This window comes from Ochotona curzoniae, unplaced genomic scaffold (assembly GCF_017591425.1).
Source record: "Ochotona curzoniae isolate NIBS_2020 unplaced genomic scaffold, NIBS_Ocur_1.0 contig_1942, whole genome shotgun sequence".
In the NCBI taxonomy this organism is placed as follows: Eukaryota; Metazoa; Chordata; class Mammalia; order Lagomorpha; family Ochotonidae; genus Ochotona; species Ochotona curzoniae.
This window is the reverse complement of record NW_024465266.1, coordinates 2,712-146,890: the sequence shown is the minus strand read 5'-3', so window position 1 is coordinate 146,890 and position 144,179 is coordinate 2,712. Positions and strand designations below refer to the sequence as shown.

The 144,179-nt window shown below is 44.8% G+C and overlaps 3 protein-coding genes, 1 non-coding gene and 1 pseudogene across 4 annotated transcripts; 3 read left to right on the top strand and 2 right to left on the bottom strand.

Annotated features, from left to right (window-relative positions):
• Positions 1-15,847: 15,847 nt before the first annotated feature.
• LOC121149354 lies at positions 15,848-15,952 on the bottom strand. The gene has a single exon (XR_005882642.1). It is a non-coding gene; the product is annotated as a U6 spliceosomal RNA (small nuclear RNA).
• An 8,206-nt stretch (positions 15,953-24,158) lies between these two features.
• On the top strand, positions 24,159-46,397 carry LOC121149292 (E3 ubiquitin-protein ligase TRIM31-like). Its single transcript, XM_040969803.1, has 8 exons — positions 24,159-24,380; positions 29,464-29,670; positions 36,685-36,780; positions 39,343-39,573; positions 41,603-41,625; positions 42,098-42,219; positions 44,147-44,221; positions 45,871-46,397. Exons 1-8 carry the CDS (start codon positions 24,159-24,161, stop codon positions 46,395-46,397), a joined length of 1,503 nt encoding a protein of 500 aa, XP_040825737.1.
• Positions 46,398-70,546: 24,149 nt separating this feature from the next.
• Positions 70,547-88,985, top strand: LOC121149285 (E3 ubiquitin-protein ligase TRIM31-like). Its single transcript, XM_040969790.1, has 8 exons — positions 70,547-70,963; positions 75,318-75,413; positions 80,844-80,966; positions 82,263-82,493; positions 83,145-83,167; positions 83,647-83,768; positions 86,103-86,177; positions 88,858-88,985. The coding sequence occupies exons 1-8, from the start codon at positions 70,547-70,549 to the stop codon at positions 88,983-88,985; spliced, it is 1,215 nt and encodes a 404-aa protein (XP_040825724.1).
• A 14,440-nt stretch (positions 88,986-103,425) lies between these two features.
• On the top strand, positions 103,426-105,212 carry LOC121149277 (E3 ubiquitin-protein ligase TRIM31-like). Its single transcript, XM_040969777.1, has 2 exons — positions 103,426-103,842; positions 105,093-105,212. The coding sequence occupies exons 1-2, from the start codon at positions 103,426-103,428 to the stop codon at positions 105,210-105,212; spliced, it is 537 nt and encodes a 178-aa protein (XP_040825711.1).
• Positions 105,213-109,955: 4,743 nt separating this feature from the next.
• LOC121149268 lies at positions 109,956-111,082 on the bottom strand (annotated as a pseudogene).
• Positions 111,083-144,179: the final 33,097 nt, after the last annotated feature.

Here is a 144,179-nt window from a genome sequence, read left to right as displayed (position 1 = left end):
CTCGCAGTCATCTCTGGCCTAGCACATCCAGCAAGTTCCCCTGGCCACCCATGAGCTGCTACCACTGACCGAAGCCACCTGGCCTTGACTGCAGAGGGGGACAACCTCAAGCTAGCAGCCCATAGAATAGCTCCTGTCTGGACATATGTCCAGAGTATCCCTGCTGCTCTGCCCCAATTTCCTAGATGATTTGTGCAACACCTGGCCAGGAGCTTCCCAAGCTGCATCTTATTGGTCCCTCTAGTAGCATATTCCTTAACTAAGAGAGGTTCTCCACTGGTTTTAAGTTAATGTCCTTCTTCCTCCCTCTCCCAGCTCCTGGCACTCCAACACAAACCACAGAAACAGGTAGTTGATGACTGTGCACTAAATTGAAGCCACCCTCTAGTTCTTGGAAGTCTTGGAAAGGCCACTGAGTTTTCACAGACTAGCTCCCCCTCACCTCTCCTAGGAAGTGGTCTCCAGGCAGGGCTCTTGGGTCCTCCTATGGGCAGTGTGCCCATTCTGAATCATTAGAACGGCCATGAGTCATCCCATGATCAAAGTTATCCTGGTATGTGGTGAATGAAAACAGACTTTGTGGCAAGGTTTAAATCTGAGGTGGCTCACTGACCTGGACCTTACCCTTGAACCATAACCATTCCTCCAGGATTCTTTGGATCCTGTTGATAGAGGAGCCCCATCTGTCTGAACCTTCCAGAAGCTGAGTCACCTTAGGCCTGTCCCAGCCTTTCATCAGGTGGTACAGCTGGGAAACCAATGGGATACTGAGACCTCACAAGATCTAGATCTCCATTCCTTAGTCCAAAATGATTTCTCTTGTGCTCACAGTCTAGAAATACTAATAGAAGTTGTATAAGAACTTACCAGTGGGGATTGAATTGCAGTGCACTGGAAATGTCCTATGAGAACTGGATGCAATCCCAGCTACTCCACTTCCAATACTTCTTCCTATTTTCTCACCATGGAATAGTAGCAAAACATGTTCCTGATAGCTAGGCCTCTGCCAACACATGGGAGAAATGAAACAGATCTTGGCTCCTGGCTTTCTATTGGCCCAATCCAGGCTGTTGCAGTTATTTGGGGAGAGAACTTGTTGGTGCAAGACATTCTCTCTCAATCTCTCTCTCTCTCTCTCTCTCTCTCTCTCTCTCTCTTTGTGTGTGTGTGTGTGTGTGTGTGTGTGTGTGTGTGTGTTTGCATGTGTGTGTTTCTCTCTCCCTCCCTCATCTGTAAAACCCACCCTGTAAACATAATAGCCAGGGTTAGTACTGTCATCCAGCTGGCATAGATGTCATTTGCAGGGCAGACACACAATGCTGACATCCATATAGGCACCTGTTCAAGTCCTGGCTGCTCTACTTGCAATCCAGTTCCTGCTAATGGCCTGGGAAAGCAGAAAGGATAACTCAAGTGCTTGGGCACCTGCACTCACATGGAATAGCCAGAGGAAGCTATTGGTTCCTTTCTTCAGACCACATAGCTCTGTGAGTTTAGCCATTTAGGGGAAATGAACCAGTGGATGGAAGATCTCCCTGTGTTTCTCCTTGTCTTTGTAACTCTGCTTTTCAAATAAATAAATAAAACTTAAAAAAAGAAAGCATGCACATCTGTAGGCAAGTGTCTAGATTGCCTTGTACCTAAGCAAGTGTTACAAAGTTGGGAGAAAAAACGCCAATATGTGATGGGTATTTTGGGCTTGGTTAGTTCTAAATTGTGTTCATTACATCAGTAAGCCAGCATAGTTACTTCTTCTTCTTATTATTATTATTATTATAATTATTATTTTAGTTTTCATTATGATTTTAGATGATGCTTATAATGTTGATTAGGATGGGAAGGATCTAGGGCTGGGGAGAAGTGATATGATCATTGTTTCTAAGCTCTCTACTTCTTCTTCCTATTTCTGGGGGTGAGAGGAGAGATGAGGGGATATCCCATAGCTAGCCTCCCAATGATCCCAGTACCCAAGGATGGAGAAAGGCCACCCGATATCATTCCAGAGTCACAACATGACACATGCTCTGAGGGTTCTGCCTAGTTGGAAGTGATAGTTCTGAAATGCTGTTAATCTTGCAGATCCATGAATAGGGAATCCTTGATAATGCCAATGGCTGACATAATCAATGTTATATTCTCCATTAGCCCAGATATTTGCTCTCATTTGCCTGCTGTAGTTGTCCATATACTCTGTTCTCCATTCTTTGCTATGATACCTGATGTGCTGTATAGGTCCCAATGGGCTGTCATGTCCTCTAGATATACCATGTTCTGCCACCCAGCACTCCATCCTTTACATTGAGGAGGACCAGTTCCTTTAGGTAGACTCTTGGACCTGAGACAGGTGACCAGGGCCAAGCTGAAACTTGGGGCCCCAGGACTCATAGATCCAGCACCCACTTTCCAGGCAGATCCAAGGACCTGGACCATGAGACCTGGACCCTGCCGGACACCCTACCCCTAAGGCTCACAAACCTGTCACACACAATGCAGGCAGGCACAGTAACCTAGATCAAGGTACCCAGGACCCTTCTGAAACCCCGAACCCTGGGACTCATAGATCCAGCATCCATATTGCAGGTGGATATGAGGACCTGGCCCAGGAGACCCAGGCCTTGCCAGAACCCTCAGCCCTAGAGCTCAGAAATGCAGCACCTATCACACAGGCAGGCAAAAGGCCCTGGTCCATGCAACCTGGGCCCCACTGAAATCACCACTCCTGTGTCTCACAGACCTGGAGCCTACCTTGCAGGCAAGTCCCATGACCTGGAGGCTCATTGATCCAGCACCCACCACACAGGTGTTCCCACCTGGGCCAGGAGACCCAGGCCCCTCAGGATGCCATACCCCAGGTGTTCACAGATGCAGCACCCACAATGTAGGCAGGTTCAAGGGGCTGGGCCATGCCACCTGGAACCCACTGGACACCCCCAACCCCAGGGCTTGTGGACCCGGAGTCCACCACACAGGCAGGCCCAGTGACTTGGACCAAGAAACCCAGGCCCCTCCAGACCCCTACCACCAGGGCAGACAGACCCAGCATCCACCTCTCTGTAGGACTCAGTGTTCTGGTCCAGGATACCCAGATCCCTGTGGGTCCCTACCCCTGGAGTCTCAGACCCAACACCCATTGTGCAAGTGGGCCAAAGGCCCTGAATCATGTGCCCTGGGACCCACTGAACCCCCAGCCCTGGGGCTCTCAGACCTGACACCCACCATAGAGGTGGGGCCAAAGCCTCAGGCCATGCTACCCACGACCCACCTGTATGCCCATTCCTGCAGCTCATGGAACTGGAATCCACCATGCAGGCGAGCGCAGTGACCTGGGCTAGGAGAGTCCAGCTCCTTTAGATCTCCTACAGCTTGGGCTCATGGATCCAGCATCCACTTTGCAGGTGGGCCCAAGGGACCCTTCATTCCTGAGACTCATGCCTGGCATCCACTGCCCCCAGAATGAAATGTCTCATCTCTCCTCAGCATCCACCCGTTGGTGCTTCAGCCTAGTTCGATCCAAACTACTCCCAGTTCCAGCTTGTACTGGTTGATGCTGTAGCTTAGCTTTTCATAGTCAGCCACCCATTCAAGATACAATGTGGATTGGCAGGTATTGCAGCATGACTTGGTCCCTTCCACACCCCATCCTGGTTCTTGGATCTGCCAGTAGATGTTATCCACTGGCCCAGCCTGACAACCCCCCTGATCTGGACCACATCTATGTCTATTGGTACTGTAACGTAACTAGTTTGGGGTGCACTTTGCCTTGGTTCTTGCACTTACTTACCTTCAGGGACTGTAACCTGACAAAAGGCCAAGCTCCTCTATCCAGTCCCCTCCCAATGGAAGATCTTGCACATACTGATGGGTCCTTAGACCTGGTTGAATCTGTCCGCCTATTGTCCTGGCAGGAACTGTGTCCTTGCCTAATCAGCCCAAATCCTTTCTGGTTCTTACTGTTGGGTGTTGCAGCCCAACCACACCTGGTCTGTGTCCAGACATAGGTCTCACATGGTTCAGTGGGAGCTGAGACCTAGCCCAGCCTCTTCTACACCCACCCTGACTCTCAGGAGCACTAGTGAGTGCTGGAGTCTAGCCCAGTCTGGCCTTGCCCAGACCCAGGTCACACAAATGCCAGGGAAGATTGCAGCTATGTTCAACTCAGGAGAATGCACTGATTCTGGATTTCATGTTCACAAGTTGTAATTACAGCCTAGCTAGGACAATTATTCTCTTTTTTTTTCTTTAAGATCAGTGGGTAAGGCAGGACTCTTTGGGCCAGAACATGCCATGCTGCCTTCATGCACTGGGTGGAGTGTGTTTGACTGGGGAAAATTGCCTGGGGAAGGTGTCTGGAGATGTATTGTAGTGAGAGCTGCTGAGGACATGTTTGGCATGGAAGGAATGATTTCTGAGACATTTCACGGTCCTGACCAGTGTAGTTGGGTAAGTCTGGGTCAGGCCAAGACATCTACCTGTATAGGGAACAGGGACAGGCTAAATAGCATCATCCACTGCCCACTGGCAAGTGCCAGGACTGGATGTGAGTTATGTCAAACTTGTCAAGAGTACCCCCAAAAAGGTGCAAGATCTTGGACTGGAACATGCTGGAAGAGGAATGGTGGGTACTTCCTGCTAAATTGTACTTATCACTGAGGAACACAAGAACCAGGGTGGGAGAATGGTCAGGCTGGGCAAAACAGTAGTACCTATCAGCATCTCTAAGGACTGGATCAGGTTGAGCTAAGCAGCAATACCCATGGGTGTGCACAAGAGCCCGATGGGTTATAGGCTGGGCCAAACTAGTATACAGAGGCTGACACACGCAAACACTGAGAACATTGAGGATTAATGAGGACCACTCCCACTAGGTCTCAGCACCTATTCTTGTGCATGAGCGCCAGGTCTGGCAGTCTGGCAAGGCTGATTTGTAGTACTTGTCAGTTCTTGTGAGATATGGAGTTGAGGCAGAACTAACCAGGCAGTTGCATCCATAGGTGTGTGCTTGGACTAATGCAGGTGACGGACTGAATTTGACCCTGCACTGGTTGACACACAAAAAGTCAAGTCTGAGGTCAGCCCAGGTGATGTTTCTTGAGGGACTACACAACTGCAGTTCTGGACTCACACCCTGGCAAATGGGAAAAATCACAGGATGTATGGTCTGGCCTTGGAATACAAGTATTAGGACTAAGCCTCCTCAGGTGCTGATGTCCATGTAATGGACAGCATACCCTGATATACACAGGATAGAAGACAACCAGCTCATCTAGGCCATCTGTGGATGTTGACTGGCTCATCAAAGGACTTAAAGCAGAACAGGTTGGACAATTGTCATGCCCAAGCTTTTGCAGCATGTTCCTGTCTTTGTGGTTGCATTAAGATAGAATTTGTGGGCCTGGCGGCGGTGGCCTAGCAGCTAAAGTCCTTTTCTTGAATGTTCAAGGATCCCATATGGGTGCTGGTTCTCATCCGGGCAGGTCCACTTCCCGTCCAGCTCCCTGCTTGTGGCCTGGGAAAGCAGTCAAGGACTGCCTGATGCTTTGTGATCTTGCACTCGTCTGGAAGACCTGGAGGAAGTTCCTGGCTCCTGGCTCCGGATCGGCACAGGACAGGCCAGTGCTCTCACTTCAGGAGTGAATCATTGGGTGGAAGATCTTCCTCTCTGCCTCTCCTCCTCTCTGTATATCTGACTTGTAATAAAAAGAAATAAATCTTTTTTAAAAAATGATAAAATTCATCAACCAGTAGATCTTGGAGAGATTTCTCAACTCAACACTGGGGCAATGAAACTAACAACATCTCTGGGCAATTAGTACCACTCAAGCAACACCCTTGAGACACTCTTCCCAACATCTGGGTCTCTTAGACATCATCAGGGTACTATATCTCATCCCTGGATGCTGATGTAGTTTGACAGCTAGGAGCAGCCCTCTCCCACCTATCCTTAGTGAAACACAGCAGAAAAAGAAAAGACTGAAACATGTGTGCCACCTACTTTCCCCCTTGCCTGATCCTCACACCGTAATCAAGTACCCATGTATGCATTCCTTCCTCAAACTATGCAAAAATATTAAAAATAAGATGTATCCCCCAGGTGACAGGAAATATCTTCCAATTCTGAGATTCTTTTTCCTGCTTGCTTCATTCTATTTTACAACCTCTCCACTGAACTTTTAATTTGCTCTACTGTGTTCTTAATTTCGGATATATCAGCCTTCATATGCTTTATTGCTGCTATTTCTTGTGTAACATATTCCTTAAATTCTTTGAACTCTTGCATGTGCTTCTCACTTTTGATCAGAAACTTTACAATGAGTTCTCTGAATTCTGTGTCTCCCATTTTCTCGAAGACTTCCTCAGTTAACTCTGGGGTTGGCATAGAATTCTGTTCCTTTTCGGGGAAGTCTTCAGCCATATTTATTTTGCCTCTGTATCTTCTTTAGTTCTTGGCCATTGTACTTCTAGTTATCAGATTCTTCACCCTGGGGCATGTATCTAAGCTGTGTGACCCACAGATCTGAAGTTTGAGTTTAATTATTACAGTTGGTACACAGTTCTTTGCTTACAGCCAATTGTGCCACTTGCTCCAGCAGTTTCCAGGTCTGGGTTCTTATGTCAGATTTCCACCATGGCCTCCATAGCACCAGCTCCTGGCTCACCATTCTCTCCTGCTGTGATATCCTACTGAGGTTGCACTGTTGTCTCTGCAATCTTACTCAGAATTGGAAGGTATTTCCTGTCACAAGGAGAAAACAAGCAAAAATGAAAGCAGAGCTCGACCAGAACCCCCACACCAAAAAAAAAATGTATTCAAGAATTGAAAGGCACTATTAAGAGGCCAAATCTAAGAGTTATGGGAGTCCCAGAAGGTGCAGAAAGAGAACCTGAGTTTGCAAATATATTTAATGAAATAATAAAAAAATATTTCCTTAATCTGGAAAAAGAATTGGGAAACAACATCCAGGACGGGCACAGAATTCCCAACAGGCTTGATCAAAAGCGATCTTCACCAAGACACATGATCATCAAGCTCTCTTCAGTTGAACATAAGGAAAAGATCCTTAAATGTGCACGTGAAAAATCAATTGACATATAAAGGAATGTCAATTAAACTCACAGGAGATCTCTCACATGAAACTCTACAGGCAAGAAGAGAACGGAGTGACATATTCCAGATTCTAAAAGAAAAAATTGTCAGGCCAGGATAATGTACCCAGCAAAGCTTTCCTTTGTCTTTGAAAATGAAATAAAATTTTTCCACAGTGAAGAAAAGTTCATAGAATTTGCCCCTTTTAAACCTACCCTACATATGATACTTCAAGATGTTCTCTTGACAGAGAAGAGGAATAGCACCTACCAAAACCAAAGGCAAATGGAAAGAACATCCCAGTCAAATGACAACAGAAGACTAAACCAATGAACAACCCGTTCCTAAAATGACAGAACCAAAGTACCACCATACATATTAACCCTGAATGCAAATTGCTTGAGTTCAATCAAACATCATAGATTAGTAGACTGTATTAAAAACAAAACTCATCTATTTGTTGTCTAGAAGAGACACATTTCACCAACAAAATCAGCAGAAACTATCTCATGGATTTTGATGTTTTTGTTAGCTTCATCTCTTCCAAACACTTTCTTCTGAGTAAATTATTCAATGACTCATAGATCATACAGAAGCATCATTTTCTTCAGGAAGGTTCTTGATTTTCTTTTTTATTTATTCAGTGACACGTTAGTATTTCAGTAGGATGTTATTTAACTTCATGGTGTTATTAATTTCTTTTTTCTTCCTGTTGTTGATTTGTTTTGTGGCTTTTCATTTAAGGGGATGTATAGTAGCTGTGTAATGGAGACTGTCATATCCAGTAACATGTTATTTAACTTCATGGCATTATAAATTTCTATTATTCTTCCTATTGTTGATTTTGTATTATGACTTTTCATTTAAGCGGATGTACAGTAACAGTGAACTTGAGACTATCATATCCAGATGTGAGAATACAATGTAGTATGCATTTCTACTTCCACACTAAAGATGGACCCCCCAATGAAACTGTTTACTGTATTTTCACAATAAGTTGCTGGGCTCTCTGTCATTGTCCATGCCCACAATGATGGACAATGACTGTGTATGAAGAACTATAGTTTAATAAAGATATAGAGGAACTCAGGGGAAGAATTGAGCAGGGGATAAGGAAAAGCCCAGGTGCCTATGGAACTGTATCATAAAATGATAATAATAATAACAAATTTTAAAAATTTTAAAATAAAATAAAAGAGCATATAAAACAGGTATTGATACCATGGTAAAATAAATAGAATAAAATGTAAAAAAAAAAAATTGGTGAGCCATCCAAATAATCGGATGGCTCACTTTGCTAATTCTGCATATGCAAGTGCCAGCATCTCATATGGGTGATATTTTGTGACCAGACAGCTCTATTTCCCATCCAGCTCACTGCCTGTCACCTGGTAATGCAATAGAGGATGGTCAAAGCATTAGAATCCGGCACCCACATGGAAGACGCAAAGCGGTTTGTGGTTCCTGATTTCTGATCAGCTCAGCACTGCCCATAGTGTCATTTGAGGAGTAAAACAACAGATGGAAAAATCTTTCTCTCTGTCTTTCTCTCTGTAAAGCTGTCCTTTAACTTAAATCAATCAATATTTTTTAAAATTATGTAAAAAATATTATGTTTGTGTATTAGGCAACAACTGACAGGAAAAATCCCTTAAGTTTTTCAACCACAACAACAAAATAATCACAGCATTTATCACATCTGCACAGACAGAGCTTGGCAGGAAATAACTTGGTTGAGAATAGCATCTCAAAAGTGAGCTGTTATGTCCTAATTACTGCAGAAAAGGCAGAGGACATCAGCATGGAAAAGCAGTCATGAGTAACGACCTTGGCTTTAACAATCTGAAGTGGAAAATCTTTCGGTGATTTAGGAAGGTACGTGGGCCATCTGTGACATGGGCCCGTGGGATCTGTTGGCCTATGGGACACAACTTTGTGCCCTGGAGGTGCTGGGTGTCAACCTGTGAGCTGCTGGCAGCCACATCACACCTGCTCACCTGTGCCAGCTCTGGGTTTGGCTCTTGCTCTGGCAGGGGAGAAGAGCACTAGCTTTCTGCCCTACAAGCAGCACGAACTTGGTTTCAGATGTGAATTGACCATACAACAGGGCAAGGCCTTGGTTATAAGACAGAGATCATATTTGAGGCATTGTCTGATGTCTGAGGATCAACTATGGGAGTGGGGGCTGTCAAAGGCAAAAGCCAGATAACACAATCAGAGAAGCATTACTGTTTGCAGTAGAAGCTGGCTATTTTTAAAGCCCCCTTAGATTATTCAAAGAAAAACTGTTTGTAAACCATTGGGCTATAAAAGCATTGACTAAGCACACATGACATGAATTAAGAGTTGGGCCATATAAATATATGCCCTGTTTAATGAAAGTAGTTTCATTTATGAGCTGAGCCAAAGTTCACGTTGAAGCCACCTGGGTTACAGTCAGAACTATCTGATCGAGGTGTGTTCTTTATCTACAGGGAAGTCACAGGTCAGGGTCAAGAACCATCTTTTAGTCTGTGCCCCACCCTCACGCAGCCCCCAAGTGTGCTACTTCTGTAGAGCCTGTGGGCAGGCTTATCTCATTCCCTCTCCCACCCAGCCTTCCTCCCCCTAACCCTTTCTAGGTCACTGGAAAGTTGTGACAATTTGAGAGACTCTTGTAACAGTTGGGAGAGAAAGATCACTTGCAGTGATGCCAGCTAAAATATAGGAAGCTCAGCTAGACTTGAATTTCAGATAAGCAATTTGAAAAAATGACTTAGCTCTAGCCTCATTCATTATGTATGTGATTTTCATATTTAACTGGGTGTCACCTCTTGCAATGGCAGGAGGTATAACGGCATTGGTTCAAGTCTTAGCTGCTCTACTTGCATCTGGCTGCCTGTTAATTTTCCTAGGAAATGCAGCAGAAGATGGTGATTTGAGGGCCTATAAACCACCTGGGAGACCTAGAGGAAGCTGTAGGCTCCTGACATCAGCTTGGCTCAAAGCATGGCCTTGGCAGCCACTTGGGACATGTCTCTCTCTCTCTCTCTCTCTCTCTGTCGCTTTCATTTTCAAATGTCTACATAAAAGCACTTTTTTAAAAATAAGAATATTCAAGCTATTTAAAATTTATCTACTTGTTCTCTGGCTAGTTGGCCTGTTACCCTAACAGCCAATCCTGTTAGATTCTATCAGATGGAGAGTTCATATGCATGGAAATGAAAGGGTTTTTTTTTTTTTTACTATATTTATGATAGCATGATGGATGCACGGTTCTGAATTACAGCCCTTTTTTCCCGTCTAACAGCATATCTTGATGATATTTACTATCTGTAAATGCAGAACCTTCCTATTTCCTTTCATCTCTATTCAGATCAATTATAGAGAGATATATTACTTTTGATTTCTATATTCAGCTCAATTGATATTTGTTCATTTTTATAACATGACTACACTGATTTAGTTATTTTAGCCTATAATAAGTCAGCTAGCAAGTAGACAATTCATCCTGTTCTTTTTACTTAATGGCTTTGGCTTTTGGGAAGGGTGACTTAATCCTTTTAAATGAATTTAAGAATCTGTCAGATTTTATATGTGAACCAAAAATAAGTGGTAATTAAATTATTACCAGAATTAAATTGGATTTATAAATGAATGATGAATCATTATATTTACTATATTAAATATCCATGTCCCTTAATATAATTTTAAACTTAGCAGCTGGTTGGGGCTGGTGTTGTGGCATAGTAAATAAAGCCACTGCTGGCAATACCAGCATCCTTTCTGCAGTGACAGTTTGAGTCCTGCTTGCTTTACTTCCAATCCAGATTCCTGCTAATGCATATATGAAGGCAGTTTAAGACAAGTACAAGCCCCTGCCTCCCAAGTGAGAGACCTGTATAGCATCCTTCCTTTAACCTGGCCCTGGCCCTCACTGTCACAGTCAGTGGAGGAGTGCTCAGCTGATGGAAACCACTTTCCTTGACTCTTGCTCCCCTTACATGCTCTGCCTTTCAAATACATCTCAAAAAAGTTTGTCTTATGTTTCTTTTCCACTATTATGGGAGGTGTGTTTATAAGGTTTCATGTGTCTATATATTACTTTTCATACATAAATAATATATTAAGAGTATAGATTCTTATATGAAATTTTACCACATAATTCAAATCAAAAATAAAAATATATTTAAAAAAACCAAAGATTGTGGATTCTATGGGATCATGTGTAAAGCCACCTACTCTAGCAGCCTCATTCCACATGGTCATTGACAGGAGTCCCACCTGCTCCACTTCTCATCTAGCTCCATGTTTAAAGCACCTAGGAAATTAGTAAAGGATGCCTAGGATGGGTTGCTGAACCCATGTGGGAACCTGGAAGAAGGCCCTGGTTCCAGGCTTTGGACTAGTCTCCATGGATGGAAGATTCTCTCTTTCTCTCCAACAAACCTCTTCTGTAATTCTTAGAATTAATTATCTTAAAAATGAATAAATGATAAAATTTTAAATTACCATTATATCATTCAATTGGTTATTTCTTATGCATTTATTTATTTTTGTTGTAATGGCAGATCAGATTTATGGAACGAAGAAGAGAGAAATATACTTTCATTGGTACATTCCAAATAGCCAAAACAGCTACAGCTGAGCCAAATAAAGGCTAGCAGTCAGGAGCTTATTCCTGGTCTCCCACACAGATGCAGGTTGCCAAGGCGTTGGGAGTTATCCACCGCCTTCTCAGGCCACATGAAGGGAAATGGATGGGAAGTGGAGCTGCTTGGACATGAACCAACACCCACATGGGTTTCTTGCAATTGCAAGTATCGGGGGTCCTCCTGTCCCACGGAAGAAATCACCCGACACTTGAGAGAGTCTCCAATGCGCTTTATTCCAATCTTCCCTTGAAACCGTTATGACCGTTAAGTCCATTATGCTCTCTAACCCCTCCCCTGCCAAGCCCCCCATTTATCTGTCAAACTTGTCCAATCAGCTTAAAGATCACCAAGGCAGACCGATCAGGGCAAAGGGCCAATCACAGGGCAGGAAATTATCAGTGCCCCCAACAGCTCCCCCTTCTTGTTTTACTAAGCAAGGGACCATGCCTGTCTTAGGTGTTCCGAGTTTGGGCTCCTCTTACCTAACCATGTGGCTAGGAATGTGGCACCTGTCTTAGGTTGGTGAAACCATATCAGATACTTACCCGTCTCTGGCTACTGGTCCAGCATGCCTAGCTAGACTTCTGGGGATTCTCTGTTGTGAAGGGCAAGCACAGCTTGCATTGGCAGCCACTGTTACTGCTGCTGACACTGTGCTTGAAGATGAAGCATCCACAGACCCCAAAGAATGATAATTAATAAGATAAGGCCTATTATACCGGACCATTGGAATGCAAAGGAAAGATCCTTTAGTATCCAATTTGTTCATTGCTCTACCGTGGCAATCTCTACTTTGGTGCTATTTATGGCTATAATTTGGGATCTTAGTTCCTACGTCAAATTATCAAATCATATGGACCAGCTTCCATTAGAAGATAGCATAGCGGATAACTCCCTGGACAAATTCAATGCTCAGGAACCATTGGTGACAATAGAGAGAGTGACACACATTCCAGGTAGACTAAGCACACAGTGGGCCCCCATATGATGGAGAAGTGGTTCCACTGCCTCCTGAAAAAGATCCACTCTCTGATTAACAAGTAAAGCACCTCTTTAAAAATGTATGACGAATAAGAACCTGAAGATCACTTTCTTTCACCTGAACGGCCATGGGAATAAGTTGTGGAGTGTGTACCAGCACCACAGTGCCAGAGCCATTCCAACACTGGTTAAGGTCTCACTTAACTACAGAGCAATTCAAAAGGGTAACATTAGCACTCATGGAAACAATAAACATAAATGGAGCTTGTACACATACATAAATAGCATTATAGATAACATTATGACTACAATTAACTTTAACATCTTCTTCCCATATTCTAGAACTATTACTATTATAATTACAAATTTTTTGTCACTACCTTATCAATAAATGCAAAAGCTGATGTATCTGAACACCCACCCCTACTAGTGCAAAGTACCCCAACAATCCAAGACTGAGCAGAAACAGATTGAACAAGGTTACCATATGTATAGTTATACCCCACAAAGGCAGAATTTGAACAGGTAGGAAATAAATTGGTCACAGCAAGACCAGGTGCTACTCTTCTAGGAGTCACAGTACTTTGACAGCAGTCCATTCTGGGGGCCATTTCCAAGGCCCTAGACAGTGAGGCAATATTTACTGCCCCTTTTATAGTGTAGTTTTAGCTGGAGATTCTGGCTGTCTCCTCTTGGTATCTGAATGAACATCAGGCTGGTCAGCATCCACCACGTCTACGGGTTCATCTTGCTCCAGCTTTCTTATCACTCATGTCAAACGTTCTGGCACCCACATTGGTCCATCAGAATCCTGCGGAAAAACACAAACCGCTCCTCATGTCCGTCATAAGACAGGATGCGGGCCCATCCATTGTTTTGCTAAGACATCCTTCCACATCACCCAATCTTTGCAGGGGCCTGCGCCAACAGCGTGGCATTCGGCAGCAGAATGGCCATCCAAATCCAAAATCAAAAAATTAAAAATATAAGTAAACTAAAGCCAATTGATGTTTAGGACTATTGGAATATAGGGTGGCTCCTACTCCCTCTTTTTGTTTTATTAATAATGCTTTGAGAGTTGCATGGGCACGCTCTACCACAGCCTGGCCCATGGGATTATATGGGATGCCAGTAGAGTGTTTAATCACAAATTCAGAACAAAACTTATCAAATGCTTTGGCTGTATAGGCAGGTCCATTATGAGTCTTATAACACTGGGGGATGCCCCAGGCTGCAAAAGCCTGAAGGCAATGAGATATAACATCTTGAACCTTTTCCCCTGTATGAGCTGAGGCATAAAGAACCCCAGAACAGATATCCATAGAGACATGAACAAAAGAAAGGCGACCAAAACTGGGAATATGGGTAACATCCATCTGCCATATATGATTAGGCATAAGACCACGGGGATTAACCCCAAAGCAAGGCTGGAATAGAAAGGGACACAATTTTGGCATTGCCTAATAATACAAAGATACGGTCGGATCCAATTAATACACCCCAATACCTGCTGGAAATCATTAAGAATCTTTAAATGGCACATTCTGGGTTTTTTTTGTTGTTGTTGTTGTTGTTGTTTTGTTTTGTTTTGTTTTGTTTTGTTTTGCATCTCCGTAAGACTTTCTCACCTTCCTGTATAAGTCCTCTGAATTTATCAGTGCCATCTGTCAGGCAAGACTTAATCAACGTCCAGAACCTGACTGTTCCTGGAGGGAGGGGCTCCTGCCATTCTGCCCAGGATAAGTCTCTGCCTAAGTGTTCCCATTGTGGCAGGATCAAAAGGCCCTCCTCCAGAAACCACAAGGCGATCCTTTGCACAGTTTGCAAAAACAACAGTACCGTTAGCAGTTTCTGCAATGAAGGCTGCATGCGTGCTAAAGAAGTTAAATTGGCCATATTTCTAACACCTCTGATCGTTGCTAACCTCTAAACTTGACTGATTGTCAAATCGCGAAATTGATTGTTAATTGTGGACTTGAGTGATCGTTAACCGTGACCCTAAATGGCGGTAAACGTGATTGTTATTGGGCGGTAAACGCAATCGTGAGTGGGCGATAAACACCATCGTGAGTGAATCTGAATGAATTTGAATGGCCGCTAGACCGCGAGACTGAATCGTCGCTAGACCCGAGCTTTAATGGTCGCTACCCTGCAAACTTGACTCCTTGCTACCCCGGGAACTTGACTCGTCGCTACCCCACGAACTTGACATGCACGTCCCTGCTGCTATCAGCGGCCTCCTGAGCAAAAAGCTCAGTTGTAAACTAGTTCCCACTGTAAGCAGCTCCCTGAGCGATCTGCTCAGCTTACCTTCCTGGCATTCACCAGCTGACTTCCATCCGAGTCACAGCGCCAGTTATCTTCTATCCAAGTCATGGCACCAATTATCGGGCGTTCCGCCCCCCGCCCCCGTCCTGCAGAAGAAATCACCTGACACTTGAGAGAGTCTCCAAGGCGCTTTATTCCAATCTTCCCTTGAAACCGTTATGACCATTAAGTCCGTTACGCTCTAACCCCTCCCCTGCCAAGCCCCCTGCTTATCTGTCAAACTTGTCCAATCAGCTTAAAGATCACCAAGGCAGACCAATCAGGGCAAAGGGCCAATCACAGGGCAGGAAATGGTCAGTGCCCCCAACAGCAAGGGGAAGATTTAGCCATTGAGCCATGGACCAATCCCAATGTTTGATATTTATTGTGTGCTTTCATCTTGCAACACTTTCATTGACTCCAAGATTTTTACATTTTTATTTTATTAAGACACCTATAAGGAAAACCTATAATGCTTATAAGCAATGTAAAAAAATTTACCTTTAACATCTCAATCTTTAAACTCATACATATTTTGTAATCACCCTAAGTGAGGTCTGTGGTACATTGTTAAGTATTATTGTGAGAGTCATTGTTACTACCTTGCTTGAGTTTCACTTTTAAGCTTTTACACTTAAGTGTAATTTTTATGTGAAGCTCTCAGTAGAAAAATCCTTAGTGTGTTGAGGCAGTTTCCTTAATTTGTGTTGGAAGTTTTTTTTATCATGAAAGTTGTTAAATTCTACATATTAAGGAGAAAGTGAACCTAATCTTATGTTGGGTTTTGTCAATATGTTTCTGGCTTTGTTAAACCCAATTTCCAATAAAAACTTGGTAAAAGTTATCTTTGGAACACTTCATGAATTTGTGCATCACCCTTGCACAGGGGCCAAGCTAATCTTCTCTGTATCATTCCAATTTTAATATATGTGCTGCTGAAGAGAACATGACTACATGGTTCTTGAAGTTAAGGAATATTTATTTGGTAATACATGTATATGCTGGTCAGTATTTAACAGTATTGATTTTAAGACATTGTGAACTAATATTTTTGCTTTTTAAAAAGGTAGTGTTAAATGCTCAGAGTATTATTGAAATTGAAATATCTACTTTTGGTGTAACAGGCTGAAACTTTGATTTTATCATCTGTGGTGATGAGTGAGACTGTCCATGGTTTCATTGTTTGTTTTGCCCTACACTGGCTTTGCATAATTACTGTGCTATCCATAATGAAAGAAGCAAATAGCCATTCCATTATTCAGTCCATGGAGTAGCTTATATAAGAAAAAGTTATTTAAGCCACGGGAAACTGCTTTCTTTCGTATAAGACACTTTTTTTTTTTTACTATCAAAAGGATTTATTTAAATGGAACTAACAATTTAACATTATTTAACTTTTCTTGAACTCATTTTCAAAATGCATATATTCCTTCAAATATTTTTCTTTATGTATATTTTTCAAATTATTTGATATATTTACACTATGGGTTTTCTGTAATTTCCCAAAGGTATTTTCTATTTAAATCCTAACATTGTTTGTGTCTTTCCTTTTTCCTTGACAGTCTTATCAAAGTTATGCACAGGTTGTGTAGTATTCATTAAATTATTTTCTTTTTTTTAATGATTTACTTAGTGTATATCTTCCATTTTTATTCATTACAAAGGAGAAATTGTTGTATATACATATAGTAGTTTCTTAAGCATCTACACTAGAAAGGATTGTATGTGTATTGTGATTGCTGACAAGTTGATCTAATAACATTTTGGTATTTTTTAAAATATATTTTATTTTGAATTTTTAATTATGTGGTACAATTTTGTATAGCCTAGGATTCCCCTGCAAACTCCCACCCCTGAAAGATTTTCCCCATTTTACTATAATGGTGTAGTTCTTCATAATGAATCATAATTCTATCAGTCTCTTATTCAAGTGTACCCTGACATTGTTGGTACAGACAATGTCAGACAGCCCAAAATCCCATTGTCATGACTAGTATTTTAAAGAATAATTTCTAGTTGTATTGATTATCATTACTGTTCTTTAAAACTATGTTCATTTTTCTTTTTAAACATTTTTATAATTATTTTTAAGTTTGTAAATTTATTTGAAAGGGAGAGAGAGAGACAGAGATCTACCATCCCCTGCTTCCCTTCCTAAAAGACTGAAAAACTACAGTCAGGCTTGTCCAAAAACAGCAGCCAGGAGCCTCCTCCTGGTCTCCCATGTGGGTATCAGGAATTCAAAAAAAGCACCTAATGTAAGAAGGGAAACTTAGGACTGACTCTCAGCTCTGTCACTGGTTGGGTAGGTTGTCAGCAGTGTTCCTAAACCAATGGATTTCTCTCTCTCTTAAAAGGTTTTTTTTTTTTTTTTGCATATTTGAAAAGCAGAATTTCAGAAAGAGAGGAGTGAGAGGAAAAGGAAGAAGGAAAGGCATAGAGAGAAGAGTGAGAAAGAGAGAAATCTTTCATTTGTTGCTTCATTCCCCAGGTGGCCACAGTGGCCAGTGCTGAGCCAGGTCTGTGCCAGGTCACAGCCAGGAGCCAAGAGCTTCCTCTAGGTCTCCCACAAGGCAGGGCCCAAACACTTGAGCTACCTTCTTCCACCTTTTCCAGGTCACTAGCAGGGAGCTGCATTGGAAGTAGAACAGATGGAGCATGAATTGATGCCCACATGGGATGCTGGCATCACAAATGTCAACTTCACCTGAAGCACCACAACACCAGCCCCCAACCAATGGTTCTGTTTGTGCAGGTTCATTCAGCAGCATGGCCGTCTCCTAGGATTAATGGGAATACTTGAGGTGGGATCCCTGACCCACAAGGCATGAACAGGGCTGGGGCAGGAGGGAAACAACCTGCATTGGGGGAGAGATGGCATGCAACTAAGAAAACAACAAAGGGAAACAGAGGCATAAAATAAAGTTTATAAGCAGGCAGACAGGGGTTTGTCTTCTTCATAACAGAAAGGATCTCTGTAAACTAGCTGCATCAACTTTTTGTTGAATTGCTTGATAATTTAAATTACAGTAATTGACGTGGCACAAAATACGATTGCCATGCCCCATATTAATCTTTATCAACTAATGATTGATGATCTGGAAACAGAGTGAACCAGGCACAGATGTTGGCACATGGTTGTCTTAAGCACAAAGTTCTGTGCCTTGGACTTTTGTCCTAGTGCAGTCCATTACATGGGAACTCTGACCTTGGTCTCTGGCACCAGCAATCTGGCAACTCAATATCCAGACACAGTCCTCTCTGCTTTTATTCTTTTTAAAAATATTTTATTATTATTGCTATCATTTTATGATTCAGTTTCATATTTCCTTATCCTCTCCCCAATTCCCTCCTCCAAACCTAGTTCCTCTATATCATTACTAACATACAGTTCTTCATACTCAGTCATATGTCCATCATTGCGGGCATAGACAATGACAGAGTCCAGAATCCTATTGTCAAGATAGAGTAAACAGTTTCATTGTAAGTCCATCTTTGTCTAGAAGCAGAAATGCATACTACATTGTATCCTCACATCTGGATGTTAGTCTCCATTTCACAACTACTGTACATCCCCTTAAATGAAAAGTCATAATACAAAATCAACAATAGAAAAACAGAAGTTTACAGTGCCATGAAGTTAAATGACATGTTACTAGATATGACAGCCTCCATTACACAGCTACTATACATCCCCTTAAATGAAAAAATCACACAAAAAAATCAATATCAGGAAGAAAAAAGAAAGAAGTTAAACAACATGCTATTAAATGACGAAAGTGTAGCTGAAAAATGAAAATCAAGAATCTTCTTGAAGAAAATGATTCCACTGCATGATCTATAAGTCATTGAATGAATTAATCAGAAGAAAGTATTTTGAAGAGATGAAACCAAAGGAAAACAAAAAAAGCCCATGTGATATAGTTTCTGCTGATTTTTGTTGGTGAAATGTGTCTCTCCAGACAAGAAATAGAAGGGTTTTGTTTTGTTAATCCAGTCTACTAATCTATGATGTTTGATTGAGCTTAATCCATTTACATTCAGAGTTAAATATACACAGGTGGTACTTTGGTACTTTGGTCCTGTCGGTTGTCATTTTACTGGAATGTTCTTCCCATTTGCCTTTAGTTTTGGTAGGTGCTATTCCTCTTCTCTGTCAAGAGAACATCTTGGAGTATCATTTGTAGGGCAGGTTTGCAAGAGGCAAATTCTTTTAGCTTTTTTTTTTTCTTTTACTATGGAAGAATTTTATTTAATTTTCAAAGACAAAAGAAAGCTTTGCTGGATATGTTATCCTAGGCTGTCAAATTTTTTTTTATTATTTATTGTTGCTTACATTGTATTATGCAGTACAGTTTTATAGGCGCTGGGGATTCCCCCCACCCCTCCCATACCCTTCCCCCATGGTGGATTCCTCCACCTTGTTGCATAACCATAGTTCAAGTTCAGTTGAGATTCATTGCTTGCAAACACATGCCTAGCATAAAGTTCAGCGTCTTATTGTCCAGATAAGTTCAGTGGCCTCTTGGGGAGACCTCCTATGGTCTGAAGATAGGTCTAACAGAGTAAAGATCCGGTCAGTTAAAAGCCCCAACAAGGCCTCAGTATCAATATACAACATTATGGAATTAATTGACATAGTATTGGGTAAACAATATGTTAAAAATAATGCAAGTTCCATTCTTCGAAACATCTGGGTTGAGACAGTATCAATGACAGGTTCAAAAAATAACAAACAACCAAACAAAAATTACAGGTTAAATCAAGGCAAACATGTGCTATCTAATCTTTTGGGATTCACTCATTTCCCTTAGCATTATAGTTTCCAGTTGTGCCCATTTAGCCACAAAGAACTGCATTTTGTTTTTTTTAATAGCTGAGTAGTATTCCATGGAGTAGATGAACCAAAGCTTTCTTATCCAATCTTCTGCTGATGGGCATTTTGGTTGTTTCCATGTTTTTGCAATTACTGATTGTGCTGCAATGAACATAGGGATGCATGTTGGTTTGTCGTAAAACAGGTGTTTTGGATATATTCCTAGGAGTGCTATTGCTGGGTCATATGGTATGCAGATTTTGAGTTGTTTGAGTGTTCTCCAGACTGATTTCCATAGAGGCTGTACCAATTTGCAGCTCCACCAGCAGTGGAATAGGGTTCCCTTTTCCCCGCATCCTCGCCAGCAAGCGTCGTTGGTGTTCTTGTTTATGTGGGCCAATCTTGCTGGTGTTAGGTGGTACCTCATCGATGTTTTAATTTGGATTTCCCTTATTGCTAGGGAGCTGGAACATTTTTTCATATGTTTGTTTGCCATTTGGACTTGTTCCTTTGTGAAATGTTTGCCCATTTCCCGTGCCCATTTCTTGAGTGGCTTGTTCGTTTTGGTTTTTTGGTTGTTTTGAAGTTCTTTGTATATCCTGGAAATTAGCCCCCTATCGCCTATATCGTGTGCAAAGATCTTCTCCCACTCTGTGGGTTGCTTTTTTACTTTGTTGATTGTTTCCCTTGCTGTGCAGAAGCTTCTTAGTTTGATGTTTGTCCATTCTCTTCTTGCCTGTAGAGTTTCCTGTGAGAGATCTCCTGTGAGCTTTATTGGCATTCCTTTATATGTCAATTGATTTTCTTCACGTGCACATTTAAGGATCTTTTCCTAATTTTCAATTGAAGAGAGCTTAATTATCATATGTCATGGATTATCATATGTGGTGAAGATTGCTTTTGACCAAACCTGTTGGGAGTTCTGTGTGCCTCCTGGATCTTCTTTCTCAATTCATTCTCCAGATTAGGGAAACTTTCATTGATTATTTCATTAAATACATTTGCAAACTCAGCTTCTCTTTCTGCATCTTTTGGGATGCCCATAACTCTTCTATTTGGCTTCTTAACAGTGTCTTTCAATTCTTGAATACTTTTTTCGATCTGATCCAGCTCTGCTTCCAGCTTTTTGTTTGCTTCCCCCAGGTGACAGGAGATATCTTCCAATTCTGAGATTCTTTGTTCTGCCTCCTTCACTCCATTTTGGAGACTCTCCACTGAACATTTAATTTGTTGTACTGTGTTCTTAGTTTCTGATATACAAGCCTTGATTTGCTTTATTATGTCCTTAAATTCTTTGAACTCTTGTATGAGCTTCTCATTTTTTATCGGAATCTTTAAAATGAGTCTTATGGATTCTGTGGCCCCCATTTCTCGATGTCTTTCTTAGTTAACTCTGAGGTTGGCATAGGGTTTTGCTCCTTTGCAGGGGAGTTTTCAATAATATTCATTGTGCCTTTGTCTCTTCTTTTGCTCTTGATCATTGTAGTTCTGGTTAGCAGAGTCTTCTTCTTGGGGCAGGTTTCTAGGCTCTGTCAGCCACAGGTCTACAATGTGATTTTACTTATTGGATTGGTACACAACATTTTGCTTGCAGGCACTTGTGCCACAACCTCCAGCAAGTTCCAGGTCTGGGTTTTTATGTTAGATTTCCACTGTGGTCTCCACAGCCCCAGCTCCTGGCTCACCAATCTCCACCTCCTGTGATACCATGCTGAGGCTGCACTGTTGTCTCTACAACCTTTCTCCCACTTCTGGTTGGAGCAGATCTTAGGATTAGGGAGACACCAGGTGTCCTATATAATTAGGTTGTTGGTTGTGCTGATCTTGTTGGAACCTGTTGGACGTTAGGTCTGAGAGCTATCGGACCTATTTTGACCCATATGATGCCACAGTCGATTTTATTTTCCTACAGGATCTCAGTCAGTTCTCACAGGCTCAGCACATGTGCAGTTCACTTTGTCCCTGCAGTCCCAAAGCTATTGACACAACACGCAAAATGGTGCCTGATGTACCACCACTACAGTTCTTGATCTGTTGGCCATCAGATCCAAGGGCTTCCCAGTCCTACCCAGGTAAAACCCACAGAATGTCAAATCGTTGCAGTTCACTGAGTCAGAAATGAGTTCACTCCCAGCTCAGCACATGCTCAGTCCTTTCCCTTACATTTGCCTCCTTACGCAAAATGGCACCCAATACGGCTCTAGGGGGTGACTAGGCTATGAAATCCACTCTATTCTCGCACTGCCCATCTGAGATTTGCCGCTCTGTCTCTGCTCCTGGCCGAATCAAACAGACCAGTAGGGAGGACAGTTTTTTGTATTATTTCAACTCCCAAGCTCCCAGTGAAAGTCCCTTCCCATCTGGTTGGTGGTGGAGTTCCGACTGCTGTTGGAGTTCAGATCGCCATTAGCTGAATGTTGCTGGAGTATCAGTCACTGCAACACCACACCACTGTGCCCGCTGCCTTCCAGTGTCTGTCAGTCTCCAGATACCCCTCTGCTAGGTATCTTCTTCTATTTCCCGCAATGTGTCCTCTCTTCTTCATCCTGATTAAATGCTTCTCCATCCATTTAAATGTGTCCTTACCCTATTTCACCATCTTGATTCTCTGAGTCTCTCTGCTCTTCATAATCAAGTCACGTTTTTTGTAAAATTGTTTGCAACCATCCTCCACTGCTTCCCCAGGCCACAGTCAAGGAGATGGATGGGAAGCAGGGCTGCTCGGATTAAAACCAGTACTCATTTGTGATCCAAACGCATGCAAAGCAAGAACTTAAGCTGGTAGGCTATCATGCAGGACCCAGCAAGAAGATTCTTCTAGTTCTCCCTTGTTGGTGCATTGTTCGAAGACTTGGGGCCATCTTCTAGTATTCTCCCAGGACACAAGCAGAGAGCTGTATTGACAGTGGAGCGGCTGGGACACAAACTGGTGCCTACATGGGATCCCAGCAGATGCCAGGTGAGAATTTAGGGTAGAGCCCCATGCCCAGGCCTATTTTATGAAACAGCTAGATTCATATGTAGTTCTGAAGTATGGCAGGGTGACCTGAATACTTCAGAATTACAGCACTCTCCATGGAAGAAGCCACAAAGCTAAATTTTAGCCAACCACTTTAGGTGTAAATAACATCATGTACATATCATGAATGGTTAGAAGCATACAAATTATTCAGGACAAAATCCACAGGGGAGAGCAAGTAAGGAATTAGAATCACCATGAAGAAAAAAGACATGACACACAAAGCAAAGAACTAAACATACACGGAGAACAGTTCCACAGAAGACAGATGACTGCAGATGGAGTGTGACAGGAAGAACTCCACCAGGATGAAAAACAACTTGGAAATCAGAATGATCTTCAGAAAGATGTTACTGAGGTCAGCACAGTGCAATAACAGATTAGTTCTCTGCCTGCAGTACTAACATCTCATGTGGATGCCAGTTCAGGAACCAGCTGCTTTGTTTCTGATCCAGCTCCCTGCTGATGTGCCTGGGAGCACAACAGAGGATGGTCTCAGTGCTTGGGTCTTTACATCCAGGTAGGAGACCCAGAAGGAGCTCTGGGCTTCTGGCTTTCAACTGGCTCAGCTCTGGCCATTGTGGTCATCTGGGGAGTGAACCAGCAGATAGAAGCTCTTCTTTCTTTGTTTCTCCCAATTTTTCTATATCTCTCAAAGATAAATAAAATAAACCATAAAACAAAACAAAACAAAAACAGAAAAGTTTCTTGTGTCTTACACTTGAATAGGAATCCCTTGTGAGAAGAAAGTATGAGGTGGTGATTCTATTTTCAAAATCTTCACAAGATTCTTCAAAGTGAGGAGCCACACTATCTGCAATAGATCTGATTTCCTTCTTTCTCCCTATACATGTTCTATATATTTATGGACTGGCTCCATCTGCCTGTGATCTTGCCAGAGATGCTTGCCAGTCCTCCTACTCCCTTCCTAATGCTGCTTGGGAGTCTTCTGTGACTGGACCTTATTGCACTGGCCTTTCTGCTCCAGTCACCTGCCTTATACACAACCAGTCCAAAGTTCAAGACCATTTATCCTGTTGATAATCAGCAAATATACTTTTTGTATAGCCATTTGTTCTCATGTGGTGACAAGAGAAAATTGTCCTGATCCCCTCTCTTCAGAATGCTCACTGGATTGAGATCCTTACTCCTCTGGATCAATTTATTCTCCCTTTTCTCTTCCTCCCACCTTGTTCCCATGGTTGATTGATGGAATTTTTTTACTTCTACCTGCCCTCTTTCATTCTCTCTTCCAACAAGAGTGTGCAACACAAATTTTTGCATTCCTGCCTGTATAGGGTCAACCTTGCTTCTGTCATGGCCAGCCAAAGTTTTCCCACCAAGCTGAAGCAGGAAGTGACCTGCCCTATCTGCCTGGAGATTCTACGAAACCCTGTCACCATTTACTGTGGGCACAGCTTCTGCCACAGTTGCATCACTCAGCTTAAGGAAACTTCTAAGGATTTCTTCAAATGTCCCCTCTGCAAAAGTTCCATGAATAAGGATTCATTCTTGCCCAACTGGCTATTGGGGAATCTGGTGGAAAGAATTCAAACTATGGATCCCTCTGAGATGTGCCTAGAAGAAGAAAAGCTGAGATGTTAAAAGCATGGAGAGAAGCAGCACTACTCCTGTGAGGCAGATGGGAAACTTCTCTGTATGATGTATCATGACTCCAAGGAGCACAAATCCTGTAACACCAGCCTACCAAGCTGCCAAGCATCATCAGGTAGGCACTGGGGCTCTCCTTTGCTCATAGGAGTTCAGTCAATATCTTTAAAGCTGTTGACTCCTTTCTGTGGGTTTGTTCTCTGTGGCTCTGGTAAATTATACTTACCCAGGCATACAAACTAAGGTTCTAATCTGGGGAATGTCTGACCATGCCAATCATGGAATAATGGACAGGGGAAAACAAGTCAGGAATCAGAATCAACATGGAGAAGGAAGGAGAAACAGGATAATCATAACACACAGCAAAGATTGAAGACATATGAGAGAAGCTCCGCAGAGGTCATGTGGCTACAACTGGTATGCACCAGGATCAAGGACTATGTGGAAAACACAATGATCTTCAGAAAGGATGTTCCTTAGGTCAGTGTAGTGGAGTAACAAGTTATGCCTTTGTTAATATCACTAGCATTCCATGTGGGCACCAGTTCGTGTCCCGGGTGTTACACTTCCAGATCCAGCTCCCTGCTGCTGTGCCTGGGAATGTGGTAGAGGATGGCACGGGGCCTTGTGCCTGCACAACTACATGGGAGACTCAGAGGAAGCTCCTGGGCCCTGGCATTGGACTGGCTCAGTGCTGGCCATTGTGGTAATCTATGGGGTGAACTAGAAAATAAATAACAGCCCTCTCCCTTTTGTCTCTCCCTCTCTCTCTGAAACTGTCTCAACAATAAAAAAAGAAAGAAAGAAATCCTAAAACTAAACAAAATAAAGCAAAAACAAAAAGGAAGTAAATTGTTCTTCCACATAACTGGGAATCCCTGAAGAGAGGAATAGTATGAGACAGTGATTTTTGTTTCTTTCACTTTTTCACAAGAATGTTCAAGTGAAGAGCCACATTACCTGGAGTAGATCTAATTTCCATCTTCCTCCCACATGCATGCTTTCTCTCTCTGTCTGTCTCTCTCTTCCCCTGGACTTAGTTTCACTTGCCTGTGACCTTGCCAGAGAAACCTGCCACCCAACCATTCCACCTCCTTCCTAATGGTTCTGGGAAGTTGGGAAGTCCTCTGTGACTGGACTTTAGTGCCCTGGCCATTCTGATACAGTCACCTGCTTTATACACAACCAGTCCAAAGTTCAAGACCACTTATCCCATATACAATCAGCAACCATACTGTCTCAGTACCATTTGCTCCCAAGTGGTGAATGAAGAGGATTGTCCTGTTGTTTCCCTTATCTTCAGAATGCTCACTGGATTGAAATCCTTAGTCCTTTGGATCAGCTTGTTCTCCTTCTACTTTTCCTCCCAGCTTGCTTCCACGGTTGATTTACATACTCTTTGACTTCTGCCTGCTCTCTTTCTTTCTCCAGCAGCATCCACTGCCAACTTACAGGATTACTGTAGGCTGGGGTCAGCCTGTATACTCTTCCATGGCGAGCCAAAAGTTTTTCACCAACCTGCAACAGGAAGTGACCTGCCCCATCTGCCTGGACATTCTGCAGGACCCTGTCACCATTGGCTGTGGGCACAACTTCTGCCAATATTGCATAAGAAAATGTCAGGGCGCGAACCATGCCGGATTTCCAGCCACAGCTTCCGCCGCTTGCGGCGGAGGCAGGGACGCCGGCATCCCCCTAGCCAGGGGGCAACTAAGCCCCCTCGCGAGTAAGTACCCGCGAGGGCTGGCGAGGGAGCTGGGGTTCAAAACCTGGCTCCCCTCTACCCCCGTCAGCTTTGGGCTGACGGCAGGGTAGGCTGGGCGGTTCGAATGTCCGGGCAGGGGCGGGGTTAAACTCCCATTGGGGGTGGCGCCCCATGGGAGCCGTTCCTTCCGGCGCGAACCATGCCGGATTTCCAGCCACAGCTTCCGCCGCTTGCGGCGGAGGCAGGGACGCCGGCATCCCCCTAGCCAGGGGGCAACTAAGCCCCCTCGCGAGTAAGTACCCGCGAGGGCTGGCGAGGGAGCTGGGGTTCAAAACCTGGCTCCCCTCTACCCCCGTCAGCTTTGGGCTGACGGCAGGGTAGGCTGGGCGGTTCGAATGTCCGGGCAGGGGCGGGGTTAAACTCCCATTGGGGGTGGCGCCCCATGGGAGCCGTTCCTTCCGGCGCGAACCATGCCGGATTTCCAGCCACAGCTTCCGCCGCTTGCGGCGGAGGCAGGGACGCCGGCATCCCCCTAGCCAGGGGGCAACTAAGCCCCCTCGCGAGTAAGTACCCGCGAGGGCTGGCGAGGGAGCTGGGGTTCAAAACCTGGCTCCCCTCTACCCCCGTCAGCTTTGGGCTGACGGCAGGGTAGGCTGGGCGGTTCGAATGTCCGGGCAGGGGCGGGGTTAAACTCCCATTGGGGGTGGCGCCCCATGGGAGCCGTTCCTTCCGGCGCGAACCATGCCGGATTTCCAGCCACAGCTTCCGCCGCTTGCGGCGGAGGCAGGGACGCCGGCATCCCCCTAGCCAGGGGGCAACTAAGCCCCCTCGCGAGTAAGTACCCGCGAGGGCTGGCGAGGGAGCTGGGGTTCAAAACCTGGCTCCCCTCTACCCCCGTCAGCTTTGGGCTGACGGCAGGGTAGGCTGGGCGGTTCGAATGTCCGGGCAGGGGCGGGGTTAAACTCCCATTGGGGGTGGCGCCCCATGGGAGCCGTTCCTTCCGGCGCGAACCATGCCGGATTTCCAGCCACAGCTTCCGCCGCTTGCGGCGGAGGCAGGGACGCCGGCATCCCCCTAGCCAGGGGGCAACTAAGCCCCCTCGCGAGTAAGTACCCGCGAGGGCTGGCGAGGGAGCTGGGGTTCAAAACCTGGCTCCCCTCTACCCCCGTCAGCTTTGGGCTGACGGCAGGGTAGGCTGGGCGGTTCGAATGTCCGGGCAGGGGCGGGGTTAAACTCCCATTGGGGGTGGCGCTTCATGGGAATGACCCTTCCGGTTGAGAGGCGGGGGCAGAGACCCAGGCCTTGGGCGGCCAGTGCACCAAGTGGTGCCAGGCTCTGCCTGCTGGCCGCCCAGCGGCGAGCTCTGGGGTTTTGAGGATATGAAATAGGTGCTCTGGGACACCCAAAAGTAAGACCAGCGGTAGTGTAGGTGAGACACTAATTTCTGGTGATTCCCAGGAATCGGGACATGAAACCTTAATGAAAGTGAGGGACTGAGAGATGAATGTTCGGACTAAGCAAACCTTAGCCCACTAGTATGACTGGAACACAGGGTGCAACACAGGACATGCCCGGCTTGGATTTGGCTCCAACTGGTTCACATTAAGCACAAAGTTGAGCCACAGAGTCTAAGGCAGAGGTCATGACAGGTGGACGGGGCTGCGGCAGGGTCTGGATACAGCTATCCTCTCCCTTGGCACAAATGTGGATTGGGAAAAGAGGTACCGGGCCGGGCCAGACACTAACACGTTCTGGTGCTCTGGAGTACCAGGGTGGATGTGGGGCGGACTAGGCTAGGTCCCAACCTCAACTTAGCCATGTACAAGCCATATGGGGGCATGGATGACCATGGCCAAGCTGCAACACTCTACAGCAAGAACCAGAACGGGATGATGGCCAGTTAGGAAAGACCACTGTTCCTACAAGGACAAGAGGCGAACTGGCACATCGACCCACTGACATGCGCGAAACCTGGCACATGGAGGGGTTCTGATGGAGGAGCCCAGGCAACTCCTCTGGCAAGACACAGACCCTGCAGGCCAGCACAAGGAACTTGCAAGGCAACAGCCAAGAGGTCATTGAAAGTGTCCCACTGGCATGCATTTGGCTTGGGTCGGGGGCAGACCAGGCTGAATCTGTTCATGTCATCCACTGGTAAATCTGACCGCCAGAACAGAATGTGGGTCGAACCAGGTCCGGTCGTAACAAAAGTAACACGCAGGCTGGAATGCCAAGGTGAGGTAGCCTGAGCCGGATGCAGCCGCAGCACCCAACCAACACAAGTGAGAACCAGGAAGGGAGGCGGCAGAGCTGACAGGAGAAAAAGGGGAGGCTCCCTAGCTGAACAGCAAGTTACACTGAGGAGCGGGAGCTGGGTGGGGGGTAGACTAGACCAGGCAGGGACACAGCGCCTGTGCACCTCATGGGGACCAGATTGGGTGATAACCAGGCTAGGCTGACCAATCCCATTGGAGTAAGCTACAACCAGAGTTGGTGAGGGTTGTCGGGCTTAGTTGTAGCAACAGAAGGGTAACGGGGACAGACTGGGCTAGTATGCCATATATACTGGCAAGCCAGGGTAGGAGGTGGGCCTGGTTGAGGCTACTGTGGGCCGCCCTGACTGGGCTGCAACTCCTACTAGTTCGTGCGAGGGACAAATGCGTCCAGGGTGGAACCAGGCGGGACTGTAAGAAGACACGGGTGGAGACAGAACCGGCCCAGCAACTGCAGCCGCCAGCTGTCCGGGGCAGTGGACTGTGACGGACCCTATGCTACTAAAACAGCAGGAATCTGGACTGGGAATACCTCAAAATTTCTTCGAGGATCTTCCCATTCGAGACACCGGACTCGGAGTCCTAACCAGGGAAAGACAGGACAAATCAAGCAACAACCTCAGCCATCTGATGGCAGCAGAGACTGGGCAAATGGAGACCCTAGACGGGACTGTGTCAATCAACGAACTCTTCAATGACCACATCATGATTGGGGTGGCGAGACAGGCAACGACCCATGGATAGTGAACTATTGGAACCACTTGATCGAGTATCTCGAAGCGCACCCCACTCCCGGGACTTGGGGTGGGCGGGAGATTGGGTGGGGCTTCTTCCTCTATATCCCCCTTTAGACCTTGACCCTTTTTTACCCCAATTAAATTTGTAAGGATTGTCAAAATTAAAAAAAAAAAAAAAAAAAAAAAAAAAAAAAAAAAAAAGAAAATGTCAGCATAAGGAAACTTCTGGGGATCATTTCAAATGTCCCATCTGCAAGTGTTCCGTGAGAAAGAACACATTCATACCTAACTGGCAGTTGAGGAATCTGGTGGAGAAAATCCAAGCTGTGGATTCCTCTGAGATGAGGCCAGAAGAGGAGGAGCTGAGATGTTCAAAACATGGGGAGAAGCTGCACTACTTCTGTGAGGAGGATGGGGAACTCCTCTGTGTGGTGTGTCGTGACTCCAAGGACCACAAATCCCATAACACCAGTGTGATGGAAGAAGCTGCCCAGCATCACCAGGTAGGCACTGGGGCTCCCCTTTACTGATGGGAGTTCAGTAGAGATCTGCAAGCTGTTTCCTCCTTCCTGTGGGTTTGTTCTCTATGGCTCCTTCAGGTTCCACTTAACCAGGCCCACTGAGCTTAAGGTTCTAATCTGGGGAACTGCTGTCCATGTGAATCAGGGAATAATGGAGGATGGAAAAGACACATTGTTCCTGCTTATCTTTAATCTATTTCCTTTCTTTCATTTATTATAATATAAGTATTGCTACTTTATAATACAGTTCCATAGGCACTGGCTTATCCTTTACACCCTCCTCTAAACCCTGTGCCTCCACATTAACTTCCTCTATATCATTACAATAGTATGGTTCTTCATAAACATTCATAAAACCAACATTGCAGGCTTGGACAATAGCAGAGTCCTACATCCTACTGACAATATAGATGCAGCAATTTCCTTGGGGGTACATCTTTGATCTTGTATTAGAAATGCATACTGCATCATATTACATCTGAGCATGATCATCTCCATTACACAGTCACTACACATCTCCCTAAGTTAAAAACCACAAAACAAAACCAACAACAGGAAGAAAAATAGAAATTTACTACCCCATGAAGTTAAACAACATGCCACTTAGTGATCAATGTGCTGCTGAAGAAATGAGAAAGAAAATTAAGAACTTTCTTGAATAAAATGATGCTACTATATTATCCTTTATCCAATGAAGACTTTAATGAGGAAAAAAACTGTTTTGAAGAAACAAAAACATCATTTGATAGAGTTTCTGCTGATCTTTCTTGGTGAGATGTGCCTCCCGTAGGTAACAAATAGATGGGTTTCACTTTGTAATCAAGTGCAATAATCTATGACATTTCACTGGTGAGTTTAAGTCATTTATATTCAAGGTTAATAAGAGTATTCTTTGGACTTTACTGTGGAAGAATTTTATTTATTTTCAAAACAAAGGAAAACTTTTCTGGGTACATTAGTCTGGACTGAGAATTGTTTGCTTTGAGAATCTGAAATATATCACTCCATGCTCTTTTCATCTGTGGATTTTCTTGTAAAAAGTCAGCTGTGAGTCTGATTGCCATTCCTGTATATGTCAAATCATTTTTTTCACATGAACATCTAAGGATTTTTCCTTATGTTCAGCTGAATAGAGCTTGATTACCATATGTTGTGGTAAAGATCACTTTTGGTCAACCCTGAAATGGAGTTCTATGCTTCACCTGTTTTTTGTTTCCCAATTCTTTTTGAGATTAGGGAAATAATCCTTTATTATTATATTAAACACATATTTTCAACAGAGCTTCTCATTCTGCACCTTCTGGAACACACCCATTACTCTTATTTTGGTCTTTTAATTGTGTGTCTCAAATCTTGAACTTTTTAAAAAATCTCTGTTTCTTGTTTTTTGGTTGTTTTCCATCTATGACAAGAACTATGTTCCGATTCTGAAATTCTTCTGCCTCATTCATTCTATCACTGAGTTTTTCAACTGAATTTTTAATTTTCTCTATAACATTCGCCATTTCCAATAATTTGGCTTGGTTTTATTCCAGTGTTGCTATTTCCTGTGTAATGTATTTCTTAAAATCCTGAAATCCTGCATATCCTCCTCATTGTTGATAAGAAGCTTCTGTGTCCCCCATTTAACTGGTGTATCCTTCAGTTAACGCTGAGTTAAGCAAAGGCTTTTGCTCATTTGCAGGGGAATCTTCAGTAATACTCTTTTTGGCTCCTGGTCTTTGCACTTCTGGTTAGCATGCTCTTCTCCTTAGGGCAGGTTTCTAAGCTGAATTGCCAACAGATCTACATTTTGATTTTACTTAGTGCAGTTAGTATCCAGTTCTTCGCTTGGAGTCACTTGTGCCACTCCCTCCAGCGAGTTTCATGCCTGGGCTCTAGTGTTAATCTTCCACCACAATCTCTATTGCCCCAGATCCTGGCTCATCACTTTCCACCTCCTGTGATTCCATGATGAGCTTACATATACCTTTGTCCATACAACCTTTCTCCCATTGCCTGTTGAGCAGTTCCCAGGATAAGGGAGATACCAGGAGTCCTAAATAATTAGGTTGTTGGTAGTGCTGATCTTGCCAGCACCTGCTGGCCATTAGGTCTTAGGATCACATGAAACTTTTGACCTAAAGAATGCCAAAATCAGCATTATTTTTCCCTGTGGGACCAGTGTAGTGCACTGAACTTAGTGACTTCACTTCCAGCACATGAAGCTCATTTCTGTCTGTAGTCTCAAAGCCCTTGCCACAATGTACAAAATGGCACCTTATGTGCCACTGGTGGAGGTCTGGATCTGCTGTCTGTTAGGTATGGGGGATACCTGAACCTATTCTGAGTGGACTCTGAAGGATGTCCTGTTGGTGCAATACACTGAGCCATAAATAGTTCTCTCTGAGCTTAGTGCATGCACAGTCTTGACTCATTGCCTTTGCCTCCCTACACAAAATGGTGCCCAATGCAGCTCTGGTTGGGTCTCTGCTGTGAAATCCACCATGTTCCTACAATGCCTGATTGGGTTAAGCTGGTCTGTCTCTGCTCCAGGTTGGATCAAACAAATCAGTGGAATGAACAGTTCTTTGCCTGGGTTCACTTGCTGAGCTCCTGATGAACACTCCTTTCCACCTGGCTGTTGGTGGAACTCAAATCAACACTGACTGCTGCTGGTGTATGTGGTCACTGCAACACCACACTGTTTTCTCCACTGTTTCCTATTGTCCATCCTTCTCCAGGTGCTCCTCTGCCATTGACCTGTTCTCTCCTATTTCCTGGAATGTTCCCTCTTTTGCTTCACCCTGGCTAATGATTCTCCATCTGGTTAAATATGTTCTTACCCTATTCCACCATCTTGATTCTCCAAAACAGATTTTTCAAAGATTTTTTAAAAAAAATTTTTATTGGAAAGTTAGGCTTAGAGAGAATAGGAGAAACAGGGAGAGAAAGATCTTCCATCCATTAGTTCACTCCCCAAATGGCTGCCCCAGCCCTAAATGAGCCAATCTAAAGCCAGGAGCCAGGAATTTCCTCTGGATCTCCCTTCAAGTTCAGTTTCTCAAGAGTTTGGGCTATCCCCTGCTGCTTTCCCATGCCACAAGCAGGAAACTGGATGGAAAGTGAAGTAGCCATTACTTGAATCAGCACCATGGTATCTTGGCACTTGTACCAGGAGAATTAGACAATTAGTTATCATATCAGGCCCCATGGATTAAAGAAGAAGAAGAGAAAGAGGAAAATATGGAGGAGTCGGAGACAAGAAAGAAGAAGAAGAAGAGAATGAAGAGGAGGAGAAAGAGGAGAAGGAGGAGGAAGGGAATTTGTTTTTATGTGAATGTCAAGTTAACAGAGAGAAGTAGAGAAAGATCTGCTGGTTCATTCCCCAAATAGCTGTAATTGCTACAGTTGAGTTGATACTAAGCCAAGAGCCAGGAGCTTGGAGCCAGCAGCTTCTTCTGGGTCTACCATGTGGGTTCAGGGTCTCAAGAAATTGAGTTATCCTTCTTTGCTCTTCCAGGCTATATGCAAAGAAGTGGATCAAAGTGGAGCAACCTGGACTTGAACCAGTTCCCACAGGGGATGTTGGCAACTGAAAGGGGACAGATTAGCCTATTGAGCCATGCACTAGTCCCAAGGTATAAGAGTTTGATTCATGTGGTATCTAATCTTTTGGGATTCGCTCATTTCCCTTAGCATTATAGTTTCCAGTTGTGCCCATTTAGCCACAAAGAACTGCATTTTGTTTTTTTTAATAGCTGAGTAGTATTCCATGGAGTAGATGAACCAAAGCTTTCTTATCCAATCTTCTGCTGATGGGCATTTCGGTTGCTTCCATGTTTTTGCAATTACTGATTGCGCTGCAATGAACATAGGGATGCATGTTGGTTTGTCGTAAAACAGGTGTTTTGGATATATTCCTAGGAGTGCTATTGCTGGGTCATATGGTATGCAGATTTTGAGTTGTTTGAGTGTTCTCCAGACTGATTAGATAGCACATGTTTGCCTTGATTTAACCTGTAATTTTTGTATGGTTGTTTGTTATTTTTTTGAACCTGTCATTGATACTGTCTCAACCCAGATGTTTCGAAGAATGGAACTTGCATTATTTTTAACATATTGTTTACCCAATACTATGTCAATTAATTCCATAATGTTGTATATTGATACTGAGGCCTTGTTGGGGCTTTTAACTGACCGGATCTTTACTCTGTTAGACCTATCTTCAGACCATAGGAGGTCTCCCCAAGAGGCCACTGAACTTATCTGGACAATAAGACGCTGAACTTTATGCTAGGCATGTGTTTGCAAGGAATGAATCTCAACTGAACTTGAACTATGGTTATGCAACAAGGTGGAGGAATCCGCCATGGGGGGAGGGGCATGGGAGGGGTGGGGGAAATCCCCAGCGCCTATAAAACTGTACTACATAATACAATGTAAGCAACAATAAAAAAAAATTAAAAAAAAAAGAGTTTGATTCAGAAGATATCAACACCACACTGAGGTCTCTAAGATGTCATTATGTCAGATGCAATTTGACATCAAGGAGCAGCCTCCTCTATGGCTCCTCACCAAGTTCCCCCAGCAGAAACAGAAGAAAAAAGAAAAGAAGTGAACAATTTGTGTCACTAACTTTCTTCCATACCTTGACCCTCCCCACCCTAATTAGCGATGCACATAGGCATGCAAACCTCTCCACTATGTAAGCAATATAAAAAATAAAATTAAAAATATAAAATTGGGCCCGGCATGGTGGCACAGTGGTTGAGGTCCTCGCCTTGCATGCCCAGGAACCCATATGGATGCCGGTTCTAATCCCGGCTGCCCCTCTTCCTATCCAGCTCCCTGCTTGTGGCCTGGGAAAGCAGTCAAGGACGGCCCAAAGCTTTGGGACCCTGCACCCGTGTGGGAGACCCGGAAGAGGCTCCTGGCTTCGGATCGGCATAGCATCGACCGTTGCGCTCACTTGGGGAGTGAATCATCGGACGGAAGATCTTCCTCTCTGTCTCTCCTCTCTGTATATCCGCCTTTCCAATAAAAATAAAATAAATCTTTAAAATATATATATATATATAAAATTCATAAAAAAAAAAAAACGTGGCCTCAAATTCAGACTTTCAGTTGAGTGTGGCTTTAAAAGATTCTCTGGGGTTCTCTGAACCTCAGATGCATCAGCTATGAAATTAAACTGACGTCTTTAAAAAAAAAAAGAAAAAGAATTGTGGAATTCCTCTTAAAAAATCCTGTCTTTCTTGAATGAAATTAGAAAGACTACTGAAGCTCATGCTGTGCAGTTCTCCTGGAAGCTTGCAGGGCAGATCATGGTTAATGTTTTTCTGAGACAGAAGTTGTGCATTTCAAAGTATAGAGTTGATGTCTTGAAGTAGGGCCTGGGTAATATGATTTTTTTGCTTAGCTAGTATGTATATGAGACTGAAAACTCACTGACATGAAGTCCATGGTGGTATTTATTGCCCTTCCCACTTTTCTTTGAGTCCCAAGAGTTCCTTAAAACTCAGCTACATTGTTTGATAAATCAGAGGAGGCACACATATGTAGGAATATTCCTTCTATCTGTATTAGCAGCTATAGAGAGAATCTCATCTGCACAATTAAAACTATCTCTTTTGAAATGAAAATGTGACTCTAAAATGAGTTGACCCAGGTATACTATCTTCCAGTAAAGAAAGGAGCTGAAATCCAAATAATATAAAAGTCAGGCTTATTGCATTGATAGTAGGCTTATAAAACAGCTTATAATTCAATTCAAATAATGCACATCCTATGGAGAAGGCTATGATAGTAGCCCCCTAGAAATGTTTGCATGCTTTTGGCAGGGTCCATAGGATGGGTAGGTAGTGACTTAGGCTATCCTTTCCTTTCAAAGACTTTAATAAGAGCAGAGTTAAAAAGGTCTTGCCTTTGAACTGGCTTTGATTATCCTTCTTTCAATATCTCATCCTAGTACATGTCTATGCATGCTACTGACAGAGGCAATTTAATCCAGGGAATTTTGCCTCTGTGCTTGAACCATGAGAGTAGTGAGCAAAATACAATGCAAAGAGAGAATTGGGAGCCAATCTTGTTCCTTCAACTCTGGCAACATTGACATTGCAGATCATTGCCAAAACTGCACAAGCAACTTCAACGGTTTAGACAAAAGATCACTGGCAAGTGCAGGAGTCAGAAGTGCCCAGTAACTACCCCCCCGTGTGCCAGACAAGCAGGGTGTCCATGGCTGATGGCACCCTGAAGAATGCACAGTGAGGAATTCCAGTGAGCAGGAAGCAAAGAAACAGATAAGGCATGTGTGCCCAAGGGGGAAAAAAAAGAGTACATACAAATATTACAACCTTTCAAGTGGACATAGTCTAAATAGGGACCCAGACATAGCTTGACTCAGAGATTATAAACTCCACATTGTAGTAAACATAACTGATCATGCAAATCTTAATTGAATTGGAAATAAGGGGGATAATAAATATAATCAGATATCCACAAAAAAAAGAAAAAGAAAAAATATTTATTTGTTTAAAAGGCAGAGTTAGAGAAAGAGTTAAACAGAGAGAGAGAGAGAGAGAGAGAGAATGAGAGAGAGAGAAATCTTCCATCTTCACCATCTTTACTCTCCAAATTGCTGAAATGGTTGGAGCTGAGTCTACCGCATAAGTGTAGGAATCCAAGGACTTGGGCCAGTCTTCACTGTTTTCCCAGGGCATTAGCAGCACACCCCAAACATACCTCTTAAAACTGTTGGCAGAACAGCTGAGGAAAAGGTCATGGGAATATTTTTTGAAGCACCATCCTAACATTGTTCGTAGTCATAGCAACCCTTTTATCTTTTAGGCCACTTAGGTTCTGATTTCTCCCTTTGCCCCCAACTCAAGGAAGCAGTGTGGATTAACACTTACTCCCATAACTCCCTGGAGCCTTTCATGTGCTCTCAGGAGGTTTTTATGTGGCCAAGAGAAATCCTGGCAGAGCCTTGTCTGAAGGTCCCTCTCCCCACAGGAACAGATCCAGGTGCAAGTGGCAGCTTTGCAGCAAAAAGAGCAGGAACTGGTGCATATAAAGGCTCAAGACGAAAAGAAGATCAGCAACTTCATGGTAAGTAAAAAACTCCACCCTGTGTTGCTTTGGTTTTGATGTGTCAAAGGAAAAAAAAAAAGATATGAAAGCAAAATAATACTGGAAAACCCTCTGGAAAGATGAATTTTAGGAAAATTCTCTCTTTTAAAAATGCTCATAACAGTTTTATTTACAGTATAGACTAGGAAGAGAAAACTTAAACATCCACCAGTAGACAATAAATATGCAAATATACTGTATACATTCAATGGAATGCAAATGACAGTGTATGGTTTAACTCACACAGCACTACAAAAATATGTGCAAAATGGCAATAAAAGATATGATTATTTTAATGCAAAAGTAATTTGAATTTGTTTTTTTCTAATAAACTTTTTCCATGAAATTCATTATATTTTTTGAATGTCTAAATTTTTTAAGACATAGTTGATAAGGGTTTGAAGGGTTGAGGAGACCGTTGTTTACACATTTTCTTTTTCTTCTTCCTGTAGGTGGTAGTGGCAGGGAGGGGACATAAGGGGAGAAATCATGCCCTGCCACCCAATTTCCTCAGTACCCAGAGATGGGAAACAGCCAGCCAATGTCATCCCAGGATCCCCATTGTGAAGCATTTTCTGAGTGTTCTGTTCTTGTGGTTTCAATAGTTCTGAGGTGGTAGTGATATCAGCATTTCAAGGATAAGGAAATCCTTCCAAGATCAATTGTCTGACATAGTCTACCTCAGAGTCTCCATTCGCCTCACTGCAGGAGTTGATCATTTTGCTGTGCTTTCCTTCTTGTGCAAACCAATGAGTCCTACAGCTTAGCCAAGCTCTGTTCACCACACGATCGGCCCTTACATACACCAGGGAAAGCTCTAGCCCAGTCAGGAAAACCCATAATAACTCCCATGGGACCAGCCCACACGTCTGGTTCTTGTGGCTGCCAGCATGTGGAGTGGACTGGTCCGTCTGTCCCATATCCCATTCAGATGCTGTAGACTGGCCCCACCTGGTCTGCTCCTACTCCACTTTGTGATGGTGGGTCCTACCACCCAACTTGGCACAGTCAGCCCTCAATCTCAGCTCTAATGTCAACTGGCTGGTCCTGAGCCTGACCCAGCCTGACCCAGCCTGACCCAGCCTGACCCAGCCTGACCTGGACAACATGTTAGGTCTCAGATCTGCAAGATCGGCCACCTCCAGACCTGAGCCACATGTATGATGACAAATACTACAACCTGGCCTGGTCGGGTTTGGTCTGCTCCTTGCGTTGGTTCTTGTGCTTACCTGAAGGGATTACATGATGACAAAGGAGTGCCCCCAAGCTCCTCTATGTGGACTCTTCCCAATGGGGATCCTCACACATACTGGTGAATCTTTTTTCCAGCCTGACTTAGGCAGCAACAGTGGCTTAGGCAAATTCTTTAAAGCAAAAGTGATGATATAAATGACAGTGTGACACTGATCTCAAAGGAAGCGTTTTATTAAAAAAAAAAAAAAATCAAGACTGGAGCAGAAGAGTGACAGTGAGAGGAGAGAGATTTGCTGCACATTGGTTTTCTTTCCAATACCCTCAGTGGTGAGGAGACAGTCCAGGCAGAAGCCAGGAGCTCTGAGCTTCATCCAGGTCTCCCATGCAGTGACAGGAGCGCAGTGTTTGGGCTGTTTTCTGTTGTCTTCCCAGGTGCTTTAGCAGGAACTGGATTAGAAGCAGAGCAGCCAGTACTTGAACCGGCACTCAAATATGGGATTCTTTCATTGCAACTAATTGTTTAATGGGCTGCACCACAACACATGTATGGGAAGTACTTTTTTTTAAGATTTATTTATTTTCCATTACAAAGTTAGATATACAGAGAGGAGGAGAGACAGAGAAGATCTTCCATCCACTGATTCACTCCCCAAGTGAGCGCAATGGCCAGTGCTGCACCGATCCGAAGCTGGGAACCAGGAACCTCTTCCAGGCCTCCCACAAGGGTGCAGGGTCCCAAAACTTTGGGCTATCCTTGACTGCTTTCCCAGGCCACAAGCAGGGAGCTGGATAGGAAGTGGAGCTGCCAGGATTAGAACCGGCATCCATATGGGATGCCAGTGCATTCGTGGCGAGGACTTTAGCCACTAGGCCACCATGCTGGTGGTCTGCATCTTGGTGCGGTGGGTTAATCCGCTCTGTTGACATTGGCATCCCATAAGAGTACTAGCTTGCCATCTAGCTGCTCTATTTCCAATCCAAGTCCCTGTCTATGCACCTAGGAAAGCAGCAGAAAAAGGCACAAGTGCTTGGGCAACTGCACCCATATGGGAGATTTGAATGGAGTTCCTGCCTACTGGTTTCAGCCTGGCCAAGCCCAGGCTGTTTGAGCATTTGGGCAGGGAGGCAGCAGATAGAAGATCTCTCTCTTACTCTCTCTCCTTTTTCTTAGCCATTATAATAAACACATCTTTATAAGGAAAATGTTTGTTCTTCTCACACCCTCTCAAGCCCTTACCTTGTTCTAAGTTGCTACTCAGTATAATCAAATACAAAAATTAAACTGGAATAGCAAGGGTGGAAGCACAGCTGAGGACATCTCTTCTGTTTCTCTGTACCTCACCCCAGACCCAGGTGGAGTCTGAGAAGCAACGGATCCACACAGAATTCAAGCACCTGCAGCAGATACTGGAGGAAAAGAAGAGCATCTGTTTGTCTGGCATTGAATGTCTGGCTCAGGAGGGCACCAAGGAGTGTGAACGCTACAACACTGCCACCCAGGCACAGCTCAACTCTCTCAAGGACACCATCAATTCCCTGAGTACCAAGCAGCAGATGCCACCCAGACAGCTGCTACAGGTGATTCCCTCCAGGGCAGAATCCATGTGGTGTGGAGTCCCTCCCTGGTCTGGTCTAGCACCCAGCACCTGTCAGAATCCCCAGGTTAGCCCCAGCCACCGTGCCTCTAGAGCAGAATCATTCCAGCAGAAAAAGTCAAAGTGGTAATGTATCATTTGGAAGGAGAGTATGAGCTGCATGTGTGATTTGAATATGCAAACCACATGTGAAAATTATAAATATAATGAGTTACCACCCAGTATAAATTAGAAATATAACATGAACTACATGTATAATTTAGAAATATATTGCCAGCCACATATGAGAAGCTTCAGCACGATAAAGGGCACCAGCATGCCATATGGATGCTGGTTAGAGTGCAAGCTGCTGTAATTCTAGTCCAATTTCTTGCTAACATTCCTAGGCAAGCAGCAGAAAACAGGCCAAAGCCTTGAGACCCTGCAACTACACGAGAAACAGATAAGTGGCTCCTGGCATTGGATTGGTTCAGCTCCAACTGCTGCAGACACTAGGGTGGGTGAAACAATGGTTGCAAGATAACGAGAGACTGTCTCTCTTTATCTCTGCAAATCTGACTTTCCAATAAAAATAAATAAAGGCTGAAAAAAGGAGGGCACAGTAGCCAAGAGGTTAAAGTTCTCACCTTGCATGTGCCAGGATTCAATATGTACACAGGTTCGCATTCTGCCAGCCCTGCTTCCCATCCAGCTCCTTGCTTGTGGCCTGGGAAAGCAGTCAAGAAAAGCCCAGAGCCTTGGGAATTTGCACCCACCTTGGAGACCTGGAAGAGGCTCCTGGGTCCTGGCTTTGAATCAGCTCAGCTCCCAGGTGATTTTTTAAACACCAAAACAAACAAACCACTCAAGAAATGGACATGGGAAATGGGTAGACATTTCACAAAGGAAAACCCAAATGGCAAACAAACACATGAAAAAAATGCTCAAGTTTCCTGGCAATAAGGAAAAGCCAAATTACAACATCAATGAGGTACCACCTAACACCAGTAAGAATGGCTCATATACAAAAACCACCAACAATACTTGCTGGCGAGGATGTGGGGAAAAGGGAACCCTACTCCACTGTTGGTGGGACTGCAAACTTAAAAAAACAAAAAAAAAAATAAACAAAAAAAAATCATGTGATGAAGAAATTATAAAAAGATTTCAAATTTTTTGACACAAACTAAAATTTTCTTTTTTAAAAAACAGAGACTTATTTATTTTTATTGGAAAGTCAGAAATACAGAGGAGGAGAGACAGAAAGGAAGATCTTCCATCCATGGATTCACTGCCCAAGCTGCGGCAATTGCTGGAGCTCGGTTGAACTGAAGGCAGGAGCCAGGAACCTCTTCCGGGTCTCCCCAAAGCTTTGGACCATCCTCGACTGCTTTCCCAGACCACACGTAGGGAGCTGGATGGGAAGCAGGGCAGCAGGGATTAGAACCAGAACCCATATGGGATTCCAGCACATTCACGGGAAGGACTTAAACTGCTTGACTACCACACTGGGCCCCTAATACTTTCTTTTTTTAAAGGGTATATTTATTTATTGCAGGGAAAGAGAAAGAGAGAGATTTTTCTGTTACTGGTTCATTTCCCAATTGGTAACAATGGCCAAGGCTGTACCAGATAGAAGCCAAGAATTTGTTCTGGTTTTCTTAAACCATTATGCTGGTTGGACTGTCCATTCCTTCCTTTCAAGAAAGTTCATGCAAACTCACTCTGATCTTTCTCCTGCCTCAAGGTGTAGGGTTTACTTGCTAAGGTAAGTTTCAGATAAAGTTCATCTACAAATGTCACTCTTTCTGCTCATTAATGGGTGCTCTTGATGTCTAACCACATCTCCATTTAGGGTCATGTCAGTGCTTCTTGGGGGAGTCCTCCTGGGGAGTGAGAACAACAGAGAGAGAGAGGGAATCTTAGAAATATTCTCACTCCCCCGGCTCTGCCCACAACCTCTTGCCTCCTGGGCTCGTCCCTGGCCCCATGGGTCGGCTATTGAAATCATGCTGTCTGTCTCTCTCTTCCAGGACATCAAAGGCACCTTGAAAAGGTATGATGGCCATCCCACTTGCATGTTGGCTCCTGTTCATTCAAGGTTCTGTACGTGGCATAACTTCAGATACCTTCAACATGCCCTACTCACCAACACCCATACCCTGGGACTTTCCAGTCAGAGGCATAGGCTATATAGAGGAGGATCTGAGCTGAGAAAATGAGTTGGCTGTGAGAGGCCTGAGCTGTTCTCCCCACTCCCAGGGCCTCCTGCAGGCCCCCTGCTCAGTGGTTGCCTCCTGGTCCCCTCTCCCTGCCCCACTGCTTTTCTCCTCTTCCCTTCACTTCCAAGTCTCCTTGGGCAGCTTATCACTCCAGCCCCATTTCTGTAGTGCCTGCCTCCTGATTCAATGTACTCCCTAGCCCTTGGTGCCCACTCTCACTCTGTTGGCTCCATCCCCATAGAGCTGGGTCCAGAGCACCAGCCTCACTCCCCTGCCTCCCTACCTAGCTCTACCTTGTCCTCCTAGGAGTGAAGAGATTCAGGTTCAGTTTCACAGAACAACCCCAATTCCTCTGGAACTGGAAAAAAATCTCAGTGAGGCCAAGTCCAGACATGACTTCATCATCGATAGCCTAAGGAAGTTTGGAGGTAAGGAAAAGGCTGAGCGGGCCTCTGTTCTCTTCCCTGGAAGGAGTCTCTCCTGTCAGTATTCATCATTGCACCATTCCACAGCTCTGTGTCCATCAAGAATTTTTCTTGCACTCTGTTCCATGTAATAATTGTCTATGTCCACCATCCACTAATTCTTGTGATAACCACAAAAGAAAGGTTGGTCTTTAGCCCCATGTGACTCTGAAGAGTATATCAATGGGGAAGAGGCAGAGACTTGCCTTCCCAGGGAATGCCAGCATCACAAAGGGCAATGTAACTTGCTGCATCAAAATGTCAACCTCTCCACTTACTTTCTAATGTAGCCACTGGGAAAAAAATATCTTAAAGACTTATTTATTGGGCCCAGCACAATGGCTCAGTAGCTAAATCCTCAACTTGAAACTATCAGGATGGCATATGTGCACCAGTTCATTTTCTGGCTCCTCCATTTCAATCCAGTTCCCTGCTTGTGGCCCGGGAAAGCAGCAGAGGATGGTCCAAAGCCTTGGGACTCTGCATCCACATGGGAGAACTGGAAGAATCTCTGGGCTGCTGGCTTCAGATCGAATCAGCTCAGCTCTAGCTGTTGTGGTCATCTGAAGAGTGAACCAACAGATGCAAAATCTTTCTCTCTGTTTCTCCTCCTTTGTAAATCTGATCTGCCTTTCAAAAAGAAAAAAATCAGACAGAGGAATATATGGAGAGACAGAGAGATATCGTCCATCAACTGGTTCGCGCCCTAGATGATGTAATGGCTAGGGCTGGCCAGGTCTGATTCAGGAGTCAGGAGGTTCGTCTGGTTTTTCCATGTGGGTGACAGGGGTCCAGGCACTTGGGCCATCTTCTGCTGATTTCCCAGGCCTTTTTTATGGAGCAAGATTAGAAATGGAGCAGCAGAAGTGAGTATGCAATAGAGATTACAGGTGTCAACTTTTTTCCAGGTGTCAGCTTTATGTGCAATGCCACAGCACTGATCCTACCACTACAAAACTAAAAGATATGTGGCATGCTTAGATGTTCATGGAAAACATGTATGGAAAAAGCTACACATGACCTTCAAATCTGTTGTACCAAAATAAATTAAGTTTTTAAAAATATTGTTTCAAAAGCAAAGAATAAAAAGGGAGAGATTCATTCAGTGCTGGGTCAGGAAAAAAACACAAGCCAAGAACTTAATCTTATCGGCCCTGTGTGTGGCAGGAACCTAAACCTTTGCACCATCACCCGGGCCTCCTAGGGTGCCCCTTAGCAGGAAGCTGGAATTGGAAACAGAGCTGGGCATCAAGTGTCCTAAGCAGAATGTTAAACACTGCACCCAAAGCTCAATCAAATGGGTCTTTCAATTTCATCTTTCCTTAACTTTTAAAAAATTTTTATTTATTTTCATTCTTTTCAAAGGCAGAAATACTGAAAAAGACAGGCAGAGACAGAGATCTTCCATCCACTGGTTAAGTCCCCCAAGGGACGCAACAGATGAGACTGGGCTGCTCTGAAACCAGGAGCTTCTTTCTGGGTATCCCCTGTGAGTCAGGGGCCCAAATCCTTGGGCCATCTTCTGCTACTTTCCCAGGCCATAAGCAGGAAGGAAGATGGATTGGAAGCAGAGCAACCTGAACACGAACTGTTGCCCATATGGTTGCCCCTGCACTGCAGGCAAAGGATTAGTCAGTTACTCCATCACTGCCAGTCCCCATTAATTTAGGAACCGTAAAAGAGATCTCATTAGATGTTCACTGGACAGTGCTGGGCTGTGTGGTCACTTTATAGAAGCAGGGCAGCAAGGCTGGGATTTCACGTGCACTGAGAATTTGAGAGAATTCCAGCTCCCTGTTCCCAGGGGTTTTACATCAAGGCCCTGTGGTATGATCCTGGGTTCCTTGCTCAACTTCCCTGGCCTCTCATCCCTTCTGTTCTCTGCCCCCAGACCAGCTCCAGGATGACAGGAAGAAAGACCAAGGCAAGTTCCTCCTAGACATAAGTACAACCCACAGGCAGAGTGGTAAGTAGGGGAGAGGGACTGCTTCCTATTCCTAGGGAAGAGTGAGTTGCCCAAGGGAGAAGCGGGGAGAATTTTCCCAAAAAGGGATAAGAATAGGCCTAAGATGATGTCTTATACTTTTAGACCCAAGTAACTCACAGCCACTCAAAAAATTTTCATAAGTAATCAAAATCATCAATTGATGACTTCCCTGCTCAGAGCCAGGGAAGACAAGAAATGGATCTAGATGTGTTGGATCCAGGGCATTCTCTGCTATCTTAGCTCTCATGCTGGGCAAATGCCATGATCCCTGACAAGGTCTCTGTTGGGAGGGACTGGGCTATCTCCAATGGGAACTCAGTGTTCCCACCCCCAGGTCCCAGTGGCACAGACCCGCAAGGATTTCCTCTCCTGCTGAGCCTGAGGCCAACTGAAAGATTTCCACACTTCTGTTAACAGAAGTGGAGGTGCCACCTGGCAATCACTGGGTGCTTTCATTCTTGATGCTGGTTGTTGGGTGGGAGTTGCCTTTGTGGTTTGTGGGTATTTTCCATCTTTTAAGACCAAAGTTAGCTTTCCCGCCCCAACTCCTAGGGTGCCTATTAGAGAAAAATAGTTCTAACACTGACAGAGGCTCACAGCCTGAGCCAAAATCCCCAGGTAGCATTGTGGTCTGGAACACAGGAGGATGCCTGTGGTGTTAGAGGGCAATACAAAGCCGGTAGGTGTTCCAAGGTGGACACAGCCTGCAGAGAGAGCTGCTTGATATGTGTCCTCGCCCTTACCACAGCTGCTGGGACCAATTCTCAGGTTCCCAGTCCCAACCTGAGGTGGAGAGAAAAGGGAAAAAACAGAAAAGAGGGATGAGAGGCAGAGAGAGCAGGTGGGTGGAGGAGGGGATGCTGTGGCCTCCACAGGTCTTACAGAGGTGTCAGGTACCGTGGGTGTTGTGGGCAGACATGAGATGCGCTGTGCACTGCGGGCACACATGCCTTCCTCTGTCCCTGCCCATTTTCCACTAATTGTGTGAACTGGTAGCCCCAGAGTGAGCCCCTAAAGCTTGTGCGGGCGGTGGGGATTACTGCCCTCTTATTCCCACCCTTCATATTTCTTTCTGTATCAGAAGTGGCCCAACAGCCAACCTGGATCCTCAACTCCTCACCCTCTAGATATATTCTGTCCCGAACGTTGGGTGGTTGGGTAGGTTCCAGATATCAAATGCCAGTTTAAAATTGAGCATGTCGCAAGGTGGAGCTGCTAGAAAAGCCGCAACGGTGCCAACATCGGGGACAAGGGGAGCTTCCACAGCCCCGCGAGCTCTGTGTAGCCACAGCGGGTGCTAGTGAGTGGCTGGGGGCTTCCTGGGATTGGATCTCAGGTTGGCTAAGGGGGTTGGGATGACCTAGAGGAGGAAAGGACTTGTTCTTAGCAGTCACAATCAAGCTGCCTTTTGACCTTCGCCTGGCCCATGGTGCCCTCTAGTGGACACACGAGGTCCCTGCGGCTGCGTCCACTCCCCTTCCCTCCTCCAGAGTGGAAGTCCACACAGTTCAGGCCTGCCTGCTCACAGATCTCAAAACCCGTTACCATCATCATGACTGGCAGGATAAGATCTTCCTCCGTGGGGACTTGACCCGAGGCTGCACCTCTTTTCCCTTCTTTTCTCACAGGCCCTGTGTTCTTCAATGCGGCCTCTGCCCATCCTGAACTCAGGATTTCCAAGGATCTGAAAACGGTGAAATTACACTTGACCCATATTTTAAAGCGCTCAGACGATCCAGTGGAGCCACAGCGCTTCTATCCATTCCGTTGCGTGCTGGGCTCACCAGGCTTCTTCACCGGCCACCACAGCTGGGAGGTGGAGCGCAGTGGACCCTGGGGCGGGATCTGCACTGTGGGTGTGGCGTGGGAGCAGGCCCCTCGACAGGGCTACCTGACCCTGGAGCCTGCCAGCGGCTTCTGGGTGCTGCACTTCACTGATTCCAAATGCCAGGCGCTCACTGGGAGCAACACGTGGGAGGACCTCCCGGTCTGCCCCAGGAGAGTTGGTGTCTGTGTGGATTTCGAGGGCAAAGAGGTCAGCTTCCATGATGCGGCCACCAAGAAGCATATCTACACCTTCCAGGCCTCCTTCCTGGGAAAGATTTCCCCCTTTTTCAGGCTCTTCCCTGGCACCCAGATCACCCTGAGCCCTTAGCCTCGCTGCTTGGACATCCTCTGCAACTCCTTGAGGCCAACCCATCGCCGGGTGGTAGCAGTGACATCAGGTTCCCAGCAAGAAAATGATCTCCCATCCACAGGTTCACTTCCCACGTGGCAACTGAGTTGAGCTGAAAAAAGAGGAAAGCCAGAGCTTCTTCCAGATCTCCCATGGGCATAAAGAGCCCAAGGACTTGAATCATCATCCACTGCTTTCCCAGGCCATAAGCAGAGAGGTGGACTGGAAGTGAGCAAAGGGGCCATGAACCAGCGACAATAGAGATGTTGGCACTTGCATGAAGAGGATTATCCAACTGAGCCATTGCACTGGCCCCAGTAGCCCCAGTTTAGATGTGCTCCCATTTACCCCTCTGAATCCTGTTCCTGCATCTCTGCTATATGATCACCAGCTTTAGCCTCTCTCTCTCTCTCTCTCTCTCTTCCTCTCTCTCTCTGGATCTGCATGTCCTCTGTCTAAACCGAGATCATCCCAAGTCCACTCTTAATTGAAGATTAACACACTAAATGGAGGCAGTGCCCAGGGCTTCAGGCCAGCCTGCAGAACTGACTCAGAATCCAGTCATCAATGATCAGCCCCTATAACTAACATCCTCTCACCAGTCTCTTCCACCAGTCCCTCAATAACGACGAGCCTACCTGTAGACCCCTGTAGTTGAGCTCTTTGCTCTCACATTTCCAGAGCCATGCATGCCTCCTGTGGGCCACTGTGATGATCCCTCTGATGATACCAGGACACGAGGTGTGACAACCATGCTAAGCAACTGGGACATGGGGGATACAAGGCGGGTGAAGCAATGCACGCTTTAATGAGCTCAACAGGGTGTATATATGTACTAGTTAGGTCGCCTAGACAGCCAAGTAAAGCCTCTCTAAAGATCGCCAACAAGGAAATGAAATAACATCATGAGACCTAATAGCTCAAAGTAGTAAGCATGTATTTCAAGGACAGATTCTGATGATCAAACTAATTAACTGAGGAAGGTGATATGCTTGGCTACAAGCAACTAGTGAGGAAGGAGGCACAGCAAGGCGCCACTCACCCCCACCCATGCTTGGCCAGTGAGGCAGCCATAGTTCCATGCAGGAAGTCAGCTCCCTGCTAGCACTCTCAGTCTGCTGAAAAGTGTGTGAGTTCTGGTGTCCTCAGGCATCTGATGAACTATTTTGAGGGGGTGCATTTCCGCAGGCCCCAATTGTAGGAGACAATGGGGCCCAACCAGAGACATCCCATTTCCCTTCAATAGCCTACCCAGGAAGTGGTCATGTCCTGCTCAGTTCTCTGCAAGGTCTAGGAAGTGAGCCAAAGCTGCCCACTTCCTTACTCTCTATCTGGCCAAAATAGTTACTATCTTGCACCACTCTGATGTGAACAGTTGATTTGCTGCATGAGTGCTGAGTGGACCCAGTTGAGGGATTCTAGAACAATTCTCCCAACCAGATTGGGGGGGAGAGTCTACTATTCCTGTCCCTGTGTGCCTGAGATAAAGCATACCCCACTGTCTGTGGCAGCACTGTCTGAGACAGGACAAGACAGGAAGCAACTCAAATGTCCATCAGCAGGTGATGCTTGAAAACTGTGATGAGGAAGCCTCTGGCTGTGTACTGGTTAAGGTGCAGGAGACTGGATGACTGATCCCGCACTTTTTTACCACCCAGCTCCTGAAAGTTCCATAGCCCTGAACTTGTCTTTTTTTTATTAGTAGTATTAATAACATTGTATTATGTGACACAGTTTTATAGGTACTGCGATTCCTCCCACCCCTCCCTTAACCCTCCCCCCATGGTGGATTCTTCCACCTTGTTGCATAACCACAGTTCAAGTTCAGTTAAGATTCCTTCATTGGAATAAGATGCATAGAGTCCAGCATCTTATTGTCCAGATAACTTCAACGGCTTCTTGGGGAGACCTTCTCTGGTCTGAAGGCAGAGCCAACAGAGTATCATCCCGATCAATTAAAAGCCCCAACATAACATGAGCAACAATATACAATGTCACGGTATTAATTGACATAGTATTGAATAAACAGTATGTTAAAAATAATTCAAGTTCTTAACCACATCCTGTGACTACTCCATTGACATTTCAACACTTAAGGTGCAAAATAGTTATAGGAGGGCGTGCAGAGAAATCTTCAATACCTTGGTGAGGAGTACTTATTCTGTGTCCTACCTAGTAAGGTATGTGTGAGGTGTGAGTCCATACTGACCAAGCTTTCCTTGTTGTTCTCTGTGTATCTATTCTAACATATGTGTGTGTGTGTGTGTATGTATGTTTGGAGGGGGGTGGGCTCTGCAGCGACCTCATTGCAGAGAGGGTGGAAACCCGAAGTTGGAACTAGGTAAGGACCAGAGAAAGCTCCTCTCCCTAGTTCCAAAGGAAGTTTACTGTTCTGATTCTGAGGACCGCTCTGGATTCCTGGCTGCTGTTCCAATGACCTTGGATCCTAAGAGGGAGAATTCAGGCTTCTTTCATCCCGTGTGGGAGATCCAAAGGGGGTGGGGAATGCCCTCTGAGTTCTCAGTCTCCTAAGGCATTCCAGTTCCCTGTGGTCTCTCTGGCAGTTGGGATGTATTCGTTGGTGCCTGTACTTATAGTCCTTGGTGGGGATCAAGGAGTCTCCTTGGTGGGGATTCAGGAGTCTCCTCGTGTTCTCCTGCTCCACTCTGGGGTCCAACCCTGCTCTGTGCATATGACCTCCATTAATAGGTTGTTAGGATCGCTGTTGGTTCCTCCTGTATATCTTTGTAGTTTAACTATTATTTAATGCTGCTTTGAATCTATTACAAATATGTTACCTGTTATTATCCTGATGGGTTATACTACACATCGTCCTCACACATTCTAAGGAGATGGAAGATTTCTTTGTTTTCCCGCCCCATTTCTGATTAGCACAAGGTTTTGAAAGTAGGTTTTACAATTTTTCAAAACACATGGGTTGAGACAGTATTAATTGCAGGTTTATCTGAGGAAGATTTACTGTCCTTGGGAATCTTTAGTATTAATTCATGTCCCCAAAACACTGAGGGTTCAGCAAGGAGCTATCTAAACAGCATATCAAAGAACGAAAATTCCAGAGCTCCCTGGCCGCTCACGACATGGACGCAAGTGACGGGCTCCTATGAAACAGGTATGAGGCGGCCGTCTTGCCCGGTGACCTCCACAGCCAGGCTGGTGGAGGTTCAGCTCCCTAGACTCCCAGGTCCACGCCCTCCCAGTCTCCACCCCATCTCAGCCAAAGCTAGCAGTAGGCGGGCCCAGACTTACCTAACAAAGCAAGCAGGCTCCCTCCTCAGGTCAGCTCCTGCAGCTTTGTCAGGTATGCATGGCCCTGAACTTGTCTCTGTTTGTTACCTTTCCTGACATCTGACAACTCTGATCCTGGACTTATGTCTCAGCAGTTCAGCCATGCTTGTCCCTGTGCCTTCTATCTATTTTGCAAATGATGACTATAGGATGACTTCTTTCTAGTGTAATTCATTGATTTTTATATGAAAAATTTACAGAGAGAATAGAGATACAGAGAAAAATTGGTCTTCCATCCACTAATTCACCCCCAAAATGCCAAAATGGCCCGAGATAAGGTGATCTGAAGCCAGGAGCCCAGAATTTCTACTGGGGCTCCCATGAGGGTACAAGGACCCAAGTGCTTGAGCCATCCTCTGATGCTTTCACAGGTCATAAGCAAGGAGCTGGAAATAGAGTTACTCGAGCATGAATTGGCTCCCATTTGGGATGCTGATGCTGGCAGACAGAGGAATAGCTTGCTGTGTCACCGCTCCAGTCCATAAATGATGACTTCTTAGATGCATTTATCCTTAAGTGAAAAATAAGGTATGCAACAATACACAAATTACATCACATGTTACCTAAGAAATGATTTGCTGACTTATAGTTATGTTTTAGTGGAAAGGACAAACCAAAACCTAGGAAACAGTTTTCTGTACGAGGAAGAAAAGCCAGATGAAGGATACATGTTGGCCCTTCTGAACATACTTTTCTTGTACGTTTGACTTTAGTATCATGTAAATACTTGATGTCATTATAAAGCAAAATTTAAGTGAGATAAAATAGACTGTGTGTGTAGTTGGCAGCTCACACTCAGACAGGAAGGATTTAAAGGCAGTCGTTTGTGGTGAACGCTCAGTGGCAGCAGCTGTGTGATATCTGGATGCCTGCATCCCACACCCAGGGCCTGAGTTTGAGTCCACTTCTGATTCCAGCTCTCCTCTCCTTGTGATTCCTGGGGGGTTACAGGTGATGGTCCTTAGGTCTCTGCCAGCCCCATGAAATCTGGCTTGTGTTTTGGGCTCCTGCCTTTGCTCTGGTCCTGCCCTACTTGTTGAGGACATTTGAGAATGAACCAGTAGATGGAAGGGATCTCTCTCTCTCTCTCTGTCTAAGCTTGCCAATAAGATGAAAATAAGTAAGTTTTATGTGCAAGAATTTGATTGTAATCCTTAGGGTGATATATCCTAGGATAAAAACAATCACAAGTAAATGTTAAAGTTGCTACTTATGTTGGCAGTAATAGTGTTACTATTCTGAACCTACTATGCATGTATGCATATGTGCATGTACATATATACACATATGATAGGATAAACATTAATTATTCTTAAGCTACTAAGAGTATTTTCAACCTATAAGTTTATGGTTTTCTCTGAGAAGATTAACATGATTGAATGGAAATTAAAGCATAATAATGTTAACTTTGAATAGAAAATCAGTATAAACTCACAAAGCAATTCCTCTGAAAAATAGTAAAATTTACTTCTGCACTTTAAGTACAAGAAAGCCCTGATCATGAGTAGCAACCAATCAGAACCTATCAGAATCACTTTACCAAAGAGATTTCTGGGAGAAAAGGAAACATAGATTTAAGAAGACTGTAGGATATATGCATAAAATGTATTGGTAGTCCTTTTGGATCCTAGTCTGGAAAAAGTAATTGCATGTTAAATTTTAGATGTATGTATCACAAATTTCAACATATATATGTTATATTATATTATATATATATTAAAGAATTTCATTCTGCAGGTGTGCTAATTGTTCTTTGAAATGAGTTATTTGCATACTGAAATGTTTAGCAATAGTTTGATATGAAAAGTGGAACTGGCATTAAAGAGTAAATAAACCATTCTCTTATTTTAAATAATTTTATTTTATTTTTGATGATTTTTACTTGGTTGATTAAGGTGTGAAGGGTCAAGAGGTACAGGAAGGTGGGTAAGAGAACCACTTCTACATTTTCTATTTTTCTTCCTGTAGCAGGGGGTAGAGGGAAGAAAAGAGGAGAAGCCACACCCAGTCTCCCAACCATTCCAGGGCTGCGATGTGGGGCATATTGTGAGGGTCCTGCTCAAGTGATTTTGATAGTCCAGCAGTTCTGAATTGCTACCAATCTCACAACTCCAAGCACGATGAAATCTCTCCAGAATCCACTGATTGACGTAGTCCACCTTAGAGTCTCTGTTTAGCCAGATAATCATCACCAACACTTGACTGTGGTAGCTCATCCATTTTTCTCTGTCCTCCATCCTCTGTTATGGTATCAGGTTTCTTTGCAGGGTCCAATGTACAGCCATATCTTCCACGCGAACCTGTATATGCTGCCCACTACTCTGTCTAAGCCACCAAAGAGGCCCAGCTCTGAAACATGTACTCCAATTATCAGACCGTGGAACCTTTAGTTCTCTTCATGGTAGGAATTATGAGTCCAGTGGTTCAGCGTGGGGAGGAAACCCACAAAAAAATTCATCTGAGGTGATTCCAGACCTGATTCTTGTGTACGCTTTCCAATACAGGGTGCGGCACAAGCCATCACCCAAATCAGCCAACACACACAATGGTACTTGCAAGTACTGGGTCAGTTCTGCCCACAGCCCTGTCTTCTACACAAAGCAATGGGCATTGTAGCTCAGCCCGACTGATCCTGCTTACCATACACTCAGCCTTCACACAAACCAATGGAAGCTACATGCTAGTGGGAGCAATCTGTCAAAACCCCCACCAGTCCCAACCCACCCACCCCGGTCTCATGCTTGCCAACATGTACAGTAGACTGGTCCAGTCTGTCCCATATCCCATTCAGCTCTTGTGCATGTCAATGGACATTGAATTCTAGTTCAACCTAACCAGTCCACTATCCAGCCCACACTGGTGCTGGTGGGTGCCACTCTCTATCTAACCATGCCTGCACCTGGTCCTGGTTCTCATGCTCACCAGTCAGAGTGGCAACCCAAGAGGGAAGTACTCACAGTTTCCCTAATGGGACCACTCCCATTCCCAGATCTTGCACTCTCCAGGTGGTTCTGAGGTTTGATAGAATTTGCCCTCTGTGCCAGCATCTGCTAGCTGATGCTGTGGCAAAACCAAACCAACCCACACCCTCTCCAGCTTATGCATGCACCAGTAGGTACAGTCAACCCAGCCAGGCTTTCTTATGACACAACTCACATGCAGGCCAACAGATATTTATACCTGCCCAGCATGATCTGCCCTCATCCCAGCTCTCATGCTTTCTCTTGAGAGTGGTGGTCCGGCAGGGAAGCCCCCAGCTGCCCTTCTACCAGGTTTGCCCCTCTCCCTTGGGTCTCACATGTGCTAATTAGGCACTGCCCCAGGCCATCCTGCCATCTTGCCAGCGGGTGTTGTAGCATGGCTTGGTCCAGCCTACCTCCAATTCCAGCTCATGCTGTTAGGGGCTAAAGGCTAGCCCAGGCCAGGCAAGCCCCCAGTACTGGCGGCCCTCATGTAAACTGGCTTGTGTTGTAGCCTGAACTGGCCTGACCTACACATCATTCTGGTACTCAGATTTGCCAGTAGGTGATATGAACTGGCCCAGCCTGGCTCACTCCAGGCCTGTGCCAAATGTATGCAGGTAGGTACAGTATCCTGGGCTGGTCTGGACTGCCCCCTATTGTGGTTCTTGCACTCGCCTGCAGGGAGTGTGTCCCAACAGAGGAGTTCCCCAAACTCCTCCATCAGAACCTCTCCCAGTGCCAGAAACACACACACTGGTGGGTCCATGGCACAGCCTTACTCAATTCACTTCCTGTCCTAGCAGGAACAGTGACCTTTCCTGGCTGACCCTCAACCATTCTGGTTCTTGGTGTTGGTTGCTACAGCCCAGCTAAGCCTGGTCCACACACAGATACAACTCACTCATGGCTCGGTAGGGGCATGACCTATCCCAGCCTGTCCTACACCTACCTTGGTTCTCATGAGTACTCATGGGTGCTGGAGTTTAGCTCAATCTGACATACTCCATACCCAGTCCACCCCTGTACAGAGGGACACTGCAGTCATGTCCAGACCAGATAGCAGTCCATACTCTGGCCCTTGCACTCACTAGTGGGAACCATCACCAAGCTATGGTGCCAGAGACCAGCTCTACCCAACTTTGAAGCTCAGGAAAGGTGCATGGAGTCTGTGATAAAGGAAGATACAGACACTGTCACTCTCACAAGAGCTCAAGAAGATGTTCTTTTTTATTTACTTGGACACATCACAAGCTTCTACACAAACAACTAATTGTTCCATGTTTTACTTCAAGGCTAAGGGGGCATGCACAGACATTTGGTCATTCTGTCTGCATGTCAGTGCTATACAGCTACCTCTAAAGATAATTCTGCAAAATGCTGTATTCATATTCTTCAAAGCAAGCCATTATTCATTCTTCAACAGTAGCCTTGGAGCAACAGCCAGGACTTAAGTCTAAGGCACATGTGATTATCTACTAATTAGTAACACATTCCTACCACATTTCTATTTCTACAATTAAACTATTATTTAATGGGAAAAATAGGTTACAAGGGAAAAATGTAAAAATCCAAGACAAAAGTTTCAAACGTTAAATCCCCCTACAACTATAGTCTCTACAACCCCATAAACAATGAAACAATAATTAGAAGCATCTTTCTTTAATAAAAGCATCCTTAATTCCTCTAGGTAAAAATTATAAAAGTGGCTCAAACAGTTACATTTTCCATGCTCCAAAGAAATTGCAAAGACAGGCTAGTCTTTGAGATGACAGTAACTATATTTATTGTCATAGCAGTTTCAGCTCTCACTCCCATCACTTGCATTAATATTTAGGATATTTATCAAGCCCTTTCCCAGAAGGTGTACTACTTGTCTGGGCCAGATTCTGAGGCAATGGTTAAGTACCCAATAAGGTGCCCAAAATGGCACAGGCTTAACTGTGCTCCTGTGTGTAAATTGTCGAAGGCCCACTCACCAAGACATTATCAGCAACATTAACTCTCAAGCTCACATCGGTTGCATAAACCGTTTCACAGGGGCAAACAACAATCCCTTAACAGATCACAGAATTCTTCCTGAGGTGCTTGAGTGTCCATGCAACCAGTGGGTGAAACTGCATCAAAGGTAGCCAGAGAGAAATCTGCCAGGCCCTGACAAACAGCTGGAAGCTCCCCTGAGCCCTACCAAACAGGGGAGCTGTTCTCTTCACACCTTTGTGTCATCCACACCTACTTCATGGACCCCAGCACTATGGCATCCCTTTAACTCCCCAACCAGGCCCTTTCCCAGCCACAGATCTCATGAATGCCAGTGCTGGCTCTAACCTAGCCTGGCGTAGCCCTTCACCTTTATTGGCTTTTGCATTTCGATGCTGCAGTCTGGCCTGACCCAGACTGCCCACAGTCCCAAATCTCATTGGTGGGTGCTGCCACCTCGACCTGCTCAGTCTGCTCGCATCCCTGGCTCATGTAAACCAGTAGATGTGATATCCTAGTCTGGTATGACCTGAACTTCATCCTGGTTTCTGCACTTGCCAGTGGGCTAAGGTCTGCTCAGCCCTGCCTGGTCTGCCTCCTTCCAAAGCAACCCTTTACATTAGGAAACAATTGGAGCTACCTTGCTCAGCCTGCCCAGCACCTAGTGCTCACCAGTGCGAGTTATGACCCACAAGGGGAGTTTCCCAAGTTCCCCCATTTAGCCAACTCCCAAAGATATCTTGCATGGCAGTGGGTGCTAGGCTTTTACCGGGCATAGCCTCACTCCTCCATCTCAACCTTTGTATGAGTCAGTGGAATTGTGGCACAACCTTCCCCAAACCCTGTTTTAAGGTACACATGTGGGTGTTGCAGCCACGACCTACCCAGCCTGTTCCTAGACCTAGAACCTGCGAATGTCGGTGGGTTCCATGGTTACCTAACTCAGCCCATCAAACCCCAACATTTAAGCTAATCAGTGGAAGTTGTAGTTCCACAGGGTTAGGCCTACATATCCCCCACAGAATCTACTCCCAGACCTGGTCCTCTTGTTTGCTGGTTAGTGTCATGGCCCAGCCTAATGTGACCTGTCCACCGTTACAACACACATAGTCAGGTACTGGGATCTATGTTGGGAGTCTAGGCTACACTCCCTGCCACCAGCGGAAAGCAGCAGATAGGGTGGAGGCTCCTGAATGCAAGCCCAGCCTGACCCAAGATGGTGCAGGTGCCAATAAACCATTCTTGAAGCCCATTCCTGGCTGTTAATACTGGGAAATGCACCTGACTAAGAGGTCAGATGTCCTTTTGAAATCACTGAAAAAATGGAGATTGTCACTCAAGATTGGTTACCCCTGCAGCAGGAGTAGCGCAGGGATTCAGTTTCAAAGACAAAATGCACTGCCTTCACTAGTTACACGCAGAAACCAAAGTGAATCATGAAGCTCTAGCATCTTCACCTCCAACCATCACTGTAGCCATGGGCAACTGAGCTTGACCTCTTCCAATATTGCCACATGAGAAATCCCAGTGTCAATGAACATGTGTTTCTTGGGTAACACTTGAAAATAAAAGAAATCCATGGCATGAGAGTTAAGGGAATACCCACGGGTTCCTTCCTCATGCATTTTGGTTGGAGGTGGCATCAGGTGGTAAGATCTGGGAACAGTCCTTGCATACTGAGGCGATGCAGCAGGCAGGCTAGAGGCAGGCTGAAGTACCCAGGCAGGACAAATCCAAACCCCAGCCCAGATTCCAGCAGCTCACAGTCATCTCTGGCCCAGCACATCCAGCAAGTTCCCCTGGCCACCCATGAGCTGCTGCCAGTGACCTAAGCCACCTGGCCTTGACTGCAGAGGGGGGACGACCTCAAGCTAGCAGCCTGTAGAATAGCTCCTGTCTGGACATATGTCCAGAGTCCCCCCTGATATGGCCCAATTTCCTAGATGACTTGTGCAATACCTGGCCAGGAGCTTCCCAAGCTGCACCCTACTGATCCCTCTAGTAGCATATCCCTTAACTAAGAGAGGTTCTCCACCGGTTTTGTGTTAATGTCCAACTTCCTCCCTCTCCCAGCTCCTGGCACTCCAGCACAAACCACAGAACCAGTTAGTTGATGACTACGCACTAAATTGAAGCCACCCTCTAGTTCTTGGAAGTCTTGGAAAGGCCACTGTGTTTTCACAGACTAGCTCCCCCTCACCTCTCCTAGGAAGTGGTCTCCAGGCAGGGCTCTTGGGTCCTCCTATGGGCAGTGTGCCCATTCTGAATCATTAGAACGGCCCTGAGTCACCCCATGATCAAAGTTATCCTGGTATGTGGTGAATGAAAACAGATTTTGTGGCAAGGTTTAAATCTGAGGTGGCTCACTGACCTGGACCTTACCCTTGAACCATAACCATTCCTCCTGGATTCTTTGGATCCTGTGGATAAAGGAGCCCCATCTGTCAGAACCTTCCAGAAGCTGAGTCACCTTAGGCCTGTCCCAGCTAGGCCTCTGCCAAACACATGGGAGAACCGAAACAGATCTTGGCTCCTGGCTTTCTATTGGCCCAATCCAGGCTGTTGCAGTTATTTGGGGAGAGAACTTGTTGGTGCAAGATATTCTCTCTCAGTGTCTCTCTCTCTCTCTCTTTCTGTCTCTCTCTCTCTTTGTGTGCGTGTGTGTGTACGTGTGTTTCTCTCTCCCTCCCTCATCTGTAAAACCCACCCTGTGAAGATAATAGCCAGGGTTAGTACTGTCATCCAGCTGGCATAGAGGTCACTTGCAGGGCAGACACACAATGCTGACATCCATATAGGCACCTGTTCAAGTCCTCGCTGCTCTACTTGCAATCCAGTTCCTGCTAATGGCCTGGGAAAGCAGAAAGGATAGCTCAAGTGCTTGGGCACCTGCACTCACATGGAATATCCAGAGGAAGCTACTGGTTCCTGGCTTCAGACCACATAGCTTTGGGAGTTTAGCCATTTACGGGGAGTGAACCAGTGGATGGAAGATCTCCCTGTGTTTCTCCTTGTCTTTGTAACTCTGCTTTTCAAATAAATAAATAAAACTTAAGAAAAGAATGCACATCTGTAGGCAAGAGTCTAGGTTGCCTTGTACCTAAGCAAGTGTTACACAGTTGGGAGAAAAAATGCCAATATGTGATGGGTATTTTGGGCTTGGTTAGTTCCAAATTGTGTACATTATACCAATAAGCCAGCATAGTTACTTCTTCTTCTTATTATTATTATTATTATTATTTTAGTTTTCATTATGATTTTAGATGATGCTTATAATGTTGATTAGGATGGGAAGGATCTAGGGCTGGGGAGAAGTGATATGATCATTGTTTCTAAACTTCTACTTCTTCTTCCTATTTCTGGGGGATAAAGGGGAGATGAGGGGATATCCCATAGCCTGCCTCCCAATGATCCCAGTACCCAAGGATGGAGAAAGGCCACCCGATATCATTCCAGAGTCACAACATGACACATGCTCTGAGGGTTCTGCCTAGTTGGAAGTGATAGTTCTGAAATGCTGTTAATCTTGCAGATCCATGAATAGGGAATCCTTGATAATGCCAATGGCTGACATAATCAATATTATATTCTCCATTAGCCCAGATATTTGCTCTCATTTGCCTGCTGTAGTTGTCCATATAATCTGTTCTACATTCTTTGCTATGATACCTGATATCCTCTATAGGTCCCAATGGGCTGTCATGTGCTCTAGATCTACCATGTTCTGCCACCCAGCACTGCACCCTTTACATTGAGGAGGACCAGTTCCCTTAGGTAGACTCATGGACCTGAGACAGGTGACCAGGGCCAAGCTGGAACTTGAGGCCCAGGACTCACAATCCAGCACCCACTGCCCAGGCAGGTCCAAGGACCTGGACCATGAGACCTGGACCCTGCCAGACCCCCCTACCCCTAGGGCTCACGAACCTGTCACACACAGTGCAGGCAGGCACAGTAACCTAGATCAAGGGACCCAGGACCCTTCTGAAACCCCGAACCCTGGGACTCATAGATCCAGCATCCATATCACAGGTGGATATGAGGACCTGGCCCAGGAGACCCAGGCCTTGACAGAACCCTCAGCCCTAGAGCTCAGAAATGCAGCACTACCACACAGGCAGGCCCAAGGCCCTGGTCCATGCAACCTGGGCCCCACTGAAATCACCACTCCTGTGTCTCACAGACCTGGAGCCTACCTTGCAGGCAGGTCCCATGACCTGGAGACTCATTGATCCAGCACCCACCACGTAGGTCAGCCCACCTGGGCCAGGAGACCCAGGCCCCTCAGGATGCCATACCCCAGGTGTTCACAGATGCAGCACCCACAATGTAGGCAGGTCCAAGGGGCTGGGCCATGCCACCTGGGACCCACTGCACCCCCAACCCCAGGGCTTTTGGACCCGGAGTCCACTACACAGGCCCAGTGACTTGGACCAAGAAACCCAGGCCCCTCCAGACCCCTACCACCAGGGCAGACAGACCCAGCATCCACCTCTCTGCAGGACTCAGTGTTCTGGTCCAGGATACCCAGATCCCTGTGGGTCACTACCCCTGGAGTCTCAGACCCAACACCCATTGTGCAAGTGGGCCAAAGACCCTGAGTCATGAGACCTGGGACCCACTGAACCCCCAGCCCTGGGGCTCTCACACATGGCACCCACCATAGAGGTGGGGCCAAAGACTCAGGCCATGCTACCCACGACCCACCTGTATGCCCATTCCTGCAGCTCATGGAACTGGAACCCAGCATGCAGGCGAGCGCAGTGACCTCGGCTAGGAGAGTCTGGCTCCTTTGGACCTCCTACCCCTTGGGCTCATGGATCCAGCATCCACTTTGCAGGTGGGCCCAAGGGACCCTTCCTTCCTGAGACTCATGCCTGGCATCCCTGCCCCCCAGAATGAAATTTCTCATCTCTCCTCAGCATCACCCGTTGGTGCTTCAGCCTAGTTCGATCCAAACTACACCCAGTTCCAGCTTGTGCTGGTTGATGCTGTAGCTTAGCTTTTCATACTCAGCTGCCCATTCAAGATACAATGTGGACTGGCAGGTATTGCAGCATGACTTGGCCCCTTCCATACCCCATCCTGGGTCTTGGATCTGCCAGTAGCTGTTACCTACTGAACCAGCCTGACACCCCTCTGACCTGGACCACATCTATGTCTATTGGTACTGTAACGTAACTAGTTTGGGGTGCACTTTGCCTTGGTTCTTGCACTTACTTACCTTCAGGGACTGTAACCTGACAAAATGCCAAGCTCCTCTATCCAGTCCCCTCCCAGTGGCAGATCATGCACATACGAGTGGGTCCTTAGACCTGGTTGAATCTGTCTACCTGGTGTCCTGGAAGGAACTGTGTTCCTTGCCTAATCAGCCCATGCCCTTTCTGGTTCTTACTGTTGGGTGTTGCAGCCCAACCACACCTGGTCCATGTCCAGACACAGGTCTCACATGGTTCAGTGGGAGCTGAGACCTAGCCCAGCCTCTTCTATACCCATCCCGACTCTCAGGAGCACTAGTGAGTGCTGGAGTCTAGCCCAGTCTGGCGTTGCCCAGACCCAGGCCACACACATGCCAGGGAGATCGCAGCTATGTTCAACTCAGGAGAATGCACTGATTCTGGTTTTTGTGTTCACAAGTTGTAATTCCAGTCTAGCTAGGACAATTATTCTATCTTTTTTTTTTTTTTAAGATCAGTGGGTAAGGCAGGAATCTTTGGGCCAGGATATGCCATGCTGCCCTCATGCAGTGGGTAGAGTGCGTTTGGCTAAGAAAAATTGCCTGGGGAAGGTGTCTGGAGATATATTGTAGTGAGAGCTGCTGAGGACACGTTTGACATGGAAGGAATGATTTCTGAGACATTCCACAGCCCTGGCCAGTGTAGTTGCAGAGTGAGGTGAGACTGAGTGAATATTGAAGGGTAAGTTTGGGTCAGGCCAAGACATCTACCTGCATAGGGAACAGGGACAGGCTAAATAACATCATCCACTGCCCACTGGTGCTCATAAAAGCTGGGGTTGAGGGGCATGCCAGCGTGGGCTGGGACACAGTACCTGCCAATGAGTGTCAGTACAAATGGCTAGGATGTTCGGCTGGGCTGCAGCATCCTCCAGAATGTGAGACAACCAGATCTGTGGGTATATTCTGTAGGTGAATTGTGGGGTCACATCTGTGAAACTACAGCAATTTCTGGAATTCATCTGACAGGAAACCACCTGATACAGGAGCTGAGACTAGAAGAAGGCAGGGTAGTGTGAAGTCACAGCACTCATGTAGCATGCAAGGGATGGGACTGAGGGAAGACCAGGCCAAGCTTAGCCACTGCCTCCACTAGCATGCATGAGATATAAGGCTGGAAAAGATCTGGTTAGGGAATTCTGGGAACTCACCTACTTAAAACAACATCTGCTAGTAGCATGGGAACCAAGGTTAGGAGCAGGCTAGACAGGATTCAATTGTAACAGCCATTGGCAGATGTGTGAGCAGGGTCTAGAGACGATATGGGCAGAGTCAGTCCATAGCACACACTTGCATGAGTGAAAACCTGGACAGGATGTAGGCCAGGCATGTTTGGACCGCAACATCAGCCAGTCTTTATGAGGGCTGGGTGTGGGTCATGCTAGGCTAGGCCGCTGCATCTCCGGGCATGCATGAGAGCCAGAATTGGTGCAGAGCAACAAGGCTAGGCTCCAACTGGCAAGTGCAAGGACTGGATGCGAGTTATGTCAAACTTGTCCAGAGTACCCCCAAAAAAGGTGCAAGATCTTAGACTGGAACATGCTGGAAGAGGAACGGTGGGCACTGTCCTGCTAAATTATACCTATCACCGAGGAACACAAGTACCAGGGTGGGAGAAGGGTCAGGCTGGGCAAAGCAGTAGCACCTATCAGCATCTCTAAGGACTGGATCAGGTTGAGCTAAGCAGCAATACCCATGGGTGTGCACAAGAGCCCGATGGGTTATAGGCTGGGCAGAACTAGTATACAGAGGCTGGCACACGTAAACACCGAGAACATTGAGGATTAATGAAGATCACTCTCACACTGCCTCAGCACCTATTGGTGTGCATGAGCACCAGGTCTGGCAAGGTTGATTTGTAGTACCTCTCAGTTCTTGTAAGATATGGAGTTGAGGCAGAACTAACTAGGCAGTTGCATCCACAGGTGACTAATGCAGGTGATGGGCTGAATCTGACCCTGCACTGGTTGACACACAAAAAGTCAAGTCTGAGGTCAGCCCAGGTGATGTTTCTTGAGGGACTACACAACTGCATTTCTGGACTCACACCCTGGCAACTGGGAAAAATCACAGGATGTATGGTCTGACCTTGGAATTCAAGTATTAGGACTGAGCCTTCTCAGGTGCTGATGTCCATGCAATGGACAGCATATCCTGATACACACAGGATAGAACACAGCCAGCTCATCTAGGCCATCTGTGGATGTTGACTGGCTCATCAAAGGACAGAAAGCAGAACAGGTTGGACAATTGTCATGTCCAAGTTTTTGCAGCATGTTCCTGTCTTTGTGGTTGCATTAAGATAGAATTTGTGGGCCTGGTGGTGGTGGCCTAGCAGCTAAAGTCCTTGTCTTGAATGTGCCAGGATCCCATATGGGTGCCGGTTCTAATCTCAGCAGCTCCACTTCCCATCCAGCTCGCTGCTTGTGGCCTGGGAAAGCAGTCGAGGATGGCCCAATGCTTTGTGATCCTGCACCTGTCTGGGAGACCTGGAGGAAGTTCCTGGCTCCTGGCTCCGGATCGGCACAGGACAGGCCAGTGCTCTCACTTGGGGAGTGAATCATTGGACGGAAGATCTTCCTCTCTGTCTCTCCTCCTCTCTGTATATCTGACTTTGTAATAAAAATAAATAAATCTTTTTAAAAAAATGATAGAATTCGTCTACCAGTAGATCTTGGAGAGATTTCTCAACTCAACACTGGAGCAATGAAACTAACAACATCTCTGGGCAATTAGTACCACTCAAGCAACACCCTTGAGACATTCTTCCCAACATCTGGGTCTCTTAGACATCATCAGGGGACTATATCTCATCCCTGGATGCTGATGTAGTTTGACAGCTAGGAGCAGCCCTCTCCCACCTATCCTTAGTGAAACACAGCAGAAAAAGAAAAAACTGAAACATGTGTGCCACCTACTTTCCCCCATGCCTGATCCTCACACCATAATCGATTGCCCATGTATGCATTCCTTCCTCAAACTATGCAAAAATATTAAAAATAAAATGTATCCCCCAAGTGACAGGAAATATCTTCTAATTCTGAGATTCTTTTTCCTGCTTGCTTCATTCTATTTTATAACCTCTCCACTGGACTTTTAATTTGCTCTACTGTGTTCTTAATTTCGGATATATCAGCCTTCATTTGCTTTATTGCTGCTATTTCTTGTGTAACATATTCCTTAAATTCTTTGAACTCTTGCATGTGCTTCTCACTGTTGATCAGAAACTTTAAAATGAGTTCTCTGAATTCTGTGTCTCCCAATTTCTCGAAGACTTCCTCAGTTAACTCTGGGGTTGGCATAGGATTTTGTTCCTTTGCAGGGAAGTCTTCAGCAATATTTATTTTGCCTCTGTATCTTCTTTTGCTCTTGGCCATTGTACTTCTATTTATCAGATTCTTCACCCTGCGGCACATATCTAAGCTGTGTGACCCACAGATCTAAAGTTTGAGTTTAGTTATTACAGTTGGTACACAGTTCTTTGCTTACAGCCAATCGTGCCACTTGCTCCAGCAGTTTCCAGGTCTGGGTTCTTATGTTAGATTTCCACCATGGTCTCCATAGCACCAGCTCCTGGCTCACCCCTCTCTACCTGCTGTGATATCCTACTGAGGTTGCACTGTTGTCTCTGCAATCTTTCTCAGAATTGGAAGATATTTCCTGTCACTAGGAGAAAACAAACAAAAATGAAAGTGGAGCTCGACCAGACCAAAAAAAAAAAAAAGAAAAGAAAAAAACCGTTTTCAAGAATAGAAAGGCACTATTGAGAGGCCAAATCTAAGAGTTATGGGAGTCCCAGAAGGTGCAGAAAGAGAATCTGAGTTTGCAAATATATTTAATGAAATAATCAAGGAAAATTTCCCTAATCTGGAGAAAGAATTGGGAAACAACATCCAGGAGGGGCACAGAACTCCTGACAGGCTTGATCAAAAGTGATCTTCACCAAGACACATGATCATCAAGCTCTCTTCAATTGAACATAAGGAAAAGATCCTTAAAAGTGCACGTGAAAAATCAATTGACATATAAAGGAATGCCAATTAAACTCACAGGAGACCTCTCACAGGAAACTCTACAAGCAAGAAGAGAATGGAGTGACATATTCCAGATTGTAAAAGAAAAAATTGTCAGCCCAGGATAATGTACCCAGCAAAGCTTTCCTTTGTCTTTTAAAATGAAATAAAATTCTTCCGCAGTAAAGAAAAGTTAAAAGAATTTGCCCCTTCTAAACCTACCCTACATATGATACTTCAAGATGTTCTCTTGACAGAGAAGAGGAACAGCACCTACCAAAACCAAAGGCAAATGGGAAGAACATCCCAGTCAAATGACAACAGAAGACTAAACCAATGAACAACCCATTCCTAAAATGACAGGACCAAAGTACCACCATACATATTAACCCTGAATGCAAATTGCTTGAGTTCAATCAAACATCATAGATTAGTAGACTGTATTAAAAACAAAACTCATCTATTTGTTGTCTAGAAGAGACACATTTCACCAAGAAGATCAACAGAAACTCTATCTCATGAATTTTGATGTTTTTGTTAGCTTCATCTCTTCCAAACAGTTTCTTCTGAGTAAATTATTCAATGACTCATAGATCATACAGAAGCATCATTTTCTTCAGGAAGGTTCTTGATTTTTTTTTTTATTTCTTCAGTGACACGTTAGTCATTCAGTAGCATGTTACTTAACCTCATGGTGTTATTAATTTCTTTTTTCTTCCTGTTGTTGATTTGTTTTGTGGCTTTTCATTTAAGGGGATGTATAGTAGCTATGTAATGGAGACTCTCATAGCCAGTAACATGTTATTTAACTTCATGGCATTATAAATTTCTATTTTTCTTCCTATTGTTGAGTTTGTATTGTGACTTTTCATTTAAGCAAATGTACAGTAACTGTGAAATTGAGACTATCATATCCAGATGTGAGAATACAATGTAGTATGCATTTCTACTTCCACACTAAAGATGGACCCCCCAATGAAACTGTTTACTGTATTTTCACAATAAGTTGCTGGCTCTCTGTCATTGTCCATGCCCGCAATGATGGACATATGACTGTGTATGAAGAACTATAGTATAATAAAGATATAGAGGAACTCAGGGGAAGAATTGAGTAGGGGATAAGGGAAAGCCCAGGAGCCTATGGAACTGTATCATAAAATGATAATAATAATGACAAATTTAAAAATTTTTAAAATAAAATAAAATAAAAGAGCATATAAAACAGGTATTGATACCATGGTAAAAAAAAAAAAAATAAACAGAATAAAATGTCAAAAAAAAAAAAGTTGGTGAGCCATCCAATTATTTGCTAATCCTGCATTTGCAAGTGCCAGCATCCCATATGGGCGATATTTTGTGACCAGACAGCTCTATTTCCCATTCAGCTCTCTGCCTGTTGCCTGCTAATACAATATAGAATGGTCAAAGTATTAGAATGCGGCACCCACATGGAAGACGCGAAGGGGTTTCTGGTTAGTGATTTCTGATCAGCTCAGCACTGCCCATAGTGGTCATTTGAGGAATAAAACAACAGATGGAAAAATCTTTCTCTCTGTAAATCTGTTATTTAAAATCAATAAATATTTTTAAAACATTTTTAAATAACGTGTGTGTTTGGCAACATTTTTGCAAGAAAATTGCTTATGTTTTTCAACCACAACAACAAAATAGCCACAGGGTTTATCACATCTGCACACACAGAACTTGCAGGAAATGACTTGGTTGAGAATAGCATCTGAAAAGTGAACTATTATGTCCTAACTACTGCAGAAAAGGCAGAGGACATCAGGATGGAAAAGCAGTCATGAGTAACGACCTTGGCTTTAACAATCTGAAGTGGAAAATCTGTAATTTGGGAAGGTACGTGGGCCGTCTGTGACATGGGCCCATGGGATCTGTTGGCCTATGGGACACAGCTTTTTGCCCTGGAGGTGCTGGGTGTCAGACTGTGAGCTGCTGGCAGCCACATCACACCTACTCACCAGTGCCAGCTCTGGGTTTGACTCCTGCTCTGGCAGGGCAGAAGAACACCAGCCTTCCACCCTACAAGTAGCACAAACTTGGTTTCAGATGTGAATTGACAAGGCCTTGGTTCTGACGCAGAGATTAGGTTGAGTTGCTATCAGGTGTCAAGGTACAAGTGTGGGGGTGGGAGCCATCCAGGGCTAAGGCCAGATAACACAATCAGAGAAGCATTTCTGTTTGCAGTAGAAGCTGGCTATTTTTAAAGCTCCCTTATATTTTTCAAAGAAAAACTGTTTGTAAACCATTGGGCTACAAAAACATTGACTAAGCACACATGACGTGAATTAAAAGAGTTGGACCTTATAAATACAAGTCCTGTTTAATGAAAGCAGTTTCATTTATGAGCTGAGCCAAAGTTCACGTTGAAGCCACCTGGGTTACAGTTAGAACTATCTGATCAAGGTGTGTTCTTTATCTACAGGGAAGTCACAGGTCAGGGTCAAGAACCATCTTTTAGTCTGTGCCCCACCCTCACGCAGCCCTAAAGTGTGCTACTTCTGTAGAGCTTGTGGGCAGGCTTATCTCATTCCCTCTCCCACCCCAGCTTTCTTCCCCCTTAATCCCTTCCAGTTCACTGGAAATGTGAGAATTTAGGAGATTCTTACACTAGTTCGGAGAGAAAGATCACTTGCAGTGCTACCAGCTAAAATATAGGAAGCTCAGTTAGACTTGAATTTCAGATAAGCAGTTTGAAAAAATGACTTAGCTCTTGCCTCATTCATTATGTATGTGATTTTCATATTTAACTGGGTGTCACCTGCTGTAATGGCAGGAAATGTAAGGGCATTTGTTCAAGTCCCAGTTGCTCCATCTCCTAACCAGCTCCCTGCTAATGTTCCTGGGAAAATCAGTGGAAGGTGGTGCCTGCGATTGGGGCCCTTTCACTCATTTGGGAGACCTGGAGGAAGCTGTAGGCTCCTAACTCAGCTGGGCCCAAGGCATGGCCTTGGCAGCCACTTGGGGCATGACCAATGGAAGAACTCTCTTTTTCTCTCTGTCAGTTTGATTTTCTTTTTTTTTAATTATTTTTTTAAAAAGATTTATTTATTTTACTGGAAAGGCAGATGTACAGAGCGAAGGAGACACAGAGAGGAAGATCTTCTGTCTGATGATTCACTTCCCAAGTGAGCACAAGGGCTGATGCTATGCCGATCAGAAGCCAGGATCCAGGAACTTCTTCCGGGTATCCCACACGGGTGCAGGGTTCCAAAGCTTTGGGCCGTCCTTGACTGCTTTCCCAGGCTACAAGCAGGGAGCTGGATGGGAAGCGGAGCTGACGGGATTAGAACCAGCGGCCATATGGGACCCCGGCACGTTCAAGGCAATGACTTTAGCTGTTTGGCCACGCCGCCGGGCCCTGTCAATTTGATTTTCAAGTGACTACATAAAATTATTTTTTAAAAAAATATAAGAGTATGCAAAGTATGAAAAATTTATTCACTTGTCCCCTGCTAGTCAGCCTGTCTTGACTTAAGCCTTTTGCGTGAATTTTAGAATTTGTCAGATTTTATATATGTTGCAAAAACAATTATCATTGAATTGCAACTGGTATTATATGGGATTTATAGATGAATGCTGAATCATTATAGTTATTATGTTAAATTTTCATGTCCCTTAACATGACTTTAAATTTAGGCGAAGGTTGGGGCTGGTGTTATGGCATATAAGCCACTGCTGGCAACACCAGCATTCATTTTGTAGTGTCAGTTTGAGTCCTGCTTGCTTTATTTGAACCAGCTTCCTTGTTCCCTTACTAAAAGGCTGAAAAAGCTACAGTCAGGCCTGTCCAAATTCAGGAGCCAGGAGCCTCCTCCTGGTCTCTCATGTGGGTATCAGGAATTCAAAAAAAGCACCTAATGTAAGGTGGGAAACTTGGGACTGACTCTCAGCTCTGTCATTTACTGGTTGGGTAGGTTGGAGCTCTCAGGAGTGTTTTTAAATCAATGGATTTCTTTCTCTCTTTCTCTTAAAAGTTTTTTTTTTTTTTTTGGCATATTTGAAAAGCAGAATTTCAGGAAGAGGGTGTGAGAGAAAAGGAAGAAGGAAAGGCATAGAGAGAAGAATGAGAAAGAGAAAGAGAGATATCTTCCATTTGTTGCTTCACTCCCCAGATAGCCACAGTGGCCAGTGCTGAGCCAGGTCTGTGCCAGGCTACAGCCAGGAGCCAAGAGCTTCCGCTGGATCTCCCGCAAGTATTTCAGGGTCCCAAACACTTGAGCTGTCTTCTTCCACCTTTTCCAGGTCACTAGCAAGGAGCTGCGTTGGAAGTAGAACAGATGAAGCGTGAATTGATGCCCACATGGGATGCTGCCATCACAAATGTCAACTTCACCTGAAGCACCACAGCATCAGCCCCCAACCAATGATTCTGTTTGTGCAGGTTCATTCAGCAGCATGGCTGTGTCCTAGAGCTTAAAATATGAAGACTTGAGGTGGGATCCCTGACCCACAAGGCATGAACAGGGCTGGACTAGGAGGAGGGAAGGAACCTGGGTTGCAGGAGAGATGGCATGCAACTAAGAAAACAACAAAGGGAAACAGCGGCACAAAATAAAACATTATAAAAGCAGGCAGACAGGGGTTTGTCTTCTTCATAACAGAAAGGATCTCTGTAAACTAGCTGCATCAACTTTTTGTTGAATTGCTTAATAATTTAAATTACAGGAATTGACATGGCACAAACTATGATTGCCATGCACCGTATTAATCTTCATCAACTAATGATTGATGATCCGGAAACAGAGTGAACCAAGTATGGATAACAGCACATGGTTGTCTTAAGGATATATTCTTAAGCACAAAATTCTGTGACTGCAGTTGTCCGACTGCAGTCCATTACATGGGAAATCTGACCTTGGTCTCTGGCACTAGCAATCTGTGAACTCAATATCCAGACAAATTCCTCTCTGCTCTCCTTAATCAAGTCAAGCTTTTTGTAACATTGTTGTTTGCCATCCTCCACAGCTTTCCCAGGCAACAATCAGGGAGATAGATGGGAAGCAGGGCTACTGGGTTTAGAACCAGCACTCATATGGGATCCTGGCGCATGCAAAGTGAGGACTTAAGCTGCTAGGCTACTGCACAGGGCCAAGCAAGAAGCTTCTTCCAGGTCTCAGATGTGGGTGCATTGCTTGAAGACTTGGGGCCATCTTCTACTGTTCTCCCAGGACACAAGCAGAGAGCTGTATTGGCAGTGGAGCAGCTGGGACACAAACTGGTGCCTACATGGGATCCCAGCAGATGCCAGGTGAGAATTTAGGTAGAGCAGCATGCCCAAGCCTATTAAACAGCTAGATTCACTGGCGGAAGGGTGACCTGAATGCTTCAAAAATACAGCACTCTCCATGGAAGAAGCCACAAAGCTAAATTTTAGCCAACCACTTGAGGTGTAAATAACATCATGTACATTTCATGAATGGTTATAATCATAAAAATTATTCAGGACAAAATCCACAGGGGAGAGCAAGTAAGGAATTAGAGTCACCATGAAGAAAAAAGAGACATGACACACAAAGCAAAGAACTAAACATACACGGAGAACAGTTCCTCAGAGGACAGATGACTACAGATAGTGTGTGACAGGAAGAACTCCACTAGGATGAAGAACAACTTGGAAATCAGAATGATCTTCAGAAAGAGGTTACTGGGGTCAGCGCAGTGCAATAACAAATTAGTCCTCTGCCTGCAGTGCTAACATCTCATGTGGATGCCAGTTCAGGAACCAGCTGCTTTAATTCTGATCCAGCTCCCTGCTGATGTGCCTGGGAGCACAACAGAGGATGGTCTCAGTGCTTGGGTCCCTACATCCTGGTAGGAGACCCAGAAGGAGCTCTGGGCTTCTGGCTTTCAACTGGCTCAACTCTGGCCATTGTGGTCATCTGGAGAGTGAACCAGTAGATGGAAGCTCTTTCTTTATTTCTCCCTATCTTCCTACAAGTCTCAAAGATAAATAAAATAAATCATAAAACAAAACAAAACAAAAGCAGAAAAGAAGTTTCTTGTGTCTCACATTTGATTAGCAATCCCTTGTGAGAGAAAAGGTACAAGGTGGCATTCTATTTTTGACATCTTCACAAGATTCTTCAAAGTGAGGAACCAAATTACCTGCAATGGATCTCATTTTCTTCCTTCTCCCTACACATGTTCTATATCTTTATGGACTTGGCTCCACCAGTCTGTGACCTTGCTGGAGATGCTTGCCAGTCCTCCCACTCCCTTCCTAATGCTGCTGGGAAGTCTTCTCTGACTGGACTTTATTGCACTTGCCCTTCTGATCCAGTCACCTGCCTTATATACAACCAGTCCAAGGTTCAAGACCACTTAACCTGTCTATAATCTGCAAATATACTTTCTGAGCTGCCATTTGTTCTCAGGTGGTGACAAGAGAGATTCGTCCTGACTCTGCTCTCCAGAATGCTCACTGGATTGAGATCTTTACTCCTTTGGATCGGTTTGTTCTCGCTCTTCTTTTCCTCCCACCTTGCTCCCATGGTTGATTGACAGACTCTTTGACTTCTACCTGCCCTCTTTCATCCTTTCTTCTGGCAACAGTGTCCAACATCGGTTTCTAGTGTTCCTGCCTGTATAGATCAACCTGGATGCTCTGTCATGGCCAGCCAAAGTTTTCCCACCAACCTGCAGCAGGAAGTGACCTGCAATATCTGCCTGGAGATTCTACAAGACCCTGTCACCATCTACTGTGGGCACAGCTTCTGCCACAGTTGCATCACTCAGCTAAAGCTAGCTTCCAAGGATTTCTTCAAATGTCCCCTCTGCAAAATGTGCATGGATAAAGACACATTCCCAACCAACTGGCTACTGTGGAATCTGGTGGAAAAAATTCAGGCTATGTATCCCTCTGAGAGGCGGCTCGAAAAAGAAAAACTGAGATGTTCAAAGCATGGAGAGAAGCAGAACTACTACTGTAAGTCAGATGGGGAACTTCTCTGTGTGATATGTGAGGACTCCAAGGAGCACAGATTCCATAACACCAGCCTGATAGAAAAAGCTGTCAAGCATTATCAGGTAGGCACTGGGGCTCCCCTTTGCTGATTTGCAAGCTGTTGACTCCTTCCTGTGGGTTTGTTCTCCGTGGTTCCTGCAAGTTACATATGAGGCATATGAGCTCAAAGTTCTAGTCTGGGGAATAGCTGCCCATGACAATCAGGGAATAGTGGAGAATGGAAAAGATAGATTTTTTAAAATTTATTTTTAAATACATTTTGTGTTTGAATAATGACTACATGGTTGATCAGGGTGGGAAGAATCGAGGTTTAGGAAAAATTGAGTGAACATATTGATCCCAAATTTGCTATTTCTTCTTCTTCCTGGATGAAGGGGAGAAACAAAGGGCAGAACCACTCATGACTTCCCATACGTCCCAGTACCCAGGGATGAGGAACTGCCAGCTCATACCAACCCAGAGTCTCAATGTGTACATATTCCAAAGCTTCTGTATAAGTAGTTTGGATAGTTTTGAAATGCTGCCAATTTTACTGATCCAAGGATGACGTCACCCTCCCAATGCTGATTGGCTCCATTCACTTAATATTTTTTGCTCTCCTCGTCTGTTTAGGATAAATGTCTAGTTAGCTCTGTTCTTCTTCTGCTACAGCACCAAATTAGCTGCTATAGACTCCTTTTATAACAGGGCCTGTGTCCACTGCTCTACCGTTTTTTACTAAGTAGGGCATGTTCTTGCAGCAAATCCAAGTAGCTGGGCCAGGTCCCAAGCATCATCAGATTTCCGCGCCCCCCCACCCCCCCGGGGCTCACAAGCCCAACAACCACCTAGTAGGCAGGACCCAGGGCCCAGGACAGGAGACCCAAGCCCCGCTGGATCCCCCACCCCTGGGGATCACGAACTTGACATCCACCTAACAGGCAGACCTGGGACCTGGGCCAGGAGACCCAAATCCTGCCAGAATCCCCACCCCCAGTGTTCAGGAAACCAACACCCACCTAGAATTCGACCCCAGGATCTGGGCCAAGCCACACACACCTCACCGGTTCCTCCATCCCTGTGGCTCAGGAACCCTTTCCCCACCACACAGGTGGACCCAATGACCTGAGCCAAGCTACCTGAGCCTGTCAAATCCTCTGTTGCTTGGACTTATGTACTTAACCCTGTTGGGTCCAGCTTGGCATGACTCACCTCACCTCACCATCCACAATCTAATTGCTCAGCTTGGCCTAGTCTAGTTTGTCCCCTGACCCAGCTCCTGCTAGTGGGTGCTACAGCCTATCCCATCCCAGCCTGATTGCTGTCATGGTCCTAATGTGAACTGGCTGGTGTTGCAGTCCAATCTGGCTCCTCCTGCCCCCTTCCCTAGTTGTTAGATCTCTCACTGGGTGTTATATGATGGTCCAGACTGGTTTGTCCCCAGATCTGACCCACATGTATGCCAGCGGGTACCGTAACCTGGCATGGTCTAGGCTGCTCCTTGCCTTGCTTCTTGCACTCACCTACAGGGGCTGCATCTCAATGAAGGAGTTTCTGAAGCTCCTCCATTGAGTATCCCCCAATGGCAGTTCTTACAAACATCAGTGGATAGTTGGTCCAGGTTGACTTTGTCCACCTCCTGTCATGACAAGAACAGTGGCCTTTCTCAATTGCTCACACCCATTCTGGCTCTTGTTGTTGGATGTTACAGGCCAGCACTATTGGTCCATGCCCAGACACCACTTTCACATAGTTCAGTGGAAGTCAAGACCTGGTCTGGCCTGTTCTATAGCCAAACTGGCTCTCATTAGTACCAGTAGTGGTTGGAGTTAAGCCCAATCTGTCACTCCACCATCCTAGTGCACACCTGTGCTGGTGAAGTCTGTAGCCATGTACAGCCACGTCTGCTGCCCTCAGTCCTACTCATGGTCTCACTAGTAGAAAGGCAGGTTTATGGATAAAAGCAGAGACACAGAGAGAAAAATCTTTCATTCACAGGTTTGCATCACAAATGCTGCACCAGCCCCAACTGTGCCAATGTAAAGCCAGTTGCCAAGAGCTTCGTTTGGGTCTCACATGCAGCTATAGGGCCCCAAGGCTTTATACCACCCTTTGTTGCTTTCACAAGGGTCACAAACAGGGTAGGAATAAAATAGTCAGGACATAAATTGGTTCCCATACGAGATCCTGGCACTTGCAATGGGAGGATTAGGAAATTGGGCTACCATGGCAGGCCCCCACAGATTTAAAAAGAAAAAAAAGAAGAAGAAAAGTTATTTTTATTTGAAAGGCAGATTTACAGAGAGAAGGAGCGAAAGATCTCCCATCCACTGGTTGAATTTCCAAATGGTTGCAATGGCTAGAGCTGAGCTGATCCTAAGCCAGAAGCCAGGAGCCAGGAGCCAGGATCTTCTTCTGGGTCTCCCACATGGGTGCCTGGTCCTAACGACATGGGTCATCTTCCTCTGCTTTCCTGGGTCATAAGCAGAGAAATGAATCAGAAGCAGAGCAACCAGGATATGAGCTAGCATTCATATAGGGGTGTTAGCAGTTCATGTGGGGAGGTTAGCCTATTCAGCCATTCACCAGCTCCAAGACACAGGAATTTGATTCAGAAGATGTAGACTCCACATAGGGGTCTATAAGATGTCGTATTCTATGAAATAATTTGAAATCAAGCAGCAGTCCCTCCTCCTGCCCCACAGAGAGAAGAGGGAAAAAAAGGAAAGAATTTAAGCATTTGTCTCACTCACCTACCATAACTTGACTCTGACTACCCTAAATGCAAATGCATGTAGGCATGCACCCATCTCAACTATGTAAACAATTCTAAAAATAAAATTAAAAATACAAAATTTAAAAAAATGTGGGCTCAAATCAAGACTTTGAGTTGATTGTGTGACATTTAAGGAATCCCTCAGCTTTCAAATCATACATCTTTAAAAAAAGGTTTATTTATTGCGAGAGAGAGAGAAATATCTTTGTCTTCAATCTTCACTCCATGAATTTTCAAAACAGCTGGAACTGCGTCAGTCCCAAGCTGGAAGCCAGGAGTTTCTTCCTGGTCTACCACATGGGTGCAGGGACCAAGGATTTCAGTCATCCTTCACTAGTTTCCCAGGCTATTAGCAGCAGACCTCCAAATAGCTCTGAAAATATTGCAGGGTACAAGTGAGATCACTCCAAACAAGTCAAAAGTTTATTAAGTCTTTTTAAACTACGCTTGGTGATTCTAGAAATATCAAATCACAAGTCCATATGGCAATCCAATCAGTCATAACCCCATGAGGAACAAATGGTCATTACCCTCAAATCCAAACATTAAGCTAAAGACCTATGTCCCAGCTTCCCCAACAATATACACTATCCTAAGAGACAGGCAACAAATAACATGGACACACTTACAAAGCTGCAGACAGTCACCTTTCCCTGGCTTCTCTGTCCACAATCTACTACTGCTAGGATTCACCTCTCCTGGAACTCGCAACAGTACACAAATTAGAAATACAAAGCATCTTAGCATTGCTGTCTTCATTGTCCCACTCAAGCAGTGAACAGGGGGTGAGGAATATAGACACACAGGGGTCATACTCAGGGGATACCTGTCCTCAGAGATACTGGGCAGGCCAAGAGAGCAAGCCCCTTCCTATAATGAGTCTTTATAGGGGCTTGTGAGGGTAGTGGCTACACAACAATGCAATACTGCCCCCTCTCAGGTGATAGGTGAGAGTCACAGTGGGCAGGAGGGAACAGTAGGTGATGGGGGAGTGACTTCCAAGCTGGTGATCCAGAACTAGCTGCCTATCTCACCACAATTTTGATAGAAGAGGTGAGGAAAGGTTTGTGGGAGTCTTTGGCAGTCTTGAAGTACCATCCAAACATTACTCATAAAAAGTCATAGCAAGCCCAGAGTGGTGGCCTAATGGCCAAAGTCCTCACCTTGATTGTGCCAGGATCCCATATGGGTGCTGGTTCTAATCCCGACAGCTCCACTTCCCATCCAGCTCCCTGCTTATGGCCTGGGAAAGCATTTGAGGATGGCCCAAAGCCTTGGGACACTGCACCCACGTGGGAGACCTGGAGAAAGTTCCTGGCTCCTGGCTCCGGATCAGCTCAGCATCGGCCATCGCACTCTCTTGGGGAGTGAATTATTGGATGGAAGATCATCCTCTCTGTCTCTCCTCCTCCCTGTATATCTGACTTTGTAATAAAAATAAATAAATCTTTAAAAAAAAAAGTCATAGCAATCCTCTTCTCTTTTAGGTCACGTAGGTTCTGATTTCTCCCTTCCCCCCAGCTTGAGAAAGCAGTATGGATTAACAGTTACTTCCAGAACTCTCTTGAACATGTCATCTGCTCTCTGCAGAGACTCGGAGTTTTTTAGGCGGCTAAGAGCAATGCTGGCAGAACCTTTTCTGAGGGTCCCTCTCCCCATAGGAGCAGATCCAAAGGCATGTTGGAGTCTTGGAGCAAAAGGAGCAGGTACTGGTACATGTGAAAGCTCAAGGTGAAGAGAAGATCAGCAACTTAATGGTAAGGAAAAATTTCACCCTGTGATGCTTTTTCTTGTTTGTTTTTTTTTGTTTGTTTGTTTGTTTTGGTGTGTCAAGCAGAAAAGAAAAACTGATATGAGAGCATATTAAAACTGAAATTTTTTCTGGAAAGATGAGTTTAGGGAAATTCTTGTGAGCAAAAATGATGACATAAATGATAGCAGAGTTTAACATGAGAATCAAAATGGCAGAATAGGGTAAGAACAGGTTTAAATAATTGGAGAATCATTATCCATGGAGAATCAGAGATGGTTGTACAAAAAATGGTGCATCCTCAGCGTGAGATCTCAGGACTTGGAGACTGGTGAGCCAGGAGCTTGGGTTACAGAAATGGCAGTGGAAGTGTAACATAAAAACTGATATCTGAAACTTGCTGGAGAGAGTGGCACATTGATTGTAAATAAAAAACTGGGTACCAACCACAATCAGTAAAATCAAACTGTAGTCCTGTGTGTGACACTCTTCTGATGCGAAACACAGCAGCAACCGTGCTACTTGTCTCACACGAAAGAATTTCCATACAGACAATTCCAGTTGCAAAGTGAGATTTATTTATGAAGAAGAGGGAAAGTGACTCCTGTACAAGTGGCAGGAGGGGCTCCAAGAGAAGACCAAGAGAGAGATCTCCTGCCATGGTTGTAGGAGGGGTCTCCAAGGAAGAAAAGTCCTGTGTACAATGGAAGTCAATATCTTTTATATCTCATATGAAGGGAGTCACCCAAAGGACAAAAGAAAAAAAAAAAACAACTTTGTTTACAATAATTTGTGGTCCAGAATCAAAGGACCTCAGAAGGGTAGGACTGGTTTACTTTCTCCTTTCATTCTAATGAGAAGCTGAATAGCAGGCATTATCTCTTTGACAGTGACCCAGAAATGTGATTAGTGTGGGTCACTGTCTCCTGCTTTTGTTATGACAAAAATTCTGATATGGGGGATTGATATGTCAACTCTGACCCTTTGTCATTCCTCAAGGAGACATACTCTTGGAAATATAAGAAATAGGGAAAAACATTATTTTATATTTTTAAAAATTAATTTAAGTAAGGATGAAAAACCCTGCCTACTATCCAGTCTGACTCCTCAAACAACACAACTTAGAAACCTGCCCTAATGAGAAGAATCTGATAAGCAAAAGTGTAATGTTCGGAGAATCAAGAAGGCAGGTAAGGACAAGGATGGTAAGGACACGTTTAATCAGACAGAGAAACATTTAATCAAGATGAAGCAAAGAGGACATATTTCAGGAAATAGGAAAGGACAGAACAGCAGCAGAAGGGTACCTGGAGACCGACAGACACAGGAAAGCAGCGGGCGCAGCAGTGTGGTGTTGCAGTGACTGATACTCCAGCATGGCGATCTGAACTCCACCAGCAGCCAGAACTCCACCAGCAACCAGGAGGGAAGGGACTTTCACTGGGAGCTTGGGAGGTCAATCCAGACAAAGAGCTGTCTGCCCTGCTGGTCCATTTGATTTGACCAGGAGAAGAGACAGAACAGCAAATCTCAGATGGGCAATGTGAAAACAGAGTGGATTTCATAGCCCAGTCAGCCCCCTAGAGCTGAATTGGGCGCCATTTTGTGTAAGGAGGGAAAGGGGAAGGGAAAGGACTGAGCATGTGCTGAGCTGGGAGTGAGCTCATTTCTGACTCGGTGAACTGCAACAACATAGCATTCTATGGGTTTCAACCAGGGCAGGTCTGGGTAGCCCTCAAATCTGATGGCCAGCAGATCAAGAACTGTAGTGGTGTTACATCAGGCACCATTTTGCTCACTGTGGCAATAGCTTTGAGGCTGCAGGGGACAACAGTGAACTGCACATGTGCTGAGCTCACAAGAACTCGCTGAGGTCCCACAGGAAAATAATACCGGCTGTGGCATCGTACGGGTCAAAATAGGTCCCTGTGACAACCAGACCTAACGTCCAACAGGTTCTGACAAGATCAGCGTCACCATCAACCTAATTATATTGGACACCTGGTAGTCCTGGAACCTCCTCCAACCAGAAGTGGGAGAAAGGTTGCAGAGACAACAGTGCAGCCTCAGTACGATATCACAGGAGGTGGAGATTGGTGAGCCAAGAGCTGGGGCTGTGGAGACCACGATGGAAATCTGACATAAGAATCCAGACCTGAAACTCACTGGAGGGAATGAGTGGCACAATTGACTGCAAGCAAAAAGTTGTGTACCAACTGCTATAAGTAAAGTCACATTATAGACCTGTGGGTGACACAGATTAGAAACCTGCCCAATGGAGAAGACTCTGCTAACCAGAAGTACAATGATCAAGAGCAAAAGAAGAGACAAAGGCACAATGAATATTACTGAAAACTCTCTTGCAAAGGAGCAAAACCTTATGCCAACCTCAGAGTTAACCGAAGAAGACATCGAGAAAATGGGGGACACAGAATCTGTAAAATTCATTTTAAAGATTCTGATAAAAAATCAGAAGACATTCTCATGACATGTTCAAAGAATTTAAGGAAGCAGTAAAGCAAATTAAGGCTGGTATATCAGAAATAAAGAACAGAGTAGAGCAAATTAAAAGTATAGCAGAGAGTCTCCAAAGCAGAACAAAGCAAGCAGAAGAAAGAATCTCAGAATTGGAAGATATTTCCTGTCACCAGGGGGAAGCAAACAACAAACTGGAAGTAGAGCTGGATCAGGCCAAAAAAAGCATTCAAGAATTGAAAGACACTATTAAGAGGCCAAATCTAAGAGTCAGAAGAGAATGGAGATTCTAAAAGAAAAGAATTGTCAGCCCAGGATAACATACCCCGCATAGCTTTCTTTCATCTTTCAAAATGAAATAAAATTCTTCCACTGTAAAGTAATGTTAAGAGAATTTGCCTCTTTCAAACCTGCCCTACAAAGGATACTTCAAGATGTTCTCTTGACAGAGAAGAGGAATAGCACCAAACAAAACAGAGAATATCCCAGTAAAATGACAGCAGAAGATTAAACCAATGAACAACCCATTCCTAAAATGACAAGACCAAAGTACCACCCATGTATATTTAACTCTGAATGTAAATGGCTTAAGCTCAATCTAACATCATAGATTAGTAGACTGGATTAACAAAACAAAAACCATCTGTTTGTTGTCTAGAAGAGACATACTTCACCAACAAAGATCAGCAGAAACTGTATTGCATGGGTTTTGTTGTTTTCTGTTGGTTTCATCTCTTCCAAAAGTTTCTCTGAGTAAATCATTCAATGACTCATAGATCAAGAAAGTTCTTGATTTTTATTTATTCAGCTACACATTATTTATTTAATTGCATGTTGTTAAACTTCTTGGTGTTATTAATTTCTTTTTTTCCTCTATGTTGAGTTTGTTTTGTGGCTCTTCATTTTAGGGAATGTATAGTAACTGTGTAATGGAGAGTGTCATATCTAGTAACATGTCATTTAACTTCATGGCATTGTAAATTTCTGCTTTTCTTTCTATTGTTGATTTTGTATTATGACTTTTCATTTAAGGGGATGTACAGTAGCTGTGAAATGGAGACTAACAACCAGATGTGAGGATGCAGTGTGGTATGCATTTCTGTTTCCAAACAAAGATGGACTTGCAATGAAACTGTTTACTATATATTGACAATAGGATTCTGGACTCTGCCATGGTTCATGCCCAAAATGATGGACATATGACTGAGTATAGAGAACTATATGTTAGTAATGATATAAAGGAACTAGGCTGGGAGGGAATTTGGGAGGGTATAAAGGAATATGGAACTGTATCATAAAATGATAACAATAATAATAAAATATTAAAAAAAAACAAAAACAAAAAAACCCCAACAAACCACTGTGTGTGGATTTCAAAAAAATTTCACACCAAAATAAATTTGCCTTTTACTTCAAAAAAAAAATTTTTAAGTGCAATGACCAAGGGCAAAAGAGACAAAGCCACAATGAATATTACTGAAGACTCCCCTGCAAAGGATATATTTCAGATTCTAAAAGCAAAAAATTGTCAGCCCGGAATAATGCACCCAGCAAAGCTTTCCTTTGTCTTTGAAAATGAAATGAAATTCTTCCACAGTAAAGAAAAGCTCAAAGAATATGACTCTTCCAGACTTTCCATACAAATGATATTTAAAGATGTTCTCTTGATAGAGAAATGCAATAGTGTTACAGAGTACAAGTGAGATCACTCCAAACAAGTCAAAAGTTTATTAAGTCTTTTTAAACTACGCTTGGTGATTCTAGAAATATCAAATCACAAGTCCATATGGCAATCCAATCAGTCATAACCCCATGAGGAACAAATGGTCATTACCCTCAAATCCAAACATTAAGCTAAAGACCTATGTCCCAGCTTCCCCAACAATATACACTATCCTAAGAGACAGGCAACAAATAACATGGACACACTTACAAAGCTGCAGACAGTCACCTTTCCCTGGCTTCTCTGTCCACAATCTACTACTGCTAGGATTCACCTCTCCTGGAACTCGCAACAGTACACAAATTAGAAATACAAAGCATCTTAGCATTGCTGTCTTCATTGTCCCACTCAAGCAGTGAACAGGGGGTGAGGAATATAGACACACAGGGGTCATACTCAGGGGATACCTGTCCTCAGAGATACTGGGCAGGCCAAGAGAGCAAGCCCCTTCCTATAATGAGTCTTTATAGGGGCTTGTGAGGGTAGTGGCTACACAACAATGCAATACTGCCCCCTCTCAGGTGATAGGTGAGAGTCACAGTGGGCAGGAGGGAACAGTAGGTGATGGGGGAGTGACTTCCAAGCTGGTGATCCAGAACTAGCTGCCTATCTCACCACAATAACACCAACCTAAGCCAGAGCAAAAGTGAAAACATCCCAGTAAGATAATGCCAGAAGACTAAATCAAACAATAATAACCCATTGCTAAAATGACAAGATCAAATGACCACCTATTCACATTAAACCTGCATGTAAGTGACTTAAATTCATAAATAAAATGTCACAGATTAGTAGAATGGATTAAAAACCCAAACCCATCTATGCCGTGCCTACAAGAGACACATTTGACCAACAAAGATCAGCAGAAACTGTATCTCATAGATTTTGATGTTTTTTTAAATTTTTATTTATTCAAAACAATTTTTTTCTCATATTAAATTCTTCACTGACTCATAGGTCATACAGTAGCATCATTTTCTTCAAGAAGATTCATGATTTTCTTTTTTAATTTTTTGGCAACACATTAGTCATTTAGTAGTATGTTATTAAACTTCATGGCATTGTAAATTTCTATTTTTCTTTCTGTTGTGTCTGTTTGTTTTATAGCTTTTCATTTAAGGGATGTATAGTAACTGTGTGATGGAGTCTATCATATACAGATGTGAGGATATAATGTGTCTCTACTTCCAGATTAAGGATGGACTCCTAATGAAGCTGTTAAATATATCTCGGCAATAGGGTGCTGAACTCTCTGCCATTGTCCATGCCTACAACGACAGAGTCATGATTGTTCATGAAGAACTGCACTATTTTAATACTATAGGGGAAATCAGTGTATGTGAGGAGCGGCTTGTGGAGGGAGTAATGGAAATCTCAGAGCCTGTGGGATTATATCATATAATAACAACAACAACAATAATAATAATAATAGAAAAAAGAAAGCTGAAAAAATTTATCATAGAGTGGAGCCCAGTGCTATACCCTAGCAGCCAAGGTTCCTGGCTTGAACATACTGGGATCCCATATGAGCGCCAGTTCTAGTCCTGGCAGCCTTGTTCCCATCCAGCTCCCTGCTTCTAGCCTGGAAGAGCAGTTGAGGTTGGCACAAAGCCTTAGGACCCTGCACCCACATGGGAGACCTGGGAGAGGCTCCTGGCTCCTGGCTTTGGATTGGCTCAGCTCCAACTATTGTGGCTGCTTTGGGAGTGAACCATCGAATGGATGATCTTCCTCTCTATCTCTCCTCCTCTCTGAATATCTGCCTTTCCAATAAAAATAAATAAATCTTAAAAAAATTATAATATAGTGTATCCCTGAGCACAAAAGAAATGTTCTTTTTAAATAAATAAATAAATAAATATATGAGAAGAAAAGTAACAGTGAGAGGAGAGAAAGATTTTTCATTTACTGCTTCACTTTGCAATGCTCTCAATAGCAAGAAGGTGGTCTAGGCTGAAGACAAGAACTTTGGGCTTCATCCAGGTTTTCCATGCTGTGGTAAGAGCCCAAGTATTTAGCCATCTTCTATTATTTTCCCCAGTGCATTAGCAGGAACTGGATCAGAAGCAGAGCAGTCAGTAGCTCAACCAGCACTTGAATATGAAATGTTTTCATTGCAAACAATGTTTTAATGGTCTGCACCACAACATTGGCATGGGAAGTGCTTTTAAATGTGTGTTCTCAGGGCCTGCATCATGGTGCAAGGGTTAATCTGCCTCCTTCAATACTGGCATCACATCTGAGTACTGGTTTGAGGTCCAGCTGCTCTATTACAGTCTGAGTTTCTGCCTATGCACCTGGGGAAGCAGGAGAAGATGGCCCAAGTACTTGGGGACCTGCACTAATGTGGGAGATTTGGATGGAGCTGTTGGCTGCTGGTTTCAGCCTGGCCCAGCTCAGGCTATTTGGGCATTTGGGAAGTGAATCAGCAGATAAAAGGTGCTCTCTCTCTCATTCTTTCTTTCACTGTCATTCAAAAAAGAAGCAAATGTATTTAAAGAAAAAAAAAGTTTATTCTCCTCAAATCTTCTCAAGTCTGAACCCTATTGTATATTGGTACTCAGTACAATCCAATACAAAAATTAAAATAAAATCACATCGGTGAAAGGACAGTTGAGGCCATCTCTTCTCTCTGTGTCCCTGTATCTCACCCCTCAGGCACAGGTGGAGTTTGAGAAACAACGGATCCAGACAGAATTCGAGCACCTGCAACAGGTACTAGAGGAGGAGAAGAACAGTATCTTGTCCAATATCAAAGAGCTGGCTAATAATGGAGCCAAGGAGAGTGAACGCTACAGTGCTGCCACCAAGGTACAGCTCAGCTCTCTCAAGGATTTCAAGGATTCGTTAAAAGACAAGCAGAGGATGCCACCCATAGAGCTACTAGAGGTGAGTCCCCCAGGGGCCAAATCCATGTGATGTGGAGCCCAGACCATGTATCTGACCCATGTGCCAGCACCTGTCAGAATCCGTGAGTTTGCTCCAGTCACCTTGCATCATCCAGCAAAAAAGAGTTCAGGTGGTAACGTGTTGCTTGGAATGACAATATGAACCATATGTGTGATTTAAAATATGTAAACCACATTTGTAATTTAAAAATATAATGTGAGTTACTGCCCAGTCTAATTGAGAAATGTAAGATGAACCACATGTGTAATTTAGAAATATATTACAAGCCACATATGAACAGCTTCAGCATGTTAAAGGCAGGAGATTGGTGCAGTTTTTAATATGGCACTTGTGGCATCCACCTTCCCATGGGCTCTTTTGCTAAAGTAAGTATCAGACAAAATTCATCTACAAAATGTCACTCTTTTTCTGCTCGTCAGTTGTTCCTCTTGATGTCTAACTGTGTATCTATTTAGTGCCATGTCAGTGCTTCTTGGAGGAGTCCACTTGGTGAGTGAGAACAGGAGGGAGAGAGAGAGAGAATTGCAGAGATGTTCTCACTCTGCCTACACCCACTTGCTTACTTGGCTGCTCCTTGGCCCCATGAGTCAGCTGAGTGCTGAGACCATGCTGTTTGTCTTTCTCTTCTAGGACATCAAAGGCACCTTACACAGGTACGAGGACCATCCTACATGCATGCTGTCTCCTGAGTCATTGCTATGTTCTGTTCCCAACATAGCTTCATATACCCTCAACATTCCCCACTCACCAACACTTATACCTTGGACTCTGCAGTCAGAGGTTTAGGCTGCAGAAGGGAAGGTCTGAGTTGAACAAATGAGCTGACTGTGAGATGTCTGAGCAGTTCTTCCCATCTCCCAGGGCCTCTTGTAGGACCTCTGCTCAGCTGGATGCCTCCTGGTCCTCTCTCCCTGCCCCACTGCTTTTCTCATTTCCCTCTCACACCCAAGTCTCCTTGGGCAGCTTCTCACTGCAGCCCCATTCCTATTGTGCCTGCCTCCTGACTCAACACACTCACTAGGTCTTAATGCCCACTGCCACAGCCACTGCCGTGACTCTACCCTCACAGGGCTGGATCCAAAGGACCAGCCTCTCCTTTGCCTCCCCACCAAGTTCAGCCTTGTTCTCCTAGGAGTGAAGGGTTTCAGTCTCAGTTTCACATAGTATCCTCAATTCCTATGGACTTGGAGAGAAAAATCAGCAAAGCAAAGTCCAGACATGACTCCATCATCAAGAGCCTGAGGAAATTTGGAGGTAAGGAAGAGGCTGTCGGGGTCTCTGTCCTCTTCACTGGAGGATTCTAATCTGACAGCACCCATCATGGCACCATTCCATGGCTATGCTTCCCTCAGGCCTTTCTCCCATGCTCTGTTCCACTTGGTATTTTCTATACCTAATGCCCACATCTTATGACAGTTACAAAAGAGGAGCTGGTCTTCACCACATGTGACTCTATAGCCTATGTTTGTGGAGAGGAGGCAAAATATTGCCTTCAAAGGATGCGAGCGTCACAAGGGAGCATAGAACTTGCTGCACCACAGTGCCAACCTCTCTTCCTAGTTTTTAATGTAAGCACTGGAAAAAAATGTTTTAAAGACTTATGTATTGGGCTCAGAAGAATGGCTCAATGGCTAAATACGTTGTAACTGGCAGGATCACATTGTAAATGGGTGCCTGTTCATGTTATGGCTACTCCTCTTCCCATACAGCTCCCTATTTATACCTGGAAAAGCAGTAGAGGATGACCCAAAACCTTGGAGCATTCACCCATGTTGGAGACCTGAAAGAAACTCCTGGCTCCTTGCTTTAGATAAAATTAGTTCAACTTCAGTCCTTGCAGCCATCTTTGAGTGAACCAGCAAATGCAAGATCTTTCCCTCTGTTTCTCCTTCTCTCTGTAAATCTGATCTGCCTTCCAATATAAATAAATCTTTAAAAAAGACTTATTCATTTCTTTGCGTTTCAGAGAGAAGAGATTGAGACACACACACACGCACACAGAGAGAGAGAAAGAGAGAGAGATCTTCCATCAACTGTTTCAGTTCCTAGAGGGCCACAATGGCCAGGGATGGCCAGGTCTGAGTCAGGAGCCAGGAACTCCACCTTGTTTTTATTTTACTGAGGGTGGCAGGGGTCTAGGCACTTGAACCATCTGCTGTTTTTCCAAGTTGTTTTCACGGAGTTGGTTTATAAATGTATCAGTAGAAGTGAGAGTCCAATATAGTGGTATCCATGGAACGTTGACATTATGGGTGTCAGTATAATGTGCAAAACCACAACACTGGTTCTACTACTACAAAGATGAAAATTATATGTGGCATGCTTAAATGTTCATGGAAATATGTATGTGAAAAAAACTTCCCATGGGTTTCAAAATTTGCTGCACCAAAATAACTTAATTGTAAAAAACTGTTGCTTAAAAAGCACAGGACAGATAGAAAGGGAGAGATATCTCCCATCCGCTTAATTCACTGCCCAGATATCTACAATATCCAGGGCTAGGCCAGGAAAAAACCAGAAGTCAAGAACTCAATCTTAGTCTCCCATGTGTGTGGCAGGAACTTAGACCTTTACACCATCACCCGGGCCTCCCAGGGTGCCCCTTAGCAGGAAGCTGGAATTGGAAACAGAGCTGGGCATCAAGTGTCCTAAGCAGCATGTTAAACACTGCACGCAGAATTCACCCAAAAGTGTCTTTCAGTTTCATCTTTCCATGACTTTGTAAAAAGATTTGTTTTTACTCTTTTGAAAGGCAGATTAACAAAGAGAAAAAGAGAGAGAGAGAGAGAGAGATCTTTCATCCACTGATTAAGTCCCAGAAGGGCCACAACAGATATGGTTGTGCCGATCTGAAGCCAGATGCTTCTTTCTGGGTCTCCCATGTGGGTGCAGGGCCAAATCCTTGGGCCATTATCTGCTGCTTTCCCAGGCCATAAGCAGGAAGATGGATTAGAACCAGAGCAGGCATCAAGTATCCTAAGCAGCATGTTAAACACTCACCCAAAAGTCTTTCAATTTCATCTTTCCATAACTTTTTTACAAAGATTTATTTACTTTCACCCCTTCTAAAGGCAGAATGAAAGAGAAAAAGAGACAGAGACAGATCTTCCATCTACTGGTTAAGTCTACAAAGCGCCACAACAGATAGAGTTTGCTGGTCTGAAGCCAGAAGTTTCTTTCTGGGTCTCTCATGTGGGTGCAGCGGCTCAAGCCATTAGGCTATCTTCTGCCACTTTTCCATGCCATAAGCAGGAAGAGAGATTGGAAACAGAGCAGCTGGGACATGAGTAGTCCTCTTGGGGGCATTTGCCCCGCAGGCAAACTATTGGCCTATATGCCACCATGCCAGGCCCCAAGAATTTTTAATTCGCCCTAAAAGAGGTCTCATCAGATGTCTACTGGACAGTGCTGGGCTGTATGGTCACTTTAGGCAAGGAGGGCAGCAAGGCTGGGAGTCTCACATGCACTGAGAACATGACACAGTTCCAGCTCACTGCTCCCAGGGGTTTCACATCAGGACCTTGTGGTTCAAATCTGGACTCCTTGCTCAACTTCCTCAGCCTCTCATTTCTTCTGATCTACCCCCAGAGAAGCTCCAAGCTGAGAAGAAGAAACACCGAAGCAAAATCCTGTCAGAAATGAGTGTATCCTTGTGGCAAAACAGTAAGTGGGGTGAGGGGCTGCTTCCTGCTATTGAGGGAGAGAGACTCCCAAAAGGGAAGGTGGGAGAATTCTCCCACAAAGGAAATCAGAGCCATGGAAAACAAGAAATGGTTCTTTCTTTTCTTTCTTTCTTTCTTTCTTTTTTTTTTTTTTTTTTTTTTAGGATTTATTTACTTTTATTGCAAAGTCAGATGTACACAGAGGAGGAGAGACAGAGAGGATGATCTTCCGTCCGATGATCCACTCCCCAAGTGAGTGCAATGGCCGGTGCTGTGCCAATCTGAAGCCAGGATCCAGGAACTTCTTCCAGGTCTCCCACAAGTGTGCAGGGTCCCAAGTCTTTGGGCCATCCTTGGCTGCTTTCCCAGGCCACAGGCAGGGAGCTGGATGGGAAGTGGAGCTGCTGGGATTAGAACCAGCGCCCCCTATGGGATCCTGACGCATTTAAGGCGAAGACTTTAGCTGCTAGGCCATGCCACCGGGCCCAAGAAATGGTTCTAAATGTACTGGACCCGGGGTCTTTTCTGATGTCTTAGCAGCCCTACTGGGTAATCCCTGTGGTCTTTTGCAATGTCTCCATTGAGAGGGTCAATGATTGGTCCTTCCACCTCCAACCAGAACTCAATGTTCTGATCCCTAGTCCCCAGTGTAACAGGCCAACAGGGATTCCCTCTCCTGCTGAGACTGGGGCCAACTGAAAGGTTTTCACACTTCTGTTGGGGGCAGTGGTGGTCCTCTGGGAATCATTGGCTGCCTGCATTGTTGATGCTGGTGTTTTGTGGACATGGCCTTTGTGGTTAGCTCACAGCCTTTGGCTTCCAAGATCAAAGTTAGCTTTTCCTCCCCTACTCATAGGGTTCCTTCTCAAAATAAATAATCCTAACACTGACAGAAGCTCACAGCCTGAGCCAACGACTCCAGGTAGGACTCCAGTCTTGAACACAGGGGCTGGAGAGGGATACAAAGCTGGTTGATGTCCAAAGGTGGACACAGACTGCAGAGGGAGTTGTGGATTTGTGTTCTCACCCTCACCCCAGCTGCTGCGACCAATGACTGTTCTCAGTTCTAACCTGAGGTGGAGAGGAAAGGGAAAGGATAGAAAACAGGGATGAGAGTCAGAGGAAGGAGGCTGGTGGAGGAGGGGACACCGTGGCCTCCATAAAACTTGAAGAAGTGTCAGGTGCCATGGGTAGTCTGGACGGATGTGAGGTGCTGTGTGTGTTGGAGCATATATGCCCCCCTCTGTCTCTGTTCACTTTCTGCGACGGAGCAGTTCGGCCGGGAGCAATTAGTCTGACAGGAACAGGACCCCGGGAATGGTGGGCAAGGATTCGGCGAGTGACAGACATGACAACTCAAGGCAGTTGTATCTGAGTGCATTTTGCAAAAGCAAAGCATCAACTTAATATACACTAGATTATTGCAAAGGGACATTTTTTTTGTTTATTCATGTGGTTACATTTTTACAAACAATTATTCCAGGAAGGTAAGTAGGGCTATTGAGAAAAGATTGTTCGCTAATAGCATGGTGACAGACTGCAGTTGCTATTTCTTGTGGATGTGGTTTGGTTTAAAACCAGCTGCAGTTTTAATCATTAAGCAGTTAGCTCTCATTGTGCCTTGTGCCTTACATTGGTTTTAATATTAACCTGTCTATATTTCTTAGTTTTTCTTCCTGTATGGTTTTTTAAGCTATAGATCTCTACTATAATCTTCTTTTTAGGAATCCTCAAAAATAGTCCCAGGTAGGTTTATTGAAGCTAGAGACCTGATAGTTTTTATCTCATACTGCTTGCTATCCTTGTCCAGTCTCCTGTCAAAAGGCTTCATAGAACTATAAAGGAATATTGAGCGTTTGCTGCACATAAATAGTATTATTCCAGCCATAAAGAGCAAAGAGAGTACATCCAGGAATGCCAAGACCACTAGAGATGCAGCCCAAACCAGGAGGCATCCTTCCTTGAAGCTTCTGCCTCGGCCTGGTGATTTCTCACACAGGCTCCACTGGAGGTGGTGTGACAACTTTCCACTAACTGTGGGAACTGGTAGCTCCAGAGTAACCTCCTTGAGCTTGTGCAGGCTGTGGGGGATTCCTGCCCTCCTGCTTCCACTGACCTTGCTCTTCTTTCCTTCTCTGTCAAAGGTGACCCAACAGACAACCCAGGATCTTCAATTCTCCATCCCCCAGCTCAATTCCAACCCCAATCGGGGTCTAGGTTCGAAGTAACAGAATCAGGATTAGAATTGAGCCTGGCGCCAGGTGGAGCACCCGAAAACACCGCAGAAGTGGATACTGGGAACACCTATAGTTGCATCTCTCCCTCGAGCTCTTTCAAGCTCAAGCGGGGGCTGAGTGAGTGGCTGGGGTGATCGAGGGTCAGACTTGGGGGCAACTTGGGAAAAGTGTGGGTTGCTAATGGTTGGAGGTTGGGTGGCAGAGGGGGTGGCGATGACTCCCAGGAGGGAAGAACTTTTTCTTAGGAGAAGTAACAATCACGCTGGCCTTCTTGGCATAACTTGGCCTGTGGACAGACGCCTACAGCTATGTCCACGGCCCTTCCCTCCTCCAAAGTGAAAGTCCACACAGGAGTCAAGTGTTGCCTGGTCACAAATCACCAAACCTGTCCCCATGGACATGACTGACAAGTGCTTGCACCTCTTTCCCCTCCTCTTCCCACAGCCCCTGTGACCTTGGATGTGGCCTCAGCCCACCCAGGCCTGAACATTTCACAGGATCTGAAAATGGTTACTGCAGACGTGATTGCTCAGAACTCCTCAGAGGATGAAGTGAAGCGTCAGCACTTCTAGTTGTCCCTTTGCATTTTGGGCCTGCAGGAATTTTCCAAATGCCACACCTGGGAGGTGAAGTGCAGTGGGCCCCAGAGCGGGGCCTGTGTCCTGAGCATCACATGGGAGGAGGCATCCTGCAGTGGCAGCCTGACCCGTGAGTGGCTTCTGGGTGCTGCACATTACCAGATTCAAGTGCCCAGTGCTCACTGGGAGCAGCTCCTGGGAGTCCCTTAAGGTGTGCCCCAGGAGAGTGGGTGTGTATGTGGATCTCGAGGGCATGAAGGTCACCTTCTATGACCCTGATACTGTAAGGAGGGACTCTGAGGACTGAACCAAGCATCCTGGACGCAGTGCCACCTTGAATACATGAATGCCTGTATACCAGGACCATCTTAAAGCTCCTAGGTCTCAGTTCCCTTAAACACCTGGTTACCCAGCATTACCACAAACCTCCTAGTTCAAATCCCTTTACAGCTTTTTGGCCTAATCAAATTTAGTGACCTTCACGTTTAAACTGTGCACTCCACCAACTCCTTGTATATATCCCTGGTGTACACCTATAGCCACATCTGCCATTTCCTGACCCCACACTCCCTATCTCCCCACTTCTAGGCCATAAAAGATGCCTCTCCTATTTTGCATGCTCTGCTCTACTCTGTTTCTTGTTGCCCCACACCATGTCCCTTGCTGGAATAAAGGCTTCTGGTATGGCTCACCTCTGAGTCTAGCATCTTGGGTTTGTGGAAAAAAGCTAAGAGACACCAAAAACCACATCTACACTTTCCACGCCACCTTCTTGGGAAAGATATTCCTTTTCTTCAGACTGTTGTTCTCAGGCACCCAAATCACCCTGAACTCGTACTCGTGCTCCTTGGTCAGGGTCTGCAACTACTTGGGACCACCCCAGCACTGGGTGGTAGGATTAACATCAAGCTTCCAGGAGACCAGAGCCTGATATCTGTGATCCCACTTCATTGATTTATTTTAAGGATCTATGCATTTATATTGGAAAAGTAGGTTTTACAGAGAGGAGAAGAGTCAGCAAGAGAAAGCTAACTTACTAATTCACTCCACATGGCAACTAAGCTGAGCTGAGCTGAACAAAAGCCAGGAGCCAAGAGCTTCTTCAGGATCTCCCATGTATATACAGAATCCGAGGACTTGGGTCATCATCCACTGTTTTCCCAGGCCACAAGTAGAGAGGTAGATTGGAAGTTGTTAGATGATGACCACTGACCGCCTGCCTGCTGGTGAAATAATATCGGCAAGTTGTTCAGAGTTGAAATGGAAGCTTTATTAGAAAATTTGCTCATGGGCCCCCTTCGCGCAGAGGGGAAGGAAGAGGGAAGCGAAAAGGGCATCTGAGATACGTGTGGAAGAGTTTTATATCCCTCTGGACACATGGGCGGGCAAGGGGGCTGTCTGTGTCCCAACTATGTAAGGAATGTCCATTCAGGTGTGCCATTGGCCAACTGGAATCCCACCAGGTCGGTGACGTAACAGGCTCTTGTGGCCCCTCCTGTTCCGGGCTGAACTGGGGTGTAGCAGACCAGCCCCTAGTCTCCAGTGCCCTGGGCAGCCATCAGAAGTGAGCAGTGGAGACATGAACCAGCAATTACAGAGATGTGGTACAGAGAGGACTTAGCCATTCTATCAGCCCCAGTGACCCTGTGGAGATCACCCATGGATTTTTACCTACTTAGCCTATGTGGAAGGTCATAGGCATATGGCACACTGTGTTTCTGGGGACGCCCCCTGACAATGGTTTCAGCTAACCAAGACCTCAACCTGGCCTGTTCACTGGGCATACAGTGAGAGCAAGGGACTTCACCTGAATTTCTCCTCTCTGTCCTTGCATATGCTATGCTGGGACTTCCTTGACAAGCAGCTCAGAAGACAAACGAGACCCACAGCCTACCTCCCAGCCACAGGTGGTGAATGTGACCTGAAGCTTCCAGCTGTGCTTGTTGAACAAATGTGACCTGTGACTTTGTGGGAGGATCTAGAGAGCTAGACATGTTTTTTAGCCAGTTACAGTGCCATTGTTGGGTGGGAGGACTGTTGGGGAACACTCTTCTGCCTTCCTGTTTCCTAGTCTATACAAATTGTGTTCGCTTTAAAGTTTACAGAATTGCTCCATCAGACTGTCTCCGATGGTTCTTCTGACCAGAGAACACTGTTGCCTCACGCCCTCTGTGATCTTGGGGGCCTTCTGGCAGGAAAAGCACCCAAGATGGCCCTGCGTTAGATATTGTCAAAGTTCCCTGTCAGAATCTTGGTCCCTGTCCCCGATACACTTTCCACAATTTAGAACCTGCAGCTGCGTGACACCTGGGTGCCTGTATCCCATACTCAGGGTCTGAATTTGAGTCCTGGCTCCATTTCTGATTCCAGCTCTCTTCTCCTTGTGGGTCCTGGGAGGTGACAGGTGATGGTCCTTGGGTCCCTGCCAGCCCCTGAGACCTGGCTTGTGTTCCTGGCTTCTGGTTTTGCTCTGGCTTTGCCCGACCTGTTGCAGGCAGTTGAAAAGTGAACCAGTAAATGGAAAGAATCTCTCTCTGTGTTTATCTTGCAAATAAGATGAAAATAAGTAAGTTGTATCTGCAATCATTTGATTTTAATCCTTTGGAAGATGTATCCTAAGGATAAAAACAATTACAAATCTTAAATTTGCCATTTATGTTGGTAATACTAGTTTTACTATGCTGAATGTACATATGTGTATATGTATAGGTATATATGTATATAAACACACAAGAAGGATAAAACAAATAACTATGCTTAAGTTCCTAAGAATGAATATTTTCAACTTATAAGAATAGTTTTTTTTTCATAGAAAATAGCATGATTGAATAAAAATAGATGTTTAGCAATGCTAACTTTGAATTGGAAATCAGTATGAACTCATGATGTAATTCCTCTCAAAATAGTAAAATTTATTTCTGCACTTTGAGTACAAAGCAGCCCTAAACATGAGTAGGAACCCATCCGGACCTATCAGAATCACATTACCAGCCTTCTGGAAATGCACACAGAAAACCCCAGTTTGGAAATTTTATAACACAGAAGACTGGCTTGCTTACCAAAGAGATTTCTGGGGGAAAGGGGAACTTAAAGAGACTATAGGACATACCATCAAGAGTAATGGTAATATTATTTGACCTGATCTGGGCAAAGCAATTAAAATTTAAATATAGGGGACCAGTGTGATGGCTCAGTGGTTGAGGTCCTCGCCTTGCACGCCCGGGATCCCATATGCACGCTGGTTCTAATCCCTGCGGCCCCGCTTCCCATCCAGCTCCCTGCCTGTGGCCTGGGAAAGCAGTCGAGGACAGCCCAAAGCTTTGGGACCCTGCACCCGCGTGGGAGACCCGGAAGAGGCTCCTGGCTTTGGATCGGCATAGCATCAGCCGTTGCGCTCACTTGGGGAGTGAATCATCAGATGGAAGATCTTCCTCTCTGTATATCCGCCTTTACAATAAAAATTTTAAAAAGAAAAAGAAATTTAAATATAATAGCATGGGTCAGAAATCCCAACATACATCTATATTAAAGAATTGCATTCTACAGGTGTGCTGATTATACTCTGAAAGTAGTTATTTGCATACTGAAAGGTTGGCAATGGTATGATAAGAAAGGTGGAACTGGCTGGAAAAAAAAAATCCTTGAAATACAGTCTTGACTGCCAGTATTGGGGAATGCTCCTGACTCAGAGGCCAGACATCTTTTCAGAAACACCAAAAAGATGGGAATTGTCACTCAAGATTGTTTGTCCCTGCAGCAGGAGTGTATCAGGGATTCTGTTTCAAAGACAAATGCATTTGCCTTCCCTGGTTGCTCACATGCGAAACAAAAGCTCATTCCCAGGGATTTTGCATCATTGCCTTCAAAAGTCACTGCCGCTGCACACACTGAACTTGACATGTTCCAGGGTTGCCACATGAGGGACCCCAGTGTCACAGAGCTCACATTTCTTGGGTGACACTGAAAACTAAAAGAAACCCATGATGTGAAAGGCAAGGACACTGCAGGCTTCTTGCTGCTGACTCCTTCCTTGGGCACTTGGAGCAGCAGTGGCAAGGGGAAGGTGTCCCAGAGCTGTCCCATCCTCATGTGGAGCTATAGGAAGCCAGACCAAGGGTCAGGCCCAGCAGCAGATTTCAGCAGAGCTCAGTCAGCCCTGTCTGGCTCCTCCAGCCAGTTTCCTTCATTGTCCAAGAGTGACTAAACCACTCTGTCTACGTAAGCCACCTGGCCTTGCCTGCTGAGGGAGGAGGAACTCAGGCAAGGGGCCCTTGAGCAGCTCCCTCTGGACACATGTTCACAGTCCTGGCTGCTCGAGGACAATTTCCTAGTTGCCTTAAGCAACGCTCTTAAGCAATGGCCATGGCTTCTCACACTGGGCCTTTCTGGTCCCTCTTGTCGTCATGTCCTTAAAAGAGAGGGTCCTCAGCTAATTTTAAGTTGATGTCCTACTTCCTTCCTATTCTTTCCCTGGTGTTTCAGCACAAACCTCAGAACCAGGTAGATGATGGGTATGCCCTAAATTGAACCCACCCTCTAGTTCCTCTTTGGATACTTGGAAGGCCCACTGGGTTTTTAAAGACCAGCTCCACTCCACCTCACCTCTATCAGGAAGTTGTCCCCAGGAAGGACTCCTGGGTTCTCCTGTGGCAAATGTGCCCATTCCCAGTAAGTATAGCAGCCCTAGGTCACCTGGTGATCAAAGTGGCCCATGTTTCGCTGGAGAGAGAAGCAGCTTCTCAGCTTGTCTTCACGGCTTCATGTTTCTTGGATTGTCAGGATCTTGGTTTGTGGTGAATGAAAGCAGCAGACTTTGTGGCAAGGGTAAAATCTGAGGTAGCCTACTGACAGGGACCTTATCCTTGAGGTATAACCATGCCTCCTGGTCCCTGGGAAAAGAGGGGTCCCATCTTTCAGAACCTTACAGAAGCTGAGTCACCTGAAGCATGTCCCAGCCATTCATTCAGTGATGTAGCTGAGGAATCAAGAGAGTACTCTCCATTCCTTATTCCAAGATGATCTAGATCCTAGAACCTGACTGAATTTCAGAACAGGGGACAGGTCATATAAGCAGGTCCATGACACTGACCAGCATGTGAAATAACCATGACCAGTGGTAGATTCTGTGGGGAATTTGTGGGCTAAACCTTAGAGAAATGTAGGTCCTGCTAGTTAGCACAAGAGTTGGGATGGTGATGTGCTGAACTAGATGTGACCATGCATGGAACTTGCCAACACTCACAGATACAACACCACAGGGACTGAGAATAGACTAGGCAGGTCCAGGCTGCAGCATCCACATGTGCATCCTAAAAAAAGGTGTGGGGTGAGTTAGGCTGCACCAGTGCATACAAAGGCTGGGACAAATAGAGCAGGCTATGCCAGGCAAGGGCCTAGCACATACTGGCATGTATGAGATCTGGGTCAGGAAGTGGGCCAAGGTGGTGGGGGGACTTGGGAAATTCCCCTAGTGGGTCATATCTCCTGGTGGTCAACACATCGTCCAGACCTGGGAGTCAGGCAGGCTGGACAAGGTAGCTTCAACTGTTGGCTAATGTGTGGGTTGGTTTTGGAAGGAGGTGGACTAGGCAGGGCCAAGCAAACCTTAGTTGAGCAGCAAGTGCAGAAACCAGGCTGGAGTGCAGCTCATGCTGGGTTAGGTTGTCACACATATCAGTTTGTGTAAGCCAAGGATGGGAGCAGACTGAGCAGGGTCATGTTGCAGTACCCTCCAGTGAGAGTTGAGACTGGGGGCAGACTGGGTCAGGCCAGGATACAGCATCAAAAGGCAAAGGTTAAGACAGGTGAGGGACTATACCAAGCTGAGTCAAAGCAACTGTGCAAGATCTGTGGTAAGGGACAGGACTGGTTGGGGAACAAAGGGAAACCCCCTGGCTGGGCTGTGGTTCCCACTGATGAGTGCAAAGGCCAGAGTAGGAGCTGCTGTCTAGTCTGGGCATGACTGCAGTGTCCCTTGGTACAAATGTAGGCTGAGTCTGGGGTGCACAAGACTGGGCTAGATTCCAGCATCCACTGGTGCTCTGGAGGACCATGGTGAATGCAGGGTGTGCTAGAATAGGTCTCCGCCCCTGCTGAACCACTTGTGAGCTGTGTCTGTGTGTGGGCCAGGCTTCATTTGGCTAAAACAACCAACAGTAAGAACCAGAATGGGTTGAAGGTCAGTCAGGAAAGGCCATTGTTCCTGCTGGGACAGGAGGTGGACTGAGTAGGGCTGGCCCATGGATCTACCGTTATGTGTGAGATCTGGCATTGGGAGAGGTTCTGATGGAGGAGTTTGGGGGAACTTCTCTGTTGGAACACAGTTCATGCAGGTGAGAGCAAGAACCACGATAGGGAGCAGCCCAGACCAGGTCAGGGAACCGTACGACCACATACATTTGGCACAGGCTGGGGCAAACCAGGCTAGTTCACACCACCCAGTGGTGAATCTCAGCACCAGAATAGAGCGTGGGACTGGCCAACTTGGGCTGCAATACCAGTCAGTTCACACTAGGTCCGGGACTAGATGCTGGCTAGGTTGGGCTTGGCTGTAACCCCAGCAGTGTGAGTTGGAAATTGGAGTGGGCTGGGCACAGCCAAGCTGCAGCACCCACTGGGAAACACCAAGGTGAGGCGCGCCATGCCAGACTGGGCCACGGCACCCAACCAGCACATGTGAGACCTAGGGGAGGGGAGGAGGCAAAGCTGGTAGGGTGGCTGCATGGGGGCTCCCCTGCTGGACCACCACTACTTCTGGAGAGTGTCAGTTGGAATGGGGCAGACCAGGCTTGGCAAGGCTACAGCCCCTGCTGGCCTCATGTGTGTTGGATCAGGGGAGAGTCAGGCTTGGTTGACTGTTACTACTGGTGCATGCATAAGCCAGAATGAGTGTGGATTGGTTGGGCATTGCAGCAGCATCAGCTGGCAATGCTGGCACTGGGGCAAATGCTGTCAAGTTAAACTGCAGAACCACCTGGAGAGTGCAAGATCTGGAAGTGGGAATAGGCCCAGTAGCGAAAGAGTGTGCACCTCCCTCCTGGGTTACTACTCCATCTGGTGAGCATGAATACCAGGATGGGGCAGGTATGACTAGACAGAGAGTGGCACCTCTAGGCACATGTGTGAGCTGAATGGATAATGGGGCTGGTTGGGTTGAATTAGGCTTCAATGCCCATTGACAGGTATGAGAGCTGAATGGAATGTGGGACAGATAGGACCAGTCTGCTGTACATACTGGAAAACATGGGGAAAAGGGCAGGGGTGGGCCTGGTGGGAGTTATTACGGGTTATTCCAACTAGGCTGCAGCTCCAACTAGTGTACATGAAAGCCAAGTGTTTGGTGGGCAGGATCAGGCTGGACTGCAACACCCATTGGTTTGTGCAAAAGACAAGGATGGACACAGAACTAACTCAGCAATTGCAATCACCAGCATGTGCATAAACTGACTGGGGTGACAGACTGTGCTGGACCCTGTATTGGCAACACACACAAGAATCAGACTTGGTATCATCTCAGTTGAATTCTACGGGGATCCCCCCCAGCTGAACCGTTGGACTCAGAACCCCAACCATGGAGAGAACTGTAGGTTCTGTGGTCTGACCATGAAGTGTGTGTGTGTCAGAGCTGGGCCTCCTCAGTGCTCTTACAACCCCCAAGTATGCTACTTATGTAGAGCTGCTTTTATTACTCCCACCCAGCCTTCTTCCTCTTAACTCCTTCCAGTTTACTGGAAAGTTGTGGGAATTTGAGAGATTCCTGTAGCAGTTGGGAAACGTAGATCACTTGAGCATTGCCAGCTAAAATACAGGATGCTCAGTTAGACTTGAATTTCAGATAAGCAGTTTGAAAATATGAGTCAACTCTTGGATTATTCATTGTTTATGTGATGTTTGTATTTCACTGGGTGCCACCTCCTGCAATGCCAGGAAGTGTAAGGGCACTGGTTTGAATCCCAGCTACTCCATTTCCTATCCAGCTGCCTGCTAATGTGCTTGGGAAAAGCAGCAGAGATGATGCATGTATTTGAGGCCCTGTCACTCACATGGCAGACCTAGAGGAAGCTCTGGGCTCCTGAGTTTTGGTCTGGTTCAAGCCACGCCCTTGGAGCCACTTGGGAAGTGAAGCAGCATATGGAAAACTTCTCCCTCTTTCTCTGTAATCTGACTTTGAAATGAATAAATAAAATCTTTTTTTTTTTAAATCTAAGAGTATTTCAACTTTGGAAAGTTTGTCTTCTTGTTCTCTGGCTAGTCAGCCTGTCTCCCTAGAGTCAGCCAATGCTGTTGCATTCTTAACCTTCCAGATAGAAAGTTCATATGCATGCCCAAGAAAAGGTTTCATCATCAGCATTATTCAAATGGTCATTATTATTATTATTCAAATGGTAGCACAGTGAATCACTGCCTTTTTTCCTCCCATTTAACAGCATATCTTGATGATATTTACTATCTGTAAACACAGACTTTCTTTTTTGCTTTATTTCTATTCAGATCAATTACAGAGGAATCAATTGGTTCTGGGTTCTGTACTCAATTCCATTGATATTTCCTACATTTTTAAATATCTATTTTTATTTGAGAGTCAGATTTAAAGAGAAAAAGAGAGACAGAGAGAAAGATCCTCCATCTGTTGGTTAACTCCGCTAGTGAGCTGAGGTGATCCAAAGCCAGGAACCAGGAGTTCTTCCAGAAGTCCCATGCTTTTGCAGTGTCCAAAGACTCTGGGCCATTCTTTACTGATTTTCCAGGCCACAAGAAGGGAGCTGGAAGGCAGTGGAGCACCCAGGATACGAACCAGCACTCATATGGGACTCTGACACGTGAGGGCTTAAGCTACTAGACTACAGTGCTAGGCCAGATATGTGTCTACATTTATGAAAAGACTACACTGACTTGATTGATTTAGCTTAAAATAAGTCATGCTAGCAGGCAGACAATTCACATTGCCTTTTTTTACTCAATTGTCTTTTTTTTTGCAGGGGGTAGGGGTAAAAGGGTAGGGGAAGAGGCTTAGCTTTTTTACATGAATATTAGAATTGTCAGATTATATATATATAAATATATATAATATATGTTTATATATTATATATATTTATGAATATATATATACCAAAAATAATTGTCATTGTATTATCATTGATATTACATGGAATTCATACATGAATGGTGAATTATTATTGTTACTACATTAAATTTTCATGTCCCTTAACATGACTTTAAACTTAGGGGTTGGTATAGTAGACTAAGTCACTGATGGCAACATCAGCATCCATTTTGCAGTGTCACTTTGAGTTCTGCTTGCTTTACTTCCAACCTAGCTTCCTGCTAATGCACTTGTGAACGCAGTGGAAGAAAGTACAAAGCCCTACCTCCCAAGGGGGAGAGCTGGATGGAGTCCCAGGCTCTTGCCTTTAACCTGGCCCTGGCCCTCACTGTCACAGACACTGGAGGAGTGCTCAGCTGATGGAAAACATTCCTTTTTTTATCCTTACCCCCTTACCATTGCTCTCTCTGTCAAATAAATCTCAAAAAAGTTAGTTTTATGTTTCTTTCCCCCCATTTTTGGGAGGTGTAGTTAACAGGTTTCATGGGTCTATATATCTCTTTCACACATAAATAGTAAATTGAGGAAGAAGGCTGTGTGGTGTCATAGGTAAAGCCAACAATTTCAGAACTCTCATTGCATAAGGGCACTAAATTGAGTCTCAGCTGTGCCACTTCCCATCCAGCTCCCTGCTTATGCTCCTGGAAATGCACTGGAGGATAGCCTAGGTTGAGCCCCTGAACCCATGCAGAAACCTGGAAGAAGCCCCTGGTTTCTGGCTTTGGACTAGCTCAGCACTGGGTATTTGGGCCATGTTAGAGTGAACCAACAGATGGAAGATTCTTTCTCTCTTGCTTTCTCTGTGATTCTTTCAAACAAGTAAGTTTTTATTTAAATAAATAATGAATTTTAAAATTACAATTGTGTTTTTCAATTGTTTTTCAATTTCTTGTCTCTGAAAATGCTTGATTTTTTTAAGGATTTATTTATTTATTTATGGAATGAGAGATTAGGTTTATGGAAAGAAAGATGGACAGAAAGACCTTCCATTCAGTGGTTCACACTTCAAATGATCACAACAGCCAGAGCTGGGACTATTCAATGCCAAGAGTCAGGAGCTTCTTTCAGATCTCCCATACAGATGCAGGGTCCCAAAGCCTTGGGCCATCTTCTACCACCTTCTCAGGCCACAAATACGTAGCTTGATGGAAAGTGGAGCAGCCAGGGTGCAAACCAGTGCCCACATGGGCTTACAAGGTCAGGATTTCAGCCATTGAGCCATTGTACCATGATCAAAGTTTGACTTTTATTGTGAATCTTCATCTAGCAACTCTTTAATTGATCCTTATAACTTTTTTTTTTACTGAATTGCTTTATAAGGAAAAACCTGTAATACTTGCAAACAGTAAGAGATTTATCTTTTCATTCCAATCCTTAAACATTTACTTCATTTTTTAGTTACCCTTGGTGACATCTGGGTGCATAGCTAAGTGATATCACGAGAGTGGCCATTACTGGCTTGCTTCTGAGTTTCACTTTTAAACTTTTAGAGTGAGGTGGAAATTTTGTGTTAGATTCTCAGTAGAAAACTCCTTGATGTGTTCAGGCAGCTTCTTTAATTTTTGCTGGAGGTTTTTATCACAAAGGGTGTTACATTCTACCTGTTTAAGGAGGAGCACCTTATCTTATAGCAGAATTTGCCAACAGATTCTCTAGCTTTCTTAAACCTAACATTCCTTGAATAAACATTTGGTTAAAGCACACACATGCGTAACACACACACACACACACACACACACACACACACACACACACACACACACACACAGAGACATAAAAAGACCAAGGTGATTTCCTACCAGGAGATTTTTCTGAACAACCTCCTAATAACTATTTATTCTTCATCAAAGAGGAGTATGGCTGAACTGAAGGCTACATAATGCACAAAGCAAAGGAATATTTATTTGTCAATGCATGTGTATGTTGCTCAATATTTAATAGTATTGATTTTAACACATAGTGAACTAATATTTTTGTCTTCTAAAATGGTAGGATTAAACGCTCAGGTGATTATGGAAGTTGGGACATCTGCTTTTGATTTAATTAGCTGAAACTTCAATGTTTCATCATTTATGGTGATAAGTTACATTATCCTTGATTTTATTGTTTTCCTTGGCCTTAACTGATGTAGCATGATTTTTGTACTATCCTTTTGATTCCATGGGAAATCATTTTGTTTCATAAAAGTCACATTTTTTACTATAAAAATAATTTATTTAAATAGAACTAACATTTTCAGATTATCTTTTCTTGAACTGATTTTCAGCATGTATATATTTGTTTAAATATTTTGTATATATATTTTCAAATTAACTTATATGAAACTATACATTGTGGGTTTTCTGTGACCTTTTAATTTCCTAGGGTTATTTTCCATTTAAATCTTAATATTGTTTGTGTCTCTACTTTTCCTTTACCAGTCTTCTCAAAGCTATGTATTGTTTGCTTAGTGTTCATGATTAATATTTTCAAAAAGTAAATTCTAGCTTTATTGGTTATCTCTACTTTTTAAAGCTTAGTTCATTTTCTCTCTTTTAAATATTTTTATAAATATTAAAATTTATAAATTTATTTGAAAGGGAGAGACAGAGAGAGAAAGATCTGCCAGCCTCTGGTTTACTCCCCAAAAGGCCCCAGGAGCTGCAGCTGGGCCTGTCCAAATCCAGGAACTGGGAGCCTCCTCCTGGTCTCCCACGTGGGTATCAGGGATCCATAAAAGCTGCTAACGTAAGGTGGGAAACCTGGGACTGACTCTCAGCTCTGTCGCTTACTGTTTGTATGGATTGGAGCAATCAGGGGTGTTCCTAAAATATTTAAAAATATTTATTTATTTATTTGAAAAGCAGAGTTTCATAGAGAGGGAACAGAGGTGAGAGGGAAAGGGATAAAGAGAGGAAGAAAGATACAGAGAGAGAGAGAGATCTTCCATCTGCTTCTGCTGGTTCACTCTCCAGATGGTCACAGTGGTCAGGCTAAGCCAGGTCAAAGCCAGGAGCCAAGAGCTTCCTCTGGGTCTCCCACAGGGTTTGCAGACCCTCAAACACTTGAGCTGCCTTTTGTCATTTTTTTCTAGGTATTAGCAGGGAGCTAGACTGGGAGTGGAGCGGGTGGGACATGAACTGGTGGCCACGTGGGATGCTGATATCACAAGTGGCAACTTTATCTGCTGCACCAAAACACCAACCCTAAACCAATGGTTCTCTATGTGCAGGCTCCCTCAGCAGCACTGTCATCTCATAATGTTTAAAATGTGAGTATTTGAGGTGGGTACCCTGACCTGCATGGTGTGAACAGGGCTGGAGGTAAGGTTGGCGGGAGATAGCATGTTATTAAGAAAACAACATAAAATAGAGACACAAAATTAAACATAAAATAGAGACACAAAATTAAAGACTATACAATTTAGTAGTCAGAGGTTTGCCTTCTTCAAAAAAGAAAGGAACTCTGCAAGCATGCTGCGTCAGCTGTTTACTGAATCGCTTTGGTAACAAATTAGAGGAATTGAAATGGTACAAACTGTGACTGCCACACCCCATATTCACCGACATCTGCTAATGATTGATGATCAGGAAAAGCATGAACAAGGCACATGGCTGTCTTCAGGATATTAAAGCACACGGTTCTGTGGCCTTGAACTGTGTCCCAAATTCAGATAATTGCATGCAAGCTCTACTTTGATCTTTGGCACCAGCATTCTGTGAACTCAAGATTCTAGACACAGTCTACCTTGCTCTTCTAATCATGTCAAGCTGCTTGTAAACTGACTACAACAAGGGGTCTATAGGACAGTGGTGAAGTCAGTTCTGGCTATGCCTGATGGAACACCCTGCCTGAAGTTCCAGCTCTTCCACTTTCAATCCATGTGCACACCTGGAAGCAGCAGGTGATAGCTCAAGAACTTTGGGTCCTGTCACCCAGGTGGGAGACCTGTGCTGAGTTCTTGGTTCCTGGATCCAGTCTGGATCAGTTGTGGTTGTTGTGGGCATTTGGGTGAGTGGAACCAGAGAATAATGGTTTCTCTCTCTCTCTAGCTCTCACTCTCACTCTCGCTCTGCCTTTCCAGTGAAAAGCTAAAATATAAGTAGGACTTCAGAAGGTGAATGATCAGGTCTTTATCCTGAGGCTCAGCCAATCTGAGATTTAACAAGGCTTTAAGGCCATCTGATGCATCCTTGGTTTCCCTGAGGATGAGTAGAGAATTTCTCACAGAAGAGACTCAAAGGAAATCTGTTAGTAAGGATCATAGATAGGAAGATGTCTGCAGACAGCGAGACCTGAGGTAATAGAGTGGTGGGGAAGAAGGCACCCAGTTGTTTTTGCTTGCAGTGCTGGTATTTCATGTGGGCATCTGTTCTGGTTCCAGCTGCTTTGCTTCTGATCCAGCTCCCTGTTTATGTTTCTGGGAGGACAACGGAGAAGGTCCTGAGAGCTTGAGCACTTGCATCCATGTGGAAGACCCAGAGGAAGCTCCTGCCTCTGGGATTCTGAATGGCTATTCTCTAACTATTATGATCATCTGAGGAGTGAACCTACAGAAGATCTCCTTCTCTCTTTGTTTCTCTTTCTCTGTAACTGCCTCAAAGATAAATAAAAGAAGCCTTAAAGCAAAACTAAAACAGAGAAGAAGTTCCTTGTATCTTACACTTAACTAGGAATCCCTCTATAGTGGAATAGTAGGAGATGGTGATTCTATTTCCCACGTTTTCACAAGATTTTTCAAAGTGAGGAGCGACATTACTTGCAACTGATCTAATTTCCTCCTTTCTTCCTAGCACGTGTTCATGTGTTTCTCTCTCTCTCTCTCTCTCTCTCTCTCTCTCTCTCTCTCTCTCTCTCTCTCTCTTTCTCTTTCTCTCTGGGTTTGGTTCCACCTAAAGGACATTCCCAAAGCACTGACACCCAACTGCCTGTGACCTTGCCAGAGATTCATCCCAGTCCTTTCACTCCCTTTCTAATGCTTCTAGGAAGACTTTTATGACTGCACTTTAGTGCCCTTGCCCTTCTGATCCAGTCACCTACCTTATACACAACCAGTCCAAGGTTCAAGACCATTACCCTATTTATAAGCAGTACATATGCTTTCTCAGTAGCCATTTGTTCCCAAGTGGTGAATGAAGAGGATTGTCCTTCTAGACAAAGCTCGTTGGATTGAATTCCTCCCTCCTTTGGATCAGTTTGTTCTCCCTCCTCTTTTCCTCCCACATGGCTCCTATGGTTGTTTGACCGACTCTTTGACTTCTGCCTGCTCTCTTTCCTTCTCTCTTCTGACAGCAGTGTCTACCACCGACACCCAGAATTCCTGCAGATGTGAGTTAGCCTGGATGCTTTGCCATGGCCAGCCAACGTTTTTCCACCAACATACAGCAGGAAGTGACCTGCCCCATCTGCCTGGACATTCTGAAGGACCCTGTCACCATTGGCTGTGGACACAACTTCTGCCGTAATTGCATCACTCAGCTTGGGGAAACTTGCGATAATTTCCTCCAATGCCCCCTCTGCAAAAGTTCCATGAGGAAGGATGCATTTGTATCCAACTGGCAGTTAGGGAGTCTTGTGGAAAAAATTCAAACAATGGATCTTTCTGAGGTGCAACTGGAAGAGGAGGAGCTGAGATGTCCAAAGCATAGGAAAAAGCTACACTACTTCTGCGAGGAGGATGGGAAACTCCTCTGTGCAACATGTCATGAGTCGAACGAACACAAATCCCATAACACCAGCACAATGGAAGAAGCTGCCCATCATCATCAGGTAGGCACCGGGACTCTCCTTTGCTGACAGGAGTTCAGTGGAGATTTGCAAGCTGTTGCCTCCTTCTTGAGGGTTTGCTCTCTATGGCTCCTGCAGGTTCCACTCAACCAGGCCTGTAAGCTCAAGGTTCTATTATGGGGAACTGCTGCCTGTACCAATCAGGAGGATACAAAAGACACAGAATTCTGATTCAGAAGGTATAGGTTCAAGTTCAAACTTTGAATTGATTGTTTGAGTTTCAAGGAATCTCTTGGATTCTCTGAACCTCAGATGCTTCAGTTTTAAAATAAAACTTGTATCTTTAAAAAAATACACTTGTTTGTTCATATATTTGTTTGAAAGTCTGAGATGAGAGACAGAGAGATAAATAGAGATAACCTCCATTCCCTTGTTTACTCCCAAATTTGATGAAACAGTGGGAGCCAGAGCAGTACAAACCTGGGAGCCATAGGTTTCTTCAGGGTCTCCCTTGTGAGTGCAGGAGGCCAAGGGCTTGGACCAACCTCCAATTATTTCCCAGGAACTTTGGCCCTAGTTGGATCTGTTGTGGAGCAATTGTGACTTGAATTATAACCCTTATGTGATGCCAGCCCCACTGTTTCACCTGATATTTCATAGCATTAGCACCCAAACATAGCTTTTAAAACTATTGGTAAAACAGATGAGGTAAGGTCTTTTTTTAAAAAAATTATTTATTTCCATTGGAAAGGCAGACATACAGAGAGAAAGATCTTTAACCTACTAGTTCACTCCCCAAATAGCTGCAATGGCCGGACCTGAGCCAATCCAAAGCCAGGAGCCAGGAGCTTCTACTGGGTCTCTTACTTGGGTGTAGTGTTCCAAGGCTTTGGGCCATCCTCAGCTGCTTTCGCAGGCCACAAGCAGGGAGCTGGATGGGAAGTAGAGCAGCCAGGATTAGAACCAATGCCCATATGGGATCCTGGTGTTTACAAGGTGAGTACTTTAGCCACTAGGCCACCGCACCGGGCCCAGATGAGGGATGGTTTGTGAGAGTTCTTTGACAGTCTTGAAACACCAGCCAAACATTACTCAAAGCCACAACACCATCTTTTATGCCATGTAGGTTATGATTTCTCCCTCCCCTCTTTCCCAGCTTGAAAAAGGAGTGTGGATTAACACATCCAGAACTCTCTGGAGCCACTCATCTGCTCTCTGGAGAGACTGGCAGGTTTTTATGTGGCCAAGCACAATTTAGACAGAGCCTTGGCTGAAAGTTCCTCTTTCCACAGGAGCAGATCCAGTGGCATATTGAGATCTTGGAGCAAAAGGAGCAGTTATTAGCACATATGAAGGCAGAGGATGAAGAGAGGATCAGTGTCTTCACGGTAAGGAAAACGTTCATACTGTGATCCCCAGAAATGTAAACATATCTTCTGCCAGGCTCCTTCAGGTCCGAGGAGAGACTGGCTCCCTAGTTAGAGAACGTAGGCATTAGAGCACCATTCACCACCTTACTCTGGCTTTTTGCTCTGTTTTTTTGGTGTCTAAATGGAAAAAAATCCATATGAAATCAGACCATAAGTGAAAAAACCTTCTGGAAAGATGAATTTTAAGCATATTTTAAAAAAGCAAAAATATTGACAATAAATGATAACAGAGTTAATCACTGTGCACAAAGAGAGTGCCTTTATTGAAATAAACACTTGAATGAATGACAGTGAGAAGAGCTATAGGAGGAGGCTTTTTTCTTTTTTTCTTTTTTCCCCCTCACTGGCTCACTTTTTGATAGCCTCATGGCCAGGAGGTGGTCCATTCAGGTGTATCAGGGTCTCCCATTCCACGGAAGAAATCACCCAACACTGGAGAGCGTCTCATAGGTGCTTTATTCAAACCTTCCGTTAAAACTGTTACATCCATTAATTGCGTTACGCAGAAGCCCCTCACCCTCCCCAAAGCTCCTGGTTTATATATCAATCCTATCCAATCAGCTTAAAGATCACCAAAGCAGGCCAATCAGGGCAAAGGGCCAATCACAGGGCAGGACATTGACAGTGCCCCCAACACAGGTGGAACAAAGGAACTCTGGGATCTATCCATGTCGCCCAGAGAGGCAGCAGGGGCCCAAGGATTTGGGTCATCTTATGTTGTTCTCCCCTATGTTTTAGCCAGAAACTGGATCAGAAACACAGCAATGCGTACTTCAGCCAACACTCTAATATGAAATGTTCTCATTGAAAACAATGGCTTACTTGAATACATCACAACACTAGTTCTGGAAATGCTTTTAAAAGTGCATTCTTGATAAGGATGCTGCTGGCTGCTTGGAAAGCAGCTTGTAGGGAGGGAGGGAGCTGCTCCCTTGGCTCATTGGCAGGGTTAGCCGATGAAGTGGAGCTCCACTCCGTGTACCTGACCCACCTGAAGTGTTCTTACTGATAAGAGTGGCTTGGCAGAATCAAGATGGTGGAATAGGGTAAGGACACATTTAAACAGATGGAGAAATATTAGCCAGTGTGAAGCAGAGAGTATACATTCCAAGAAATAGAAGAGAACAGAACAACAGCAGAGGGGTACCCGAGGACTGACAGACATAAGAAAGCAGCAGATACAATGGTGTGCTGTTGCAGTGACTGATATCCCAGTAACATTCAGTGAACGGCAACCTGAACTCCATCAGCAGCTGGAACTCTATCAGCAATAAGGTGGGAAGGGGCATTTGCAGGGAGCTAAGGAAGTAAACCCAGACAAAGAACTGCTCATTCTGCTGGTCCATTTGATTTGACCAGGAGCAGAGACAGCAGCAGATCCCAGACGGGCAGTGCAGGAACAGGTAGATTTTGCAGCTCAGTCTACCTCCTAGAGCCAAATTAGAAACCATTTTGTTTAAGAAGGCAAAGGCTATGGGGCAGGACTGCGCATGGATTGAGCTGGGGGTGAACTCATTTCTGACTCAGTGAACTGCAAAAACATGACATCCTACAAATTCCACCAAAGATAGGTCCAGGCAACCCTCAGATCTGATGGCTAGTAGATCAAGAACACCAGGAGTGGCATATCTGGCACCATTTTGTACAGTGTGGAAAAGAATTTAAGACTACAGGGGACAACAGTAAGCTGTGCTTGCATGAGGTCAGTGAGAACACACTGAGCTCAGTGCATTGCACTGGTCCCAAAGGGAAACTAATGCCAACTATGGCATTCTACAGGTCAAAATAGGTCCATGTGGCCCTTAGAACTAACGGCTAACAGGTTCTGGCAAGGTCACCACCACCAACAACAACCTAGCTATATAGGACACCTGGTATCTCCCTAATCCTGGGGACTGCTCCAACCAGAAGTGGGAGAAAGGTTGTACAGACAATGGTGCAGCCTCAGCACACTATCACAAGAGGTCAAGTCTGGTAAGCCAGGAGCTGGGCCTTGGAGACCATATGGAGACATGGTGGAAGTCTATTGTAAGAACCCACACCTGGAACTCACTGGAGGGAGTGAGTGAACAAGTGACTGCAAACAAGCAGTCATGTGCTAACTGCAATAAGTAAAATCCAACTGTAGACCCATGGATGACAGAGCTAAGAAACCTGCCCCAAGGAGAAAAATCTAACCGGAATACAATGACCAAGAGCAAAAGACGAGACAGATACACAATGAATATTATTGAAGACTTCCCTGCAAAGGAGCAAAACCATATGGTAACCTCAGAGTCCACTGAGGAAGACATTGAGAAAATGGGGGAAACAGAATTCAAAACACCTGTCATAAAGCTTATCAACAACGAGAAGCATGTAAAGCAGGCGTTCAAGGAATACGTCACACAGGAAATGAATCAAATGAAAGCTGATATATCAGAAATGAAGAATAGAGTAGAGCAAATTAAAAGTACAGTGGAGAGTCTCAAATACAGAATGAAAGAGGCAGAGGAAAGAATCTCCGAATTGGAAGATATTTCCTGTCACCAGGGGGAAACAAACAAACAAAAAGCTGGAAGCAGAGCTTGACAAGCCAAGACGATAGCTGAGGGGCCTGCCTGGCAGGAATATACCACAGTACCTTCCAGTGAGTGTTAGGTAGGGGTGGACCGTGTTAGGCTGTGCAACGACACTAACAAGCTCATGAGAGAACTTGGTCTGGGAGCAGAATCTGTGGGAGATCGTGGTATTACCCCTGTGGGACTGCCATACCAGATGCTTTGCTCCAAGGTTGGGGTGCTGACAGGCTGCGCTAAGCATAACCATAGAACTCACCAACATTCATGGGTACTGGGATTGAGAACTGTCCAGGCTGTTCCATGCTGTAGTCCCCACAGGCACACCCAAGAACTGGGTATGGGGCGGGCCAGGCTGCAACAGGCAGACTGCCGGATAAGGGCTAGCACCCACTGGCCTGTGTGAGATCTGGGTCTTGGAGTGGAACTAGTGGTAAACTTGAACTGAACTCCCATGGTAGGCCATTGTTCCCACTGGGGAACGTGTGAGAGAGGGCTGGTGCTCATCAGGGAAGGCTGTTTCACTTGTCAGCAGGTGTGGGTTAGCTCTGTAGGGGCAAATAGGGCATGACCATGTTAACCATAGCACACCAGCATGCTTGGGAGTTGGAATGGCTAGTGGACCATGATGAGCTAGGCTAGGCTATTTCATCTACCAGTTTGTATGAAAGCTAGGGCTAGGCTACAGCACTCAGCAGCAACAGTTATATTGGTCTAGAACAGGTCAGGCCAGCCTATAACATCTGACGTCAAAGGCCAAGCTGAGTGATTGGTTATGCCAGACTGGGTTGGAGATCTGTGGCTCAAGATTTGTGGCTGGGAGCATGCCTTATTGGGGAGCTAAGGGGACACCCCAGGTGGCTTGTGGTTCCCACTAGTGAGAGCAAGTGCCAGGTTGTGGGTGTCACACTGGGCTAGACATGGCTGCAGCATCCCTCAGCATGTGTGTGGACTAGGCCTAGGATGTGATAATCTGGACTAAGCCCCAGCACCTGCTTTTTTTCACAAGAGCCAAGGTGTATGGGACAGGTTGGTCTAGGTCTTTTCACCTGCTAAACCACATGAGAACTGGGTCTGGGGGCTAATCAGGCAGGGCTGGGCTTGAGCACCCATCAGTAAGAGCTGAAATGGGTGTGGGTCAGTCAGGCAAGGCCGCTGTGCCTGCCAGGACAGGAAGTGAGCCAAGTTAAGCTGGGCCAAGGACCCACCAGTGTGCACAGGATCTACCACTGAGAGGTGACCTGGTAGAGGAACTTGGGGAACTCCTCTGTCAGGACACAGTCTCTATAGGTGAATGTGAGAACAAAGGGTGGGAGCAGCACAGACCAGGCCAGGTTACAGTGCCAGATGACATATGTATGGATCAGGTCTGTGGGTAGGCCAAGCTGGGCCAGCTCATAACACCCATTGGCAGATGTGAGAACCATGTTGGGGTGCAGGATAGCCAGGTTGGACCACAACACCATCCTGTTCACAGTAGGGCTGGGACTGGAGGGTGGCTAGTAGTACCTGCCAACATGAGCTGGAACTGAGGACAGTCTGGGCCAAGCCAGATTGCAGCACCTGCTGGTGGATGCTGAGGCAGCCAAGTCATGCCAAGTTGGGATGCAGCTCCCATCAGCACACTAGAGACCCAGGATGGGGGCAAGCCAAGCAGGCAAGCTATGGGGACTCCCTTGCTAAGCTTTGCTCCTGCTGGTGAACTGGGACTGGGGGCAGAACAGGCAGGCAGGAATGCAACACCGGTTGGCCACATGTAAGCTGGGATGGGGGAGAGCCAGGCTGGGCTAACTGACTGGTCCACACGGGTATGCAACCCTCTCAACTATGTAAACACCATCAAAATAAAATGAATTTATTTTTCACACTGTTCATACCTATATTTCAAGTTTGGAAATGCATATGTGCAAGCAGCAATACAAAAGCATTTATGAAGAATGCATAATCTCTGAAAATTATGAAAACATTCCTGCTACCAATACATTTCTAAATACAAAACTATCATTATTTGTTACTTATGGGTAGCGAGAGAATTTCATTTTCAAAACAGATAAAATTCAGTCTTTATGTGTGAATGATATAAATGACAGTCTTTTTTATTTGTCTTAAATTTCTAAGTTGTTTGGAATCTTTAAGCGTACTAAAGCTTTGAACAGAAGGATCCACAGAGGAACCAGGGTTGTCACAGCATACAGTTAAGCCAGAGCTGGAAATGCCTCTGGGTCATCCACATCAGGAGCAGAAGCACTTAACTTATCAGTCCTGTTGCCACCATTTGGACATCCACCATCCCCACGTCCCAGTCTCCCTCCCCTGCCACCACGACCTGGCAGCTTAGATTTCCAAAGTTGATCTCCAGCTGTGATGTTTTATCCTTTGCTGGCTTCCAGAAACGATGGTCCATAACAGAGCATTCGGCATGAGCCTCTCACTCTTTGATTTATAAATCTTTTCTTCCATTGCCCATCAACAGCTTCATTTGGTTTTCGGATATTAAATTCCTCTTTTGCCCCACCTTAATTCTGAATTGCCTTCCACTCATCCAAAGTGTTCTCTTTGAGACCCTCTTCCTTTACTTCTTCTGCTTCATTTTCCTTATTTTCATTGTCTGCCACTGGGTGTTCTTCACCTTCAGGTGTTTCCCATTTGATTGATCCAAGATCCGCTAACTCCATGTTTGACCACTGTAATGTTAAAAAGAAGACCTATCACTTCCACTATGCCTATCAAATTCACATTTGCTATGAGAATCAAATCTTTCTCCTCTGCCCATTCCACATCCACGGTCTCCTCAACCTTTTTCAAGACTACATGGCCTCGGATAGGTAAATCTATTATAGGCCTATCAACTGAAAACTTGCCTCCTTCAACCTTTTCTTCAAGTGACTTTTCAAGTGTGCCTTTCTGGTCTTTTATCAATTATTTTCCCTTTTTCCTTAATTTGTTGATCAGGTCTTCTTCCATCGCATCTTATTCCTTCTTTCTTGAGTGCTATGGGTGGCTGCATCTCCTCTTTTCTTGTCATCCATGCCAACATTGAGAGGCAGTGGGTTTTTGCAGTCTTTCTGGGATTCTTTACACATCTGTTTGCCTGCCACATTGGAGCTGGCCTGGGCCAAGGCCTGAGCTGAGCTTTTAGCCCCAGGACCCCCAACACTGCCCCCACTGGCTTTTTTTTTTCTTGTTCTCTGTTGCCTTCAGCACCTCAAATGGGTCCGATTCATCATCGTCAAATAACTGGTCCAATCGGTTGGAGACTACTTAGTCAACACTTTCCTGTGGGTGCCCAGGCATGATGGTGGCTTGGTAGCACATTCCTCCGAGCCAGGAGAGCCTGCTTCAGTTCTCCCATAAGATGGCTGGGTAGAGAGAGGAATTTACTATTTTTAAGCGCATTCTTGCGCCCAGACTAAATCCTCACCTTGCAAGTACTGGCATCCCATAAGATGCCTGTTTGTGTCCCGGCTGCTCCAACTTCCCATATAGCTCCCTGCTTATAGCATGAGAGAGCAGTGGAGGATGACACAAAGCCTTAGGAGCCTGCACCCACCTGAAACAGTCAAAACAAGCACCCTAGCTTAGCTTCAGCCATTTGGGGAATAAACAAGCAGATGGAAGATCTTTCTCTCTGTCTCTTATTTTCACTGTCAATCTGCCTTTCCAATAAATAAATAAATAAATAACATCAAAAACAAAAAAGCATTTTCAGGGCCTGCCTTGTGGTTTGGAGAATTAATCCATCTCATTCAGCATCAGCATCTCATAGGAACACTGGTTTGAGTCTCAGCTGCTCCATTTCCAATCCATGCCCCTGCCTATGCACCTGGGAAAGCAACAGATGGCCCAGTGCTTTGGCCCCTGAACTCATGTAGGAAACCTGAATGTATTTCCTGGCTGCTGATTTTATCCTGACTCAGCTCAGGCTGTTGTGGACATCTGGGGGAGTAATCAGCAGATGGAAAATCTATTTTGCTCTCTCCTCTTTTTCTCTAACTATACTTTCCAAATTAAAAAAAAGTAAGTTTATGGAAATATTACATTTCTCCCCTCTCTCTGTCACTCTGTCATTCAAATTTTAAAAATCTTTTAAAAAAAGTCTTGTTCCCCCACCTCTTCTCAGGTCTGTACACTGTTCTATGTTGGTACTCAGTATATTCAAATACAAATATTAAAATAGAATAGTGTGCGGGCCCGGCGCGGTGGCGCAAGTGGTTAAAGGTCCTCGCCTTGCACGCCCGGGATCCCATATGGGCGCCGGTTCTAATCCCGGCAGCCCCGCTTCCCTTCCAGCTCCCTGCCTGTGGCCTGGGAAAGCAGTCGAGGACGGCCCAAAGCTTTGGGACCCTGCGCCCGCGTGGGAGACCCGGAAGAGGCTCCTGGCTTCGGATCGGCATAGTATTGGCCCGTTGCACTCACTTGGGGAGTGACTCATTGGACGGAAGACCTTCCTCTCTGTCTCTCCTCTCTGTATATCCGCCTTTCTAATGAAAAACTAATAAAAATAAATCTTTTAAAAAAAAAATAGAATAGTGTGGGGCACGGTGCCATGACCTAGCAGCTAAAGTCCTTGCCTTGAACGTGCCAGGATCCCATATGGACACCGGTTCTCATTCCAGTGGCTCCACTTTCCATCCAACTCCTTGCTTGTGGCCTGGGAAAGCAGTCAAGGATGGCCCAAAGCTTTGGGACCCTACACCCCCGTGGGAGACCTGGAAGAAGCTCCTGGCTCCTAACTTCATATTGGCTCAGGTCCGGCCAGTGCAGCCACTTGGGGAGTAAGCCATCAGACAGATTTTCTTCTCTGTCTCTCCTCGTCTCTGTATATCTGCCTTTCCAATAAAAATAAAATTTTTTTTTAAAATAGAATAGTGTGGGTGGAAGAACAGTTGAGACCATTTGTTATCTTTGTGGCCCTGTATCTGACCCCAGGCCCAGGTGGAGTTTCAGAAGCAACGAATCCACACAGAATTCAATAACCTGCAGCAAGTCCTGGAGGAGGAGAAGAACCTCCTCTTATTTGGCATTGAGTGGCTGGAGGAAAAGAGTGCCAAGGAGCGTGAATGCTCTAGTACTGACATCCAGGCACAGCTCATCTCACTCAAAGATCTCATGGATGATCTGAAGGCCAAGCAGCAGATGCCACCCAGACAGTTTTTGGAGGTGAGTCCCTCAGGAATAGAATCACTACAAGACACAGCCCAACACTGGTATCTGACCAGTGCACCCATGTCTGGCAAAACCCCTGAGACTGCCCCAACCACCTGGCCTCTAAGAGGTACCTTAGAGAGTGCAGAAAGAGTTGAAGTGGAAAATATGTCATTTGGAACAATAGTATGAGCCACATGTGTGATTAGAAATATGTGAACCACATATGTCATTTTAAAATGTAATGTGAAGCACTACATGGTATAACTTGGAAATATATTGCAAGCCATATATGGGGTACTTCAGCATTTTAAAGGGTAGGTGCTTGGTACAGTGACTAATACACCACTAGGGGCACGAACCTTTTCTGTGGGTATGCCAGGTCAAAGACCTAGTTCTACTTGCTACCCAGCTTCCTGGTAATGTCGGCCCTGTGAGGAATCAGGTGAGGTGTCAAGTTCTAGGATCCCTACAACCCATGTGGGAGACCTGGACTGTGTTGCAGGCTCCTGTTACCAGACCCAGCCCTGGCTGTGTGGGCATTTAGGGAATAAGCCAGCAGATGGAGCAGCTCTTTCTCTGTCTCCTTCTCTCTGCCTTTCAAACAGATAAAAATTATATTTTAAAAATTTTGTGGGACTGGTGCTGTGGCTTAGTGGCCTAAGCTGCTGCCTATAGCACCGATACCCCACATGAATGCTGGTTCAAGTATCAGCTGCTCAACTTCCAATTCAGCTCCCAGTTGATGTGCCTGGGAAGGCAACAGAACAAGGCCCAAGTGTTTGAACCCCTGAACCAATACGGGAGATTTGGAAGGAGCTCCTGGCCCATGGATACAGGATGACATGCTTTTGTTTGTTATGGCCACTTGGGCGGTGAATTACAGATGGAAGATCTTACTTTCTCTGTTTTCTCTTTTTCTCTAACTATGCATCCAACATTTTTTTAAAAGATGCTAAAAACTAAATTAAAAATAGATTTATTGGGGCTGGCATGATGGCTCAATGGGCTAATTCTCTGCTTATAAGTGCCTACATCTGATATGGGCAACAGTTTATGCACTGTCTGCTTTACTTCCCATACTGCTCCCTGCTTGTGATCTGGGAAAGCAGTAGAGAATGGCCCAAAGCCTTGGGACTCTGTGCCCACATGAAGGACCCAGAAACTGCTCCTGGATCCTGGCTTAAGATCAGCTCAACTCTGGTCATTCGAGAAGTGAAATAGCATGTGGAAGCTGTATCTCCCTATCTCTCTGTGTAAATCTGCTATTTCAACAAAAATAAATAAATCTTTACAAGAAGAATACATTTCCTTCAGTGCAAAACATTAATATTTGTACATATGAGGGGTGTCCTAAAAGTTTAAAATCCATATAATCAAGAAATTATGAGTTGCATGGGTGGTTCAGTGGAGCATGCCTCACATCTGGGACCTGGGGTGGGTGGGAGACTGGGTGGGGCTTCTCCCTTAAAATCCCCTTTTACATCAGATATATTAAGGAAACAATATGGAACTATCTTGCCCATCTTCCTGTAGTGCTTGAATCCTTTTACCCTAATTATGTCAAGATTGTAAAACAAATAAACAAATTTTAAAAAAGAAATTATGAACAAATTTCAAAAATTTTGCCACAAAATAAAATTATCTTCTTTTAAAAATATTTATTTGCTTGAAAGGTAGAGTTATACAGAGAGTGGGAAAGTGAAAGAGGGAGGAGGAGGGAAAGAAGGAGGGAGAGAGAGAGAAATCTGCTATTGCTGGTTCATTCCCCAAATTGTCAAAATTGCCCTGGCTGTGCCAGACAAAAGCCAGGAGGTTCCTCAGGGTCTTCCATGTGGGTTATTTGAACCATTATGCTGCTTGGAGTGTCCATTCCTTTCTTTTAAGAAAGTTCACACAAATCACTCCAATCTTTCTCCTGTCCCAGGCAGTAGAGCTTAACTGCTAAGTATCAGACAAAATTCATCTGCAAAATTTCATTCTTTTTGTCCTCATCGCTTGGTTCCTCTTGGTGTCTAACCATATCTCTACTTAGTGCCATATCAGCACTTCTTGCAGGATTCTTCCCAGTGAATGAGAACAGGAAAGAGAGGGAGAATTTCAGAGATGTTCTCACTCCCCTGGCTCTACCCTTACCCACTTGCTTCCTCAGCTGATCCCTGGTCCCGTGGGTCAGCCAAGTGTTGAGACCATGCTGTTTGTCTTTCTCTTCCAGGACATCAAAGACACCTTGCAAAGGTATGATGACCTTCTCACGTGTGTGTCGCCTCCTGAGTCATTGCTAAGTTCTGTCCCCAACATTGCTTCAGATACCCTCAATGTTCCCCCTCTCGAACACCAGCACTCTTGGACTTTGCACTCAACGGTTTAGCTGCAGAAAGGAAGGTCTGAGTTGAGCAGATGAGTCAGCTGTGAGAGGCCTGAGCTGTTCTCCCCATCTCCTGAGGCCTCCTACAGATCCATCCAGCTGGATGCCTCCTGGTCCCCTCTCCCTGTCCCACTGCTTTTCTCCTCTCCCGTTCACATCCAAGTCTTCTTGGCCATTCCAGCCCTGTTCTCATTCCAGCCCCATTTATGTAGTTCTGGCTTCCTGATTTGACATGCTGTCTAGCTCTTCATGGCCACTCCTGTGACTCCATCCTCACAGGCTGGGTCCAGAGGACCCATCACCCATCCAGCTCTGCCTTGTCGTCCTAGGTGTGAAGAGTTTCAGTTTCAGTTTCACAGCACAACCTCAGTTCCTCTGGACCTGGAGAAAAAACTCAGTGAAACCGAGTCCAGATATGATTCCATCATTGAAAGCCTAAGGAAACTTCAAGGTAAGGAAGAGTCTGAAGGGGTCTCTATTTTCCTTGCTGTAGGATTCTCTCCTGTCAGCAGCCATCATGGCATCCTTCCCCCACTGGAGTCTCTGAGTGTGGCCATGCCTCCCTTAGGTATTTCTCTTGTTTTCTGTCCTGCACAGCACTTTTCTATATCCAAACCTCATTGATTCTTTTTTGTTTTTTTTCAGTTTTATGGTACAATTCCATGGAGTCTAGGGTTTTACTATACCCTCCCCAAATTCCCTCCTCCCAACTGACTTTCCCCATGTTATTACAATAGTATTGTCCTTCATAAGCAGTCCTAAGTCCATTATTCTGTTATTTAAGTGTGTCCCACCACTGGCTCTGATAGTTTTGTTTTTATTTTTGTTTCTTCCAAATAGCTTCTTATCCCTTATCAAACTCTTCACTGACTCATAGATCAAACAGTATCACCATTTTATCCAAGAAGCTTTTGTGTTTTCTTTTTCACTTCTTCAATGACACATTGGTTATTCAGTAGCATTTGCTTAACTCCATTGTGCTGTAAATTTTTTGTTTTAACTTCATCTTGTTGTTGACTTTATTTCATGGTTTCTCATTTAAGGGAATGTATAGTGATGGCATAATAGAGACTATCATATCCAGATGTGAAAATACAATGTAATATCTCTATTTCCAAAACAAAGACGGGCTCCCCTATTGAAACTATTGGATGTATCTTGGCAATAGGATGCTGAATTGTCTGGCATTGTCTGTACAAGTAAAGTCAGGTCACTGATTCTTGAATTGCCCTTCTGGTTTAGCTCAGTGACCATGGATCAGAGAGGCAGAATTCTGCCTTGCAGGGACTCTGATCTCTGGCCTGCAGAGATTTTTTTAAAAAAAATTTTTTTTAAAGATTCATTTATTATTAGAATGGCAGATTTACACATAGAAGGAGAGACAGAGAGAAAGCCCTTCTATCCACTGGTTCACTCCCCAAGTGGGCGCAACAGCTGGAACAGATCCGAAGCCAGGAGCTTCTTCTGGGTCTCCCAAATAGGTGCAGGATACCAAGGCTTTCTGCTGTCCTAGTCTACTGTTTTCCCAGGCCATGGATAGGTGGCGAGAAGGGAAGTGGAGGAGCCAGTATATGAACTGGCACCATTTTGAATCCTGGCAGATGCAAAGCAAGGGCTTTAGCCACTAGGCTCTTATGCTGGGCCCAGTCTGTGGGTTTGTTTTTTTTGTTTTGTTTTGTTTTGTTTTGTTTCCCTAGTGCATATTACTGTTTCAGACTACAGAAAATGGGTTCAGAGTTGGTGATATTTTGGGTATCCCACCCTTGCAAGAAACAAATAAGCCAGAACAAAAGCGTATGTCTTGGGCTTTGGATATTGAGTCACATATTTATTAAACAGTACTCTGGGCTTGTAACCAGGAAGAACTGTTGTTATTTGTAAGGACAGTCTTCACTGTGAAGATTATGCTTGTCTAAGCCAAGAGTAAAGGTGGCTGAATGAAGCCTTCTTTCTTGGACCAGCACAAGGGCCTCCCCTCTCCAACATCTCCCATGCACTGAATACAAAAGCAAGATGAAGGTAATGCCTCCAGAACCGAAATCCCTCCCCAGTTCAACCAGGAACCTCCAGTTTGCTCCTTTTAAAAGAAGTTTTATTTATTAATTTGGAAGACAGAACATCAGACAGGATGGAGAGACAGGGAAAGAACAAGAGAGAGAACCCATGTGCTGGTTCATTCTCCAAATGACTGTGATAGTCAGGACTGGGCCAGGTTTAAACCACAGTCAGGAATTCGATTTGGGTCTCCCACATGGATGACAGGGACCCCAACAATTGGGATATGTTCTGTTGCTTTCTGAAGCCTTTTACAGAGAACTGGATTGAAAGCGGAATGAAAGAGGTGAGCACCCAATGGAGTGGTGCCCAAATGGGATATTGACATCACAGATGCAACGCAACTACTTGCATTGCCACAACACTGGCCCCAGAACTAAAAAAATTTAAATTACTTGATGGATGTTTAAATATTTATGGAAAATACATATGGGAAATAAAATACCCATGGCCTTCAAAATGTGTTGCACCAAAATGAACTTACTTTAAAAAATTATTGTTTAAGGGGCCAGTACATGGCTTGATTGCTAATCTTTTGCCTGCAAGTGATGGCATGTTACATGGGTACTACCTCATGCCCTACCTGATCCACTTCTGACCCAGCTCTCTGCTTGGATAGCCTGGGAAAGTGGCAGAGAATGGCCCAAATCCTTGGCCCCCTGAACATGACAGACCCAAAAGAAGCTCCTGGCTCCTGGCTTTGAATTAGCTCAGCTCTAGCCATTTGACCATTTGGGGAGTGAACCAGCAGATGGAGGATCTTTCTGTCTCCCCTTCTCTCTGTAAATTGGGTTTGCCTTTCTGTTAAAAAGAAATAAATATTTAAAATAAGCTTATATTAATGGACTTTAAAATATTTATTTGCTTTTATTTTTTTTGAAAGGCAGACATATGGTGAGAAAAAGAAAGACAGAGATCTTTCATCTGGTAGTTCATTCATCTGAAGCCAGGAGCATTTTTCTGAGTCTCCTACGTAGGTGCAGGGACATCTTTCACTGCTTTCCCAGGTCATTGGCAGAGTTAGATCGAGGTGGAGCAGCTACGACATGAACCCATACCCATATGGGAGGCACTGGTGATGAACACAGAGGATTATTATATTATGCCACTATGCCTGCCCCCACGAATTATTTAAGTCCTTTCAAAGGAGTGACTCCCATTTGTATATCATAACAGATGTCCACTGGACAGTGCTGGTTAGTGTGGCCGCTTTAGGGAAGCAGAGAAGCAAGGCTGGGAATCTCACATGCACTGAAAACATGAGAGACAACTCCAGCTCTCTGCTCCCAGGGATTTCAAATCAGGGCCTTGTGGTGCAGCCTCAGATTTCTTGCTCAACTTCGTTGCCCTCTCATGCCTTCTGTTCTCTACCTTCAGAGCAGCTCCAAGCTGACAGGATGAAACTCCATGGTAAGTTTCTCCAAGATATGAGTATAACTCACAGGCAAAAGTGGTATGTGGGGCTGATAGCTGCTTCCTGCCACTGGGCGAGTGTGAGATGCCCAAAGGGGAAGCGGGAGAATTCTCCCACAATTGGAGAAGAAGATACCCAGGGAGATCTCTTACTCTTTTAATCCCCGGTAACTCACAGCCGTTCAAAACCATTTAAATAATCAAAAATCATCAACCAATGTCTTCCCTGCTCAGGGTCAGGGAAGACAAGAAATGGCTGGATGCAGAGCCTTCTCTGCTGTGTTAGCTGTCCTATTGGGCATTCCCCATGCTCCTGGGCAAGGTTTATGTCTGAAAGGACAGTTGTTGGGTGCTCCACCTCCAATGGTAACTTACTGTTTCCATCCCAAGACCCTAGTGACACAAGCCAGCAGTGACTTACTCCCCTCCTGCTGACCCTTTAACAAACTGAAATGTTTCCACATTTTTGTTGTGGGCAGTGGTGGTGCTCGCCAGGAATTTCTGGCTGCCTTTATTCCTGATGGGAACACAGGATATTGCCTTTTCAGTTAGCTCACAGTCTTTTGATAACAAGACCAAAATTAGTGTTTCCTCTCTAACTCCTAGAGCGCTTGTTTGAAGAAAATAATCCTAACATGGACAGAAGCTAACAGATTGAACCAGCGACCCCAGGTAGGAGTCTAGTCTTGAACACAGGAGATTGCCTGTTTGACTCTGGAGGAGGATACAAAACCGGTGCGTGTTCCAAGGTGGACACAGCCTGCAGAGGGAGCTGGGGACGTGTGTCCTCACCCTCACCACAGCTTCTGGGAGCAATGACTGTTCTCAGTTTCAACCTGAGGTGGAGAGAAAAGGGAAAGAACAGAGACCTGGGATGAAAGGCAGAGAGAGGAGGCCGGTGGAGGAGGGGTCGCTGTGGCCGCCACAGGCCTTGAAGATGTGTCAGGCACCATGGGTGGTGTGGGCAGAGGTGATACGTGGTGTGTGTTGGGTATACATGCCTCCCTCTGTCCTTGTCCACATTGTACCACCTGTGGGAGGTGATAGCCCCCTATTCCTTCACCTCTACTCCCACTCCCCCAGTGATCTCCTTGAGCCTGCACAGGAAATGAGAAATTCCTGCCCTCTTGCTCCCAATGACCTTGCTCTTTTCCTTTCCTTCTCTCAAAGGCTTACCTAGGTCACAAACTGCCAACCCCCACTCCTGTCCATGACATCATTGATGATATAAAGTCTTTCTGTGTGGGGACTTGAACTAGGGCTGCACCTCTTTCCCCTTCTCTTCTGGAGTCCCTGTGACCTTTGACGTGGACTGAGCACATCCTGATCTCAATCTTTACTAAAATCTGGAAACAGGAAACTGTGATGAAGAGACCTTAACCCTCAGAACTTTTCCATGTGTCCAGTGGAGCTGCAGCACTTTCTCCCATTTCACTGCATGCTGGCTCATGGCTTCTCCATCTGTTGCCACAGCTGGGAAGAGGCGCACAGTGGACCCTGGGCAGACCTGCATCATTGGCATGGCCTGGAAGGAAGTGCCATGCAGGGACAGCCTGACTCTGGAGTCTGTGAGCAGCTTTCTGGGTGCTGTATATCATCAACTTCAAGTACCAGGTGCTCACTGGGAGCAACTCCTGGGGGACTTTGTCATCTGCCCCAGGAGAGTAGAGAGTAATTGTAGATAGCAAGGACAAGGAGGTCACCTTCTATGACCCTGATACCAACAACTACATCTAGACTTTCCACACCTTCTTCCATGGAAAGAGCTTCCCTTTCTTCAGGCTGCTGTTCTCCAAAATCTGGACCACCCCGAGCCGCTACCCATGCTTCTTGGCCATCCTCTGAGACTCCTTGGCGCCCCCCACCTCTCACTGGGTGGTAGGGTTGTCATCAGGATTCTGGGAGATCCATGTCTGATGTCTGTGTCTCCACTTTTTTATTTTTTAAGATTTAATTATTTTTCTTAGGCAGATTTGCAAGGAGAAGGAAAAACACAGAGAGAAAGAGCTTTTATCTAGGAGCTGATTTTTCAAGTAACAACTGAACTGAGTATATTTGAAGGCAGGAACCGCTAGCAAGGAGCTTCTTCCAGATCTCCCATGTGAGTGCAGAATCCCAAACACTTAGATTCATCCAGTGCTTTCCCAGCACACAAGCAGGCAGCTGGGTCAGAAGTACTTCAGCTATGCCAACAATCAGCATTCATATAAGATGTCAATGCTAGTACACAGTGGATTAGTCAATTGAGACATCACATCAGACCCAGTGACCCCTCTTTAGATATGCTCTTAGTTCCCCCTCTGAATCCTGGTCTCCATCCCTGGTATACTTTCCTCAGGTCTAGGCTCTCTCTCCCTGGGACTACAGGCCCTCTATCTTTACCAATGTCATTCAAGTATACTCTTAGTTGAAGAGTAACTCACTAAGTGAAGGGAGTGGCTGCGGTGTTCAGGTCAGCCTGCAGAACTCTGGATGGCAAGACAGCCCTACAGCTAGTGTCATCCTGCAAGAATCTACTTTGAGATGTTTCACAGGCTCTTCCATGAAGCCCCCAATAACAACCAGTCTACCTGTAGACCCCTGCATTCTAGCTCTTTGCTCTCACATTTCCAGAGCATGTTGACCTCCTGTGCTCCACCAATCCGAAGAGGCACTGGGGCCCAACCAGAGACTCCTGCCCTAGGAGGAATTCATGGCCACTCAGTTTTCTAGAACTTCTGGGAAGTGAGAAATAACTTCCCACATCCTTGCTTTGTGTCTGGCAAAGTTAAGTTCTATCTTTCACCACTCTGATGTAAGCAGTTGGCTTGCTGGATCTAAATTGGGGGTTGTAGAACAATTCTTCCATCCAGGCTTGGGAGAGATTCTACTGTTCCTGTCCCTGTGTGCATGAGATCTTTTTGCTTTCATTACCAGCTGTAAATGAAAGCATTGTTTGTGACAGGATAAAATAGAAAGCAACTCAAATATACACCAACAGGGGATAGTTGGGGGAAAAGCTGTGATGAGGAAGCCTCTGGCTAAATTCTGGGTGAAGTGCAGGTGCAGGGGACTGGACACTGACACAAGACATTCTCCTCTACCATCCAGCTCCAAAAGGTCCCATAGCCCTGAACTTGACTCAGTATGTCATTCTTTCCTGACATCTGAAAACTCTGATCCTAGACTTGTGTCTCTGAACAACGTAGTCATGCCTGACCCTTTGCCTTTTATCCATTTTGCAAATGAGGACAGTCTGCATATTGTTATTGGATGACGTTCCTTAAGATGTTTTTAAAATTTATTAATTTTTATATGATAGGTTTACAGAGAGACGAGACAGAGAAAAAGTGGCTTTCCATCTGCTGGTTCCCTCTCCAAATGGCCGAAATGGCCAGAGCTAAACTGATCCGAAGTCAGGAACCCAGAGTTTCTTCTGGGTCTCCCATATGGGTGCAGGAGAGCCATCCTCTGGAGCTTTTACAGCACATAATCAGGGAACTGATTTGGAAATGGAACAGCTGTGACAAAATTGGCAACCATACGGGATTCTGGTGCTAGCAGGTAGAGAATTAGTTTGCTGTGCCACTGCACCAGTTCATATAGGATAATTTCTAAGGTGTGTTGTTAAGTGAAAAAAGTAAGGTGTGGACAATACACAATGTATGTTACATGATACCTAAAAGGGGGGTGCATATATGATTTGCTGGCTTATAATTCTGCTTTAAGTAAATGGACAAGCCAAAATCTAGTAAACTGTTCCCTGGAGGAAGAGGGAAAGCCAGATGAGAGATGGAATTTGGTACATCTGGATATATTTTGTCCTGCACATTTCACTTTAGTAATATATGAATATTTTATGTCATTATAACACAAAATTCAAGTGAGACAAATGGCCTGTCTGTGGAGTTGGCAGCTCACAATCAGGAGTGATTTAAAGGCATTCATTTGTGGTGAGTGCTCAGTGCCAGCAGGTGTGTGACACCTGGGTGGCTGCATCCCACATCCAGGGCCTGAGTTTGGGTCATGGCTCCACTTCTGATGCCAGCTCTCTTCTCCTTGTGGGTCCTGGGAAGTGACAGGTGATGGTCCTTGGGTCCCTGCCAGCCCCATGAGACCTGCTTGTATTCCTGGCTCCTGGCTTTGCTCTGGCCCTGCCCCATCTGTTGCAGGCATTTGAAAAGTGAACCAGCAGATGGAAGGAATTATTCTTTCTTTCTTTATCAGTCCTGCAAAAAATGAAAATATATTTTAAATGTAATAATTTGATTGTAATCCTTAGGAGGATATATCTAAAGACAAAAACAATCAAAAACAGATTTTTTGGTACTTGATTGGTAATATTAACTTCACCATTCTGAATCTAGTAGGTGTATATATGTGTGTATGTGTATATATATATATACATATATAATATACATATATATTTGTTCAGGTATTTAGGTATATATACACACACAAAGAGATGAAACAAAAATCATGCTTAAGCTACTAAGAATCAATATTTTCAACACATAAGATTAGGTTAGTTTGGCTTATGAAATCCATGCTGTTCCTGCACCGCCAATCTGGGACTTGCCGCTCTGTCTCTGCTCTTTTTCGAATCAAATGAACGAGCATGACCAGCAGTTCTTTTTCTGGGTTCACCTCCTGAGCTCTCAGTGAACATCCCTTCCCCCCTTGCTGTTGGTGTAGTTCTGGTTGCTGCTGCAGTTCAGATCGCCACTTTCTGAATGCTGCTGGAGTATCAGTCACTACTATACCACGGCATTCTGTCTGCTGCTTTCCTGTGTCTGTCAGTCTCCAGGCACCTTTCTGCTGTTATTTGGTCCTCTCCTATTTCCTGGAATGAGCCCTCTCTGGTTCACACTGGCTAAATTATTCTTCTTGTGCTTAAATGTGTCCTTAGCCCATTCTGCCATCTTGATTCTCCTATAATAGCCTAGTCTGCCACCTCCTAGAGCCAAATTAGAAACCATTTTGTTTAAGAAGGCAAAGGCTATGGGGCAGGACTGCGCATGGATTGAGCTGGGGGTGAACTCATTTCTGACTCAGTGAACTGCAAAAACATGACATCCTACAAATTCCACCAAAGATAGGTCCAGGTAACCCTCAGATCTGACGGCTAATAGATCAAGAACACCAGGAGTGGCATATCTGGCACCATTTTGCACAGTGTGGAAAAGAATTTAAGACTACAGGGGACAACAGTAAGCTGTGCTTGCATGAGGTCAGTGAGAACACACTGAGCTCAGTGCATTGCACTGGTCCCAAAGGGAAACTAATGCCAACTATGGCATTCTACAGGTCAAAATAGGTCCATGTGGCCCTTAGAACTAACGGCTAACAGGTTCTGGCAAGGTCACCACCACCAACAACAACAACCTAGCTATATAGGACACCTGGTATCTCCCTAATCCTGGGGACTGCTCCAACCAGAAGTGGGAGAAAGGTTGTACAGACAATGGTGCAGCCTCAGCACACTATCACAAGAGGTCAAGTCTGGTAAGCCAGGAGCTGGGCCTTGGAGACCATATGGAGACCATGGTGGAAGTCTATTGTAAGAACCCACACCTGGAACTCACTGGAGGGAGTGAGTGAACAAGTGACTGCAAACAAGCAGTCATGTGCTAACTGCAATAAGTAAAATCCAACTGTAGACCCATGGATGACAGAGCTAAGAAACCTGCCCCAAGGAGAAAAATCTAACCGGAATACAATGACCAAGAGCAAAAGACGAGACAGATACACAATGAATATTATTGAAGACTTCCCTGCAAAGGAGCAAAACCATATGGTAACCTCAGAGTCCACTGAGGAAGACATTGAGAAAATGGGGGAAACAGAATTCAAAACACCTGTCATAAAGTTTATCAACAACGAGAAGCATGTAAAGCAGGCATTCAAGGAATATGTCACACAGGAAATGAATCAAATGAAAGCTGATATATCAGAAATGAAGAATAGAGTAGAGCAAATTAAAAGTACAGTGGAGAGTCTCAAATACAGAATGAAAGAGGCAGAGGAAAGAATCTCCGAATTGGAAGATATCTCCTGTCACCAGGGGGAAACAAACAAACAAAAAGCTGGAAGCAAAGCTGGATCAGGCAAAAAAAAAAAAGTATAGGAACTGAAAGACACTATTAAAAGATCAAATGTAAGAATTATGGGACTCCCAGAATGTGCAGAAAAAGAAATGCTGGCTTTACAGATGTAGTTAATGAAAAAATAAGGGAAAATTTTCTTAATCTAGAGAAATAATTGGAATACAATATCCAGGAGGAGCACAGAAATCCCAACAGGGTTGACCAAAAGTGGTCTTCACCAAGACACATGATAATCAAGCTCTATTCAATCAAACAGAACGAAAAAATCCTTAAATGTGCACATGAAAAAAAGCAACTAACATATATAGGAATGCCAATTAAACTCACAGGAGATCTCTCACAGAAATCTCTATTGGCAAGAAGAGATTGAGGCAACATATTCCAGGTTATAAAACCAAAAAATTGTCAGCTCAGGATAATGTACCCAATAAAACTTTCCTTTGTCTTTGAAAATGAAATAAAATTCTTCCACAGTAAAGAAAAGTTAAAAGAATATGCCTCTTCCAAACCTGCCCTACAAAAAATACTTAAAGATGTTCTCTTCACAGAAAAAAACGAATAGTGTCCATCAAAACCAAAGGCAAATGTGAAGAATATCCCAGTAAGATAACAGCAGAATATTAAATCAATGGACAACCCATTCCTAAAATGATAGGACCAAACTACCACCCATTCATATTAACCCTGAATGTAAATGGCCTAAACTCATCAATCAAACATCATAGATTAGTAGAAGGATTAAAAAACGAAACCCATGTATTTGTTGCCTACAGAAACTGCATCTCATGGATTTTGATTTTTTTTGTAAGTTTCATCTCTTCAAAACACTGTCTTCTGATTAAATTCTTCACTTGCTCACAGATCATATAATAGCATCATTTTCTTCAAGAAAGCTCTTGAATTTCTTTTTTTATTTCTTAAGCAACACATTAGTCATTCGGTAGCATGTTATTTAACTTCATGGTATTGTTAATTTCTTTTTTTTTTCTTCCGGTGGTTGATTTTGTTGCATGGCTTTTCATTTAAGGGTATGTATAGGAACTGTGTAATGGAGACTATCATGTCTAGCAGCATGTAATTTAACTTCCTGGCATTATAAATTTCTATTTTTCTTCCTGTTGTTGAATTTTTGGTGAGGTTTTTCATTTGAGGGAATGTATAGTAACTGTGTAATGGAGACGACCGTGTCCGGATGTGAGGATACTATGCAGTATGTATCTCTACTTCCAAAGATGGATTCCCAATGAAATTGTTTACTATATCCTCACAATAGGATGCTGGACTCTCTGCTGTTGTCCATACCTGCAACAATGGACATATGACTGTGTATGAAGAATTCTACTATATTAATGATAGAGGGAAACTCAGTGACTGGGGACAGAAATGGGGAGGAAATAAGGGAAGTTCCAGGGCCTATGAAACTGTATCATGAAAGGATAATAATAAAAAGAAGTAAAATAAAAAAAAAAAAGATTAGGCTTAGTTTTATAAAATGCATGATTAAATGAAAATAAAAGCATAGTAATGCTACCAGCCCTATAGAGATACAGAGAGAAAACTCCTGTTTGGGAAAAATTATAAGACAGAAAATCAGTTTTTTTAATCAAAGAGATTTCTGGAGGAAAAGCGGGAACATGTAGAATTAGACAGACTAAAGGATGTATCTACCAAGTGTAACGGTAATGTTGTTTGGACCTCATCTGAGCAAAGTAATTATAATTTATATTTTAAAATTATGGGACCGGGCCCGGCGCGGTGGCGCAAGTGGTTAAAGGTCCTCGCCTTGCACGCCCCGGGATCCCATATGGGCGCCGGTTCTAATCCCGGCAGCCCCGCTTCCCTTCCAGCTCCCTGCTTGTGGCCCGGGAGAGCAGTCGAGGACAGCCCAAGGCTTTGGGAACCTGCACCCGCGTGGGAGACCCGGAAGAGGCTCCTGGCTTCGGATCGGCATAGTATCGGCCCGTTGCGCTCACTTGGGGAGTGAATCATCGGACGGAAGATCTTCCTCTCTGTCTCTCCTCTCTGTACATCCGCCTTTCCAATGAAAAAATAATAAAAATAAATCTTTAAAATTATGGGACCGAAATTCCAGCATCAATCATATGTTTATGTTGCAGAATTTGCATTCTACAGGTGTGCTAATATAAAAGTTAAAATTGGCTGAAAAACAAACAAAACCCAAAATGACATCCTTGAAGTACAATCCTAACCTTTGATATTGAAGAATGCACCTCACTCAGAGACTAGACATCCTTTCAGAAGCACCAAAAAGATTGTGATTGTCACCTAAGATCGCTTATCCCTGGAGCTGTAGTGGATCATGCATTTTATTTCAAAGACAAACAAATCTGTCTTCCCTGGTTACTCACACGCCAAAACCAAATCTAATCGTGGGGCCCTTGTAACCTTGCATCTAACTGTTACCCCTTCCACGTGCAACTCAGTTTGACCTTTTCCGTGGTTGCTGCACGAGGGATTCCAGTGTCACTAAACGCCTGTTTGTTGGTGACACTGAAAATTAAAGTAAATGCATGGCTCAAGAGGCATGGGGATGCCTGTGGGATCCTTCCTGCAGGATTCTCTTGTACATAGGCAGGACAGTGGTGATGGGGCTGATGGTACAGGGCTGTCCTTCCAGCCCTGCAAAGTTCTAGTGGCCAGGCCAGGGGGCAGGCACACGTGCTGAGACAGGAGCAAGCTAACGCCAAAGTGGGGATTCCAGGAGTGTGCAGTCAACAAGGCTCCTCCAGCTCCTGGTCAGTCTCAAGGCACCACCATTGGTAACCTTAGTCAGCTAACCTTGCCTGCTGATGTGGGATGACCTAGGGCCAGAGACTCCCAAGCAGATCATCTCCAGAGGCTTCTTCAGAGTCCCAGCTGCTCAGGCCTGATTTGCCAGTTTTCATAAACAATGCCTTGGTCAGGGGTTTCACATATTGGATCTTCCTAGTGCCTCTAGTTACATGTCCTGTACCAGAGAAGGATTTTCCACTGGTTTTACGTTGATTTCCTGCTTCTTCCTTTTCCCAGTCCCTGGTACTCCAGCACAAACCCCAGAGCCAGGCATTCGAAGATTATGCACTAGCAACTGCTAATGAGTGTGACACTCAGGTCTGGGACCAGGCTACACAGGGTTGGCTACACAGCCATTGACACATGTGTGAGTCCAACTCCTTCCTTGCAGGGTCCAATGTCATTGGAACAACAGCCAGGAGCCCTGAGCAGTCTGCAGAAACAGAACAGCAATAAATTCCCTCTGAGACCAGAGAGAGGAGTTTTCTCTTGTCCTTACTTAGTTCCAACACAGGATCCCCACCCTGTCTTGCAATGACCATCACGGTTGCCCTGGAGGGCCCCCCTAAAGAAACAAAACAAAACAAACAAACAACAACAAAAAATTAGAATAGACAGAGAACAACAAGAAAAGCTTAGAACTAGACAGGAAATGATCAGTGGGGATTCACACATACCTTACTAGGTAGGACACGAAAATAAACTAGGGTTTATTTATAAACTCCAAACTAGGGTATGGAGGATTTCTCTGCACACCCCTCCCAACAGTGCTCTATGCCTCAACTGGTGTCATATACCTTGCTAAAGCTATAAGCTAGTTTAGACTATCCTAAAATCTGCCAAGTTCAGTAAAAATTATAATAATAATAAATTTAAAAAAAAGAATCATCTGGGTCTTGGCTTTGGTTTGGCTAAGTTCAGGCTGTTTGGCCACTGGGGGTGTGGATAGGCGGATGGAAGATGTTTCTGTCTCTCCTTCTCTTTGTAAATCTGACATTCCAATAAATATGAAACAAATCTTTAAAAATAAATAAATAAAAATAAATGTGAATTATTGCATGTTTTGAACAAGATTAGAGGTGGGGGTAGGGAGGAAGATGGCATGCATTTAAGAAAATAACAAAGAGAAACAGAAACACAAACTAAGAGATTATAAAAGCGGGCAGCCAGAAGTTTGCCTTTGTCAAACGAGAAAGGAACCTTGTAAGCTCTCTTTATCAGCTCTTTATCGAATTGTTTGGTGGTCAAATTACAGGAATTGACATGGCACAAACTATGACTGCTGTGCCCCATGTTAATCTTCATCAGTTAATGATTGATGATCATGAAACACAGTAAACAAAGTACAAATATCAGCACACAGCTATCTTAAAAATATTCTTAAAATATGCAGTTCTATGATGTTGCACTGTTGTCCAACTGTAGATAATTGCTCATAAGCTCTGACTTTGGTCTCTGGTACCAACAGTCTGTGCAGTCAAGATTCCAGACACAATCCTCCCTGCTCTTCTAATCAAGTCAAGCTGCTTGGAAGCTGCCAGCAGCAGTGGGTCTATGGGACAGTGGTAAAGTCACTTCTGGTGATGAATGCACCTATGTAGGACACCCTACATGGAGCCCAGCCCTTCCATTTCCAATGCAACTTCCTGTTTATGTGCACAACTGAAAGGCAGCAGGTAATGGCTCAAGTACTTTGCTTCCTGTTGCCCATGTGAGGACATGTGCTGAGTTCTAGGTTCTTGAATCTAGTCTTGCTCAGCCCTGGCTGTTGTGGGCGCTAGGGAAAGTAAACCAGAGGATGGGGGCTTTCTCTCTCTCTATCTCTACCTTTTAAATGAAAAACTAAAACATAAGAATTAAGAAGGTAAATGGTCAGGTTTTACCCTGGCCATGAGGCTCAGCCAATCTGAACATTAATAAGGCTTTTATGCCATCTGATGCATCCTCAATTTCACTGAGGTTGGCCTGAGGTAATAGAGTGGTGCAGAGGAAGTCACCTTTCCAAAGACAATCAAATCTTCATTTCTTACATCGCCATGTCAATCAAAGGAGACCTGAATAAAAGTTAAATTCTGTCTTTGGGAAACAGCAGTTTTGGGTGAGTATAGGTGACAAAACATGATACAAATTTTAAGCTGCTCTAGTTCAACCTTTAAGCAGTCAGAGAGGCTTGGAAATAGAACATTTCCAAAAGCCTATGATTTCCCCTAGTTTCTATCATTAGGGTAGTCATATGGTTTACCATCCAAAAGCATCACTTTGAGAAAAAAGAGGTTAGTGTTATTAGTTAAAGCAGGACAAAGAGGGAAAGCCAAGTGGAATGTATGACCCATCTATGATAATAAAATCCTTATCACCCCTATTTAGCTAATATAAGCATCAGATAAAAATAATCGGTGTGCTTCTTGTTTTTTATTTAGGACAAAGTCTATAGGGCAAAGCAAGTCAGGAATCAGAGTCACTACGTAAAAGGAAGAAACACAGAAGATCATGATACACACAGCAAAGATTGAAGACATACTGGGGATGTTCCACAGAGGACACATAGTCACAGCTGGTGTGTGTTAGGAAGAGCTCCACCAGGATCCAAAACAATGTGGAAAACAGAATGATCTTCAGAAAGGAAATTCCTGGGGTCAGTGCAGTGGAGTGGCTAGTGCTGGTGGAAGCACTAGCATCCCATGTGGGCACCAGTTTGTGTCCCAGGTGCTACACCTCCTGATCCAGCTCCCTGCTGATGTGCCTGGCAGGGTGGTGGAGGATGGCCCAGGTGTTTGTGCCTGTACTCCTAACACAAAACAAAATAAATCAAATTCACAAAGGAAGTTCCTTGTGTCTTCTGCTTGACTAATAACCCTTGAGAGAGGAATGATATGAGGTGGTGATTGTATCTTTCACATTTTCACAAGATTCCTCAAAGTGAGGAGCCACATTACCTGCAGTAGATCTAATTGTCCTCTTCCTTCCTCTCATGGGCTCGTTCTCTCTCTCTTTCTCTGATTTTGGTCATACTTGCAGCAGATGGTAAAAGGATTATCGTTCTTCCATTCCACACCATTCTTTTTTTTAAGATTTATTTTGTTTTTATTGGAAAGGCAGATATACAGAGAGTAAAGACAGAGGACAGAGAGGAAGATCTTCCGTCCGATGGTTCACTTCCCAAGTGAGTGCAATGGCTGATGCTATGCCGATCCGAAGCCAGGAGCCTCTTCCGGGTCTCCCATGCAGGTGCAGGGTCCCAAAGCCTTGGGCCGTCCTCGACTGCTTTCCCAGGCCACAGGCAGGGAGATGGATGGGAAGCCGGGCTGCCGGGATTAGAACCAGCGCCCATATGGGATCTTGGGCGTGCAAGGCAAGGACCTTAACCACTTGTGCCACCATGCCGGGCCCCACCCCATTCTTAATACTGCTTCATACTGCTTGGAAGTCCTCTGTCACTGGAGTTTATCTCCTTTGCCCTTGTGATTCAGTCACTTGCCTCATACACACCCAGTCCAAGGTTTAATAGCACTTAACCTGCGTGTAAACAGTTAATATACTTTCTCAGTTGCTCTTTGTTCCCAGTGGTGACCAGAGAAGATGTCCTTCTGATCCCTCTCTACAGAATGCTCACGGGATTGAAATCCTTACTCTTTTGGATCAGCTTGTTTGTCCACTTCTTTTCCTCCCACCTTGCTCCCAGGGCCGATTGAAACTCTGACTTCTACCTGCTCTCTTTCATTCTGATTTCTATAAACGGTGTCCACCACCGACACCCAGAATTCCTGCAGATGTGAGTTAGCCTGGATGCTTTGCCATGGCCAGCCAACGTTTTTCCACCAACATACAGCAGGAAGTGACCTGCCCCATCTGCCTGGACATTCTGAAGGACCCTGTCACCATTGGCTGTGGGCACAACTTCTGCCATGGTTGCATCGCTCGGCATAAGAAAACTTCTGGGGATCTCTTCAAATGTCCCATTTGCAAAAGTTCCATGAGATAGGATGCATTCATACACAACTGGCAGTTGAGGAATCTGGCAGAGAGAATTCGAGCTATGAATCTTCATGAGAAGGAGCAAAGATGTCCAAAGCATGGGGAGAAGCTGCACTACTTCTGTGAGGAGGATGGTGAACTCCTCTGTGTGGTGTGTCATGACTCCAAGGAGCACAAATCCCATAACACCAGCATGATAGAAGAAGCTGCCCAGCATCATCAGGTAGGCACTGGGGTTTCTCTTTGCTAACAGGAGTTCAATGGAGATCTTCAACCTGTTGCCTCCTTTCTGTGGCTGTGCTCTCTGTGGCTCTTGTATGGTCATAGTCTGTATGTGGTCATAGTCTGGGGCACTGCTGTCTGTGCCAATCAGGGAATAATGAAAGGTGGAAATGACAGATTTTGTTTTAGATTTAATTAATTTATTTGAAAGGCAGGGGTTCACAATGAGGACAGACAGAGAGAAAGGTCTTCCATCCACTGATTCACTCCCCAAAGATTTTCACTGGCCCTAACTGAGACAATCTGAAGGCAGGAGCCAAGAGCTTCCTTTGGGTCTCCTGCAGGGGTGCAGTGTCCCAAGGCTTTGGGCTATTTCTGTTTCTTTCCCAGACCACAAGCAAGGAGCTGGTTGAGAACAGGACATGATTCAGCACCCATATGTGATCCTGGCACTTGCAAGTGTGATGATTAACCAATTAAGCCATCATGTCAGGTCCCCATAGATTTTTTAAAAAGGAAGAAAAAATATTTATATTTTTATTCGACAGGCATATTTATAGAAAGAAGGAGAGAAAGATCTTCTACCCAATGATTCACTCCCCAAATGGTTGCAATGGCCAGAGCTGAGCCGATTTTACACCAGGAGCAGAAGCCTGGAGCCTCTTCTAGGTCTACTATATAGGTGCAGGGTCCCAAGAACTTGGCCCATCCTCCTCTGCTTTCCCAGACCACAAGCAGAGAACTGGATCTGAAGTGGAGCAACTCGGATGTGAACAAGCACCCATATGGAATGCTGGTACTTAAAGGGGAAGGATTAACTTGTTAGCCATGTGCTGGCCCCAACAGACAAGAATTTGATTTAGAAGATGAGGACTCCATTTTGGGGTCGCTTAAATGTTGTCATGACAGATGCAGTTTGACATCAAGCAGCAGCCTCCTCCCTTCCCTCTTGCCCACCAGTAGAAACAGGAGAAAAGGAAGGAAAGTTTTTCCACTCATCTTCTTTCATGCCTTGATGTTCCATACCCTAATTGGAGATGCACATAGGCATGCATCTCTCTCAACTATGTAAACAATATTAAAAATAAAATAAAATATAAAACAAAAAAAGCTGTGGGCTCAAGTGCAGACTTTGAGTTGATTGTGTGACTTTCAAGGAATCCTATGGGTTCTCTGAACCTGATACCTCAGGTTTCAAATAGAATTCATATCTTTTAAAAAACATTTATATATTTGAAAGGCAGAATTAGAGAAAGAGAGACACACAGAGAGAAAGTCTTCCATCTTCAATCCCCAAAACGCTGAAACAGCTGGAGCTGTACCAATCCCAAGCTGGGAACCAGGAGCTTCTCCCTTGTATACCACAAAGATTCAGGGACCCAAGGATTTGGGCCATGCCTCACTATACTCCCAGTTCATTAGCAGCAGACCTCAAACATACCTTTTCAAACTGTTGGTAGAACAGGTAAGGAAATATTTGTGGGAGTTCTTTGATAGTCTTGAAGCACCAGCCAAACACGTAGTTTCTGATTTCTATCTTCCCCTCAGCTTGGGAACAGAGTGTGGATTAATACTTACTCTCAGAACTCCCTGGAGTCTGTCATGTGCTTTCTGGAGCGACTGGGAGGCTTTTATGTGGCCTAGAGCAATCCTGGCAGAGCCTTGGCTGAAGGCTCCTCTCCCCACAGGAGCAGATTCGGAAGCATGTGGAGGTCTTGGAGCAAAAGGAGAAGGTACTGGAGCACACGAAGACTCAAGGTGAAGAGAAGATATATAACTTCATGGTAAGGAAAAAGTCCACCCTGTATTGCGTTAGTTTTGGTGTGTCAAAGGAAAAAGAAAGAACTATATGAAAAAGGCCTCTGGAAATACTAGTTTTAGGCAAATTCTTGAAAACAAAACTAAAACCAGAATTTGGCACTGAGTACAAAGGAAGTTCTTTTATTAAAAAAAAAAAAAATTAAAGACTTGAGAGGAAGAGTGACAGTGAGAGGAGAAATTTTCCATTCACTGTTCACTTTCCAGTGGCCTCAACGGTAATGAGGTGGTCCAGGTAGAAGCCAGGAGTTCCGAGCTTCATCCAGGTCTCCCTTGCAGTGGCAGGAGCCCAGTGTCCGGGCGCTTTTCTGTTGTCTTCCCTGGTGCATTAGCAGGAACTGGATCAGAGCAGAGCAGCCAGTACTTGAATCAGCACTTGAATATGAGATGCTTCATTGCAAGCAAACAATGTCTTAATCGGCTACATCACAACACTTGCATAAGAAGTGCTTTGAAACATGTTCTCAGAGCCTGCATCATTGTGTACTGTGTTAATATGCCTCCCTCAACACAGCATTCCATACCAATACTGGTTTGAGTTTCAGCTGCTCTACTTCCAATCCAGGTCTCTGCCTATGCACCTGGGAAAGCAGAAGAAGACCCAAGTGTGTGGGCCCCTGCTCCCACCTGGGACATTTGGAAGTCCCTGACAGTTGGTTTCAGCCTGGCCCAGTTCAAGCTCTTTGGGTATTTGCGGAGTGAACCAACAGATAAAAAAACCTCTCTCTGTTTCTCCCTATCTCTCATTCTCTCTCCATCCCTCTTTCTGATTCTCTGCCATTTAATAAATAAACAAATGTATTTAAGGAAAAAAAGTTTATTCTCATCTCTTCTCAAGTCTAAACCCTGTTCTACATTGGTACTCAGTATAACCAGATAGAAAAACAGATAGAAAAATTAAAATGGAATAGCGTGGGTGGAAGGGCAATTGAAGCCATCTCTTCTCTCTGTATCCCTGTACCTCACCACCAAGCCCAGGTGGAGTTTGGGAAGCAACGGATCCGCAAGGAATTTGAGGATTTTCACCAGGTAATGGAAAAAAAAGAAGAGCATTCTCCCGTCAAGCATTGAACATCTGGATAAGGAAGGCACCAAGCAGTCTGAATACTACTATGCTGATACGCAAGGACAGCTCAGCTCACTGAAAAATTTCAAGGATTCCCTGAAGGCTAAGCAGCAGATGCCACCTACACAGCTGCTACAGGTGAGTCCCTTGGAGGTAGAATTACTGCAAGGCAGATACAAGTCCCAGTGACTGGCCTAGCACTCAACACCTGTCAGATCCCCAAATCTGCCCCAACTAGCCAGCTTCTAGGGCAGCGCCATCCAATAGAAAGTCAAAGTGGTAACGTGTTGCTTGAAATGACAGTATGAGTCACATGTATGGTTTAGAATATATAAAACACTTACATAATTTAGAAATATAGTGTGAGTTACTGCCAGTATAATTTAAAAACGTAACATGAGCCACATGTATAAATTAGAAATATATTGCAAACCTTATCTGAAGAGCTTCAGCATGTTAAAGGCAGGTGTTTGGTACAGTGGTTAATATGCCACTTGGGACATCCAGTTTCCCTGTGGGTGTGCCTGGTCAGAGCCCTACCTCCACTTCTCACTCAGCTTCCTGCTAATGTGGGCCCTGCGAGGAAGCAGGTGATGGGGCAAGTGATGGGATCTCAGCATCCCATGTGGGAGACCTGGGCTGTATTCCAGGCTCCTGACTGCTACCTGGCTCAGCCCTGGCTGTGAGAGCATTTAGGGAATGAACCAGTAGGTGAAGATTCTCTCTGTCTCTGTCTCTCTGTCTTTAAATAGTTGAAAATTACATTTAAAAATATTGTGGAACTGGTGCTGTTGTTTAGTGAGTTGAGATTCAACCGGTAGCACCAGCATCCCATATCAGTGCTATCTGGAGTTCTGGCTGCTTCAATTGTATTCCAGTTCCCTGCTAATGTGCCTAGAAAAGCAGCAGAGGATGAGACAAAGCCTTGCAAACTTGCACCTGTGTAGGAAACACAGAAGAGGTTCCTCACTTAGGGTGGCTCAGCTTTGACTTGTGGCTACCTGGGAATGAACAAGCAGGTGGAAGTTCTTTCTCTTTCTTTCTTTCTGTAAATCTGTCTTTCCAGGAAAAATAAATAAATATTCTTTTAAATCCATGTGATGAAGAAATAATAAAGTCCTAAAATGTTTGGCATAAAATATAATTTTTAAAGATATATTTATGTATTTGAAAGGCAAATGAGCAGAGAGAGAGAGAGAATGCACTATGTATTACTAGTTCATTGTCTAAATGGTCACAACGGTCTGGACAGTGCCACAAAAAGCCAGGAGCTTCTTCCATGTTTTTTCAGCCATTGTGTTGGTTGGAGTGTCCATTCCTTTCTTTCAAGAAAGTTCATGAAAACTCACTCCAGTCTTTCTCCCATTCCAAGGTGTAGGGCACCCCTTCCAAGTTAAATTTCAGACAAAATGCATCTGTAAAATGTCACTCTTTCTGCTCATCAATGGTTCCCTTTGATGTCTAATCCGTCTCCACTTAGAGCCATATCAGTGCTTCATGGAGGAGTCTTCCTGTTGAGTGAGAACAGGAGAAAGACAGAAAATTCAGGAGATGTTCTTACTCTACCAACTCGGTCCACGTCACTTGCCTCCTCAGCCCATCCTTGGCCTCCGTGATCAACCGAGTGCTCAGAACATGTTTATCTTTCTCTTCCAGGACATCAAAGGCACCTTGCAAAGGTATGATGGCCATCTCACTTGTGTGTTGCCTCCGAGTCATTCATGGTTCTGTATTCAACATAACTTCAGATACCCTCAACAGTTCCTGCTCACCAGGAACTGTTCACATACTGGGAGTTTGCACTCAGAGGTTTAGGCTGCAGAAGGAAAGGTCTGAGCTGAATAAATGGGTTGGCTGTGAGAGGTCTGAGCTGTTCTCCCCATCTCCCAGGGTCTCCTGCAGGCCTTCTGCTCAGCTGGTTGCCTCCTGGTCCTCTCTCCCTGACTCACTGCTTTTCTGCTCTTCCCTTCATGTCCCACTGACATTGGGCAATTTCTCACTCCAGCCCCATCAGTAGTGCCTGACTCCTGACTTGACTCTCCCTAACCCTTGATGCCCACTGTCACTTTTTCTGCCATGACTCCATCTTCACAGGGTTGGGACCAATGGATGAGCTTCCCCACCTAGCTCTGCCTTGTCATCCTAGGAGTGAAGAATTCAGATTCAGTTTCATAGTCAAACCCCAATTCTTCAGGACTTGGAAAAACAACTCGATGAATTAAAATCCAAACATGACTCTGTCATCAAGAATCTGAGGAAATTTGAAGGTAAGGTAGAGGCTGAGGGGGCCATTGTTTTCCTCCCTGGAGGATTCTCTCCTATCAGCAGCCATCATGGCATCCTTCCATTGCTATGACTCTCTCAAGCATAACTTCTGTGCTCTATCCCACATTTGATTTGTCTATACCCACACCCACTGATTCTTCTGACAGCCTAATGTGGCTCTGAAGCCTATGCCTATAGTGAGGAGGCAGAACCTTGCCATCCCAGGGGACGCCAGCATCACAAAGAGCCAAGAACTTGCTGCACCAAAATGCCAACTTTTCCTCTTAATCTTAATGCAATTATTGGGAAAAATGTTTTAAAGACTTATTTATTAGGCTTAGCAGAATGGCCCAATGGCTAAATCCTCACCTTGCCACTGCCAGGATACTGTATGGGTGCCAGAACATGTTATGACTCCTCCAGTTCACATAAAGCTGGCTTCTTGTGACCTGGGAAAGCAGCAAATGATGGCCCAAAGCCTTGGTACCCTGCACCCATGTAGGAAACCTAGAAGAAGCTCCTGGCTCTTGTCTTCAGAGGGAAAAATCTCAACTCCAGCTGTTGCAGCCATCTGAGGAGTAAACCAACAGATCCAAGATCTTTCTGTTTCTTTTTCTCTCCATAAATTTGATCTGCCTTTCTAATAAAAATAAATCTTAAAGAAACTTATTCATTTTTTCAGTTTCACAAAGAGGAAGAGATTGAGAAAAAGAGAGAGAGAGAGTTTTCTTCAATCAACTTGCTCACTCCCTAGATAGCCACAATGTCCAGGGCTGGCCAGGGCTGATTCAGGTGCCAGGAGTTTCATCTGGTTTTTTCATATGTGTAGAATGGGTCCAGGCAATGGTGCCATCTTCTTAGCCTTTCAAAACCTTTTTCAGGGAGCTGGATGAAAAATGGAGCAGTAAAAGTGAGTGTGCAATAGATAAGCACCCAAAAGAGATGTTGACATTACAGGTGCCAGCTTTATTTGCAAAGCCGCAACACTAGCCCTACCACTGCAAAAGTTAGAATTATATGTGGAATGTTTAAATGTTTTGTAAAATATTTCTGGTAAGAAATAAACTGCCCATGACCTTCAAGATACTTTGTACCCAAATAAATTAATTGTAAAAATGTATTGTTTAAAAACCAGAGGAGAGGGAGAGAAGAGGAGAGGAGAGGAGAGGAGAAGAGAGGAGAGGAGAGGAGAGGAGAGGAGAGGAGAGGAGAGGAGAGGAGAGGAGAGGAGAGGAGAGGAGAGGAGAGGAGAAGAGAGGAGAGGAGAGGAGAGGAGAGGAGAGGAGAGGAGAGGAGAAGAAAAAAAGGTATTCCATCCACTCAATTCATTTCCAAATGTCTACAACATCCAGGGCTGGGCCAGGAAAAGCCAGAGTCAAGAATTCATTCTTAGTCTCCCCTGTGTGTAGCATGAACCTAAAACTTTACATCATCACCTGGGCCTCCCAGGGTACTCCTTAGCAGGAAGCTGGAACTGGAAACAGAGCTAGGCATCAAGTGTCCTAAGCAGCATGTTAAACACCGCACCCAGAGCTCACCCGAAGGTGTCTTTCAATTTCATCTTTTCATGACTTTGGAAAAAACATTTATTTGTTTTCACTCTTTAAAAGACATAATTCAGAGAGGAAAAAGGGCAGAGACAGAGAGATCTTCCATCCACTGGTTAAGTCACCAGAGGGCTGCAATAGACGGAGCTGAGTGGATCAGAAGGCAAAATTCAGCAGCTTCTTATGAATCCTCCATGTGGGTACAGGGGTCCAAGTCCTTGATCCATCTTCTGCTACATTCCAGGCCATAACTAGTAAAATGGATTAGAGGTGCATCAGCCAAGACATGAGCTGGTGTCCATAAGGATTCCCCTGCACTACAAGCAAAGGATTAGCCTATTATGCCATTATACCAGTCCCCATGAATTTTTAAGTCCCCCTAAGTGAGGTCTCATCAGATATCCACTGGAATGTGCTGAGCTGTGTGGACACCTCAAGGAACAGGGCAGCAAGGCTGGGAATTTCATGTACACTATGGACATGAGCGACAACTCCAGCTCACTGCTCCCAGGGGTTTCATGTCAGGGCCTGGTGGAGTAACCCTGTGTTCCTTGTTCAACTTCCACAGCCTTTTGTTCTCTTCCCCAAGACCAGCTCCAGGCTGACGGGAAAAAACACCAAGGCAAAATCCTCCAAGACAGGAGTACAACCCACAGGCAGAGCCGTAAGTGAGGGTGATGGCTGCTTCCTGCCAGTGGGAAGAGGAGAACCTCAAAGGGGAAGAGGGGAGAATTCTCCCATAAAGGGAGAACAATTTGAGGGGGATGTGTTATACTTTCAGACCCAGGAAACTCACAGCCACTCTGAAACATTCCAATGTAATCAAATATCCTTAACTGATATCTTCACTGCTCAGAGCTAGAGAACTCAAGAAATAGATCTAGGTTGGCTGACACAGAGCCTTCTCTGTTGTGTTATCACATTTGCTGGGCAATCGCTGTGCTCCTGGGCAAGGTCTCCATTGGGACGGGCAATGACTGGGCACATCAACTTTAATGGGAACTCAGTGTTCCCACCCAATCCCTAGTAGCACAGGCCAACAGCAAACCCTTCTCCTGCTGACCCTGAGGTCCACTGAATGATTTCCACACTTCTGTTGGGCAGTGGTGGTGCCCCCTGGGGATCACCGACTGCCTTTATTCTTGATGGTGGTGGTGGGTGGGCATTGCTTTTGAAGTTAGGTCACAGCCTCTTGATTTTAAGACCACAATTAGCTTTCACTTCCGTAATCCTTTGGTGCCTGCTTGGGAAAAATACTCCTAGCACAGAGAGAAGCTCACAGCCTGAGCCAGCTGTCCCCAGGTAGCAGTCTGGTTTGGAACACAGGAGTCTGCCTGTGGGGCTGGAGCGGGATACAAAGCCGGTGGGTGTTCCAAGGTGGACACAGCCTGCGGAAGGAGCTGGGGACGGGTGTCCTTGCCCTCACCACAGTTGCTGGGACCAAATTCTCAGATTCTCAGTTCCAACCTGAGGTGGGGAAAAAAGGGAAAGATAAAACGGGGAAGGGAGGCAGAGGAAGGAAGGCGGTGAAGGAGAGGACGCTGTGGCCTCCACAGGCCTTGAAGAGGTGTCCGGTGCCACGGGTGGTGTGGGCAGACCAGAGGTGCGGAGTGTGTTGTGGGAAGAGAAGCCCCCTCTGTCTCTGCCCACTTTGCACTAACTGTGAGAGCTGGTAGCCCCGGAGTGAGCTCCTTGAGCCTGTGCGGGCGGTGGGGGATTCCTGCCCTCTTGCTCCCACCGACCTGGCTCTTCTCCTTTCCTTCTTGTCAAAGGTGACCCAACAGCTGAACAGGGATACTAAACTCTGCACCCAACAGCTCAATTCACACCCCGACGGGAGGGTGTTAGGTCCCAGAAAACAGACTCTGGTTTAGAGCTGCCACCAAGTGGAGCACTGGAAAACTGCGGATGCCAAAACAGGGGGCAAGGGGAGCTCCAGTGATCCGGAAACAGAAGATGAGGAAAGTTCCAGTGAGTCAGAAATAGAGAGAGAAGAGTTCCAGTGACCCGGAAGCAGAGGACGAGAAGAGTTCCAGTGACCCAGAAACAGGGGAGGGGGCAAGTTCCAGTGGCACAGCAACATGGAACCAGGGGAGTTCCCGTGGCACAGAAACAAGGGACTAGGGGAGTTCCAGTGGCCAGCACAGTTCCATGGAGCTCCAGCAAGTGCTGAGCGAGTGACTCGGGGCGATCCGTTGCCTGACTTGAGGGGAGCTAAAGGAAGCTGTCTTGCTTCCTGGGTTTGGATGTCCGGTTGCTGTGGTGGTGATGACACTCAGAAGAGAAGGACTTGTTCTTGGGAGAAATGACAATTACTCTGGCCTTTTTACACACAGGAGCACAATTAAGCTCATGCCATTTCTGGACACCTTATTGGGTGCTTAACCTTTGCCTCAGAATCTGGCCCAAACATATAGCACACCTTCTGGGAAAGGGCTTGATAAATATCCTAAATACTAATGCAAGTGATGGGAGTAAGAGCCGAAACTGCTATGGCAGTAAATATAGTTATTATTATCTCAAAGTCTAGCCCGTCTTTGCAGTTTCTTTGGAGCATAGTATATGTAGCTGTTTTAGTCACTTTTATAAAATTTTTACTAGAGGAATTATAGGGCGATTTTAATAATATCATAGAGATAGGCTTTTGATTATTCTTTGATTGTTTATGAGGTTGTAGAGCCTGTAATTGTGGAGGGGATCTAAGATTTGAAACTTTTGTCTTGGATTTTTATGTTTTTTTTTCTCTTGTAACATATTTCTCCCATTAAATGATGGGCAAGTTGTGGGAATAGAAATGTGGTAGGAATGTATTGCTGATTAGTAGGTAATCACATGGCCTTGGAGTCCTGGCTGTCACCCAATGGCTACTACTGAAGAATGAATAAAGGTTTGCTTTAAAGAAAATGATTATGGTAGCTTACAGAGTTATCTTTAAGAAACCTGATTGACCGTGAAGCAAAAAATAAAATAATCAAACATCTGTGCACTTAGTCATAAAGTAAAAATGGGGCAATCAAACGTTTGTGCAGAGGCTTATAATGTGTCTGAGTAAATAAAAAGGACAGCTTCTTCTTGAACTGTTACAAGAGGGAACCAAGTGACAGTGTTCATGTCTTCTCTTGTCGCTGACTCCACACACTCTTCTGGAGCTCCTAACTTGGCTGGAGCTGGAGTTGGGCAAATGGAGCCCAACGTGAGGGCTCGATGAAGGTAGGTCTTTTTTCTTGCTCTTTGCAGCATGGATAGGACTTCACCCAGGGTGCTGCAGGCCCCCTGACAGAAGGTCAGGTTAGGAGGGGTAAATAGTCAGAACTTATATTGAGAAGTTGTGTACCCTCTGTGCTTAAAAATGGGCCAGGTTGATTCTAGTGAAAGAAGTTTATATGCTGATATTATTAAGCATAGCTTACAGAAGAAAGGCATTAAAGTTAGCAAGAAGCAATTATTAGAATTTTTTACAATTTACACAAAAAGTTAGCCCGTGGTTTCTTGAGCAGGGCACTTTAGACTTACACACCTGGGATCAAGTAGGAAATGACATGGAAATGTTTTAAAGGCCAAGTCTGTGCAGAAGATCAACACCTGCCATGATGATGCATCACAAATACATCTGCTGATCTACTCTCTTCTACCAGACATCCCCGCACAGGACGCAAGCTACCTTCCAAAAAGGACTGCTGATGAGGAAACTTTCTGTAACTTACAGAGGGACCCTTAGGTTCCCTCCGCATTTCCCAAAATGGCTCTATATACACTGTAATTTGTATCAAGTGTGTTGTTACTAATTGTTTTAATTGTTCCCTGATGCCTGGTACTTTTGTTATCTTGAGAGAACCCTCATATGCAATGTTACCTGCTGCAGATAATTGCACGCAAGCTCTGACTGTGTTATGACACCAGCAGTCTATGAACTCAGGATTCCAGACACAGTCCTCCCTGCTCTTCTGATTAAGTCAAGCTGCTTGTACACTGCCTGCAGCAGTGGGTCTATGGGACAGTGGTGAAATCACTTCTGGGATGTCTGCAACTGTGTGGGACACCCTACTTGGAGTTCCAGCCCTTCCACTGCTAACCCATGTTTCTGGTCACATGCATTCCTGGAAGCAGAGGGTAATGGCTCAAGCACTCTGGGTCACCCATGTGAGAGACCTGTGCTGAATTCTTAGTTCCCAGATCCAGCCCAGCCTGGCTCAGTCCTGGCTGTTGGGGGCACTCGAGGAGTGAACCAAAGGATGAAGGCTTCTCTCTCTCTCTCTCTCTCTCTCTTTGCCTTACAAATGAAAAAATGAAAAACTAAAATATAAGGACCTGGCATGGTAGCCTAGTGGCTAAAGTCCTTGTCTCACATATACCAGGAGCTCATATGGGCTCCAGTTTGTATCCCAACAGCCCATTTCCCATCCAGCTTCCTGCTTGTGCCCTAGAAAAGCAGTAAAGGACAGCCCAAAGCCTTGGGACCCTACCTGCATGGGAGACCTGGAAGAGGCTCCGAGCTCCTGGCTTTAGATTTGCCCAGCTCCAACCATTACAGCCACTTGGAGAGTGAATCAATAAAAGGAAGATCTTCCTCTATGCTTCTCCTCTTCTCTGTATATTTGACTTTCCAATAAAAAATAAAATAAATCTTTAAAAAAACCTAAAATATAAAAAAGAATTTAGAAGGAGTATGAGCAGGTCTTTATCCTGGCTCTGAGGCTCAGCCATCTGAGCTTTAACAAGGCCTTCAGGTGATCTGACACACCCTTGGTTTCGCTGAGGATAGCTAGAGATAATTTCTCACGAGAGACTCAGAGGAAATCTGTAAGTCAGGGTCATAGACAGAAAGATGTCTGCAGATAGACAAACCCGAGGTAACAGAGTGGTGGGGAGGAAGGCACCCTCCTAAAGGCATTTAAATGTCCATTTTTTATATCACCATGCTCATCAAAGGAGACCTGAATACAAGTTAAATTCTGTCTCCAGGGAGCAACAGTTTGGGTGAGTACAGGTGACGAAACACTGCTTTAATTCCTCCTTAAAGCAATCAGAGACTCTTGGAAGTAGAACATTTCCAAAAACCTTTGACTTCCAACAGCTGCTGTGACTAGGGTATTCACATAATTTATCATCCAAAAGGCACACTTTGAGAAATGAATGTGATAGTGTTAATAATTAAACCAGGAAAAAGAAAAAGCCAGGTGGAATGTATGGCCTTCTGTCGATGATCATAAAATCATTCACCACACCTGTATGACCTAGGATACGCGTAAGATAAAAATAATCTGTGTGTTACTTGTTTTTAATTCAGAACAAAATCTACAGGGGAAAGCAAGGCAGGAATCGGTCATTACATTCTTGGTCATGTGCTTCCATTGCTCTGGCACTTTGACGCTCGGCTTTCCCAGGACAGAAAGCTCATGGCTAACTTTAAGCAGCATCCTAGGATGACCATAACCACATCCTTACAATCATGTGTGTTTGAACACAGTCACTAACTGTGATGGACACAGGAAAGCAGTAGACACAAGGTGTGATGCTGAAATCAGATACCCCTGCGGCATTCAGCGAACCACAGTCCAAACTCCACCAGCAGCCAGAGCTCCTGCAGCAACAAGGTGGGAAGGGATTTTCACTGGAAGCTCAGGTAGTGAACCCAGAA

Bases quoted from the DNA above. Each gene is read 5' to 3' on its own strand.
- LOC121149285 (XM_040969790.1), top strand. From the start codon at position 70,547: ATGGCCAGCCAAAGTTTTCCCACCAACCTGCAGCAGGAAGTGACCTGC. The intron at 75,414-80,843 runs GTAAGGAAAAAT...TCTCGGCAATAG, and splicing joins AGAAGATCAGCAACTTAATG to GGTGCTGAACTCTCTGCCAT. The intron at 83,168-83,646 runs GTACGAGGACCA...TTGTTCTCCTAG, and splicing joins ATCAAAGGCACCTTACACAG to GAGTGAAGGGTTTCAGTCTC.
- LOC121149292 (XM_040969803.1), top strand. From the start codon at position 24,159: ATGGCCAGCCAAAGTTTTCCCACCAAGCTGAAGCAGGAAGTGACCTGC. The intron at 24,381-29,463 runs GTGGAAAGAATT...CCTAACTGGCAG, and splicing joins ACTGGCTATTGGGGAATCTG to TTGAGGAATCTGGTGGAGAA. The intron at 41,626-42,097 runs GTATGATGGCCA...TTGTCCTCCTAG, and splicing joins ATCAAAGGCACCTTGAAAAG to GAGTGAAGAGATTCAGGTTC.
- LOC121149277 (XM_040969777.1), top strand. From the start codon at position 103,426: ATGGCCAGCCAACGTTTTTCCACCAACATACAGCAGGAAGTGACCTGC. The intron at 103,843-105,092 runs GTAGGCACCGGG...CTCTTTCCACAG, and splicing joins AAGCTGCCCATCATCATCAG to GAGCAGATCCAGTGGCATAT.